Source organism: Ptychodera flava, chromosome 3 (genome assembly GCF_041260155.1).
Source record: "Ptychodera flava strain L36383 chromosome 3, AS_Pfla_20210202, whole genome shotgun sequence".
Lineage (NCBI taxonomy): Eukaryota > Metazoa > Hemichordata > Enteropneusta > Ptychoderidae > Ptychodera > Ptychodera flava.
In genome coordinates, this window is record NC_091930.1 from 24,908,137 (window position 1) to 25,052,315 (window position 144,179).

At 38.3% G+C, this 144,179-nt stretch overlaps 3 protein-coding genes and 2 long non-coding RNA genes across 5 annotated transcripts; 4 read left to right on the forward strand and 1 right to left on the reverse strand.

Moving 5' to 3' along the window:
• The first annotated feature begins 29,376 nt into the window (after nt 1-29,376).
• On the forward strand, nt 29,377-32,002 carry LOC139125816 (uncharacterized). The gene is made up of 3 exons (XR_011550363.1): nt 29,377-29,695; nt 31,125-31,412; nt 31,921-32,002. It is a non-coding gene; the product is annotated as an uncharacterized lncRNA (long non-coding RNA).
• A 1,691-nt stretch (nt 32,003-33,693) lies between these two features.
• LOC139125821 (uncharacterized) lies at nt 33,694-35,812 on the forward strand. Its single transcript, XR_011550366.1, has 3 exons — nt 33,694-33,813; nt 34,190-34,413; nt 35,460-35,812. It is a non-coding gene; the product is annotated as an uncharacterized lncRNA (long non-coding RNA).
• A 4,774-nt stretch (nt 35,813-40,586) lies between these two features.
• Nucleotides 40,587-54,536, forward strand: LOC139125828 (fibroblast growth factor receptor 4-like). Its single transcript, XM_070691931.1, has 15 exons — nt 40,587-40,885; nt 43,180-43,497; nt 45,251-45,538; nt 45,876-46,151; nt 47,084-47,398; nt 47,500-47,628; nt 48,353-48,540; nt 49,213-49,429; nt 49,809-49,919; nt 50,351-50,535; nt 50,725-50,847; nt 51,803-51,914; nt 52,128-52,224; nt 52,674-52,773; nt 53,094-54,536. Exons 1-15 carry the CDS (start codon nt 40,846-40,848, stop codon nt 53,166-53,168), a joined length of 2,574 nt encoding a protein of 857 aa, XP_070548032.1. The 5' UTR covers nt 40,587-40,845; the 3' UTR covers nt 53,169-54,536.
• A 14,103-nt stretch (nt 54,537-68,639) lies between these two features.
• On the forward strand, nt 68,640-89,665 carry LOC139125838 (uncharacterized). The gene is made up of 6 exons (XM_070691940.1): nt 68,640-68,755; nt 72,485-72,766; nt 86,624-86,752; nt 87,196-87,382; nt 87,861-87,960; nt 88,284-89,665. Exons 1-6 carry the CDS (start codon nt 68,686-68,688, stop codon nt 88,356-88,358), a joined length of 843 nt encoding a protein of 280 aa, XP_070548041.1. The 5' UTR covers nt 68,640-68,685; the 3' UTR covers nt 88,359-89,665.
• Nucleotides 89,666-114,438: 24,773 nt separating this feature from the next.
• LOC139128619 (uncharacterized) lies at nt 114,439-115,050 on the reverse strand. Its single transcript, XM_070694363.1, has one exon. The coding sequence runs from the start codon at nt 115,048-115,050 to the stop codon at nt 114,439-114,441; it is 612 nt and encodes a 203-aa protein (XP_070550464.1).
• Between the last annotated feature and the right edge of the window lie 29,129 nt (nt 115,051-144,179).

Sequence of the window (144,179 nt, forward strand, 5' to 3'; positions counted from 1 at the left end):
CCATAATCTATACATAAAAAACTCTTGCTACTGTCGCCATATATTTTCCATATAAAATTATTTGATTGATTCTATCGCAGATTCATTTACTTTCTGACCCTCTTTGGTATCTGACGGACCCGTCTCAGCAGCCAATTGTAAATCTGTTTTTGCTTCGTTTTGTTTTTACCATGGCCTGTCAGAGTTATACTCCTTTCAGGTAGAAATATTAGTGACGTGACTCAAACACTGAAATGATGTAATATCGAGTTTTTAAAGCAGACAATTTATTTTACATTTTTCATGACAACGAGAAAAGGGAGCACGATTGACGAACGTCATCTTCTTTGGATTGCAAAGTTGTCCGAGGTACAGATTGCCAGTTCTACATATTTGCTTCATATGCAAATAAATCTGTGTAAACCTTTCAGTTGCCACGTCGTAGCTAAAGGTCTCAAGAATAGCCAAATAAAAGATAATAAAGAATAATAATATAATAACACCTGATTTCGGGGACGAGTCTTTCTTTTTCTCTTCTTTTGCCCTATGATTCCTTTTTCTGTTAGTCCTGATGGTTCAGTATTAATCATGTATGCAGTATGCATTACGCCCTCATGCTATGTAACGCCCTCCCTTTTAGAGAGTTCATCTCGAAGTGTCTCTCGCGTGGTCACGGCGTGTGAAGGTTGTTTCAACATCGCCGTTAGAGAAGGAAAGGGGAGATAGAGTCAAATGTTCGATTAGTTATAGGTAAAGATTCGAGGACGGGATATTCAATGGCGTGATCTTTTTTAATCTTAAGAAACAATGAAATACTGGCGGGAAATTTCCATGCGATGAACATTCTATAATGATAATAATTTTGTAGTTATGTAAGTTTAGATCTAAAGTGGAGCTTCAATCAGCATCTTGGTGTTGCAGCTCCAGTAACTGAAAAAATTGCGATACAGACAGGTTCCTCAGCTAACATTCTACTAACCGCGAGCGCAAAAAATGGTGGAGAATCCGGAGGAAACTGAAGCAGCACCAATATACAATCCTGGGATCTGGTGACATCAACTAGCGACGAATACGAGATATGGCAAAACTGGCTGAAGTACTACTGAAATAGAAGTGCAGCTGGTCCTGTAGTTACACGTACTGGTGCATCGAAGATGTACTTCAGCGGACGAAGGTGAACCTTAAAAGACGAAGGCGAAGGCGGGTTGCAGACATAGACCTCCGAGGAGGGCAATGTGACTTTAAATGCTGGTGCAAACATCATGCCTCCAAGACGAGAGAGTGGTTATCTACGGAAATTGCTGAAGAAGTTTGAAAACGGTGTGTTAGCCTAGAACAAGTACAACCAGCCAATGTTAACGATGCTTGTGGTTCACCTTTCAGTAGGCATTCTAATACACGGACTGATTACGTAACGAATGACAATGATAAGATTGGACATTTTGAAGTACACCCACTCATAATGTTCGACAACAATGAAAATAACGATACATGACTTTCGGTTTTGGGGAATGTATTTTCTGGTACTAAAGACGTCACCCTTATACATATTCGATTATTTCTCTTGACTTGTATGCAAACGAAGCATCTCTCTTACTTTGAAGTGTTATTGTTGTTTTCATTGATGAAGTGTTGGTGTATTTTGTTGTTGTATGTTCTATGCTGTTGGCTATTAATGCCAGTGCTAGTGATTTGTAAGTGATAGGGAGTCTAAACAGATACCTATTAGAAAAGTTCACCATTAGAGGGCGCTCTGCATATTGCATACATTATTAACACTGAACCGTCACGACTAACATGCACAGAACGAGGAAACCATGGGCGACACACGTTCATATTAGAGTGACTGTTGGCGGGAGAAGAGAACAAGGGAAAAAGACTCGTACACAAAACTAAGTTTAAAAGCATTCTTCTCTATTATCGGTGAATCGGCCATTCTCGAGCCCATGCAAAGTACTTGCAAAAACAGTAGGCTTAGAACAGAAAAAAGAACAATATTACAGGGAACCGACTTTGCTCATTATTGAAGAGCAATGGTGTTCTCTGTGCCACTGATGTCTGAAGCATATGAAATGGTTTATCAAATGTTAACAGTGCCGATAAGCGGAAAGTGTGTCGGTTACTTTTTTTTATCTATTACAATGAATATCCGGGTGCTGTCTGATATTGAACAGGTGCTACACGTGGCTTTTCTCGAGTCGACCACAGAAAGTACTTTAGTTCATTGGGTTTAACCGTGCTGTGCCCATGTTAAAGATCAAATGCAGCTACGCTGACTAACGTAGTCATGATTGCAAAATAAATTGCTCGAGATAAATTATTTCGAACCTGGTTTCCTAAAGGCGATGACTGGTTTTAAATGCAAATAAACTAGAATACGATAGAAGATAGAATATAATTCAATGATTTTATCTTAAAGTAATTGCTATCGGTCTGTATGTCTGTCTGCTGTGTCTCTGCTGTCGGTCTGTCTATTATCTTATCTACCTACCAAGGCAATTTGCCTAGTATTTACCAATCTATCTATCTATTTATCTAATATCCCTGTCTGTCTATCTACCTTGCCAATCTCTCTACTGTCTGTCTGTCTATCTATCTATCTATCTATCTATCTATCTATCTATCTATCTATCTATCTATCTATCTATCTATCTATCTATCTATCTATCAATCAATCAATCAATCAATCAATCTATCTATCTATCTATCTATCTATCTATCTATCTATCTATCTATCTATCTATCTATCTATCTATCTATCTATCTATCTATCTATCTATCTATCTATCTATCTACCTACCTACCTATCTACCTACCTACCTACCTATCTATCTATCTATCTATCTATCTATCTATCTATCTATCTATCTATCTATCTATCTATCTATCTATCTATCTATCTATCTATCTATCTATCTATCTATCTATCTATCTGTCAATATAATTCTCTACCCATTAACAATACTAGGCCTTTTGTCTACCGCCCTCTATTCGTCACTCGGTATAAAACTTCCAAATAACACTCACAATATCTACCAAATTTGGGACTAGTCCATTAATCTTGGTCAGATAATTAAAGAATGGTTGACATTAATTACAAAAATAGGGTGGTTCTTACAGTGTCACTGGGAACAGCTCACTCGCTAGACCGTATACCCGCTTAAGTTATTATACAGGATCCAAGTGCACATTATACAAGCGCCAGCGTTAGTGTGAAGTCATTCGGGGCACAGCGTACGTGGTAGGGCGCCCTCGCAGCTTGAACTTAAAATGTAGCTCGACCTCTGGAAATGTATTCAAAGACAAGAAACGATGTCAATTTTAGTTTGCGTTCAAGTCCTGTAACGCTGCACTCAAATGCATACGAATCAGTAAAGTCTTGTCCGACGACAGACAAGTCGATGACACCGTACTTCTATAATTCATTTAATTGATTAATCAATCAATCGGCAAAGTGTATATAGCGCAAAATACAAAGCAGTGTTTTGCTCTCTGACACGCAGTGACTAATGTAGGTTCCCAAGTTTTGGGGTGCTCTATTGTCGAGTGGAAGTGTGTTCCATAGTTACAGTGCGGCGTATGAAAATCCTCGCTCAGCATAAGTGATGGTTTTGTTGCTTACAGAATGTACTTCGCGTTAAACTAATGTTAAACGTTTCTTGGTGGATGAACAGAGTGTTTGAGTTGGAACATAGGGCTGGAGTAGATCACTGATGTACGCAGGAGTCTGGTTGTGAATAGCCTTGACAGTTAACATCCGCTTTGGTATATACCGGCAACCTTGCTCGGACATTTCTCGAGACAGATTGCTACAAACATCCCTGTAACCTTCAGTATGACGCCGGCCTTATATAGACACCATGTGGTCCGACTAAGGGGTTAACTTATTTGATTGTTGCGCAAGAAGAATTTGCCGGCCCACAACCAGCCATAATAAATGAACGCTCCCTTATGTTAAGCCAGAAAAAGAGCCAAGTCATCTTGAATGTGTGTAGAGTAAGAAAATTGGCCAAACTTAAGTGTGTAGATGAAATAATTGCTGAAAAATCTCATGGAAATGTTGTTCCGCCTATCCAACTGGCAATCGTTCCCGTTGAAAGCAAAAATAAAGTCAACAGCAGGAGGAGAACGCCACCCCTAACAATTTTTTATTTGTCAGGACCTTGATAAAGTCACAATTATGAGGGATTTATTGCAGAACGAAAATTTCATATGATAGAGGTTGCTCCTAACACGAGAGTCGATATATCCAAACTGATAAATTGCAAAAATGTTAATGTGTTCAGGGGTAAGCGAGAAAAGAGTCACTATATTAGGCTTTGATCGTAGCCGTAAAGTATAGTATGTCACCATGACAACAGCGATTTCGTAACGTACTTGACTTACTTGAAAAAAGAGAATTTCTCATTCTCCTACTTATTTTTTTAGTTACGTACTGACGATCATGCAACTAGCTGGAAAATTTTTAATACATGGGACGAGTAAATCCCTAATGTTTGGTTGCTGATTTTATGATTCAAGTGACGAAATTATGCCCTGTATTCAATTAATTAATAACTGCACAACATGATTCAGTTGATGATATTGCCTCAGGTAAAACATAAATATACTCGCTGTACATGCACAATGTGTATTTTTGTCGGTACATATAGCGCCCTCTATAGATATTTATACTCTGTGTTCGATCATGTCGTCTCTCCAGTCAAGGGCGAGTGAGCAGTGTTTTATAGTCAAGGGATAGTGATCGAAGTTCGACTAGATACAAATGCGCCTGTGTTTACTTGCGGATCGTTCCATCGTCGACTCTACGAATCAATATTAGTCAACGCATTATGGTTACTTCCAAGAAACCAGTTTGGATGACCTCGAGTATATCTGTAGAATATTTGTTTGTATTTATGACCTTAACTGCAGGTAAGTGCACGGCAATGATTTTGTATTTTGTTAATGGTCTTACCTTTCAACGAGTATGACTAATGAATGGCAGACTGGTGGGAAGAAATGGGAAAGGACAATTAAAAGCAGGAAAGTGACTGCATATACAACAATATGTTCACACTAATGAATTGTCATTCTCGCCTGATTTACATACTTGATTAGTGTTTCGCAGTACTTTGCATAAATTTTAGCAAATGTGACGGAATTTGATGATTTAGAGTGTAAAGTTGGTTGTCTGTTCAGAAAATACATAAACGATAGATGCGTTTTTTTATAATTAATCAAATTAGATGTAAAAAGAATTCAATAAAACATGGTGCAAGATTCCTTACAACATTTTCCACTCGATAATTTGTCGTTTTAGACTATCTCATGATTCATTCCTGACACAATACTTGTTTATACACTTTCATAAATGAATACCAGAAGTAGGCGCTTAAAGAATGAAGCACTTCTGAGAAATATCTCATTTTACTACGAGTATCATAGTAAACACCTCCTCATCCTCGAAAACTCAAGCGTTCCTCGAAAACTCTCCAGTGTTCAATAAGTGTCATTTAAACATTAACCGGCCAAGCAACATTACAGAAATGGTTAAATGTACGTCAACGCTTTTACATATGGCCCACACTCTATTGTATTGTGCATAGTGTGGGACCCATGACTTGTTATATTCTAATTGTTCACAGATGTACTAATAGTAATTTCTTACTATGGAAGCAAACCCTTTATTTATGGTCTTTATCTGCAAATCTTTTTGGAACCTCATTTAGGATGTAATATAAATTCTCTAACTCTGAAAATGTGCTTTACTGAAACAAATTATTGAATTGGTCTTGGCAAACATGTATGGTTTAATATAAGTCACGCACAATACAAGAACAAACTATGAATAACTCGGTTTCCTTGACCAGGTCTACTTCAATAATTTGGTCAATATATAACCTAGTCACCTAATCAATACTAGGTAAACATCATAGACTGCATGCCATATTAATACATGGTTTGCAGTTATGTAGATGGATGAATTTAATAAGCTTAAGTACTGAAGTGCGTGCCGCATTGTCATCCTAATAAAAATATGAAACGAGACCTCACCCAATGCTCTCACTAAGATAGGAATGCTTACAATAAGGTCGAAGTGGGGCAGATGAACAAAAAACTGCCGACATTATCAATGTTTTCTCACCGTATTTCCTGAACTGGCAACCATATTATTTTGGGTTGCAGAGGAATTCGACCAGCAAAGCATATACTCTGAACATATACTCTAAACGCAAGTGTAATAATTCACAATTTAAAATTGAATCACGGGGCCATAAACTACTTCACGACATGTTTGTTGCAAGTCATATGCGTCTCTTGAAACAAACAACCATTACTTGAAGCACAATCATCGGCAGCGGCAGTCTATAGTAGTTTAAGGAAATAGCACGTAAAACTTATACGGTACTGTACTGACTCATGCGAATGCTATTTTTCGTTTCAAAGATTAAACGAGATGATAAATATTTACGTTTGGTGCCATGACAACGGCGCTATTCAAAAATGTATTACACTGGTATGTTTTTTGTCTCCTACATTTTAGCTTTCCGTAAAGTTTGTCACTCATTTATTCGTGAAGGGATATAACTTGACTCATCCATGATCAGAAACTTGCACATACCACATAATTATGATCAACATTATCTAAGCCTGGTCTACAACTAGTATAAGGTGTGCCACAGTACGCGATCCGTACTGTACCATTGGCGAGATTTCAACGCGTCCGTACTTCCTAGTTCAGTCCGGAGCGTCAGTGCCAACAGTTCAATTTCGGAACCAAAGAATTTCCAAGGGTCATCATACAACGGGAAAACTCTGCGAAAACGTCACATCTTTTTTTTGTTCAATCACGCGATATATTTGAAATAATTATCGATTAAAAACTGATTCATAAATTGGAAAAATTCCTGCTATCCAATGTGACAACAGGCCTTCACAGGCATGTGTTGACTATGAAAGGGTACCAATCAGTAGCGCTGATCCTCATTCGGCCAAAACACGATATTCTCAACGTTAAATTTACACAAAGAACTCAATGCTCTAGTAACACCTACTACATTTAGAAACCTTGGAATATCCATATGGAGTTTGGTTCGCTGATACTATAATTTATTATAGGAGTGATAGAGACAATCATTTAATCAATAGTCGGTTGAAAGGCTTCTGGATTTTTGATATAATGTAATGTTACATTGTTTATTTATAATTCAATATTTTAATAACTTTCTTTGCTGCAATGTCATATAAAGTAACAAATCGCGAAATAATAGAACATTTAAGACGAATTCTATACACACACACACACACTTTCCTTATTTAACGGCATTTTTACAGTTAACAAAAGTTAATACCATCCTTAGGATGATATGTTTATGAGTAAAACACCCACTGCATAAAACTGGGTCATCTTCCCTGCACATACCTGTCCATTTAAAAACACGTCAGACTACATATTTAACCTAAAAAATGAACACAGATCGACCTACAAATTGCCTTTTACGGACCGAGAGTAAATTCTCGCCTGCGTCGATTAAAATCTAATCGCCATTTTCACCGATGAAAATGCAACATGTTGCCGCACTTTGTCGCCCTCTATCGGCTTCATCGTAGGGATATGATAGCCTAAGGCGTCAGTAACCGAGGAGAGTTAATAAGTACCGTCCGAGTCGGAGTGCACAAACGGTCCGTGCCGCTCTCACAAATGTTGCAGTCACTTTAGATTAATGGTTGGAAATATTTGACATGGCTCCTGGTAGGATATGCGGCAACACATCCATCATAGAGAAATTAACAGTTTTATGTTTATTAATATCAGTAAATCTCGGTAAGTATACACTTATTATTCCTGTAAGCTGAGGCAGCTTTTTACTGATGTTGATCATTTTGGAGTATGGAATCACGCTGAACTTTCAGACTGTACGATTCTGTTGGCGCCAAGGACAATGTTTTAATAACTTCACAATTGATTCCTGGATTTACAAGCATGTCCTTCTTAGTTAATATGGTCATCCGATCGCGTCTCAGGTTATCAAATAGTTGCGCGGAAAACGATCAGTCGCTTTCGTCACTGCTTTAAACTTTAGAATTGTCGGTAAGTACAATTGATGTGATAATACAACTGCATTTGGGCAAACTGTGCAACAATGTCTAAAATCAAAGATTTGTTTGTTTCTGTGCATTAATATATTGACTACATAATTGAACATGGACAGGGAAAGGAGCTCTTTATTTTACAATGCCTATTATCTGTAAATGTAGGTCTTAGAGTTATCGCTCATTTCAATTTTCGTCGTTAGAATTGAAGAATGCCGACAGTGTGTGTGATTAGTCTTGTCAGAACCGGATCGACATAATCAAACGTCATAATAAAATAATAGAGTTCGTGCCTTTCGTAATTTAATGTCATGTTACATCATCAGCAATAATATTCCAACCAACGATGATTCTTTTTTATTTTCGTCGGAAAAAAAATTGAGAACGATGTAAATGCGGGGTTCTTTACAACACATCGTATTCGTTTTGCGGTGAACATGATGATGGAATTTGCATTCACCATGCATAGATACTTATTATTTGCAGTTGTCAACATTGATTTCCACCAATCCGTGCCGCAGAGTACTTTTTTTTCTTCGATTTCCGTACGGTTCCACACAGGTCTATTGATGTCCCTAACGGCAACCATGGTAACAAAGGCAACTCTAGGGTCATTAGCAAATCTCACAATATTTTTTTTAAATCTCTGTGGTATAGCGTAGAGCCTCTACACAGCTTTGTACCTATGCCCAATGTGCAGGCAGTACACCATTTCTTGGGGTCAAAATTCTTGTGAGATCTGAATAGTCAACATTTCGCCTGACAACAGAATTTACTTTCGTGACCGCGAGCATCAAGTTCATAATAATACTTTATTTATTTTATTTTAATTATTACAATTTATCATAACACACTACACAAGGAGCAAAAGAGAAAAGCTGATGTAAAATATACAACAATTTAAATTAAAAAAAACAATTAAAACATTTAAAAAATCAACAAAATTTACATGGGTCTACATTTACTACAAAGCAGTGAATTGTCCATGTACAAGTGTTCTGAGGATCAAATGAACTATGAAATTTCTTCCAATGCCATTTTTCTTGCCTGGCTAAATGTAAGTGTTGAACTAATGGTCCCCCATACCCTGGGTAAAATATTCCATTAATTGGCTATGCAATTAAAAAAGAGGTGTGGTACGAAAGAGTATTAAAACAATGTAATCGTAATGTAATTGAATCAGCACTGAGATAGGTGTAAATGTTAGAAGATGAAAACTCAACAAACTTGTGGATGTTGATAGTATATAATCCAGTAAATTAAATATATTTATGAAAGAACACAAGGTCAAGACTGAACTCTCTGCGAAATAACAATGGTAAAACGTTGACACATTTAGCATTATGCTCCGTTTTGCAAAGATGCAAATATTATCTAGTTTGCTTCTTGAAGAATATTGCATAACAACTGGAAGTATTTTCTATTTTAATGTATATATTCTAAACTTCAGCTTAAAACCGCAACATAGAAGTGAATGAACAACATTTTCAACAGTTGACGTTTGAAATTCAATCATTAACAGGTTCTAATCACTCTATATACGCGTCAACATATACAGTTGGTTTAGTTTTATAGAGAAAATATATAGGGAATTAACTAAATGTAGTTTTCCAAGTGATTACGTTTTCATTATTCGTAACCGATTATATTTACGCAAAATCTTACAAAAAAATTCGCTTAAATACATTCATGATACGTCTTATACAGTGGCACGAACCGAATTTTATAATGAATCCAGTGAGGTGTCAACCAACATCCCCTGTTAACAACGCAATGCTCCTATACACATTTTTGATTAAGCTAGAGTGGTAATAAGTCCATGGTTGTGCAAGAAATTTGATTTTGGAATTTCACTGGAAAGTTTATTTACTGTGCATGGTAGTCTATGAGAGTATAAAACTGACAATATCTTTGCATTTATGTACATTTGATACTTGATATACACTTTTCCACCGGTTGCATTTGTTTTTGTCTCTTGTCTTTTGTCAGTTTTAACTGTTCATGGTGTTTTATGTAGGATACCACTGCATCGTCTTTGCTTGTAAACTTGTGGATAATGTGTACGTATTTTGTTGGTGATTTCCTATTCAGGAATATCACACGGACAATCAAATTTTTGGCCATAAAATCAGCTTCTTTCAAAAGTGACCCTCCCCCAAGATAGGTTTTAAAAAGTGACCCTCCCCCTTGCACTGTTTTCTAAAAAGTTACCCCCCCCAAATTTCCCCGGCCCAGCCCCTGTAATCACTGAAGGCTCCCTAAAGAAACGAGCACAATTAAAGGCCGGGGGGGGGGGGGCTGGAGGATAAAATATGTGGTGCATACATTTTTTACAGGCCCCCCTAACACCAGCAAAAGTGTTAGTACCTCCCCCCCCCCATCACCGGCAACAAAATTTTGGTGGTCCCCCCTCCCCAAAAAAGAAAGATTACATAGGTACAAAGTTGTACACATATATTTAATCCTTATAACTTTTATTAAAAACTATCTACTGTTGACTGACCAATCAGAGTGTTTAATTCAGGGTGTTTTATTTATTTGTAAAGCCTTGGTCACCAAATTCCAGAAACGATTGACAGCGCCGTAGTAAAGTACTGTCCAATCAAAAGTGAACATGTCATATTCTATAGTACGTTTTAATCCCTAATATTCAAATTTGGTAACACAGCGGAAGCCAGCTGCAACACAAAATCTGCGGTGGTACAAACATAAACTATTGTGCCCTAGGGCATTTATAGGATGTTCCATTATATTGGAAGGCTATTTCACAAATCAAAGTTTTAATTCAAATCCTAAACATGTTACATTGACAAGGGAACGGTTGACGTAAACACATTGAAAACGAAAATATATCAGTTTGGGGCGATAGTTTTTAAGTCAGATAAAAACCTCGTACTCGGCTCTTCTGGTATATAAAGTCCAACCCTACGATAAAATGTCTCGGCCTGCGGCCTCGACATTTTATCTTTGGATTGGACTTTATATACCAGCAGAGCCTTCGTACTCTGGCTTTTTCCTATACATATATGCTTTAGTGAAAACAACATTCTTGCATTCTTGAAATCAATAATAAACAAATAAATATGTAAATAATAAACCAACAAAATAACATATATGCAAGCTTTATTACTTGTAACACCTACCGCTGACTTTTCAGTATTGTGTTGAGCTATTTTAATCTCAAAGAATGATGAAATTACCAAATACCTTATAAACAATCAACAAGTTCATTCAGTGCTGTTATAGTTGTTATTGATTTAGACATGAGTTATTTTTAATCATGACAGTGTTCACTGCACATCTCCAAGGTAGTATAACAAGCTCAATATTGTGCATTCATCATACTCCGAGTAAAATAAGAACTTCAAGTGAAACACACAGAACACAAAATACTAAAAAATAGCCAAATTATGTACAGCTACTGACCCTCAATACCTTTCCAAATGATGCATACTCCACGGCAGGAGATCGAAATAGAACACATTTTGAACCAAAAGAGAAACAACTGTCACTAAAGCAAATATAAACATGAATAGTCCGGAAGAGGTATACAGCATAAAGCAGATACCAAGTACAACAAATATTTTGTTTACTATGACAGAATAACGGTTTTAGTGTCGCTCATACTAGAAATATTGGCTGAAAATGGTCTGCTGTCTCACAAATAACCTAAAATGTGTTTTCTGGATCAAATTTCATTACAAACTGATAGGAAATACAACTACATTATTACTATGATACCGTCTAAAACACTTTCTTGGTTCATGTAGGTTATTTAAGGTCACAGACTGAGAAAATGCCTAAAAAATTCAGGTTTCCAAACACTGAGTTAAAGATTTATCTCATAACATCCCTAGGGAATTTTATGCAAAATTGCAAGCTTTCAAACAAGTAGTTTTTGAGAACAAGTATATTGACAACAAAATGCCTAAAAAACAACCTCACAAACACATACATACATACATACATACATACATACATACATACCAGTTACAACCTAGCCCCTGTATCACTACCAACAATTATATTGTGCAAATGAAGTAAATTTTCAATAATAATATTGCTCATTTTACACATAACAACTACATTGTGAGGTTTAAGACTTGGTATTTCATCATGCTACAAGAAGTTTAACAAGGAACTCCAGCTTCAACAAGGAACAAAAATGCTGAAAGTATTCTCTGTCTGTCATGGTGTAAAAAAATGGTGGCCCACCCCTTACCTTCCCTGGAATTTCATTTCCCACCCCAAGAACACTCATTTTTTTTTCGTGCCGCCCCCTCCCCCATTTTCTCTCCCCCCCCTGCCGTTTACTGTGCTCGGACCCTAAAAAGACAGTATCACGGATGGTCCAAGCCCACGTTCTCGGCCTTCAAATTTACAGTTTTGCACCTGAATTTAGCGACTCAGTAGTGAAGGGATTGGAAACGAACGATACCGATGATTGCTCGCAAATGCTTTGTGATTTCGAGGCTAGGTCACACTCCCGCCCGTACTATCTTTGAGATACGTGACCTGCCGCAGCATGTCGTCCACCCGCCAGTGGCACTAGTCACGTCACCACGGTTTCTTTAACCCTCTGGGCAGTCACTGATCAGTTCGCTAGTTTCAATGTTATATCTTCAGTTATGCGGGACTATGGTTTATCTGCATTTTACCCTCGCCAAGCCATCCGTTTTGTACGTGTCCATCTAACGCAGAAAAGAAAAAGTTGGCCCCGGGAAGTTGACCTGGCTGCGAGCAACGCGGATCGGGCAGCGTGCCCAAATGCAAATTTCAAGCGGTAACTAAGCAAGCGCCTTGATAGCCCTGTCATGTCGGCAAGTCCGCAGTGCCAATCTGGATGTTTTTACGTGTTTTTATGTCGCTCTGGGGTGCACATACGTTCTGTTAGCCGTTCAGCTTTTTGGCGTGAAATATGCACATCATGCGGGTGTGAATTTGTACTAGTATGAACATTACTATGGCTAGATAACTAACATCGTCACAAATTACATTGCAGTGTCATTTCCTCTCCAAACGAGAGACGAAATAATATATTACAATGCGCCATAAACAGCCTTGTCATGGCATGTCTTTCACGGTCATAGGTTTAGTGTCTTACAATACCAAAATCCCTGACGTTTGAAACAAATTAATTGGATTAGACATGTCAGTTTTAAAAGGCACAAGCATATTCTGTTCGATGGGACGATACTATCCCATCCAAATTTAAAATTAAAAAAAATGTGTTACTTTGAAAACCGAAGACCTGTTATCACCGTACAAAATTCTGAAATTCAGAGCTGTGGGGATTTCGATGGGAAAACAACGATCTTATGCAAACCCGTAGACAACTCTGCTCCCGAGAAAAGATGGATTTTTTTTATTGTCATTAGTATTTCTGGGTCACGGTCTATTATTTTTCATAACGCTGCAACCAGAATGCAAACAAAAGAAAATATGAAAATCTCCCGCTTCAGAACTCATAAATAATTGACCACAGTCCGTCCTTGTGTGGAGGGACTATGAATAGACAAACCATCACGACGGTCGGCATCGACAATTAGCGGCATGGTCGGTTTGCGGCGGTGCAACGCCGACGCGTGTGATCATGCAGCATTGGTTTATCAAAGCGAATAAACAAATTTGCGGAACGAAAAATACGTGAAAGTCAGAAAAAGGAAAACAACAAATAATTTCGCAGCCAAAAACCTACTCTCAAGGAAATAGTACATTGATTAGGAATGCATTTCTATTTGGCAAGCCCCCTTCACCGTGTGTTATGTCTTCTCTAATAAGTGTCGGTATAATAATAAATAAATAAATAAATAAATAAATAAATAAATAAATAAATAAATAATAAATAAATAAATAAATAATGAAATAAATAAATGAATAAATAATAAAAACAATCGATAAATTAAACAATACTTTATTATCCTATTTTCAAGATAAAAATAAACATTTATTTATAACACTATATATTGAGAAAATATAAAATAAGCATATATCTAGTTTCTATCGGCAATCTCGTTAACAAACGCAGTCTATGCTATTTCCTTGCTGTAACTGTAGCGTTTGGGACATCATAATCTGTTCCATCATTTCATCCCAAGGTTGTACGTTCGGCTTTTTTGCCGTGACACCGAACGACACATTAGTTATACAAGGAGAGGACACACAACTGAACTGCACATACACATCCCCCGGGAGGCCTGCGTGGTTCAAAGGTGACATTGCAACCAGGGAGGCGATAACAGACGATCGAGATACCTTATATGGTAATACTCACTATCAGGTTGTTGGGGACGAAGACAATGATGAGTATCATCTCCGAATATCGAGAGTAACAATGGAACATGAAGATTTATAGAATGTACAGATTTGTATCAAGGCTCAGAGCTCGCGCCGGCACATCTCTACGTGATCAGTGAGTTTTTAACAATTGTGTGTGTTGAGTGAGTGAGAGAGAGAGAGAGAGAGAGAGAGAGAGAGAGAGAGAGAGCGAGAGAGAGAGAGACCGAGAGACGAGAGAGGACCGAGAGAGGGGGGCACGTAACGCCTATCTCATGCTAGTGACTTGCTCATATCCCCGCTATAGTTAATTTATTTCTATTCTTTATTAGTTTCACTTCATTCTGCAGGTTAGTTATATCCGCTATTTTGACGTGTACAATTCTTCTTCTTCTTCAAGTGGAGAGGTGTACTTTTTTAGGCTTAAGCCAACACATCACCTTCATGCTCATTCAAAACAAAGTATATCTAGTTGAGACCTATTTTTTCAAATGTTCATGAGCAATCAGGGCCCAAATAAACCCAGGGATCAGGCTGAAAAGCATCATGATTAAAAGTCAAAGAGACGTGTACGTGCTATTTTCAAGTCAGCTGACGTACCTTCATTTACTCCTTATTGTCGATCGTTGCAGATACTAACCCGGAGTGTTCTGTGTAACCCTAACAATGTACTAAAAGTAGGTGAAAACGCTACTTTCAATGCACGATCAACCTAGATGCTAATGCCCAGGTGAACTAGTGTGGTTTAAAAATGGGACTGAGATTTACAGGGAAGAGGGACAATCAAGTGTGGGTGAACATAAGCATGAGTATATCGGATAAAGGAACGGTAATTGACTGTCAAGTTCAACATTTCTCCCTACCTTACTGGAAATGGTCGACAGTGTCATGTCAGGAAAAGATTGTCATGGACGTTCAATGTAAGTAAACGAATCGAAGAGCTATTTCACTTGTTTATGTGGGACCTCCATTCCAAGCAAGTGTAAATTTATTGATGACGAACGAGTAATTGCGATACGTTTGGGGGGAGAGAGAGAGAGAGAGAGAGAGAGAGAGAGAGAGAGAGAGAGAGAGAGAGAGAGAGAGAGAGGAGAGAGTGTGTGTGTGTGTGTGTGTGTGTGTGTGTGTGTGTGTGTGTGTTTAATCAATAAAATAATTATTTTTGATTGCCTCTGGTTGGGTTTTTTGACGGTCGATATTCTTTCTTTTTCAGATTTATCAGATTTCAACATGACCGTGGCACCGAACACAAACATCACGGAAGGGGACACCGTACTTTTTAAATGCCTGGCAACAGGTGGAAACCCTGGCACGGACAACATGACTCTACATTGAATGGACAAATCATCGCAGAGGATCAAAAGAAATCAGCCTGACATATAACGTCACCGGATCAGACAGTGGTGTATATCATGTGAAGCCTTCACTACATTTTACGACGGCAGCGTCCATCATTGGGTTGAGATGGAAGAAATAATTGTATATTGTAAGTGTAGGATTATTTTAAAATTTGAGATCATTTTTCGTTGTTAGGGTAGAAAAGATACAGGTTGAATAAATATACGTGCAAGACCACCCTTTGAAGTGGCTTTATATATTATGGGGGTTACTAAAATGTCACACTGGACCTAAAGCGGATGAACTGGTGGACCATTTTACCATGTTTTTTTCAATCCATCCAGGTGAAACTGTATTGAAATTCTGGTAACTTAATCAGTAAGTTATTAAAGCGATGGCTCGCTCACTCTTTGGTATGCGAAGGGTTGACCTTGTTAACTGATGGTGTCCTTAGATAATATTAATTGGCGACCGCTGTTTGTATCGTACATATAGCTGTTGTGTACAGGGTATGTCATAGGTCAAGTGATGTTTACAAGGTGTGTAATTACATGGCTTTGAGATATATAGTAAAAAGAAATCTGCTGTTTTGTCTCATTAGTTCCTTGCACCCAAATATTATTACAACTTTGCCAATGTTCTGCTTGTCACCTCCAAAACGATCCATCTCTTATCTCAGGAGATATTATGTTTCGTTTCGAATTACATGATGCTACTTTCAGATTCCCCAAAAATGAGACCTGCTGAACAGAGAGTATTGAAGCACCCACAGAAGACATCATCGATATGTCGTGTACAGCAGACGGGGTTCTCACGCCAACGATAACTTGGTTTGACAACGATAATAACGTCATCCTTGGAGACGACTTATTCATCAACATAACAATGTCCGTAGAGAACACGACGATCGTCACCAGCACTCTCACTGTCGTTGTCGCTGATGAGTCATATTATGGGACATACACGTGCGCCGCGTCTAACAATATACCACCGGGTGTAGGCCAATCTTTCGAGATAGTAAAACCAGGTATTGTATGTTAATTATACTATGCCTTGACTTAAATATCAGGAGGGAACATTAATGTCTTAAGACATATTTTTAACAAATTTGTCTTGGGTTACCTTCAATATTCTGTGTCTCGATGCCTGGATTTTTGTGTCATGTGAATTTGCCAGCAAAGTATAAGTCTTCAACAGTACGATGACATTTAATTGGCTATTAGTCATATTGTCAGTGATTTTATTTTCAACTTTAACTCCAAAGAACCGTGTTGTTCGCTCGAAAATTCCAAGCAAGCTATATCAAGAGTTGTCTTAAAGGAACTAAATGACGATACTAACGTGTCATTTGTTTTACAGGGTCGAATACAGTGTTGATAGCTGTCACGGTATCTCTCGCCGTGGTGACGATTACAGTCTGTGGTTTAGGTGTTCTCTATTACTACAAGAAGAAGTATAGGAAACCTGTAGAGCCAATCGTTACAGTGACAATCTACTTCCTTCAAATTTTGCTGTGACTTTATTTACAAGAAGCAAACGTCCTACGACCTTCAAGCATATTGTTCGTATTGCTAGCCAGGTTTGAAAAGAAACACAAGAAAGACGTGAATTTTTATTCTCAGGCTTGCACATACAAATGAGGGTGTCTTTGGATTTCGAAAAGATGTAGTGGCATCGGTATATAATTTTGTTCTTTTACTATCAACTGTCAGTAGTCTTGAAGAAAAATGGGTACCCATTATTTGGCAAGCTGATGGATGTAAAAGTTTGAAATTAGATAAGATCTTCAGAGGCAAAGGTTTACCGGACATTAGGCGCTGGTTGAGGCCGCAAACAGAGAGATGTGTTTTACTACTGATATGTAGAAAACATAAGTTTGCTAGTGGGGCTTAACTCGTCTCAAATATTTAGCTAATGTGTTTTATTTTTTTGCTTCCCAATCCAGATACAGCCGCACAAAGGTAAGCATACATTCTTTTCAGTGTCTCATAAAGATCCGTACAACTTAATTCTAGCAATTTTGTAGCTTCAAAAACAATTGGTAATATCTCTAACAAAACGGTGTCCCAACCACTATTTACAGTCCTGGTACCAAGAATGCCATTGAAAACGACTATCAGTTATCTGATGAAGTTCAAGGTGATGAGGTGTCGCACATTCATGAAACACAGGCTAGCCAGCATACAGGTAAGGTTAAAAAGATCGAAGTATTCGTACATTTTTGTCTCATCCGTAACTCATCTTAGCTCATTAAAATTGGACGGTTATTAGTTCGCTTGATTACGAACGAACATAAGTTCAAATGACGTTCACAATTACAAAAATCAGCATTTGAATAAGTATTAGTATTATCAGAATAGAATTAATCAACGCGATGATTCATTTAAAGGAAAGCATAGTAGGACTAATGTAGTCAGTGTAAGTAGTCAGTGAAAATGAACTAATACGAGGGCCAGAATTTGGGATTGCGGCTTTTACTTGAGATGTATGACGATACAGAGCTGTGTGGCTTTTTTTTGTGTGTATGTCTGTGTTTTTGCGGTCCATGAACCGTCACCTCTAATTTACCAACGTGTTAATTCGATTTTTAATAATGCAGAGGAAACTAATTTATCAATCGCATCTAATTTGGACACGGAGGCGGAAAGAAGCGCACCACTCGAAGAAGACGGTACGGTGTCACTTGTTAGTCAGGGAGAACACAATGTGGTAAGATGTGATCTTAGCATGACCCTTTAGCTACACGTTTACCGTCAACAAACACGAACCTGCGATTGAATCACGGTAGAAGTTTAAATAACCTCGAAAAACACTTTCTGATTCCATTTGTCCTCAAATATGTTTGCTGAGCATGCCGACGATGTTTATTAATGAAGAAGACTTGTCGACCAACAAAGTATGACTTGCAACTTAATTACTTAGCAGTAGATATAGAACTGGACGAAAATATCTGTGAAAAGGGGAAACTTACAAACTCGATCAATTCTTGCTAAATAAAATAGTTTATAATTTCGCGCTCTTTTTGTCTGTCTTTTATGCCCTAACAAGAGGGAAAGGAGTAATGCATTTGTTATTGTTTGTTTTGTTTTAAGGGTTCTACTGAGGGGGATATTCAGTACGCGGATTTAGATTTATCAGGCGGGGAACAACGTCCGCAGAACCTGACACCCGTAGAGAGGACTGAGTACGCCTCGATACAAGTGCCCCCCGGGGAAACCTGACATTAGCACCGATGCCAAACTTCCTCTCCGGTACAAGTTAATATTATGTACTAGCTTGCACTGCTATCTTGCAAATCAAATCTTATAAGCACCTTCCATATCTATAACGATGTTTGCAAGGTTGGAACATATTTAAAAATAAACCACAATATATTGTTTTGAAATTTAATCATTAACTTTTTTAAATTGTTTGGGTTTTTTTTTAGATTGTTTGCTTTTGAAAAGAGAGCGCAGAGTTTAACATATGTTTCATAAAGATGTGTGAGATATGTTTTGTATATAATTTCGATATTTATAATTTATATGGCATATAAATAAGAATACCAATATTTAAATGTAAGATAAAGCTTTGTACAAACATTGTACAGTAATGTCACTTTACTTGTACTGTAAAAATGTGTTCATATCGATTGAATATCTTCTGAATGTTAAATTATTTTATTTGGTTTATAGCTGTACACTTGTAACAAACTTTATGGTCATGGCTTATGCATTTAAGATGACGTCACGTCCTAATCCTATATGTGGCTGCTAAGTGACTGTATCTCAACCAAGAACTTATACAATAGTGTGCTGTGTAACTTAAACTGGCCATAAGCTTATTTCAAAATTGGTGAAGTAAAAATGTACATCCATTCTTTCAGATTTATCGATCAAAATGTTAAGTAAAGTATCGTGTTTCACATATGATAAAAAAGTCACCTATAAAACAAAAAATGAACTTAGAAGTGGAAAGCAAAAGTTTTATGTGATTTTTCTGACAATTGAAATAATATTTGTGACGGAATGTGCATTTTCTTGGATCTTCATCCCTTTATATTGGCTCTTAGCAAATTATTCCTTTCTTTATTCCTCTCCCTCCTTCCTTCCTCCATTCAGTTATATTCAATCATCAAAATTTATGTCATGGAATCAAGGAATATTCCAATTAGCGATCCTAAGCATAGTCAAACTTCAAGTTCCTGGTCACTTGGTAGCCAGGCATCAGACTTCTAGGTCTTGTAGACTCATCAACATTTTGGATAAGTATGTTGGTTTCGTGCGTCGGTAGCGCGCTCTGTGACAGGTCACTGTGTAGCCTAATAATGTACAGGTATTGGTGTCTTACGAGTTCAAGAGTCACGTCACCATTTATCACACTATCGGGATGCTGGTAGAAGGAACTCTGAGGTGGAAACTCCAAAAGAGACGCGCAAACAAACTTGACCAGTTCAAGTCACCGTATATACCAGTGTTATTGCACGTTACCTAGCAACAGTTCTCAAATTATTTTACCTGTAACCCAACATGTCCAACATCCTTGACAACGCATTCCCTTGATAAAAGGTTTTTGAGCATTGGTTTGTCCATCATATGCGACCAGGCTGGAAAAAATAATTTGATGATTGCAAACGACAGAGAAAACAACATAAGCTTATTACTTCTCGTAGTCTACAAATAATTAATGCATTTAAAGGAGTAGAGTAGTCATTGTGTGTAGCATATTTTTAAATCGAGGACGAAACGTCGCGGATGGTAAGATGTTTGTTAAGTCTGACGTGACCCTACATGCTATTTGTCAGATTTTGTGGTTTGATTTCGTAGAGCACCTACATTGATTGTGGAGTCGATTTTCACTTTTTTGGGGCAGAACTTCAGTTATGTGTCATTGACAGGTTTGTCAGCACAGTGTTTGAATATGATAGTAGGATTCAGTGATTTTTACGGAATGGAAAACAAACGATTTCAAATAAGCGCTGTGAACAAGCATGCAGCCAGGGATAAGGGGCCATCAACCAGCCGATTTTTTTCGAGAACTTACGACAAGAAGAGACTAAAAATTAGCCCGTAATGTAACCTCAGACTGGCAAAAACCATATCCGAAACTTTGGGATAGGTAAAAATAGGAATAGGAGAATGTAATAACTGAATAAGTTGAAAATATATCAAAAACAAAAACCTAAAGAGCCTGGTAGGCTAGTTCAGTCGATTCCACTATGATGAGCAGGTTAGCTCAAACGCACTAATTGCAAAAACTTATTTAGATACTTCTAATATTATATCACAGCCAACGCAGAGGAGTCTCATATAGTCACAGACACGAAAAGTTCCCTTGTCTGTGATATAGCGAAGGCTTATTTTTTCGTCGGGTGAAATTACAGCACCAGAGTTATGGAGATAGTAGATTTTTTCGTCTCTCCAAACTACTTGCCCAACTACTTCTGGACGTTATAGCTATTTAACAAGAGAGATGCCTCTCAAACTATGCTACAGTCTGTCCGAGTTTATCGCTAAATTTACCCTTTTTGATATTCATATGACTACAGAGAGTCTAGCATTTCACCTGAAGTTTCTGCAGTCCTCTTTAATCGTTAGTCTTTTTGGATTCATGAAAGTCACGTGACTTGCCATTCGGCAACACTGTGTCAGAATTATAGCTGCAGTGTTGCCATAGAGATCGTTCAACTACGATTTGACTTGGAAATGTTCATTTGTGCGATGCATACGGATTGCATGAGGATATTGTCCGAATCGTCCCTGAGCGCAAATTACTGAAAACCCGTATTTTGAGAGAGAGAGAGAGAGAGAGAGAGAGAGAGAGAGAGAGAGAGAGAGGAGAGAGAGAGAGAGAGAGAGAGATAGAGAGAGAGAGAGAGAAGAGAGAGAGAGAGAGAGAGAGAGAGAGAGAGAGAGAGAGAGAGAGAGAGGAGGAGACAGCAGACAGGCAGACAGACAGACAGACACTGAGAGTAAGAATTCTTCTCACTTAATAACACTGTGGCTTGCGAAAAAAATGGTACAAGTACATGTACGGATAGCTTATAGCTTCGCACAAACAGAGTGGTGATTGATTATAAACGTCGTCGGAAGACATGAGCAAAGATAATATTTAAGTTCGTACCATCAGTGACAGTCTAAACAACTATACGAACAACAATATCCCACTAGTATATATTTATGTTAGTTAGGTCATCAGATTTGCCTCATTAATGTACGTTATATCAACTTGTTTTTTACCTTGTTCTTTTCAAATAAGTGATCGATGCTGTGTAACAATGAGACCTCGGTAGTCAAAAATACAGGATTTTGGGAGTTTTCAGTAAAAAATAGAAATTACATAAATAGAGAAGAAAATTGCTAGTCGTATTCTCTGCAGATTAAAATTCGGAGACCGAATTTGGACGGTATGGTGACTGCACCCTGCTTTCAGTGAGTCTCTCAATGGTCAGGTCATTAGAAGTTTATGGTCAACAGGGATACTAATTCACTTAGCCAGAAACTCCTATCGCGGATGGAAAGCTTGATGTACACTTTTCACGCCACGTGGACTCATTTTTTCAGGCCACATATCACAAAGTCCCTTAAAAAATGCGTTTCGTGTATGAACTTGTACTACGATTCAACAACAATGAAGTAAACACTGCTTTTTTTCTGTCCAAACTCGTGCAACGCATTTCAGTCTATTTAAGACTTAATCAGTATTCTCAACGCGGCGTTGCCAGGGAGTATACATAGACACTTGTTACTCAGAGAGACTGAAATATTATAAAACAATGACATTCTCTTGCATTGGCTCGCTCGAATTTTACACGCGACGCAAACATATTTGTAGTCGCCTAGAAACTGAACTTGAGAATGACATCCATACCGTGACATCTTTTGTTGCCGATTGGTGATTGGCAATACCCTGATAATGAATCGACTCCTATAGGTCAACACTTGTCACAATGTAACGTCCTTGCAGAAGTTCAATGTAACTTTGACAGTCGGCTGACATTATAGTACGATGTGTCAGAGAAAAAGTCCACGCACATTACCCGATTATCTCTGTTAGTCGTCGAATGTGAAGTTGAGAATCTTTATTTACCCGTTCAGTTGTAACCTTCAGTATAAACATATCAGATCTAGAACAAATTTTTATTTGTGTCAGGTCACTGTAAATTCATAGAGTATCTGCGAAACTTACAATATTTCAGTATCAGATTCCGGCTGTAGATGTGTGTCGACGTCGACGTTGAACACACATGAAAAAGAAAGTTTTCCTAATAAGTAAAATGGGGATGCACTTTCACTGAACATCGCGCTGAAAAAAAAACACAAATCAAAGTCTTGAACTCGGCTAACTGTTAATGCTATCAAACTAGTAAAAGACTCACTTGTTTCAACATAATCTTTGTTGAGAAACAGCGGTCGCCATCTGTTGCAATTACTGTAACGTATGCCATTGGACTAAAGTTGGTGTATGTAGACGCTAAACCAGATGCAGCATGTGTATTGAATATAACCATGAAGACACTGAACTATATGACAATTTGACGAACTTTGTTAACGTTGGCGATTGTCATCACTGGAATGTGAGGAAGAACTCACAATGGATGTGCAGTGTGAGTTCGCCTTCTTATCTTTGTCTCGCTCCGAGTAGATATAGGTAGTGATGGACGTTCTGTTGAAACTGTCAACAGACTACACATGGTATGCGCATGTCTCCTTAGTGGGCAGAGTTCAAAGCTTCTAGTTTATTCTTCAAAGGAATAATCTAATTTTGTGCCTTTCAAGAAAGCTTATTATTATTTGGTAAAATGATGTCAATCGTCTTGTACTCATTGACATGTCTGCTTGATTATATATCCGCCTTGTGACTTCTGAATCGTCTGGACTGTCCGATTTACATTGCCAAGGTAAACTTGCAATATTGAACTAAACGGCCATCGCCAGTCTTTTGCTTGCATAGCGCTAGCGTCGAAACAACCAAACGTTATCTCGTTAATCCCTGTCAACCTGACCGGATAAAACGGGTCACGGCTAAACCAAATAATTAAACAAGACTCCGTCGACAGGTGCATCAACGGTGCATCAAGGTGGTCGAGCAATGTCAAGGTGTTAATCTTGGCGACGACCTGTTTTCGTGACTCGTCTGATGAGCAGTGTAAAGTTCGTATAAGTAGTATTTACTGTTTATCTACATGTAAATACTAGAACCAATATTTACATATGATGTCCGGCTTTTCTGCCTTGGACTTAGCACGCTCTGCCTCTCTTAATCGCGATGACAGTTGCGTACAGTTCTTTATTGTGGTGATGAAACAACGAATGCGAATTACTGACCCTAGCTTTTTTTTAAATATGCAAAATGTTTAAAACCGACAATAACCAAATTTTAGACTCGGCGAAGTAGACAGTAATTGCTTTGTTGAAGTCCGCGTTGGTAAGGAAGTTACAACAAACAAAACTAGTGTACAAGACTTGTAACTTGGTCAATCAACGAATGCCTTGGAGACGAACGGTATGGTAGTTCTAACTGATAAAGGTGAGCGTCTTTGCAATGCGAACAATCGGCGGATACCCTGGAAACGTCAGCCGAGGGTCCAGTTACCCGGTGGCGTTGTCTCTCTCGTTCTTATCACCGACATTTCAAGTGGACAACACCGCACTCATCACACGAATTGACAGTTAAAACGAACAAATACACTCGACATCGCCAGCGTGCAAACACCTTTGGTCCTGGAGACGACCTCTTCACATCATTACGCCTTTTAAATAAGTCCGCCGCTTTTGTCAAAGCCTATCTCATCTTTTGAAGAGATCCCTCGAAAGCAATTTATCTATCTTACCGAGCAATTTTGAAAATCCGAAATGGTGGCATCATAAGCTCTTCGTGTAAAGCTGTTAATCCATAGTAACGACGCGTTGAATTCTGTGAAATACCATTGTCCAGTGGTTGCTAATGCCAGACTGCATCGTCCATCCGAGTCGTGATGTTATTTGAGTTTTACTTCCTCCATATTTATCATCGATGCAGTACTGTCAAAACAACATTCATAAATAGGAATTAGCAATTAGCATTGGCCAGTTTCCACTGGCACCCAAAGGCACAGCTTTAAAAAGTAGACACAGCGTCGTTCCCGGTGTCGCACAGATCACATAACTCAACGCTCTGTACGAAATGTTATGGATCCATTCAAGACAGCCGTCGATCATATTTATTTTTGATAGGGACAGAATTTGCGCAAGCAGGTATTTGGCATACACATGCTCCCCTAATTGTTAGCTCACCTGCTAGTAGTTTGGTCACATTTTAAAAGTTATCTCCGTCATGTTCTTTTGTTAATATTTCTTTACATTGAAAGTATAGTTTGATTCTGTAATAGAAAACGTACGGTAATATAACCAAATGAATTTGACATAGCGATATGAGTCAATTTGAATTTCGCTGGCCACTAATTTTGGCATTATAAAGTACAAGGTGACTTATTGTCAATCATGAGAGAGAGAGAGAGAGAGAGAGAGAGAGAGAGAGAGAGAGAGAGAGAGAGAGAGAGAGAGAGAGAGAGAGAGAGAGAGAGAGAGAGAGAGAGAGAGAGAGAGAGAGAGAGAGAGAGAGAGAGGTGAGTGTGTTGTGTGTGTGTGTGTGTGTGTGTGTGTGTGTGTGGTACGGATGTTTTTAATCTGCATCCAGGTACAATATCACTCGCTGTATAAGTAACTGATATATTTATCGTGCCGATCGTGTATTTCCGAACAACGTCTACAGGAGCTGTCGATTAGCGTGTTTCCATAACATTCTAAGAGCGACCGTCTATATGAATTACATGATGTTTTCCCTGCTGCTTGTCTTCTGCTATATTTAATAATTTCACTCCCACACAGTCTAGTGTTACCATCTTGTTAGTCTCCCTTTTCCTACAGAAAGAAAAATGTCTGCAAACTCCATTTTCCAAACAAAATAAAAATGTACCTAGTGCTTTCGCCCTCCCTAGCTCAATCGCATCACAACCGTTACTTAGTTTCCCTCCGACTGTCAAACCAAAGGGAACAGCTGAATCCATAGCATCCTTGCATACATACTGGCCTTAAACGTTTGTTCATGTCTCGATCGCTCGCTGTGAAAAGGGGAAAAATCCTCCATGGGCTCATTGCGAAATATATATCCTTCAGCCCTCCTTTCTGCCTGCTAATTAAAAGACAAACAAAAACAAAAAACAAAAACCAAAAAACAAAACAAAAAAAAAAAAAGTGCGAGAAACCCTTTTGCAGCCTGTTTCACGTAAACAGCTTCTTATTACCCTATGAATTAATCTTTAATGCACATATCTTTGAAATAACGTTAACATATTACACTGTGTGCTCTGGTAGAAGAGCACTAGAGTACTTTGAAATTTGGACAAAGTTACATCGCTTTATATTGTGAAAGATGCCTAAACATTCATTGAGTCCCAAGAGGGCAACCTCTATCCCTTAGTGGCAACATCTATCGTTTATTGACGGAATACCTAAATATAGAGAGACACTATATTTTGCTTCCGCGTCTTATCCAAGCTCTCCGTGCTGATCTAGATAACAATTGATAGCAAGGTGGGTATAGTAGGTCTTACTGGTCCTGGGAATATTAGCCACTTGTAGTATACCGCCATATAAGTTAACGGGATCATTGTACATTAGCTTTCTCTGATCTCGAGTTTAATTTTACAACATGAAAACCAAGAAAGGCACCCAGAGGTTACGTTAGCTAAACACAGAAAGAAAAGAAAAAAAAATTCCAAACAAGTAAGCGAATCAACATGTTAAAACATTGACCACCCAGACCTGCTACTGATTTTTTTGTTTAAGCTCTTCCAAGAAAAAATCATTTTACCCTTGTACCACTGAAGTCGCTGTAGCCGTCACCCATACTGAAAACGTATGTTCTTTTGTAATGCTCTCGCTCAACCGGCAGGAATCAACATGAACTTCACGAACTGCCCCGGATGTTGACGGTTTTGTCACTTACTATCAGTCCTTATTTACTAGTATGTAATGAAGCGTGCCAAAAGAAGTATTTTCGTAACGGACCTGTTTAACGAGATTTCAGTTATTAGAAAAGAAAGAACGATATCCGACTTTAATTTTGTAGAGAAAAACTTAGTTTCCGTTTGTCGAAGGATCAAAACCTCTCTGTTTACTTCATGAGTTGGTGATGAAAATCCAAATTAACGATTTATTACTAGCAACGACGTCGACGAAATGGATGCAGAAAATTGCGACCACTCTGTATATAACGCAGCATTTATGTATATGGTATTTTTTTTTGGATGGCGGTACAGATGACAGCAAATCGGCTGTTAAAACGTGTTCGTTTCACTTAAGCATTTTTACTGTGTTGAGATTAATGTAAAAAATAACTACTAGATGTACAAAGCTACCCGGAACTTGAAACATGTGTTGTGGTATTTGCTGGTAAGTCACACAACTTTTATTGATCAATGACCGAATTCTTGGAAGCTGACGACAAAATGTGTGAAGATATAAGACGAGCTGTGTAGAGCGCCACCTACGCCTTAAAATACTGTTTTGGGATGGAAACGTGCTGCACAACGATGACTGACAGACGTACTGAACAAACACTTCAAGCAAGTTTGCTGCGTTTGTTTGTGACACGTAAGCTTAATTTTATAAACATCTCTTACACAATATCAAATCATGAATGGCAGAACGCTTTAAAACCTTAACATAAAATGCTGACAAGTCAATCAAGATTGTATTACACACTTAACTGAACTATTTACCGGCTTAGGAATGATGTGTTTATTTTCGTTTGTTACATTCACTCAAACCAGTGCTTGTATCAATACCGAGGGTGCAACTGATTTCTGAATTCTGTACATAGTTTATGTATATCTGTCTATTTGTCGACAAAACGGGTTGAAACATTTTGCAAATACTGCTATCACCTTAATCTTCTTTTCTTATTTTTAAGTGAGCTATGCGAACAAAAGCAGTCTAAAGTTGTTTTTAGGTTAATTAACCTCCTTTTTGTTTCAGTTCACGTATACATTTGCTTAACTTCGCGAATCAGTGTCGTTGCTACTGTATGGACACAGGGCAAGACACACCTCAAGGACTGTATGTGAGAGACTTTTTCAATATACAAACTTGCTGTTGTGTTCAGACAAAAGACATGTCATTTGCTTTCGATGGCGCCATCACACGACATTGTGTGGGCTGAAACTTGTCGAGAAACAAAAACCAATACAGGAAGCACACCCCAGAGAGCGAAAGGTCAAACATTTACAAGGAAAAAATCGTTTCACTTCAATAAACTTTGCTCGCTGAAAACATTTGAAGCAACGACAGACAATGTTTACTTTACTCTGTACACTGTACTTGTAGGTAAGTGCACATACAGGTTATTGTTCCTGTAATACTTTCATTTGAGTTCATACTGTAGCCGCTCGCGTGGCTAGTGTAAATGTTATTCCAGATGACCTAAACTGCGCCTTGATTGACCTACTTCTACACTCTAAATTACAATGTCCAGAATATTGAGCTGTGCAAGTATGTTTTGTTCAGCTAAAATATATAATCTACCATTATGGTTTGTTCAACATAAATATAACGCAGTCATAGTCAAGTTATTGTATAATATCACAGCATATAGTCCTGTAGAAAGGCTGTAGCGAGAAATTGGATGTGTGTAAGTGTGGTTTGACTTACATCGACGTAGCAAAGTTCTCTTGTACAAAACATGAGTCGTAATTTCCTTGTATGTCATATCTGGGTTGAGTTCTGAGAACTAGAAATATATTCACGACTCTTGGTGTGTAAGGATTTTCCAGAAGTCAAGTACTGCTAAAGTATAATTAAAGACTGACTAACGCGACCAGATCACCATGGCATTATGTGTGGGAAATTAAGGAATTGCCCCCCCCCCTCCTCCCCCCACACACACCCTGAACTCTAAAACTGAAACAATTACCTGTTTGCTAATTAGAAGCTATCGCACCTTTGGGCAATTGAACAAAGTTTTTCATCAAGGCACTTATAAAGTGATGTATTAACCAACAAGTGTCGTTTCAAAACTGTGGCATCTTTGCTGTATTTCTCAAGAATCACTTGACATTTGAAATGATCGGACGCGTCCATATTTAAGAAAGCACTGCGCACAGCTGCTGCTTCCCACAGGTATGGCATACTCACAACTGAGTCTGAACGGAAATCGATTAGAAATGCTACTCACAGAAACATTAATCACAATATCAGTACGGTGTTGTGACGAGAAAAGAATTAGAAGACGGTTGAGTAAAAGGACAGACATAATAACGACAGAAAGTACCCAATTCACAAACGTTATTATTAGTTTCCTCTTTCGCTGCGTTCATATTCGAATTCTTGGAAACTGGGGTGGTTTGTAGAGGACGACAAAAAGGGCACTTACAGAAAAGTGTCGAGAAAAGAGATTATTCGACTGATGTCCTTTCAACATCAGAATGATACTGGTCGATTGGATTGTCAAAGTAAAACACTTTGCAACCCGAGAAAAGCTGCACTATCTACCATCAGTGGTTAGAGAATTAAAATCACGATACGTGTAAAAAAGTTACATATTTCGTAATAATGCCATGCCGCTTCGATGATTTGATTAGTGAAGTATAAACTCTTGGCCCTGATGCCTAGTTTCTTCGTCATTGCAACGCCTCCAAGGTAAAATGTTGTCTATTGATGGTCTATGTCGTTCTTTCTTCACTAGGTTTTGTGCATAGTTTCTTTGAGGTCACTCCAATAAACACGCTTGTTGTTCTCGGAGGTAACAACGCAGCTTAACTGCACATATACTACCAGCGTTTCAAGTCACTCCGCCTGGTACAAAGGCAGCGGATCGCAAAGGGAGGCAATGACATCAGGAAGAGGTCCAGCTTTCGAGGAGGGCAATTTCGAGATTGTTGAAAGCGAAGATGACAGGGAATACAATCTCCGTTTTATTCAACGTCACGCGTGAAAATGAAGACATTACGAATGTGGAAATACTGAATTTAGCGGACAAACAGTACATGCGTACGTTTACTTGATAGGTACGTGTCAATAAAGGAGAGAGAGAATAAGAGAGAGAGAGAGAGAGAGAGAGAGAGAGAGAGAGAGAGAGAGAGAGAGAGAGAGAGTTGTAATAACACGTCGTCTGCTGAACCAACTACAAAATACCTATGTGAAGCACCATGTAACCTTTTGCATTTGACATTGTTATTCGCAACTACCTCATTTTCATTCAGCATTGGCATTCCTGCACATCTTAGAAACTTATTGTCCGTGTTTCAAAGGGATTTATACATTCATGTACTGTTGAACCCCATCTGAGTATTATTTCTATCATTGATGGCAAGTACCTGCATGTGCTTTCCAGGGGTTTAAAAACAACAGATTAATCAGCCAGAATATAAACCAAACCCAAACCAAAACAAAATTTTACATCCTTATACTACCCCAAATTTACCGATATTTGAGATTCAAATGGCAATTGTGCTATCTTTATCCGAAAAATCCACTGTCCGTTTTTCATCAACTAAGCCGCTAAAATATTCTATATTTACTCTACAAGCTTTAAATAAATCCCCCTCATCAAAGTGGTAGCCAGGGTTACAGGTACGGTGACTTTTGCTTACCACAGAAACGTATAGGAATAGTCAATGCATGGGCAAATTATATGGTGTCCATTTAATGATGCTCGCGTTACTTACTAGCGCAAGCATAGTTCTTAATTTCGGTCGTATTTTGACCTATCTGCATGACCACGGAATAAGAGTAAATTATAAAGTTTCTGCCTTGTGTTTATCTCTCGTCTATGTTTCATAAGTTTTTGTAGGTATGACAATAAACCCTTTGCTTGCAAATTTTACCTTAACTTGTAACTCTGTTTTATTTTCGCGGCATCGATGATGATGCAACTTACGCTCCTCTCACATGATATCACATTGCGCTTCGTTCAAATTGTTTTTAGTGACATATCGTCTCCCTGATCAAAGTCATTTTATTGAATATGTATCTTGTACTTTCCCCTCCAAAGCAGGCTATAAGAAACCTTCCCTTTTATCCACACACTTAAACGTATAAACATTGTAAGTGTACACACTCAGATCACATAACTTAACTCGAGAAGGGTCTTCACACGCCCTTTTAACTGATACGTTAACTCGTTATGGCACTTATTAGCTACAGTTCAGTAGCAGCAGTTCAACGTTGTCATGACGACAAAGCTCAGTGAAATTTGAGTTGCAGTCTCTATCTCCATGACGGGAATTTGGAAGAATGTCCATCAAAATCTTTTTCCACGCACAAAATGTCACTGTGACTTATTCACATACAAATGTGGATAAAAAATTACACAATTTCTGAACATCAGAGTACTTACAACTTTACAGTGATGGATACTACTGACAACGTACAGATAATAGACCCCTAGGTACAGTACCTCAACACTAGGGGCTCTTATTGTCTTTACGAATATAGATACTGGTCCTACTTGTGAAGTTTTCGGGAGTACTACGGCTATAGCTGGGGAAGAACGCACCTTTGTGTGTAAAATTAATTTGAATGCCAGTGCCCCAGGTGAACTTGTCTGGATCAAAGATAACAGGGAGATGAATCGACAAGAAGACCAAGTTAATGAGTGGACTACGCGTCTCAGCAAATTCGATAACAACGCAACCTTTGATTGTCAGCTACAGCATGTGACCATATCAAATTTGAGGCGGTCTAGAGTTTCCTGTAAAGAAAAAATCACCTTAGATGTTCAATGTAAGTAGCTTGCGCTCAGCGCTTTGAACAAACGATTGCTTCATTTGTCGAATGAGTGTACCAAAAACGTTGTCTTCCTACCCTTTATGACTTTTCAACTTTGTTTATAAATTGTGACCCACAAATAGTGTAGCTGCTGTTTACATGCTTGTGTTTGTTGCGTATTCGATCATTAACTTGAACTCTGTTCCTTCATACTCTGTGAGAGCATGTAGAAACGTGACGTTTGGGTCGATAACCCGAACGTAACGTCACTTGCTTAGACGCTTTAAAGCCTAAATTTATGTGCAATGTAAAACAATTCTGTACGCTTGGCAGTGTTTAGATATAACGTTCCGTGACTGTGCAAATAGATTACAGCAGGTTTTTGCAGCTCCATAATCACCTCTCAATTCGTGGGCCCGTCTTTTTCTTGATCTCTATTTGTCTCCTACTCCCATTGTAATTTAAGACATCTACAATATATTTGGCACAGTCACTAGTGACACAAGTTTTAATTACTACTCAGACCCACCGGACGTATCAGTCGATTTCACGAGTCAAGGCCCACTCATGGAAGGGGACACATTCATCGCAAATTGCACGAGCATCGATGCCAACCCTCCTGCGATAGATAATCTTTATTGGAGAGATCCAGTTGGTAGCAAAATAGCCGAAACAGAAGACTTGGTCCTGATGATCGAAACTCGAAAGCAGAGAGGGGAATACACGTGTGTTATGACGAATACGTTTTACAACGGCGATAAAGGCCAAGGTTCTGCGTCTGTAAAATCGATGTTCACTGTAAGTTGCTTTTCTTTGCATTAACACTTGTTTGATGCCCATAAAGCAGGATTCCTTTGCGGAAAACCAAGAAATCCAATCGTTAAAAGTTTATATGCGTCCAAAGACTGAAACCTTTGCTCATACTTTCCGCAGGGAAACATTGAACCATTTTCTTACTAAAAATGAACATTAAGAGGACCGTGCGAAGTTTGGAAGTAGAGTGACAGATCACCTATAAAATTTAACGATATTTGAAATTCAAATTGATCGCCATCCTCACCTTAACCTATAAGAGAAACAAATAAATTTTAGATTTTCGGGTGAAAAACTTCGATTATATTAATTTTTACAATAAACGATCTAAAATTAGAACCAACAAGCGTAGAGAAAAAAACGTTGAAAAATATTGAGAGTCCTAATATCTGTCTGAAAGTATGAAACTCACTTCCATGTTACCTTTGAAAACTAAATATGACGCAACAGGACAGTACAGTGGTACAGAGGCAAGCTGTATCGATAGCGTCATGTGGAGAAAACAAGATTCGCGTAATATTTCGTCGATATTCATGGTCAAACAAAAACTATCGTATCATGTCCTTCCTTTAAACAGATTCACCAAATATCACAACTATTGACACCATATTCCGTGCTGGCATCGGAGAGGTCGTTGAAATAGTCTGCGAAGTCGATAGTTTCCCTGCGCCGTTGATAACGTGGTACGACAACAGCAGTGATGCGATAACAAACGACGACGACAACATACACACGACCCTCGGCGAGTCTGGAGAGTTACGAAGAAGCACTCTGACGGTCACTGTCGTCGACGAGTCTTATTATGGGATATATACTTGTAAAGCGTTTAACAATATACCACCAAATGCTACATCAACCATGGAGATAATCAAGCAAGGTAGAGTCAGAGGAGAAACTCTCCTCAGTTTAATGTCAAATCATTATTTTTGTTTCATGGCAGTGAAATTATTATGCTCTCTCACATCCCCTAATGCCTGATATCATATTGACGTGCCCTCAAAGGTCTTACTAACAAACTCTAAAAGTCCGATAATGCGCCAGTAACGTGGGCTATCGAATCTTATAGACAGAATAGGAAAGTGCTAGATTGCATAAATTATCCGACGACAGGCTAAAGAGTCAATTTTACTATTTATTCAATTTTGAATGACTAAAGCTTGGTTTTGTTGTCTTCCGTTCCCACGGGTGTTTAAGTTATGTTACATGCATGCGGTGTACTAGAAATCTATTTTCGGATCTCTTGTTGTTCGAACTTGTTCTATGTTTACATCCAGGGCTATTAACCTTTATCAGCGGATCATTTAAAAAATTCCCACGTACCTATACAATGCACTGATGACTCATTGACATAGATTTGGCATTTTATACAGTTATTTTTTAATAGTTACGTTAAAAAAGTAAATAAGCAAACAAAAATACAAAAAAAATGAGGATAAATCAAAAGATGCTCTAATCTTCTGATCTTCGTCCAAAGATCCATCACTGGAGTTAAGTGTTACAATCGTTGCTGTAGCTGCGGCCTCTGGTGCGGTGTTCCTCATTGCATTAGCAGTTGTGATAGCCCTGTGCTGGCACAGACGGAATGGCAACAAACAAAGGCGTGGTAAGCATGCGCAGTTTCTAACCTAGCGTACTTTACTTTGCTAAATATGATTTCTTTGCAAAACATGACAGATGATACCATAAGAGCATTTAACCCTTGGAACAATATCGCTCGGAAATGACGTGGAACAACGAAATTTTGAAACACTTCGTTGGCTTGTCGTACATTTCAAATTTCAACAAATAAAAAAAACAAGATTAGTTTAACAATCTCAGTACATATTTTGGTTTCACGAAGTTTCATCAAAACTCTTAATCAAAAATTCGAAAATGCGAATGGCTTTCAATGACAGATATGTCTGAAAATTGTTAATGCATGTTAATAGTATGAAGGAGATGTCAGGCGATATGATCGCGATATCAATAATCCTTTGCAGGGTCATTAAGTACAATACCATCGCCTGCCATGCCATCGACAGCGGCCGAGAACAGCGATGCACTTGATGGTGAGGGAGAGAGATATGTCATTTGTACATCGAAAGGGGGCGACGAAGAGAAATCAAATTCATATCAGAACGTTCTAGAACTCAGCGAATCATCGCGCGATCAAAATATAGATCAGAATAGAGTGAAGGGCGGCACGGATGGTGGTCTGCAAAATGTGAGTACATTGCCGTTGATAACATTTTAAAGAACATTGCGTAATAGAGACCTCTGCAGTCTTTAAAGGCAATTGTCAAGGTTAAAACATTATCAAAGTCGAAGTAACATTCAAACATCGTCCAGTACAATACACAGCAAGGAAACTACAAGCATGATTTTAGTGCATGCCTGTAACAGTTTCTGATCAGTACTGCAATAATCCCTAGGAAATTATCTCTGTTACAAGACCTGCAAAATTTGTCAGATATCAGTGGAGGTGGGGGTGTATGAACAAGTCTGCATCATGCCTGGTATTAAAGCAATGTATATAGTTATGTTATTTCTGAGTGTGTCCACTGCTGTGACCACATGACTGAAATACTGGTGTACAAACAGTTGTGTGTCAGTTGAATTTACAGGGCCTATTACAGTGTCTGAAATTATGTTAGAATTCAGGGGTGTATATTTTTAGAAAAGTGGGCCACTTTTGACGACATAAATAAATACAGGCATAGGGCCTAAATGTTTGCATATTAAAAAAATTACCCTGTGACAGAGGTCTGTATTTGCATCGCTGTGTACAGTCCTGTAAATACAGTGATGGACAGGCAGAAATTTTAGTCCCTGTCACATCACTGTGTCTACAGCACTGTATAGAGCCACGTCATCACAGCACTGGCCTCAGCCCCTGTCACAGGAATGGGACGTGTTTACTGACACAGACCTGTACCACAAGGTTGTGTCAGGGTCCATACAGGGCCTGTCTCGGCATATTTTGCTTTGTATGAATGACGAACGAATCAATTAAAGAGCCAGAACTGTGGGAAGAGACGAAGAAAATGAATAGGTGATAATAAAGCTGGCACAAGTTCAGATACATCAACCGTAGTGTTATATCATCTATCAGTATTAGAGTTCGATTGCTTAATACTGATAGTATATATAAGAATACGCTTGATGCTTCTGCTATCAGTATAGGCGTTCAATTGCTTGTTTTGTTCCTGTATCGACGCAGTCGAACATTTCTCTATAACTGGTTTGTACAAATTTTGACATCTTGTTTAGAGTACAACGAAAGCGGAATTGACGTATGCGGAGCTGGACTTAACAGACAGCGGATCCGGGCAACAACGATTCAAGAGAGATCCGAGAGAGAAGACCGAGTACGCACAGATTCAGATATCCAAAGGCAAAGGCAAAAACAGGAAACGAAAGTAGCAACTTTTCAACGATTTCAATGTGGTTGCAGCCTGAGGCCAATAAATTAAATGAACAAGAACAGATAATGTAAAACCGTAAAATTTTCCTCCGCTGCTCAGTCACATAAACACAAATAATATCTTTAGTTGATAAATTAATTCATAACATTGTTTACTTTCGTGATATCCAGTGAACCTTGTCATCATGTTTAACTTCTAAGGGCATTTACAGTGTATTCCTAAATTAAGATAATCACATTTTCATCATCCTTTTTTGAGACTCAATGTGGGAATCTGCATAGGTCCATCAAAGGAGAAAAATTGTACTTGATAAAAAAAGAATTCGTATGATTCTTTTTTGTACTTAAATATCCACTGAAACCTACATCAACAGCTAAGGATATTTACCATGTACTGAAAATACAATTGCATATGATAACGTCATTTTTATGACTTGCATTAAACATAATTTAGAGCAGACAAGAAAGGAGCATTTTAAAGGCACAACACGGTATACAAAAAACATAGTCAATCATTTTGGCTTTAAGGTTCATTGTTCATAGCTGTGGAAACGGAGCTATCATTCCTTATATCCTTTTAGTAACAAAATCTCTGGTTTGTTTACATATTTCGGCTGATTTTCCAAGGACTACTAAAGATTTTCACTCTGACAGCGAACTCTGACTTCCATTGATATGCAAATAAGAACGACACGCATTCGGACGTGAATAGAGAGAGGGCCGGTCAGAGTGAAAATCTTGAGTAGCCCTTGGAAAATCAGCCGAAATATGTAAACGAACAAGAGATTTTGTTCAAAAAAGGATATAAGGAATGAGCATTAATCAGAGTTCAGGCAGGTATAGGTCATTGTATTGAATTACGCTAACTTTGGTTTATTTTGCCGTCCAAAGTCCCAACCCAAGTTGGGTCGTAGTAATATTGATCCATTTTCGCTATGAAGCGGCCCGCAACTATCCGTGGCGGGGTTGACCTTTTGGTGAACCCCATAGACGCATGCTACCCAGCCACTGATTGCTGCGTTTCCACAGCTACATTTATCATAGTTAGTTATTTCCAGTGACGTTTTGCTCCCTCTTTTCAAGAGATGACAGTCTGGGGTCCATGCTTGGTCGTACTACATCGGTCACAGCATCACTTACAGCATACCCACGTATATGGAAGTCAGTTTCTGTTCCGTATCGTAAATGCTCATTTCCATCTTTATTTTTTAAGTTCTAATTTCGTACTTTCGTACTTCATAAAGTAATCTTCAAAGTAATTTAAACTAAGAAGTGGGAACTATGTATTTCTAGAATTTACTTCTGTCGTTAAAATACAGTTAACCATGCCCCTAACTGTTCAGGGTTGAGAAAATACCGCATGTTGTTTATAAGTTTATTTAGACATATGAGATGCATCGGGCCACTGGACTTGATCTCCCCTTCAAACGACGGCATAACTTTCTTTAAGCGTTGTATAAAGAAAAGTGTAACTTACAGACTTGTAATTTAACACGATTGGAACTAATTTTGGATAATTGGATTTTCATAATTTTCAAATTTCTCAAAAGTATTAGATGCCGTAGGTATATAGCTGGACGTTGCAATATCGCAAATTACTCATAAAACAAGTGCGTATTATAAAAAGAAAAGCAGATGAGATAACATTTGTTGATTAAATAGACATTACTTCACCATCCAATTATCCCAAATTAGTTCAAATCATGGTATTAAAAATTCTATAGTGAAAAACCCCTTTGATAGAGAATAATGGATGTAATATGTATCGATGTTCTATCAATATTTCGTAAAAAAACAGCGATTGGAAGCTTGTTCGTTATCAGTATATAATTTTTGTCGAGTTTATTGTATTTCTATAAACAAAACAGCAAATCGAGTAATATTTCATTTGACTCGGCGCAATATTCTGTAATGGAGGTCAAATATGGGTCTGCCATAAATTTTGAACCACGCATGTTTTCTATTAAGAAAATATGACTACTATTTCTAGGTTCATGGAACATTTTACCCCATTATATCGTCGGTTGCAATTGACTGTCTGTTATCAGTATCTCCCAGCTACAGGATAGGGGTAGAGTGAGAGATAGGGCGATAGTCAGCGGGAAGTGTCCAAGATGGCGTACCCATCTTTCAATCTTTAGAGGCGGTCAAATGTTCAACATCAACCATGATCAAAATCCACCTTATAAAAATGGCGACAGTATATTGTGTGAGTGACGTGTCTGATCTATTTGAAAATTTCATGTATTGTGAATTTATTCAGGATGAATTTACTTTTAGTGACAAATATTACACGAGAAAACTTTTCAGACAAAGCCTTTTCTTTCACACATGCATGTATAGTATACGTTTTGAATTATTGTGGCATTTGCATGATCCAACATATTTGCAATGTTTGAAAAATATTAATATGTTGGGTTTTTTTAAATTTCTGTCTTTTTGAGAAGATGTACCTTGAAATTCGAACATGTATGGGTCACGCCTTCGTTTATATCAAAGGGCATACTGTTTGGTCTAATAAACAATTTGCAAGTATTTGCATAATTTATATTACTAGCAATACTGTGTTAAAAGTGCTCGTAAATTTCCACGGCTAACTTTGCATCGCTTTTTTATGAGTCAGGTCATGACCCCGACCGTCTTTGGCATAGTGACAGGCCACTCATAAGGTTCAGTGAACACTTAGGTCAAACGAAATAAATCCTAATCTTATCGTCAGCGGCAATATACAAACCAAGCTTGTATTGGAAGTATATTGTTTAGACCATGACAAAATTTGGCCTGCGTGCGCCGGGTCAGTGAAGAAAAAATCACCCTCTGTCATCATATTTATGAATATTACATTCAGAAGAAACAATGCCCGTCTATACAATTCTTTTATCTCCACGGTAATATGTATCAGGGTAAACAATTACTTGCGAACGCAGTAAACACAATAAATACTCGTGTCAAATAATCTCGTGCTATCGTTCTCCGGTACATACATACACTGCAAAGTTCGTTTTTTGTCAATTACCTGCCATTATATTACCATGCCCTGCCTGTCGCATTTTGATTGGTAGAGCTGAACCACGTGACTGACCACAAATACACAGTAATGGTCTGTTTACATGCCCGTGAATATGAATAATAAGATTAACAACTCAAAGTATCGTAACTTTACAGCTCAAACGTAAATCATGATCAAACACAAAATAAAATGGAGCACTTGTGTGCCAAGTTGAGATACCTTTTTCTGAAAATTGCCAATATTTCACAACACGCGTGACAGTGCGTCGCGTATTGCTCAGTTCTGGAGCCCTGTTGTCGTTCGCTCCGAAATTTTCACAAATTTTGACGTTTTTCTCCGATTCGTTGATAATATAATTGAAATAACAGACTCCGCTCTGACCATTAACGTTTATTTATGGGCGCGGGCTCGAGGAAAGCCAAATTAACGGGCTCTGTAAGCCTCGCCCGTTAATTTTTGGCTTTCCTCTCGCCCTAGCCCATAAATAAACGTTAATGGTCAGCGCGTCGCCCGTTATTTCTATAATAGCCGTGGAATGGACCGACTCCACTTGTTCAGCATATCCTTACCAGCATAACCACGGTGTTTCAAGTCGACGGGTTATCACGGTCTTCCTAATACTGCACAATATCATAATATTATATTTCGTGTGAAGCCTGACGGCAAACGAGGATACCAAGTTCAAATATTCCAAACTAAGAAGAACTGCCGGGATGGCGACTGGGTCATTGAGTTAGACACTACTTGGAACTCGGGGAGTACACATCGATCGTGAAAAATGCTTTGAAATATAACTGTATGGCTACCGGGTAGTTCGACAATTAATGTGTATCTGCTTCATATGCAAATTGAAGAGGTCTTCAGAAGACACTGATACATTTTAGTTGTTTCATCTTGTTCATTAATGGCCGAATCATTAAAAGAGCAATATGAAATGTATGTATGTACACACATTCTGCAGGACGCATGTAACAATGCGCACACTCCACTCGGTGCACGTGGATTCCGAAGAAACTTGGACATTTCAAACTGACGTTGCTGGCGCAATCTCTCACAGCATTTCCTCGATTTGAGTAATAACCTTTCAAAAAACCTCCGCAACAGAACATGTAGCACTGAATTATACACCATACTGCCATTTTGGCTTTTCTGATAGAAGTTTATCGATATTTCAGTCAAAGCAGGCAGAAAAAAGTAGAAATCACACTAGTGATGAAATATTTAACATGACGTTTGCAAAATCTATGGCTTTGGATTATCTAGAAAAGTTGTGGATGAACTATCAATACAAGTGTGAGACGATGGTAAGCCAAAACAACGTGAAACTTTCTAGAGTGAAGTTTCAAATGTAAATCTTAATGAGTAATGTCAAGAAGTCTCGATCATTGCCTAAACGCCAACAAATGTATATATATATATATATATATATATATATATATATATATATATATATATATATATATATATATATATATATATATATATATAATCGATATTCTTGAAGTCAAAACAAGTAATATAGAAATAGACTTCGTCCTTTCTGTGAGAATATGCGAAATTGATTCAAACGTATATGGCAGTCGTTGACAGATCACTCTTACTTGTACTAAACATTTAGACTAAAAGAGCGCCAATAAGCGCCAGCTAATAACTTTCGTTTAATATGCACGGATTTTTAATTGCTGAGTAGCATCTCGAACTAAATATTCATATCAATTCTCCAAAATATCGTATTTACGCAATAAAGTTATCAGATAATATGTTTAATTTACATCATAATAATATATATGGTGTTCTTTTTACTCCATAATTGTCACTATTTAAGCATAAATATCATAGAGTACAGACATACCAATAATATATCGAAATGCATGCCGGCTTCAAACTAGACGTTGGTTTTCTGTTAGGAGGTGAAAATGTAAATTTATAACTATAACAACCATTACATTTACACTAAAAATACACAGCCGCATAACAATCTGCAATTGACTACATGTACGCCAAACTGCAATACAAGATACTTGTCACCAAAAAATGTTTTAACTCTAGAATTATAACTAGCGCCATCGAACGGATTTCACACTTACATAAGTTTAATTACATTTAATGAGAACAGGCAACATCGAGACAGGAAGTGTGTTGCTGAGTGGTTAAAGGTTACAAGGTTACAAGACAATATCATTCCACTATTCCATATTGTCGAGGACGTTTATAGCTTACGGATGGCTGCGTTGACGCTCTTCTGTACGATCTTTCTTACTGGTAAGTGTATGCACATTTAATGGCCGATTAATTCGATGTCTTCCAATAAATGGAGTCACTGCAGAACATTGCAATGCACTGAATATGATGGATAGGACCGTGTTTGACCTCCTACTAGCCTTATGGCATTAGGCCTATGTGTTTTCTAACTCAAACTGTGCTGCTTTTAAGGTAATATACGCCTCGAAAGTGAAAGACAAACTTTTGCTCAAATTTTCTTTAAAGGAATCTTTCAACCATTCTCTTTCAAAATCAAGAATAAACATCGGGGATAACCGTGCAAATTTTAGTACTAGAGAAACAAATAACCCAAGATTTACCGATATTTAAAATTCAAAATGGCCGCTTTCCCCGCGTCAACTCAATGGAGTAAAATAAATTATCGAATTTGGAAAACCTAAATTGGTGAAAAGTTTCCGTACACCAAGAGCTTTAAAATGAACCCCGCAAGTGGTAGCTTAGAAAATACTTTTAAAAGATTGAGAGTCCAAACATCTGTCCCTAGGGCGCGTTCTTCCATAATGAAAATTACGCTGTGCAAACTTGTTTTATTCATTCGCTTAAACATTCTATCTTAAGGTAGAACGCGCCTCGGGACGGAATTGGGGCTTTCAAATTTTTGAATTCTCTTCTAACCTACTACTTGTGAGTGCTCATTTTAAAGCTCTTTATAGAGAAAAGTTTTCACCGTCTTAGTTTTTCAAAAATCGAAAATTTTACTTTTTCCCCATAGAGTTTACACAGGGATGGCGGTCATTTTGAATTTCAAATATCGGAAAAAGAATTTGTTTCTCTAGAATCAAAGTTTGAACGGTGACCTCTGAGTTTTATTCTTGCTTTTGTAAGAGAATAGTCAAAGGTTTCATTAAAGAATAAAGTATAAGTCTTTCACTTCACTTTCGAGGCGCATATAAACACAAACATAAAAAAACTAAAAGCCATAACCATTGCTATATCAGCTTAAAATATCACAGCCAAAATCCTGTTCTAAGTGTCCTGTCTCTTACTAATGAATATGGCAAAATTATTTACCTATGACTCGGTAATGTGCCTCTAAATCTTATCAAATTATATTAGAAACTTCAAATATAAACAATACCGACAGAAGATATTTATTTTGGGAACTGTAGTGACACTTGCTTCAACGGAGTTGGTTGTGCGGTGTTAGGGGAAATATCAGTAAATATTTGATTCCAAATGCAATGCATATCCAGGGAACACCGCTGCTATCAATTATAATGCAGATAGTTATAGGTTCCTAGTGAATATCACCGATGGCACATTCTCTCAAACTATCATCAGTATAATTCTCACTAGCTCAAAGTGACAATTGTTAGCACTGGATGTAAATGTAGAGGCGATATAGATATAACAAGAGTCAATTAAATTTGCCTCGGTCAATGTACAGACATCTGAGCCAAATATAGCTTTTACTGATACTTTCACTTCAAGTTTGCTGTAAGGAGAAGACCCTAGTGTATTGCACGGTATGATGATTTTTAAAACATATGCTTCTGCATTAGCTCATATTTGATAGCATGTATAGCTATGCATGTTCCTTTCAGAGAATCGCATGGCTCATATCTTGATTTTGTGCAGCGATGAGGCGCGCAGCTTATCTTAAGCCACAGGGAAAGTGAATTGCAGAAATGAAACTCATAAAAGGTTCAGTTACGATCTCAGCATTGTAGTATTCACAATGATATAAAGACAAACCCAATAACCCGAATGGTACGAGGTAATAAAGTAATCAGTTCATATACCACAGACATTTACAAGGCCATCTCTGTCTTCGGGTGGATACTTAACATGGACTAAAATATAATTGGGCACAATAAAGAGAAATTGACGCGGGGTGAAAAGTGGTACAGACATGGCCGAAGATAACACAAAATAAATCTTCATCCACAAAAGCAACGTTTGAATTGAACTTTTCAATGTTGAAGGGCGTTTTACCTAGTAACAAAGACATGATGCTGCTGATGTCATTTGAACTGAGAATGCAACAAGTCATATGCTTGTGAACTCTCGTGAGTTCATTACATGTCGAAGAAATAAAAACATGTATTTTTGAAAAAAGTAAACTATTATAAAATCCACAGTAACGAAAGTAAAAGAAGCAGTTAAATCTGACAACTCATGTTGAGATAAACACGAAAAAAATAATTCGAATAATAAAACTTAAAATTATTATATGAGTTATGTTATGATCTTGCATGGTTCCACCGACATTGCGATATCGTGGAGTCGAATGTAGGATGCTGATAGAGAATATCCTGTTCTTCCTCCAACAGGTTTTGTAGAAGGTTTCTTTGTGGTGACCCCTAGAGACACACTCGTTCGTCTCGGAGATACAACACAGCTGAATTGTACATTTATGACAGTTGTTTCAGACAACTGTGCCTGGTACAAAGGCAGGGGAGCGAACAGGGAGGCAGTGACATGGGGGAGGGGTCAAGTTTTCGAGGAGGGCGATTTCGAGATTATTGACAGCAAAGATGACAGAGAATACAATCTCCATTTATTCAACGTCATCCGTGAAAATGAAGACATTTACGAATGTGGAAGTACTCTAACTGGACAAAGATCATCTGCGCACGTTTACGTGATAGGTATGTTTCAACAAAGGAGAGAGAGAGAGAGAGAGAGAGAGAGAGAGAGAGAGAGAGAGAGAGAGAGAGAGAGAGAGAGAGAGAGAGAGAGAGAGAGAGAGTCAATAAAGAACTAAAAATACTAATTTAAAGGTGCCATAATCTATTGAGAAGGTGACTGGAGTCTTATCGCCATGACTACCCAGGTCTTTTTTCCGTTTAAGATAACATTTGAAACCTGTCAGAAACTAATTCTAACATCATTTTATATTGTCAAGTTGTCTTAAAGCTCACATCTCCCATAAAGCCAGAACAACTTTTGAATGCACTGAAATACTCTGTCCCTTAACTCCTTTACTAGGGCGGCCAAGTTGTTCACTATGCAGAGGCATACTTTGAAATATTATACACCTACTGCCGTAACCTATGGGAGTTTGACCGTCCAATACTTTCCGTATTTTTGTATAGTACGCGGAGTCCCGAATACGGGAGACGCGCGACGCGCCTGTTTACCTTTGACCTAGCGATTATCGGATGTAAACAAACTATTTTACGGTGAGTTATGGACATAATAACAACTTCCACCAAAATGTATTCGTGGCATAAGGTTTAAAACACGCTAAACACAAAACTGAGTCTAAATGCAATTGAATTTTATTTTAAAAAACTAATGAAGTTGAAAACATTCAGCGACGTTTGCTTGTACTGCACTGAAAATTAATTGGCTTTGTGCCAACGCAAGGGACTTGTACTACGGAGCAGTAGATCGCGCGCGTTCCACACATATCGCATCCCTCAAAATTTACCATAGAATTAGTTTATACGGACGGTTAATGGAGGGAGGTGTATAATAATAGGGTTATACACAAAATACGGCCCTGTATGGACTCGGCTCTTCCAATCGGCTCGTCCAATACGTCATTCACTGAGCCCCCGTCCATACAGGGCCATATTTTGTGAATAACCCTATAGTATTGCCTTATCATGCATGTGATTTTATGCACTTCCACGAAACTTAGTTCAAAGCTTAGGCGGGAAAATGTAATGACCTACAGTTAGTACTGTAACAGATGGTAATTTGTCATCAGACATTATCTCACTGAAGAGTTCCAGCGATGCGTCGATGTATACTTTCTTTAGGTTGCACAGGGATCCTTTACTTCGCAAATTTTACGTAAAACGAAGATGTTTTCCTCAGTTTCCTGTAAACTAAGTCTGATCTCTTTCAAATTGGCTCTCGTCCCTAAAAGTGTATGATGCAACTCGTGACCAGTCTACAAAAAAGCAACTTTGCATTTTCCCCCAGAATTTACAATATAGCAACTACCGGTACGTACTGTAAAATCACCTACTTCAGTACATTTTCGATCGGATTCCTGATCACATCATACCGGTACCCAGTCACCTAGCGAAGACATCACAGTCAAAACCGCTGGGCCAACAAATAGCACTCTTCTAATACATTTTTAATATTCAACAACGAGACAGAAAAGAAATCGAGTTATAGTTTCTGAATGTCGTATGATTTATATCTCTTAATCAGCAATAAATCATCATATCGTATAAGAATAATATAAACACGTGCGTACACGGCAAACACTTGTGCGTAACATATACACGTCATACGTAGCTTACGGAGGTTCAGTGACATGGACTTACGTTTACGTATGGCGGCATTGTATTGGCTAACGCGTATCCCCTCTAACATATGTAATTTGCGGGGTAGTTACGTTGCCCGTTAACGGGATTTTTGTGATTAATTGTCTTTATGTAGACACTCTTCCTAACTGTACAGTCTCTGGAACTACAACGGCTGTAGCTGGGGAAGAACGCACGTTTGAATGTAAAATTAGTATGCACGCCCATGCCCCAGGTGAACTTGTTTGGATCAAAGGTAACAATGAGATGAATCGACAAGAAGGTCACGTAAATAAGTGGACTCTGCGACTCAGCAGATTTGATAACAACGTTATCTTGGATTGTCAGCTACAGCATGTGACCATACCAAACTGGAAGTGGAGAGATATGTCGTGCACTGAAAAGGTCACCATAAATGTCCAATGTGAGTAATGCTATATTAGGGCTCTGCACATACGTAAGCTTCATCTTGTATAACTGTACATAAAATGTTGACTTATGCGACTCTATGCCTTTACATGCAGATTGCTATGCTTAGTTTCTGCCAGGTATATACGTCTTTTGACTTGAGTTATATAAAACTCTACTCTTTTCTGTCTGCATTGCTAACTCCAGTTTCACTTTTTCTACACGGCTCCCTGTTTATCTAATACACTGTGTACCTATATTCCGCTCTATCTCTATCAATCTCATCTTCCTATAAAGATATCTAACATATTTCGGACATCCTCTAAATGGTACATGTTTTTATTGCTGCTTAGACGCCCCAGAAGTATCCATAGTCGTTACGAGTCGAGATCCCCTCATCGAAGGGAACACATTCACCGCTCGTTGTACGAACAAGGATTCCAACCCTACCAAGATAGATGATGTGTATTGGAAAGATCCTTTTGGGAGTACAGTTGCCTCAACACAAGACTTGATATTAAAGAACGTAACTCGAAAGCAAAGCGGTGTATACACTTGCGTCATGTGGAACAAATTTTACAACGGCGTGAGGGGAAATGGTACCGCATTTGTAGAAATTGATGTACACTGTAAGTATTTACTCCGATAGTAAAATCGGCTCCATATATGCAACACGATTGGAACTAATTTTGGAGAATAGAATATAGTAGTAATATTTTTATGATCAGCAAATTTAAGCTTATGTACTTTCATTTTTTTTGCAATACACTTGCGTTTACGGATAATTGTATATATATTTAAATTTTTAGCAATATGGCGGCTAAAACTTTTGATAATTTATACACTTTAAAGATCGTAGTCTCCCGAAATAGTTCATCAGCTGTTTGGTTTTGTTTATTTACCCGGAATCTTTAGAATTGTTGCAATCTTTAGAATATAACATGAACCGCAGATTTTTTGGTAGACACATAATTACTACAAGATAGCACAGATTAATGTCTTTGTGGAACTAATTTGTTGTGAAGTTCGTGTGTGTGTTTTATTGCACATATTAAATATTCACCAAGCGAAGCAGTTAAGGTAGAATGATGCGTCTCAGGGAAAGAAATTCGGGCTCAAATTCTAACAATGATTCTCTGACCACTTGTGGGGGCTCATTTTAAAGCCTTTTGTAAAAGAAAAGTTTCACTCTATTAGTTTTTCGAAAATCGAACATTTATTTGTTGCCCATAGTGTTAAAATAGGGATGGCGGCCATTTTGGATTTCAACATCAGGAAATCTTAGATAAGGTCTTTGTCTACAACAAAATTTTGCACGGTGACCCTGACTATAATTATTGCTTTAGTAAGGGAAAGTCTGAAAGTTTCATTGACGAAAGTGTCAGTAAAAGTTTAAGTCTTTCGCTTTTGAGGCTCATGTAACCTTAACATGCTTATATATGCAGCTTTTGAGCAGCCTGGGACATAACATGTTTGCTGACCAATGAACACATTGATAAGTATCTTTTTTCACACTCTTTGCCTTAGCAGAAATAAGCTTTTCCATGTACTCGTTTTCCAGATTCACCGAATGTGACTTTCATTAAAACAACAGTGGAAGCTGAGAAAGGTGACGTTATTGAGTTATCCTGCAGCGCTGACGGTTATCCAACGCCTATAATAAAGTGGTTTGGCGGCGACAGTTACATCATTCAGGGAATTGATGCCACCAGAGACATTGCGACCATTGTTGTGGAGCAACGTATCACCAGTTATTTGACAGTAACTGTTGCTGATGATTCATATTACGGTACATACAGTTGTCAAGCCTTGAACGGAATACAACCAAATGTGACCAAAGCAATGCAGATTGTTATGAAAAGCAATGCCGAATATGGTAAAAAACATTATCTCTATATTGAATTTAGTTTGGCTATATTGTTCAAACTCTTTGTTTAATAGACTGTGGCATTAAATATTCTCTTTTCATAATATTAGGTGTTCAAGAATCAAGTGATGTATCTGTTACCCCTGCAGTCGTTATTCCTCTGATAGCAATCGTGGCAATTATTCTTGGGGTTATTTTTTATTGCAAGCGTATGAAGAAGACACAAACACATAGTGCAAGTGAGTATTTAAAACTTTAGCCATTACAAGTCTTACTTAGATTTTTTCGGCTTACATTTTTAATCAAGCCAGCAAATGTTATTTATTCATTTATTTATTTGAGGTCTAAAAATAGTTGACATGACCCGTCTGCGACTATGCTTCACATATCATGTATAAATTATCTACAAGTATCCGCTGCAAATTCCACATATGCACTGTGTTTGGACTGAACCAATTGATATTCACAACTTTATTATAATTGTTGATTGATTGATTGATTTCTTATTTATATAATTATCTATTGAACTGTTGAGGAATCTACCATTTATTTGTTTAATAATATAGTTACTTTCATAATCATTTCGTTATTTCACATATTCGTTTGATGTTTAATCTATTGAATAGTGTATATCTATCATAATTTCTTTATTTATGGAGGGAATAGATTGATCGATTTTTTTGCTGTCTAATTAAGTGCCTACTTCGTCATATATTTTAAAACTAACCTTTTGTGTCTGTTTGCCTTCAATCCATGACATCGAAAAGATTGCTAAATTTAAATGGCTACATCGTCTCCATGTCACATGGATCTTCAATTGAATGCAACTTGGGTTAGTATGCCGTAATAAGAGAATGCATCGCACATAACTCACTTCAAATTAATCACTAAAGATTTTCAATAATGTAAATTGTATAAGTCTCCCATTTCCTATCTTCATTTGGTCATTGTGCCATTTCACAGAGATAGTGTATGTTAAGAATTCAGATGAATCGTCAAGTCGACCAGAAGAGGGCGCACTTGGGGACCATGATGTAGTAATGCCGTCGGTGATCATGAATAAATATAAACAACATAACAACGTCAAATCGAATAGCACGGATTCCGAAGGCATATACGAAGAACCGATAGACCGACTTTACAATACAGTGGTAGGAACAGTACATTATTTTTTTTTTTATCCTAATATTTGATACAGCTGACATTTTGAGAGTTACTTAGGTTGTACGATCAATGTACTACTAAAGTGTGCGTATTTGCGGGCATTTAGTATCATATATAATTGACGTCTTTTCGTTTAGCATTATATATATATATATATATATATATATATATATATATATATATATATATATATATATATATATATATATATACCTTCAATCTGGTGATTATAGAGGTGTACCTTGTGTACTTTTTCCAGCTCGCACCATAATGCAAGAAACTGGTGAATTCTTTGATAAATGATGCGCCTGGTTTATTGCAATTTTCTGATTTTACATTGAGTTAGATACTTCTGTTCAAAATTGAATTTATATTTACGTCCATATTAATAACCGTTCTGATTTCTGATTAAAGTACTTTTTCCATTTGAATTGAGATTTGATAAAGATAAAACCTGTATGAAAAAAAATTTCACTGAAACTCAAATGGAACTTTATATAACAATGAAAACAAAAAGAGTTAGCGCCTTTATGATATCATGTATTTATCCTTTAACGATAATCATCGCTACAGAGCTTGTATTATGACGTACGTTTGCATGCAGCCTGTTTGATATGAAACTGTTGTTGGCAATCCCTTTTTATGAATATTTCTGGCAGGATGAGGTCAAGCACTACGCACCGTTATCAGTTTACGGTAAAGCTGAAGCAACATACTCACACCTAAGGAGGTCTGACAACATAGACGTCTCGTGGGAGTTTCTCAGTTTCCTAGAGGTGTTGAATGAAGGCGCTTTCGGTAAAGTCGTGAAGGCTGAGGCATGGAACATCGCCGGAAGGGATGGAAACTCGGTTGTTGCTGTGAAAATCCTCAAAGGTAAGATCGATGCCTTCCTGTTATCTGTTACGTTGGAAAAGAACTATTTTAATTATATTGTGTCTCGAAACACGTAAGAAATGTTAGGGTTTTCGAAACTGAGAGATAGAAGCAAAACCAATAAGCCTTATTACAATGGCGAGAAGCAGTGTTTCTTTGTTTTGCGTAACTGTGAATCTTAGCCGTTGAAAAGCAGGATGTGTCGCAAATACGCAGTTCATAGCATTGTGTATATTAACTGACAAATCGAATGATGTAATATGCAAAATTAAGAAGTTAAATAACATAAAATGTTTAATGTTTTTCGAAAATGTATTTGTTTATTCATTAGAAACAAAGCTGTACATCTCCTTTTCCTTACATTTCCTTACGTTCATAGATAACGTTTCCATTGCTGATAAGCAGCATTTTCTCAACGAGCTTGTTGCCATGAGGTCCGTTGGTGCTCATCAAAATGTAATTGCATTGCTGGGCTGCTGTCGTGACTCGGGTAGGAATTTGTCTGATAGCATTAAAATACATTTATGAAGTCCACATAACTTGACATTAATATAAATCAAACAACATTTCTGACTAGGGATCACTCTCTAGCGTAATAACTCTTTCTTTGATATGACATTTCGGAATATTGTACTTTACAGCTTAGTAACTTCATTGGCATCCAATATTAATTGAGGCCAAACATACTACAACATCTCGTCACTCTATAATCGATATATTCACAAAATTCTCGATGGGATTCCGACTCACAACGTACTGTACCCAGTCACTAAGCCAAGACATCAAAGGCCCGGTCGTCACATGTTGTTAATTTAAATGAAACTTGAATCTGTTTCGTGACATTTCGTTACTTTAAGTAAATTGGCCTATTCCTAGTTTTATCTAGGATTATCATGCTTTCACACATGATATGTATTTCAGAACCCTACTGCATCATATTAGAATACATGGCACGGGGTAACCTGAAGAATTATCTGTGGAACTGTAACTTGGAAAGTGCTACAAACGCCAATTATGAAAATGGTAACTGGACCCTAAAAAGCTCCAGCCTGGTGGACTATGCCCATCAAATAGCGATTGGAATGGCATATATTTCATCGAAACAGGTAATAAAATAACGAGAAACCGGATTTAAGAATACGATGAATCAGTGTTAAACCTCTGAATAGTAATCAACTATTACCATCTTTGTTTGCGTGTTTGCGTCAACCCTGATTAGAACCTACTTAAATTTATACGATAACATAAACTTCAATCACGTTCTCAGTTTTTGTATATGCATGTTTCACCCACAGTGCGTACATCGAGATCTGTCGGCTCGGAATGTTCTCCTTAATGAACATGATGTCTGCAAAATCTCCGGCTTTGGATTATCCAGTAATGTTATGAATGAACGCCAGTACAAGCGTAGGACACTGGTAAGCAAATGCAACTTTGAAGCATGGTGTATCAATCCTATGTTTAGTTTTGAATTTTATTCAATACGCTTAATTTTAGATTGAATGTGGACTGGAAACTGCTGATATTGCTCTTTATAATAAAACACTCTGTGATTGTCATAAAAAAACGATGCCAAAGATTTTCACTTACGTTAGATTCATATAAAAGTGACAAGAAACGTGTCGATGAGAACGGGGTTTTAATTTTAAATATTCGTTGCAAAGAGCAGTCATTTAAAATATCTTATTTTTCCTATTCGAGAAGTCCGACCGTCTCTCAAAAGAATTTGACACTATTTAATTTATTCAAGCAATACCGTAACTAGAACATGATTAGAATATTGGCCATAATTATTTTTATTATTTTGTATGAATAAGAAATTTTAATAGTTGATATTAAACACAATGTCATAATGATAGATACATCAATTAACAAAAAATTGTTGAATTCAAAAGGTGTGAGTTCGCGTAACCTTTTTCTTGTTTGTATGACTGTTAGTTACACTAATGCTATTTTTACCTTTCATGGACATTGGTTAGTCAACATACGGTAGCACAGCAATAATTAAGTTAGTCACTGCAATATGTACAGTGAAAGCCTTTAAAGTAACGAGTAAATGCCTGACTCTTGATGAGACGAATAACATGAGTAATGCATCAGATCTCTAAGGCTGTTAACATCATGTTGCACCATGTGAAGAATTTCGTTTCCAGAGTGCTATAGCAAAATTCACTGTAAAAGATTCTTACAATATACAGTAGAATCCGTGAGGCTTCCATCAACATCCGGCAGTAGGAATCAAGCTGCAGAACAAATTGTGGATTCCATCATAATTCCAAAGCAGTATAATAATAAAAAAACACAAGAATCCAGCATAATCTTTTGTGGATTCAGCTATTTTGGCAAAGTTTTGTAAGTTTTGTCTCGTTTTAGGGTCGATTACCTATTCGATGGATGGCCGTAGAAGTAATGGATGCGCGTGCCTTTACTACGAACAGTGACGTGTGGTCATTTGGTGTTGTGATTTGGGAAATAGCCAATTTGGGTAAGTACTCAATATGTTCTTTCTATGGAGTAATAAGAAATACACTTTCCTGAATTTATGTGAGTACAAATGTCACATCGATCACTATAACGTAAAGTATAAATCGATAGAAGTTGGTTTGAAAATTATAAGGGGTGACTTGAGTGTAGGTTATAAAGTGAACTTAACTTAATGGATTTATATTTTATGCTACTTTTCTTCTTACCTTTTCAGGGAACAAACCTTACGCCGGCATGTCAAACAAGAAAGTAACATTATCTATAAAAGAGGGGTATCGAATGCCAAAACCTCCGCAATGTTCCAAAGAATTGTGAGTTTCACTTAATCACACACGTTAAAATATTGTGCTTTGAATAACATATGAATTAAACTATGCATTGTGTCAAAATCCATAGTTCATTAAAAGTGGTGCTGGGGAAAATAAGCTCACATGATTTTCTTAAGTAATTTCACTCCTTTTGTTGAAAATGTTGACATTTACGGAATGTATATAAAATGAGACTTGCTGGAGTAAATTGACACTAATTCGTTTAGTGACAAGAGTGACCACCTTTCAAGGCATACATTGTTGGATGTTGGTGTCTCAATATCCATACCTTCTGCTTAATCCATTGTTTGATTCGTCAATGTAGCTTAGGATTTAAATTAGGTGAAATCATGGGGTTCCTAAATTTTCCCTCGAAGCTTTATGAATACCCTTCTGTCGGCGTTTGCTCTCTCCAGTGAACAGTCCCTAAAATTGACAATAATCATTCTCAGGTACGCCATCATGTTGAGTTGTTGGAATGCAGACCCGAAGAAGAGACCTTGTTTCACTGAATTAACGGCCAAGCTGGAGAAATTGAAGTGCGATGGAAAGGTGATAAGAATAACATTTATCAATCACTTGTACTGAGTCATAATCATAAGTCTAGGTGGGTCCAAGCGTAATCTAGCAATCAAATATGCGTACATAGTGAAGGTTTTGCAAGGAGACACTCAATTTGTTAAGTCCATTTAAATAAGCCATGATTCTCTTGATTTATCTAGTCTCTTAATTAAAATTTGCTGACGTTCCTAACTACAAAAATATTTTAGTTGTAGGATTATATCTGACGTTTAATGTTTTACAATGTTTTCGAGTTCGCGTGACAACAGCTGTCTAGTAATCGTTAACTTTCAGAATCACTTTTTTCCCAGACTCACTTGGACTTGGACGCCATTGAACCAATTGATACCAGCGCTCTACAATCACGTGAAGAAGAAAGTAGTTGATAATTTCGAACGAATCAGCCAAATACCGTAACAGAAAAAGACGTCAAAGAGAATAATAAAGCTGCAAAATCTGCGAATTTTGCGAATACACTTGTTACAAAACCCCTCCCCTTCAATATCGTTAGTATTTAAACGTATTATATTAACCTTTCTATCAAATATATCAATACTTTATCATAGTCATAAACTAATATACCAATTATTCAAGTAAGATAACAACATCAAATTAACATTTCAATACCAGTTATATTACTAGACCATAGCACAGCTTTGGTGACACCATAGTAATCAGAGTTGTTATTGCTAGGTTGGCAACTTTCGAAACATTGTATACTCGAGATAAAAACACTTTTCCCCTCCTACTGTTAAATGAAGTTTAATATAAACAGTATTATGCAAATGCTGTATATGCAAGTGTCTATTGCTTTGTTTAATTTACGTCCAAATACAAAAACAGTTCAATGCCGTCATTCCAGGAAATTAAACCGAATGAAAATATTTCAGAGGGGGACAGCAGCTGACTTTACAGGGAGAACAGAATACCATATATCATAAAATAGTGTAAGCTGTTCAGGCATTGTTATGTAGGTACCTACTATTGGTGCCATGTACAGGAGACATGTCAGTTGACCTTTTTTCAAACATTAGCTTGGGTTTAACGTCTAAAGTTCACTTAGGTCAACACTGACACAGTATAAAATTTGTGACATAAAATTATGCACAGCTTTTTAAAACTTGTTTCACATTCAGCTCCCTACATAATAAACGTCAATTACTTTTTGTATGCCATGTATATTTCCATATTGAAAATAATCTTTAACTGATAGATTGTTTCACTGAAGAGAAATCAATGTACTTTGTGTTATGAGAAAAATTAATATCAATATAAAAAGAAAAGAAATGGTGTTCGAGTTTTACTCACATCTCTAAAATATATAATGACAATATAAAATGTATCTATGGATCTTCCTCCATCAAATTCATCACGTCATGGAGTAATGACCTTTTGAATGAAGTCAAATATGTGTGTGACCTCAATTATCATCAGTGTAGGTCTGGTCACGAGGTTCATGGTTCACAGAGTACATATTTTCGCATTAGTTGCTATTAGAACAGTTTCACAGAACACGCGTATCGTTACCCTGGTCAAGTTTAGGCCAGTGTTAGGCGTAGATGAGTCCTGGAATGTAATAATGACGCCAAATCCTCGAATAACTTGAACCCTGATCAAATTTCACAGTAGCAAACTTGCAAAATTGATATTGATCATAATTTACACTCTTCAAAATTGATTACAAAGTTATTTCAAGATGTGTACTTTCATTCTATAATAAATGATTCCTCTATGTGTAAACATGATCGAAAATGCTGAAATGGTGTATCGTGCTCTTAATTTCAAAAAAGGGTCACAAATGTTGGTCAAACGTTCCCGTAATGTCTTCGGTTTGATATTACCAGATCGCCTCGTGTATGTTTTGATATCATATTTTAGATACCTAAAGTAGGATATCAAAACACACACGAGTCGGTCTTTTTCCTCAACGGTTTTTATCGCTGAATAGTGTCAAAATGCATAAAGTATTCACGAGAGAGTAGTATTTAACACAGCGCAGTTTTCAAATTGGCAAATCTGAGATTTTTCCCATTAACACCTTTAAACGGGTTCGTTACATTCTAAAAATAAACAAACTATCTTTCAGCACAATGTAAAGCAAAAGCAGAAAACAAACAAACAACAAATGAGAACAAACAACAACGAAAAGCTTGCACACATGCTAAGAAAACACTCGCGAACTCTTTTTTTCCTTGAAGAGCTATCATTCAAGCAGAAGGAAAGACCATGATGGAACGTTTGTTATATGATTTGAACGGGAACCATTATATTTCAAACCTTAAAACAATAAAATGTGATCGCCAAAGGGCGACCTCTACGACCATAACCGTATTTTCTTGTCATTATAAACGTACAATAAATAGTTTAATATTACATTTGACGTCCGCAGTTTAACTTAAATTACTTTTCCCAAACTACCATAACACCGACAAATTTATGCAGTTATAGCAATTATTGCTGCTACATGCGGCGCGTTTTGAACTTGACACGTCTCCTTATGCAGTGAAAGAAGTTGTAAGGGTATACGCAGAGTGTGTTACTCATAGAATAGTGCGGAAGGTTTTACCCTGATCTACACTTTCATCACCGATGGATACAAAAATTATGTTTGGCACGTTTTCGGCCATTGTAAATTTATGTCATTCTTATGTAACACCCCGTCGCAAAAAAGAAACAACATAATCAGACTGAGTGTTTTTGTTGTCTTGAGTTAATACACGAGGTTATGGTACAGCTACAGCAAAGCGTTTGGAAATATCAGGAATAAGGTCAATCTCGCGCTGGCTCTGTTTACGAATGGATGTATATGCAGTTAATAATGTATGCGATATCCCAAATTTAGACACAATGTGACCGGCGACAACTTTTAAAATTTACGCACTATAGCTTACTGTTTAACTTTGAAAACGCAAAAGTAGATCCGGACTTTGACGCGTTCACCCAAACATTGCCATCGAGCGGAGGTAATTCACGTAAAAATTGAAAGGCAGAGGTGATTTATTCTTTAGCATTGCACAAGCACTTGAATCTTGATTTATTCACCGCAAAGAAAATACTAGCCTTTTCCTTACGCAACCTTACGTAGGCACGTGAGCTGGCAATTCACGGGTATATTGAATAGCAGGTAACGAGTAAAAATACACGCACAGGAAGCTTGTTGCAGAGAACGAAAGGTTAAAGGTTACAAGGAAAAGATAATTCCACTTCATCATATTAGAATCGACACAGAAGTCTGCAGCATAGACATTGCCATGTTTACGTCGTGCTAAACAATGAACATTGTAGGTAAGTGCATGAAAATATCTGTAATGTGTGTAATGTAATGTATCTGTAATTGTACCTTTTGTCATTTTCCATGGATTGTAAACACCACACGCTGCCAAAGCCGACGGTAAGCAGCGATCAACTTTGACGGGTTGACTGTCTCGTTTGAGCGTGTACGCAACAGTTAATCCACGTTTATATTCTCGAGCTCGCACTGTGTTCCTTTGGAAAATTAAAGTATGCAAACAGCATCGTTTTGTCGCGTAAACAACACTCGCCACGCTTTAATACCCACTGTCGAACCACCTATATCATATTGAAGTTGTATTTTAAAAGACCTGCGTCAAATTATGAGCAGTTTATGTAAAGTAGACTTCGACATGCGTCAACGAAATTATGTCCTCTTGTTAAAAATTGATCTCGTTAACACGATTTTGAATTTAGATTCCCCATCTCATTACACCGTTTGAAAGACAACACGGTGCTGACGTTTGATTGGTAAGGTTTATGGTGATGATGACACGGCCTCGGAATGGTTGTGAAACATTTCTCAAAGGCTAAATATCTTCTTGAATAAAAACAATGACCTACATGAAGATACCGCCTTAGCATTCTGTGACAATCTCTAAAGCTAACTGCATGATGGACGTACAGATTGGTAAGGCATTAAAAAAACAATAACAACTTGGTTCACAGGTTAATAGCCATTTTTCCCGCTGCTCAGCATTGTCCTTGGCCTTGCGCCAATGAAAATGTAATCAGTAATTACGGAAGCTGATAACGATCGAAAATATCATCAAAGCTATTCGTTTCTCTCATTAATGTAAAGTATAAACACATAGCTCAACATTGCTACAGTAATTGTACCTTATTTGAAACTAATTGCAGAAATTGACTTTCAGTTCGTGCCAGGGGCAGAGGGAACTATTAATGTTTTTTTAAGATAAAAAATGTTGTTTTTTCCTCTTTTGTGTACTATTTCACATTTATTTTTGGAAACCGCGTAACCAAGTCGATGTTTCTGCAAAGGGGTAATGTAGGCAGGTGAGACTATGATGCGGAAACCAAACTGAAAAAAGTGTGATCGTTTAAAATTGCAGCATTGATCTCAGCATAATAGCACATAGAAAAAATACCCGCACCGACTGTTGCAATGGTATTGTTGGCAAATGAGTTAACTCAACTATAAAACAGACATTAAACAAGCGTACGCTACATGGGCAACCTAAACACCAAACATTCCTATATCATTTTGGCATGGCACAGAAAGAGATACTTTACGAATATCTTTAAGATTCAAATTTACTTTTCTTTTTTTTATTATTTAAGGTATGTGTCTTTACGTTAAGTATTTTACGTTGTTTTGCTTACTGGAACTTATTGATTGATTAATCATCTTCTCAAACCTTTCATGGACACATAACATTCAAGTGAAATAGTAAACTACCGAGATATGGAAGCACGTATCGTGTTATCTACCTGCAGAAAGGGGGTTACCAATAACTGACAATTTAGCATTCTTCAGTGAATAGTTTAAAATATGAATAATATTCAACATGATACAGGAATAACCGTGGTAGTGACTTTTTCCCTCTAATGTGTGAAAACAACACAAAAGAAAGACAACAAATCTTCATATATGTGCACAAAGCATTTAGTAACGATTTCGAACATAGTTTGCATTTTATAGTTTCTGTGACTCTGTGTTGTTTGGTTCTTGTAACCCTGCTAAACAATAAACAAACAAACAAACAAACATATAAACATACAAAAACAAACACACATGCTGATTTGATATAACCAGCGATGCGTTATTTATTTTTTATTTTCGTCCAAAGATCCATCTTCGGAACCAAGCTCATTCACCTTCGTTTCTGCAACTACTGTATCTGCTGCTGTGATCCTCGTTGCATTGGTAGTGATCGTGGTCCTATGTTTACACAAAGGCAATGGAAAGAAACAAAAGAACGGTGAGCGTCAGTAGTTTGTAACTTGTGAAAGTAAACACAATTGTAATTTTTAATGAGATTTTTTGCATTTTAGTTGTTTACGTCTGTTGTACGTTCTTATTGTACTCCCCTGAGTATGACAAATAACCACTATTTAGCTCGTCAACACATTGTGTTAAATGCATAATTATTGTTTGTATTTAATTCTATTCAAGACAGTTTTTCACTTGTCGACATAAAAAATTGAAGTGTGTCTGTTGACAAATTGAATATTCCAAAATGTTTTGACAAGTAGATCGAGAAAGCTTGCTTGATGTGTTGAAAGCAACAAATAATGAATAATTCATCTAAAGTTCCATTGAAATGTACGTTAGTTTACAGTCAAATTCGATCGGTGGTATGGAAAAAATATGGCTCCGTTGAAGGTAACAAAGCCAACTGTTAAGTTAATAGGCCTTTGATTGAGTTTATTGCAGTGGGAGCACTCTTAACGACATCGCTTTAAACGCAATGTCAACAGTAAGATTTAAAGATAGCACTTATTTTTTGATTTTGTCCTGTTTTACGAAGTGTACAACATTTTTTCAAGGTAGTATACGCCTCGAAAGTGAAAGACCTAGACTTTTTCTAAAACATTCTTCAAGGAATCGTTAAATCATTCTATTTTAAAATCGAGAATAAAGGGATAACCGTGCAAATTTTTGACACTAGATAAACAAATTACCCAAGATGAACCGATATTTGAAATTCAAAATAGCTGCCATTATTGTCTTCACTCGTTGAAGAAAAATGAAATTTGGGATTAAAAAAATTGGACAATGAAAGTCTTTCTTTCACCAGAAGCTTTAAAATGTGCCCCAGTACTTGGCAGACCAGAAATGAATTGTAAAATTTGAGAGTTCAAATTTGTGTCCCCGAGACGCTACCTTAAAAGCTGCTGAATTAAGAAATTCCAGCAAAATACATATTCCCCATTTCATTAAGCGCATGAACTAGTGACCTTTTGCAGAAAATAACGATTTTCTTCCATCGGTAGAATCCTCAAGCACAACACCATCGCCTCATGAATCATTGACAGCAGTTGAGAACAGCACGTCTAGAGTAGTAGAACAAGGGGAAAGGTACGTCATAGTTACACCGAAAGGGAAAGGAGCACAGACATCAATCTCCTATGAGAATGTGGAAGTCAAGGAAACATCGAACGGCCAAAGTACAAGTCAAAATGGAGTAAACGATGGCGGAGTCTCTGGTCAGCAGAAAGTGAGTACATGTTAGTTTAACATTTTGGCAGGAGCTAGAAAAATGCAAATGCACAATGTAAAACTAAGCTATAATATATTCTTGCGGGACGACAGTTTACGTAATTTACAACCACTAAGAAGCGGAAACGGTCCACATTGGTACTAGTACATGATGTATCTGTAAAAAGAAACAAATCGCTGAATGGAATGGATGACATCAATTCAGGGAAAGGTTACGGAATCAACTTTATTATGGTTTGCTGAATGTGAAGGTGTAGTAGACGGTATCCATCTCTCTGTTGAATTGTGCATAGCCGTAATTGAGGACTTCTCTAACCTTGGTTTACTTCTTAACTTTGCTTTTATCGTCGTTTTCCTATCCGATTAGGGTCCAACGAAGTCCAAAGCCGACGTGACGTATGCTGAACTTGAATGGACAAATAACGGCTCGGGGAAAATGCGATTCAAGCCAGACCCTAAGGAGAGGACCGTATACGCAGATGTTCAGATTATGCAATCGGAAAAATAGGAAACGAAATCGTGTTTCTGGAGGGTTTCAACGTTATTGCAGAAGTTTATTTCATTATTTATTTTGACCAACCATATTTCTAGAAAGCGGAAACACGTCAATGTTGTTTTGGTTCTGTCTGTGCTTAATTGATTATCTTTAAATGAAGATATATTCTTTCTTTGACAATAATTAACTCACACTAATGCCATCGATGAAAAACGCAAAATTGCCTTAATGTCAGAGTTCTACGTACGGACTCTGACCACATACAACGTACGTACTGTCAGTACACCTTTTGATCTGAACACACTGCATTTTTGCCACTGAAATTTCCTGTTGCATAACTACAAACTTCATCAGTAGAATAACCGAATTTTGATGTCACATGTCCTAAAGCTCACGGCATTAGGATCGGTTTTCTTCAGCTGATGAAGGTTTTAGTGCTATAACCCAAAATTTCAGCGACAAAAATCTCGTGTGTTGAGATAAAAAATTCCATTGACAGTGATTAGCTTCCAACCGAAAAAAAATTTCCACTAACACAAGGACATTCAATTTGAAGTAGGAGCACTTAGAATGCGACAGGAATGTAGTATAGAAGAAGATTAAATTCTCTTAAAGTTGAACAAAGATGCAAGAACTATGCAAAACGTTTTCGTGGTTAGCAGAATTTTTTCCTTTATGATACAAAATAGTTATTTTCTTATAAAAGATGTAGCAGCATGCGAATATTCCCAACCTGTTGCCAAATTGATATGGATAATCTCCATGCTCTAATACTGTTTTGCCCTTGATATAGTCACTACACAATAGATACGTTTTGGGGTTATTTTGCCGCCATCATGGACAAGTCAAATTCTGTTAGCTACGTTTCTTATGACACAAGCATTAACTTTCAGCTGATGGAGCTTTATTTTGGTGATGACAAACTTTTTCAGAAGTGACCTTGTCAGTGTTCTCTTTTCAAATTATTGCTATGAAATATACTTCTAAAGTTCGTATAACCCTGTCACAACATTACCTCAAATACACAAACGGTCTATCAGATAACTAGTTTCATTTCCATACGATGAATGGAATGATAATTCTAATGTCTTTGTGTAATTAAACACTTCAGGCAAATCTTTGACCAGGTACAGTTCCCTAATAGTTAATGTATTTTTTTGACGAAAAAGCACACGTTTCAGAGCTCTGCGGAACGAAGTATCTCTTATTTTGCGCGGCGTTTTGCCCTTTAAAGGAGGTCAAATGTCTGCATGACGTTGATTATCATCTTGTGTATGCACAAGCTTTGTGGTTTTCAGATTACAAGTTGGAGAGGCGCGCGCCCTCTATCCTCTGATATAAAAAGTACTGAAGTAAAATGTATTATAACACATATTACAATGTGCAATGATTGCATAATCAAAGTATCCAAACCTACAGCTCAAAACTATATATATATATATATATATATATATATATATATATATATATATATATATATAATATATATATATATATATATATATATATATACATAGTTTTAGTCAGAACAAATACGTGCAGGCGATGTAACATTTACAGTGCTTGCAGAAAGTTTTTACAGGAACAGTAATTATAACATTATTCACTGAAACATGTTAATGCTGACAAAAGTAATGATAATATATAGAAATCTTATGCATTCCCGTCAATAAGTAACACCAAGGCCTAGATTTCTACTAATTTTTGTTGCTAGCTGATCTAGTTATCATTTGCTTTCCATATTTCACGTTGGTGTTTTTCCTGTTTTTCACGGTTTTGTTCTCTGGCGGGTATAAGAGGAAAATTGCGTCCCTTATAAGTATGCCTGTCACGGTGAAGAATCTCATCTTTATATAAAAAGTGTATAAAGACGTGATGTTACGAGAGGCCTTTAGGACATAATCTTTTTTGAAAAGGGGCGTGAGTCTTTCATCGTATTGTTCATTCAATCCTTATTGAAAAAGCACAGAACTGATAAAATATGTTTAAAGTCGTTCATCGAACAAACTTATCCGCAGAACAAAAGTGGCCTGTAGTTTATCAGCGCTTCGGACTATCCCGTTAAATGAGCACTTATTGAGATGCAATGACGACGACTAATAATTACTTTTACCGATAGCTCAACAAAAATAAACAAATGCAACCCTGCTATATCTTGTATTTGGTCTAGCTGTTTCTATTTAGCGGGGAGGATGTCTGGCATATAACGTATTTTGACATTTTAAAGTGATAACCCCCAAAATGATAAATTTGTTACTGAGTAGATTGGCCGCTGTCCATTAAAATGAGACATCGCCTTGACGTAACTGTCCATTCTGAACTATACATAAACATGGGAGCTGAGGGTTTGGATACTACTTTGATTATGAAACAATTGAAAAGTGGATCATGTTTCAATTCATTTCTGTACTTTTCATATCGAAGGATAGAGGGCGCGCCTGTCTCTACATTTTTAATCTAGAAAACAGCAAATCTTTAACGCCTAAACAATCTAATGGATCTTTTGGCTTATTGTTTATGTAGTATATGCTACTGCAGAAGTGTTTGATGCAATATGTCACGGATTCAGTACACGTCCTAAACGTTATTGTTGACAACAGGGTCTCTATTTTTGTACACGCAGGACAAACGTAAAGGGAAATGCTTTTTTTTGGGGGGGTCAACTGTTCTCGTAATAGCATCCTTAGTTTAGTATTGAAGACGTCGATTAATATTTTATCGCTAACTTGGTTTGTTAAAGGTATTCAGTCATGACCTCGAGAGCAAGGTTAGGTCGGAGAGTTCAGAGATCACGTGAATAAAATGAAATATATAACCTGCAAGCAGCGTTTGCGGGGACAAAGCTTTTGCAATGGTTGACAGATATTGCACCGATGACACTACGTACACAATTTGAGCCTAAATTGTGTTTTTGTTCTCGTAGAAGAATTTTAAATATCATCTCCTGGTTATTGTTAATTTAATGAAAACCAATGTGGCAGCCAAACCACGTAACCCATCCATATGCCTTTCGCAAACTTGAGAGTGCAAACTCTACGGAAAATAATACGAACAAAGTTTCAGTTCAAATGGTCCATTTTTGCTCGAGAAGAAGGTTTTTGAACATTATTCGGTGGTAACCATATGTTTTTCTTGCAAAAACCTATATTGCCGCCAAACCATGCGACGGATCTGAATGCCTGTTGCAAACTTGATAGCATTCACAGTAGTGATGACATGGGCAAAATGTCAGTTCAAATGGTGTGTTGGTTCTCTAGTTTAGGATTTATATAGATTAAAATCGAATTAACAAAAAAATCCATTAATGCGAATTTGGATTTCTAGTAAAATGGCAGCCTAATTTAGCTATGAACGCATGGCAAATATAGAGAAAAGTTTGAATTAATTGCATCTTAAATTATCGAATTTAAACACTTAGCTAAATTAGCTAAAATAAGGTTCCAGCTAAAAAGACATGTTTTATAGTAAGCTGCACGTTCCACCGGGAAATTGAAAGACGCATAAGGGTTTATTTCGGAAATCGCCACTTCTGTTCTGTTACAAAGTGATAGTAAATATCTTAATTGCATAGCAGTGTATAAACTGCCTGATGACAATTAACGTACATTAACGTACATGTACCAAATAATAAAATAATGATGGGCTCACACTATTATAAAGTACCTCATTCGCTTGTTTTCCGAAACACGCTTGCCTGCCGTGCTGAATTAACCACCGCGTGTACTACATTATTGGCAGCCGGCCGGCCGGCGTGTATAACGGTGTTTACTGCACTAAGGCCGGCCAGCGTGTATATGAAAATAAACGCCTGAGTAACGTATGCAAGTAATTTACCACGAATAACATAACACACAAGAAGCAGACGATGTGCGATAGATGGAATAGGGAGAGAGTTGGTATTGAGTTGTCAATGTTTTATTCGCGGCATTTGCTTGCCACACAATGTTATCCATTCACGAGTATTATTCATCGTTCCGACTGCACGCGTAGAATATACCATCATTCTGTGACGCGTGCCAGGCATTCCATTAAACATGCCAATCCTGACAAGGTGTTAACAATATAGCCATCGTCAAGTGTGACCATCTTTTGTCACCTTTTCAGGGTGTACATGACAAAATTCCTCTCCGCGAGGTTCGTTCTGTCACAGACAAATAGAGAAACAGACTAGCAACGAGTATTGTTCAAGGCGTGAAGCGGCTACGTAACCCATCCATGTTTGCCTCGACTCAGGTAGCTCTCGCCTCTCTTTACCGAAGAGTGCCGACCATGCATCTTTCGGTAATTTTCGAATTTTCGCCAATTGTTAAGCGAAACTATGTTCGGCAAAGTTTGTATTGTTGTCGTGTGGTGCTGAGCGGAATTGGCGTGCTGGCGAAAACGGGAGTGTTTTGAGCTTCAGGAAAATGAGTTTTACCATTTTAAAAATTCCTCCTCTATTTTTATGAATGTATAATTAGTTGGTTTGAACGAAATTTTTAAAGTCTTTTATCGATACTGTCTGGTTTTACTCAATGTTTTACGATCAGTCATACCGCCTTCTACACGTTCGTCAAGGAAGGACATGTTTATGAAACTGCTGGCGTGTTATGTTTTGATTGGCGTGAAGCAGTGTTTCTGCCCTGAGAGCTCACAAAGTAACTATTGTTGCTACGCGAATGGCAGCACGATGCCATCTCGTCGTATTTTTCGCATAATCTCGTGCAATTATCAACCATAAACAAAGTCTCCAAAAAAGTTTAACACCTTTGAAGCTCATTTTAATATGAAAAGGCTGTAGTCTACCGAGACGACCATGTAACAAAAGGCATGCCGCGTTGCAAGTCTGTTTTTCTATTTGTCTGTTGTTATGTTGATCAACGCGTTCTCAACTTTTGCAGTAATCCAGCAAACGGCAGTTTTTCATCACCGTTTGAGGGATTTGGCGAGATATAAACCTACAAAGTTTGTGCCGGCTTGGTTTGGCATGATGGTGTCGAGTCATGACCTCAATTGCAAAGTGAGGTCGATTGTTCAAATTCAGAGATTTCACGAATCAAACGAAATAAATCTGATTCTTATCGCTGGTGGCAATCTCTAACCCCCACTAAAGCTGATATTGTGGAAATAATGCGGCAAACAAGGTAAGACTCTGATCATCGGCAGCTGCTGTGCATTCATTGTGATTAAGTCAGATACAGTTGTTACGTATCAACATCTTTAACGCAGTATTAGAGTTTTAAAACAAGCTTTAACAGCAATCGGACATGAATACTAAGCATATAAATTAAAGCAACTCATGTTCATTATATTTTGCTCAAAAACACGAATTCTAACTTAGATTGCATGACTCAATAAATGAGAAGAAACAAAAACATAAAAGACGCATAACAGGAGACAAAAGCTAACAAACAAACGAACAACAATGAGGTCACAAAAGCGTTCTGAACACAAGCCTTATCTTATCAAAACATTAAAAGACAATGTGTTATTCAAAGTATATTGTAAGCTGTTTGACAATGTAGCTTTGATTCTGTTTGTTGTCCATTGTTAAATTTTAATCATTCGGAATATCAAGTTCACGAGAATTTACCGATCTGTATCTCGCAATTCATAACTAAGTGTAAAGTGATTCTATATCATATTATGTTTTGATGAAACTTGTCATTTTACTCTCGGGCCTTTTGGGGGTTTTTTTGCAGCTCGTCACCTATGGTAAGTTTCACTTTCTGCTTTGAACATGTCTTGGAAGTAAAGTAACTATGTTCGTGGTCTGATGACAATTTTGTTTGTGCCTATAGAACGTTGCAAAAGAAAAAAAAAATCAGAGTTCAGAGATTTAGATTTTAGTGGCAATTGTCTAGGCGTCAGCAAAAAAATACCGACTCCGGAAGAGAAGACATTGTATGCAGAAGACAGATAATACAAACCAAAATAGTAACCGAAAGACTGTCTATGCAGTTTCCATATCGAAAGATCACTTCCAAATCAACTAGAGAAGTGTGTTAGAGTATAATACACTCTTACACACATCTCTAATTGATTCTTGAATATGATTGAATATATAGATGTAACTAGTCGTAGCTCATTTTAAATCTCGCCGAGAAAGAACGGTTTTTCACCGTATTTTTTTTTGTTTGTTTCGGAACTCAAAAATGTATTGTTTCTCCTTAGAGTCAACACAGGAATGGCGGTCATTTTAAATTCCTAATATCGCTAAACGTCAAGAAGTTTGTTTGTCTTGTACAAAACTTTACACTGTTAACCCTGATTTATACTGTTGTTTTAGTAAGAATATGGTTGAAATAGTCAATGATTAATGTTTGCGTAAACGTCCAAGACTTGCCCTTTCGATGCGTACACTACATTAACCGGAAATGCGCTAATTCATTGTTCTCAGTCATATGCGTTCGGCTGATAAGTGGGGCGGAATTATCAGGTAGAGAATTTAACACAAATAATAACGATTTAATCAACAGTTAAAGACTTCATGACAATGTATGCAATAAGCAAGCGAGCATCACTTAGACTAACCTCAAAATCTATTTCAAAGCGGGGGCGGTTGACCTTTTTTGATTGATACACTTGTTATTCGGGTCACATAAAAGGAAAAACAATTGAATTACTCATTACTTTCATCCGATAACCTATACGCTAAATTTAATACTGGGGAACATGAATTTTATTATAGCATATTTTGACAATAGAACAATAGAGGTAATAGACAGACTTAAGGGGCGGGCTCGGGCGGGCTTAATGGGTTCAACTATTTTTTTTCTTTCTTCTACACATATACTTTAACTTATTTGTATCTTTTCAGAGGGGCAACGTTCTCGATGCAGGGATGCAGAGCAATATTATAATAAATATGAGAACACATCAAGTATGTTTGGTACCTGTTACATAGGTTTTACGGATACATGCGATCGTCAGACAGGTAGATTTATTGTATACAATAAAATCTACGTGCCCGACGATCGTGTGTATGCATATTTATGACATGCCTCGATGTAAGTGCAAATTAGTGCATCAATTTGAAAAGGAACATCAGTGGAATTAGCGGGACATGGGAACGATGTACAGACCGGTTTCCTTAGTTGCTCGACCTTAAGAAAACCCTCGACGTTTTTGACATCAAGGTTCTCGCTTAATGCTAGATTTGAAATATCCATGCGTGCACGGCTATTTTGACTTTCGTTAAAATATGTTTGATGCTGGTTGATAATAGTTAAACTGTCTAAGAATGCCCGGCATTGAACTGAATGTTGTATAGCGTTAACTGTGAAGAGGCATATAATAAAAATATTATTTCTTGAATACATGCTGTATTCATGCAGTATATAGTTTTTCAATATGACAGGTTCCCTAATGTTGAGTACCGTGGAAAAATATTGTATATACTAATGAGAAAAATCACACAACTACATCTGATTGTCTGTACACTGCAAACATTTGGCTTTGAAAAATGCTGATGTAAAATTTGAACCCACGCCGCCTGAATTCAGTTAGGATACTCTACCAACTGAGCTAACGGATCAGTACAAGTTGGTTTGACGTGCGCTATCCTGTTGGTCTTTTTTTTTTCTCCCCCGAGAGAGGCCTCAGATTTAACACTAGTTATTCTCCCGAAGGAGTTGTTTTATGCAATGTGTTGGTAAGTAGTTCTACGATTTTACGCATTGGAGTATACAATATATTTCTACGCTGCTCAACATTGGAACCTGTCACATTAAAAAATGTTTATAGTTGCATTTTTAGCCGAACAGTTTTAACCGTAATGTCTCCGCCACGTGACAGGCTGCCGAACGTTATGAGTTCGAAACCACTCGGAAATTTCATGAAATTGACTATTCATTACTGCAAACACAATTAGCACAATTCGGATACTTTAGTTTGCAGCTTTTTAAAAAACGTACACATCTAATTCAATTCAGCGTGAAATGCTTTAAATGTTGGTTGATGCAGTCTAGCGAGGGTAATGTTAGGTAAGCCTCATATATTCACCAGAGCCGTCACGGGCGGAACCTCTTAATTTTCAGCCTTGCCGCCTGTGAATACGATCCTCTGCTCTACACAATGCAAATCGTCTTTAACTGACGTACGCTACTGTTCAACGTCTATACGGGCGTAACGTTTCTTCGCTGATAATTTGAAAGATTAACTAGCCTAGCTAGGGCTTTGTAATGATACAATCGGGTGCGCCCTTTAATCAGCGACCCCTGATACAGACTGACGCGGTCGCAGTTTTTCATGCCTAACCCAGAAGTCTTCATTGATAAACATTATGGCTATGAGAAGATTGGTAAGACATCAAAGTCAAGCTTCAACAATTAAACAAGATGACACTACGATCAAGAATATCAAGGTTTTGACGGGTAGTCGTGTCTTCTTTGGAGTTCAACAACATGGACACAATATTTAAATAAGAAAGATATACTTATATCTATTTGCGACTGTGGAAGAGAGACCACTCTGGTTTCGAAAGGTGGGGCAAAGGGTCACGGCTGTCAAAGGCACATCCGACTACGCTTACGTCTCGTCATGTCTTATTTTAATATTAACGACCCATTTGTTAATTTTCACACTGACAGCCAAAAGACAAATTAGACACAAAACGCACTAAAACACACACAAGACGATATTAGTGATGTTTGAAGCTACTTCTCCTTCATTACAGAGCAAACACTGACAGAAAAACGGTTACCATATATGTCAACAGACATGGCTTTCATAACATTCCATACTTTTTAAGGTATTGATATAATGTAATTTGAACATATTATTCCCGCAACGAGCAGTACTTCCAATGCTTACCATTGTGCGTAAGGTCGAATCAAATTGATGCATTTCAAAACACACCCCTAAAGGAGGGGCAACTTCTGTGGCAACCTGTATATGTGGCGGACCAAGACACGGTGGGCATAGTGACGCGACGAACACGAGTGGAATCATCATGGACGTAAAATCAAATCATGCATTAGCCAAGGCAATGATCTGCTTTCTGATTTTAGTGATTAGATCTGGTAAGTTTATGCTTACAAATTCAATATGTTATGTCTGTTAAGCTATTACAAAAATACAAAGAAAGATTGACGAGTGTATTGCCCCATACGAAATGGAATGTGGTGTTTCCAATATCTAAGTACATCCTTTGCAGCATTATGCAAAAATCTTATTGTTATGCACCTTGCACTCGGGACTTGGCGTCAAAATAGGCCTTCTGAATTGCATCTACTCAGTACAAGTAAATTCAGGGCGTAGTACATTAAGGCTTTTGTACAATGGACGCCATTAGAACGCAAATTGCTGCCATAGGGCCGATGAATGTATGTCTTGAGGCAGGTGTAGCAATTGAAGTGTAAGGTTAAATTTTCTTTTATTTTAGTATTTGAGTCATATCCACCAGTACTTTGATTGGTGTTAAAATTGTGCACTTTTGTCAATTTAAGGTTCCCAAAGGAAGCCCTATAGGGGGACATATTTCAGTACGTATGATGTCCTATGCTGAAAAATAACAACCTTTTGCACTTTCTATCACTCCGAACAATACTTGGAAATATAAAGGTATGTGGAAACCAGCTCAGACACTAATTTTGATATACTTGGGGGCCCAAATCCCTGCTGGCGGCCATATTGGACTCAGTCAGGAATAGGGGTATGGCATAGCTTTTTGTCAATTTCTCTCCTAATTCAACTTAATTTGTCAAACCATCTTGCTTTTATATCAAAAATTCGTGCAAATCCATCCATAGCGGTTTTCTACAGAGAAATTTAGTATTCAAAATTTCCGTAAAAAGTCGATGAAAATAGGCCTAGCCCCTGAAACCGGGGTTTAATTTGGGAGAGATTCTATTTGTGAAATCATTATCTTTTTGGGGAAGAACACAACTAAGCAATTGTAAAAGTATTCTGATATGAGTGTTTGGGACACAAAATTTGTTTGCCAGGAATGTGTTTTTATGTCATATGGTGTCGTATGGCTTGGTACAGAGGTGACGCAAATTGCTGCCATAGGGCCGATGAATGTATGTCTTGAGGCAGGTGTAGCAATTGAAGTGTAAGGTTAAATTTTCTTTTATTTAGTATTTGAGTCATATCCACCAGTACTTTGATTGGTGTTAAAATTGTGCACTTTTGTCAATTTAAGGTTCACTATATTGGCACAAGACCACAAATTCACTTCCGGGTTCGTTATCCCCGAAGATAGTTCGGAAGAAAAATAGTGCAGACCTTGAAGTTTTGATATCTGCATGGATGCTTGTTTAGTTTGAACTTTAACGTCAAGAATTTTTGTAAAGATATTTTTCTGCCTGAATCAAAATGTAGACTGTTGTGAATAATGGCTGAAGCATTTGGAGGTAATATGAGGAGTTCTTGGGCTAATAGAATCATAACAATAAGCCTGAAATTTGTCAAAACACCACTGAGGGCGCTATTTTCATCGCTATCTCAACATTTCCGTGGACTTGCCCACACGAAAAATTAATCAGTTGTCAAGCTGACATTGACCTAACACCTGTTAAGAGGATTCGTGCCGCTGAATGTTTTAAAATAGGAAATCGAGCTCAACGCTACTGTGGTGGCCTATGGGAAATGAATTAGTGGTCTTGTGCCTTCTAGGAAGTCGTGATTACTACTACTTTAAAACTAAGATAATTTAAGAACAACAATTAGCGTATCAATAGAACTTCTAGATCGTTCTGATATCTTCGAGAGAAAATCCTTTTAGTATAAATAAGGGACGGTTCATATTTGTACTTATACTGTTAGGGATCACGTCAGTGCTTACGTCAAGACTATTTTGAGACATTTCACACTCACGCTGGATTTGCTCTGTGATCTCCGTATTGTGATTTGATTTAATTTGGCTTCAAAATAGGCCTTCTACACTCGTCAATCTTTCTTTGTATTTTTGTTATTAAATTCCATTATTTTATTTTAAAGAAAATCGCTGACTGCGGAATGCACGGAATATGCGGATTCGGGCATGTGCAACCGGTACCTTGTACAGATATTGTGTTCCATAAGGCTTTTTAGCTCTCATAAAATGACATTGTTTTCCATAGTAGTTTTATAATAATGATAAATATTGTAGCTAAGGTTTCTACTTATCAGTATGACTGTATAGGGTTTTCCTAATAAAAGGCGCAGTATAAGCCTATTCCACATTTTGTCAGTAATGTTGGACGTTTACGCTACGAAAGACAGCTGCTTTTGACAAATAATGTTGATATCAAGAAAACTCATTTGCCGGATTTTTATATTGAAACTTTTCGTTGTAGACGCAGAGATCATGATGGTCGGCGATATTATTGATGACACTGAAAAACGTTGGCTAACTCCTACGGGTCTTCGATCAATAGTGAACATTCATTCCTAACCTTGTAATTGAAATACGTCTGTCAAGCCATTTCACTTGGACTGAAAAGCACCATGCGAATTGATCCAAATTGTCCACTTTGTAAAGATAAAGATTGGTTACTTTATGCTTTTTGAGTGCATTTATATCCAGTCCCTATTAGCTCCCATAGCTAAAATAACGATGTGGCTTATTCATAGGAATAACGTTATACAGATTGCCTTGTATTTCATCAACCCTCCTCGTAAATATATGCTCTCTTTTTGTCAATAAACGAGATCATTGTCTGTTCATTTTCATTACATTGACAGCAAAGATGGCTATCCATCTTGCTCGAAGGAAAAAATGAATAACCACTTCAAAACCTGAATACCCTCCTGCGGCGGTTGTTATTGCGTAATCAGACGATGATTTCTGTCTGAATCTTTAACATATGTATCAGGACTTCGTTATGTATACTCAAACACACAAGAATCATCCAGGAAAAATCTTGGGTCATCTCAGCCGTTCATGAATTTTCAATACGATAAACACCTTAAAACGTTTGTTTGATCCTGGTCAAAAGGTTCTTGCTCTTAAGGGATAGACGATGTTTTCTGCTACTTTTCATTAAATTACGCTACAATTATAAACATAGTGTTTACCGTTGATATAAGATTTGCAGCAGTTTGAAGTTTATCACACTACCTCAAATCTGCCAATACAGGTTTGTATTGACCATAAGTTTAACCTTGACATCATACATTTCAAGGGCTGCTAAAATTATTTTTTCAGACTGTCTCTCTCGTATTCAGAGTTTATCTGTGTAAATACTTTTAATACACACATGTAAAAAAGAAACATTTTTCTTTGAAAAACATTGGAGAGGTGGTGTTTTATGTAGGTTATGTAGGTTGTTCTTCCAAATGACTAGTTTGAGTCGTTAAATTATTAGACGCTCCCCATGTATACATAGTTTTTGACAGTACAATTATTGTGAGAAGATCATTGACCGCTCATTAGAGTACAAAAGATCATGATACTGAAATAAATAATCGAAGTGAACCGAAAGACTCCAAATGACAATCCGTTTGCACAAAATGGAAATCTACTCCTCGAGACCTCAACCAAACACGACTCAAATAAATACAAAAGCTATATGTAGAAACTTGTTTTCAGAAGCGGGGAACACTTGTGATGTGTCAGTCGACGTCCATATGCAAACGGAGTGTAAATTTATGTTAAACTTCATATTCATGTTGTTACGGACATGGCACAGGGAATGATTGGAATAAATAAAAGCGGCTATGTTTTTATTAAGCGAATTCGGTTGAATCTAAGAACTTTCGATTTTAGAAACATTGGTAATATAATGGATTATTAACTACTTTTGTAATTCTCCTGCCACGTACAGATCTTTCAAGTGCCAGTAAAACGGTGATTCCTGCGACGAATATCACAGAGGGCGAAAGTGTAACGTTTTACTGCAGAGCTAAAAATGAAAATCCTAGGCCCTACATGCTAGCCTTGTCACTTGGTGAAAAAGATGTTATCCGCGAGGACGGACCGATCTTACAACATACCATAAATGCAGTGAAAGGATCAGACAGTGGCATCTACAAATGCGTCTCATTTACGAAGTTTAATGATGGAAGTCAAAAGTCTTCTTCTGTAGAACATAAATTGATTGTGTATTGTGAGTAGAAAATCTTATCACTAGGATGCATGAAATTTAATTACCAAGCATTATTTCACTTCACGTTTCAGCCATTAGCTGTGATTGGTTGAGCCTCATTCACGCCATATTGAACAAAAAGTGATAAATATGTTTTCGGTGATATGTCCCTGTGGCATGCGCTGATTTTATCTAGTGTCATGAACTGATAAAGCCCTCTGCCTTGTTCTGAAATACAGCGCGTTGTTTCTGCATTGTACATCGTCTTGATGTTTTATGTATAGGTATTGCTTGAAACAAATATACGAGAAGTAAGCTTGACTTTCAATTTGATATCAACATTTAATACATCATACGAATAAGCTTGAACAACGATGTCCCTGCTTGTCATTTTAAGTTCACATTCAATTTCATGTAGCAATGCGATCGAGCAAGAAATTGAAGTTTCACTGTGTCGAGTCTGGACACTTGGCGATATTATATACAAAATGTTAAGAACAAAAGTGTTTGTTCGGTGAAATAAAAATAGACAACACACGCTAGGACGGGATTGATCACTTTATGTTGCCTGCCTTCTAGCTGGTGCTCATCGTTGTTAATTACAATCTCACCTTTCGCTCGGGCACCATCAATATTTCCATTATGAGCCCAATCCCTCGGAGCGCCGCCGTGGTTTTTTTTTTGAGTGCTTATAAAGAAACAAATAAGAGACGTGCAAACTTCGCCTTTTTCACTACCAATCAATCAATCACATCGCTGCTATTACTCACTAAATATTATCTTACTCCCTTTCATTGATACAAGATATCGTCACTATCAGAATGAAAAAAAGAAAAATAGATAAATCTGTCTTGCATATGAACGAGGATTCGCACTAAGAATCAAGGGCTTGAACTCACATTTAGAAAAAGCGCCCCTTTGTCAATAACTAGATTGTAAGTTTATAGAAGAAAGGTTCTTAGCTTGCAATACTCGACGTTAGGCAGTACATTTGCTTTGGCAAAGATAATGACGGCACAATACGTCCCTTATTGAACACTGTGAATTGTTATCATGATAAATACAAATTGAAACTTTTGTTTAAATTGTTGACAAATTATATAGATAATCTACACCTTCCCTGGTCTGATAAAGCGAACAGTGCACGTCAGTGAATAAGGAAGTGAATTTGGTGTGTGAATTTATTATTTACGCAATGTGTGGCTGTTCTACAAATTTATGAAGCAATGAACCATTAATTCTATTTTACTCTTTCTCATATTTATCATGAATCAATAGTATTATTGACCTTGTAGGCGTCGACTCTGTATCTTCAGACGGAAATAAAAGTTCTCAACTTAAAACCTCCGGCGTGACACTGAGGGCTGAGTGTGCAAAGTCAACCACGGTCTTCAATTTTCGAGTAAATCGGCAACACAACCATCTCAAATATTTGATCACTTCTAAATTAGTCGAATCCTTGCGAGGGCATCCCTACCTGAGCCAACTGTGACTACCGTTTAATGTTGTTGCCCAGTCATGTTCTATGATTGCAAACTGAAATTTACCGATGGTACTCATTATTTTTGCAATGTCCCGCTAACCCAAAAAAAAACTTTGAGAGTGACTGTCACTGAATGAAGACTGTTTTCACGAAAACAAGGATATCTCCCACTACGAGCTGTCGTTGAAAGAGACTGATGGGCCAATACCCCCATTGTATTTTATTATTGACGTGCCTTCAAAATGACGCCACTAAAATAGTTTTGTGATCATCGCTGATTTGTTTTTCGAAGGGATATGTCATATTATAACCATATCATTTCAAGGCGAAACCAATGACCATAAAATTCGAATTTCAATTTCCACATTAATGTTGGTACTTTAGTTCTGATGGTGTAGCGTCACCTTCGACTTTAAACTTCCCTGAACGAACGCGGCGAACAATGATCTCCCTGTTTCCCTATTTCTTTCTGTACTGTTTCTCTTTGCTCCTCTGTCCTCTCTGTCTCTATCTATACATACACAGTCGCTGCCACATCTATCTACCTATCTACCCATCTGTCAGTCTATCTGTTTGTCTTTCATGATTTATGCATATGGCAAATACTGGTCGAGAGGTTTTATAGTCTGTTCGTTTGTGGAAAAAAAAACCTCGGAATGAAAATCACAGAAAGAAATGGGATTGCGACATGCATTTTTTGGTCAACTTCCGGTTCGCCTAATCTCGAGACAAAGACGATCTCGTCAATGTGAAGCAGCCGTTCTGAAATACACAACGCTTTATTCAGATCAGAAAGCATTCATAACCAACTACCGTAAGTGGGATTCAAAATTATAGATTGTAATATCCGCTCCTGCTAAACAACTGCATCTCCTTGACCTGTACATGGTTAAATTATCTCGTGTTATTTCTGCAAAAGAAATTCAGCATTTTTCTAAAGTGAAACGTTGATCATGACACATTGCAATAATATCAAGAGAAAGATCGGAAAACGAGTAATGTCTCGTAGTTTCAGAAAATTATGTAAAATTATGTATTGGTGCATCCACTTTCGCACACTTGTGGAAATTTGAAAAGTTGAAATAATTTGCTAAACAACATGTTGGTTGCCTGAATAATGTCATATGTAAGCGTGCTACTAGTATCGCCAGAATCCAATACATGAAAGGAAATGTCATGATGATAGCCCTTTGATTGCATCAATATGCAATAGTTATTTACGGTCCTTTTTACTATCCAAGTTTGTTTCCACAGTTAAGATTTTTGCTGACTTTTCTTGAAATTTAAACCGACATTTGATATTAGGATGCGAAGCATAGAGGCCTTTACCTATACAGTCCGACTAACATGTACCTTCCGACATTTCTTTACATTCGCGAAGTCATCGTAAGGGCACTCACTTTTCCAGTTCCAACTGTAAAAAGCAGAATAACAACTGCCCAGTCATCTTTGAGTTATCTGTTCTCTGATCCGTAGAAGTGTTATCTGCTTGCTCAGTATGATCGACTTTCAATGCCTAGCGCCTGTACGGAGACAAACACGAATGAATGGTTGAAACATGGTTAAATAGCCGAACGATAACATGGCCGAGGATGGCGGCCAAGGTACCCATGATGCAATGTTACATAAATAAAGAAGGCCTACTGGCGTGACCACTTTCTCTTTTGTTTTTTTAACACAACAATAGGCATGCAAACAGCAAAAAATAAACGAACAATAACAATAAACTGTCAGGGGAAACAGGCGGGAGTGTCACTAACTGTTGAAGCACAAGACGTCAAAACAACAGTTAATGAGCAAAGTCAGTAAATTGTTTCCGGAAAGTGAGACAGTGTCAATGTCAAGTGAAACCCATCCTATATTAGGATGTAGTCCTCCAAATGCTTGTGAGGGTGATGGTCCCTCTGCGGCCTATCCTAATAGGGCTTTTCTATGGATTCTTCCTTGCCACACTGCAATGACTTATCAGCTAAGTCGCACTGTATAGGCTCAAGGTATGCCATCACCGGGCATGTACATATATCCGGTTCTGCGAGTGAGGTAAGCTTTTAAGTTCTGCTGGTACGTAGGAGCATTGGCACATATGTAAATAGGATCAGCGGGCGGTTCCTATAATGGCTCCTCATGACAGCACGGCTTAGCACTGTCATAAGACATGTTGCTTGCACTGAGAGGGATGGCATCTTCAGTTACCTGGTGGTCTTCTGAGTAATGGTCCACGTAGGTTTTATCTGCAAATGACTAAGCTTTTAACTTTTAACATTCGCTGCGTTTGACTTTGTAGGAGGACGCTCTCAGTTTTGATCCCGCAAACTTTTTGACGAAGCACCATTCTCCATCATTGCTGGTATCCAAGTATCTGCTTCTTGCCTGCGACTTATTCTGGTCACCATGGAGGTAAAGCAAGTCCCCGACATCTATAGTCTCCTGAGAAATTTCCCATCAGGTCTTTTTGCTTTTCGACTGTATGGATGGTTGACTAAGCGTTGATTGTACTGTTGAATTATGAGGTTGCGGTCTTGGAGTAGTATCTGGTCATTAGTGAATTGATCGTGCTATGTCCAGATTTCGCGAGCAGAAAGGCCTCTGCTCCTTATACGTTAGTTTAGGCGAGCGGTGGCAATACTCAAAGTGAGTGGTGTGACTGGACCACCAACGGGCTCTTGACGTAGAAGCTCTTCCTTTAATTCATACACTGCCTTCTCAGGCACTGGGTTTTTGTTTGGGTGTTTGGTCCGGCCTAGCTCTAGGCTGATACGGAGTTTGTGTAGAGTGCCATCAGAAGTCAGAGCCTGGAAACAGGTGCTGGATCGACACGATTAACAGCAGTAGGGCCATCTAGTGGGCGTAGCTCCATGGTGAGACATGCGAGGGCGTCACGTAAGATTGAGTGCTTCTAATAATCAATGATGCATGTGGATGTGAAAGAGGTGGTGGTTTCTCACATTATAAAGATGAATTTGTGGTTACGTGTTTGCTGCAAACGCGGTGCCTACACATTCTTGGGCTTGTCAATTGATTGTTGGAGAACATTTCCCGGATACTTCTTCAATGATGCACGGATATGACACTATTCGTATACGTGGTCAATGTGTTTCTCCAAGTCAAACGCATAAAATAAAGCTTTATGACCTGTTTGAGCTGGTGTTTTGATGGATGATCTAGTTTGATGTGGATGGCCGTAAAAAGGCCACCAAGTACAGCAGGTGGGACAACAATCAATTTTGATGTAAGATGGAAGGTTCATGGTGTTTAACTACAAGCAGACCATTGTTTGCGAATGTAGTAGAAAGACATATATAAGTTTCTTGGTGGGTCTAGTTCCCTGAGCTGTTTAAGGTGAGCATGTACACGGCGTGGATCAGGACACTCTAACAGGATATTGATCCAAGCTGCCCTGCTGGCAAAGGATAGACGTACTTGGCCGTTGATTATGTCAGAAACAGATAGCGATCTGACCACTGAATCTTCTGTACGATGTATGAATATGCATATTTGGCAACAAGGCTCACTACAAGTAGGTGCGTTGCGGCCTGCAAAGTTCGATGGAATATAGGCAGAGCGGGAAAGGCGGCAAACAGTGACTTTGTATCTGCTTACGATGGAAAGGAATGACGTGAGACGTGGACTGGCTGAAAATTCACCATGGCATAGCTTGTCAATGGCTTGGACACAGGGTTTGTTATCCGCTAGATAACAACCTCGGTGGGTACACTGTACGATGAACGGACTGAATGCATAGCGATTCTACTTTACATGGTAGCCATGACACATGATGTTTACGAAGTTTGGCACTAAAGAAGACAGCGAGCAATGGTTAGTCATCGCGTGTGACATATAATGTTGCACCTAATCCATGCTTGGTGGTGGATCCATCAGTGACAATTCAAAGTCTATCTGATTGGCGAGGGAGGACGATTGTCTTGTTGTGATTGAGGGACTGTTGTGCTGAGAGGAACTTCTCTTGAAAGTTTTGGGATGGGATAGTTGGCCCACTTTAGCAGATTCTAAAGGTACCAAGAGATGAGAGATGTGTTGTACAACGCGACCCAGTACCTTAAAGGCACTAATAAAGGGCCGTAGACAACATATTGTTTCAGGCAGTTGATATGAGGCTAAGGCGGCAACATGGTGATGGCTTGCTGTGAGTTTTCCTTCTGACCATATTCATCCCAGGATGTTATAATGGTTTCTTGGCAGATAGTTTCAGGTTACACTTTGAATGCTCCCTCAAGATGCTTTCCAAGTTTTGGAGTAGCCCTTTGGTGAGTTTTCCGCCACAATATAGATCATCAGCGATCTTGGCAACTGTCCCCTGTTGAATATAGTCACCTAACACGCGACACATAGGTATTCCTAGGGAAGTTTTGGATCCAGGCATCCCCATTGCACAACAGGTTTACACGCGTACGCCTCGAAACGGTGTGACGACACCACTATATTTCATTGAGGACTTTGTGAGAGGTATTTGATAAAATGCACTGGTTAAATCGGTGGTAATAGTATATTTCCCGCAAGAGATAGAGTGGACAGTAGAGTTGACATCAGGCATAAGTGAGGGCTGTGGCTTACTGTATCTGCCAATATCAGCAAATGCTGTGACAAGTCGAAATCCCCCTTGTGACTTCCTCACCAGGTATGATGGGTTTAAGTATTCAGATGTCACTCCTTTTTCTTTTAGGCGAAGGAACTCCTGCATTCTTAAGTTCACCAAACTTCTGTTGTAAATCTACCAGCTTGTCTCTTGCGCATTGGGGAAGAGTACCTTTGCACTGAGGTGTCTCGACCGGCCCCATGTTGACTGATGCTTCAAAGGGACCCTTTGCACCATTGTATCAAATGACAGTTGGTTCAAATACATCATCGTAACGATGTTGTAAATTTCGAAGTAGTGACCTTTTTTCCTCAGATAAGATGGAATCCTGGTCCAGTGGTACGTTTGTCAATCAGCCTGAAGGGCCTGTTGAGTGCTTGTTTTGATCATGGCGCCAATATATCTGGCAACAGACAGTTTGGTCATATCAGGTTCAGCGCCTAAGTCAAGTGTCAAACTGACTGGGTGGTGCCCATAAAATTCTTTAAAATGGCGAGTGCTTGGTATTGACAAGACAGGTGCAAACTGTATTGTCTGTTGTGACAGTCAGGGAGCCGAAATGCTCTTGCATATCATGTTGTGAATCATCAGGATACTCGCCATCTAGACAGGTGTAATATACTGCCGGTCTTAGCAGGTGGGTATTTACAAGCTCTGAGGAAGCAGTTGTAACTCTGTTTGCCAGCCTGTTTACATAATGGGCAAGTTTTTTGCACGTTGTTTACGATTTTGTGCTGACCGTATTTGTGCTGACTGTAATACCTTTGCGTCAGACAACGAATGCACCTCTTCTAGCAGTGTGTCTAAGGCTTGGGAAATGTCAGGTTTGAGTAATTCTAGTGCATTTCGATAACGTTGCTTGACTAATGTAGGTAAGCTAGGGTGTAGTAATCGTAACCATGTGAGAACAATGAGGCTTTCTAGAGTGGGTGTGATATTGTCATCTTTCATGAGTAAGTTGTCTTAAATGTAGGAAACCAGCCGTTGATGAAGGTCTTCAGGAAGGTTTGTCCGGTTCAACCAAACAGTCATTGAAGTCTAAAATGTAGGCGCCCGAAGATTTGAATCCAAAATGGAGGCGGAAAGCTTGCCAAATAGCTGACACAAAGGTGGGATTTTTGATTGTGTTGTTGTAAATACTTCATAAATTATTTATAAATATCAAATAACTCTGAATACAATGGCTATCCGTCGCTAGCTCGCTGAAAGCTATGTCCGCCGATGGCTGACTTGCTTTGGCATCTGTAAAGTGCGAGAAAATGATTGACACGTTCACGTGACCGAATCCGTACGTCCGGTTGGTAGAGATAGCATTCGATGTATCAAAATAATTTCAGCTAAATGGGATTATGAATGAAAGTATCTCCTTGGTGACGGGCCGCTTTACTCATTAAATGAAAGTAATCCTCGTATCGCGACGAGATTCATGCAATTTGTTACAATAATTTCGATCCATCGACGTCAAAAGAAAAATAAGAAGACTGTTCATGTGATAAATATATAATCCCATAGTATTTTTCTCTGTTTGAAATCATCGTTTACTCGTTTTGTTTTGTTTTTTTGCAGAGCCACACAACTTCGCGATTCAGCACGAAGTTGTATGGCTCTGCGAAAAACACTTGTATACGATGACGTCAAACAGAGAAAAATAGCAGGGGATTATATTTAAAAATATTGTCACGTAGCGTGGTTGTGATGTAGCTATTGTCGGATACGTACACTCTGTGGCGTGGAACTTCAGGCAGTAGAGACGGCAACAGACACACGAATATACTCTAAGTCGTAGCACTTTAATCAGCTGAGTAACACAAGTTACACGGTAAAACTTCTATGACCTACACTAGTCGTCAGGGTCACGGTTGAACGTCGTCTTGGGGCGTCGCTGGTAATGTCCCCAAACACGGTCCATCCACGGAGGGACCGTGTCCCAAAGTTCTCCTAAAACGGTGTCTGGTGTTCTCCCTCCAACACACTGAGATTCATAGTTTATATTGAGTTTCAGAAACTGCAAAGTCATTGGTCTATAATTAACTAAAAACAATCGGGTCTCAGGATCTGCAAAGTCATGCATCTATAATTAACTAAGAACAATCGGCAAAGTCAAATCGCTCTTGGTTAAGTACAATGTCAAACAAGGGTAAAGGTCTTCCAGGCATTGATAATGACTTAAGGAGTTGAAACAATAAAAGGTCACGAAAACGAACACAGGAGATAACGTGCAGGGTTACTGTAGGTCATCACAGTCAAGGGGTAATTAAGGATGTACGATCGGAAAAAGTAAAAGTAATGTCAATTTTTTCAAATGGGGATTTTTGAATACCTACGTATGTGAATAGTCCAAAACTGGGAAAAAAGATGGGGTCACCGCGCTTGTTTTTTTACAAAATGACATTAAAAATTCACGGTTTTTCACAAAATCACTAAAAATCAATAAAACAGGTCATCATTTTCATATTTATGTCATAATTGCATTTTCCACGTTTACACTGTAAAGGAATAAAGAAATTATAAATCTAAGCTACTTTGAAGAATTTACTTACATAAAATTGAGTTAAAAAGTCACGATATTTATTTTTTAACCAAAATTGCAACAAATATGCCCTATATTTTAGGATTGGGAGAGGGTAATTTATTAATTATTGATAGTTTCTACTAATGTCAATTTTCTCAAACTTTGCTAAATAATAGCTCTTTTTGTGAATTTTTCAAAACCACATTTTGTTTAGTAGGTCACCGAGCTCGATTTTTCACAATTTTGCAAAATCTAACTAGGATTTACAGGTTCTGGCGATAAACCATGCTCTCCTGGGTTCGTCGCACGAGGGCGCTCTTCAAATGCTGCTGACCTGCAGTGGCTACCTGCAGTGGCCTTGTCCAGACATGGTCATGATTCAAGCCTACCTGTAAACTTTAATGAGAGGGAAATGACAGAACAAAGCAAAGACTTTTAGGTTCTTTTACTTTTAGAGTCAATATATTAATACAGCATACAAAAAATCACGTAATATTTATTGCCGTGACGCTTATCGATGGGGATTTTATAGGTTGACTTCGCTGCGGACTAAGTTGTCACACACTAGGCCTACGTGGAGCCAGGAGCCGAGGCCGTGAACTTGGCGTTTCCCCAATACACGATGACAATCGTAAGGGCAAGCCCGCAACTGACACAAGTGTCAAGATTTTCGGCTAGTACACTCCAATCGACAATGCGACGGCCATTCTTCCATTCTCCGGCAGCTAGCGACACTATCATTGGGATTATAACCACGACCTCCTGAGGCTTCTCTCTTGTATAGCGAATCAGACGTCACACTTCTGACTTACGCTGTGCAGGCTACGGTCATGTTGCATTTTTTATCTCTTTGCTGAATTCTCGTACCTGCCAGCGTGTTTTGAGGGCACGCTGAACATTTTCTCGGCGCGATTTTCCTTTACCTGCAGATGACTTTTGTACAACGCAAAAACGTTCGGAACGTCACTATGCGCGCGTGGTTACTATGGATACAATTCTGTGCGGAAATCGGCGCAGTACGCTTATATTTTTCCGATCGTACATCATTAAAGGTTAAATTCTAAGCATTTGTCTGGCAACGTCACACCTCCCAGCTAAGATCGAAAAGCGTCCTCGCTCGATCTACAAATCAAAAATTAACAAAATAAAAAAAAAACAAAACAAAAATCAACGAGTCCAAAATCATAAGAATACAACAGAAAGTAATCAATGAATACACGTGTTACAAAACACTGTGAACTAGAGTACACTACAGTTGGGATCATTCCTTAGAGTTTGTAAGAGTTCGATGTATATTCGCTTTAAATTCAATGATGTCAATACTCTCAAATAATGATACAAATTAAATATCACAGAGTCTCTTCGTAAAACAGTAACTACAGAGTCATTGATGATATTTTCAGTGTAATTATGTCTCATACATACGTGGATTATGTTCGCTTATATCAGTCAATCAGACAAATGTACGTACCAATCCTTTGAATGATGAGCGTCACCAAATATCACGACGAGCAGAAGGCGCTGGCTTTAGTCGATCCAAACGGCTGCACACCAAATATGTCACGTAGCGTGGTTGTGATGTAGCTATTGTCGGATACGTACACTCTGTGGCATGGAACATCAGGCAGTAGAGACGGCAACAGACACACAAATATACTCTAAGTCGTAGCACTTTAATCAGCTGAGTAACACAAGTTACACGGTAAAACTTCTATGACCTACACTAGTCGTCAGGGTCACGGTTGAACGTCGTCTTGGGGCGTCGCTGGTAATGTCCCCAAACACGGTCCATCCACGGAGGGACCGTGTCCCAAAGTTCTCCTAAAACGGTGTCTGGTGTTCTCCCTCTAACACACTGAGATGCATAGTTTATATTGAGTTTCAGAAACTGCAAAGTCATTGGTCTATAATTAATTGAAAACAAACACGGGAGATAACGTGCAGGGTTACTGAAGTCATCACAGTCAAATTCAAAGGTTAAATTCTAAGCAATTATCTGGCTACGTCACAATATCATAATGGAAAGGGCAATTTATAAGGGAAATGGAATCTGCGACTCTTTTATCTAGCTGTGCAGCGAGGAAATTTGATGAAATTTTCAACAAAACGCGGAAGGTGGATTTAACTTTTTGTATTCATACTCGACTTATGTGTGGCAAAAAGTTGGGACGCTATTATTGCCCAAAATGGGGAGCCTTTGGACCGCAGTGCTCGAGGTATGCATCATGGGCTCACGATCATATCTAAATACAATTTATAAATTGTTGGGTAAAGAAAAGTCGGCCTAATTAATAGCAAGAAATTATTTCAAGCTTGTTTAGATTATGCTGTCAGCCAAAAGGTATGTTGTTTCCTGTCAAATGCAAGAACTAGCCTCTGACTTTAACGGGTGTCATAGGTGTTATAGCAGAGAGGTAAAGTAAACTTATTGAAGTAAACACCATGGCCGTTTAAAACCACTTCCTGGGTTGGTCTGCAATGACGTCTTTATTTGACATGCACAGAAAGTAAAGATGTCGTACCGAGCCCAGGATCATTTTGACTACCTGAACGAACTTTAAACAGGTGGCAGTTGCCCCGAACTAAGGATGTGCGATTTGTCTCCAGCTTCCATGCTGTTGCCCCTTCTGGTCTGTGTAACAACTCCCAACTTCCAATGATTCTGTTATTCCTCGCAATCCAGAGTGTATTGGTTATTATAAGGGCTGCCATGGAAATGCTATGTACTGCCGTCCTGACTCCTTTATTCGAGAGACCCATGTACTTGAGCCATGAACGGAGAGTCATGTTTTTAAACCCTCTTGAACCTACTGCCACTGCAATATATTCTGTCTCACCCACCCACCATCATGGCGCTCTTGAATAATCATATAATTGCACTCTGCCTGAAGTGTGCTGCTACAATATTTTCTTCTGCTAGAACTGTCAACTCTACCACCACGCATTTTCTTTCTTCAGTCGAATAAATGGTGACATACGGTGGCTCGGCTGTTACCACAATTTCTGGAGAAAACATGGGAGGATTCTTATCTTCATCCAAGACTGTTTCCCAGTCTTGATAGTAACAGTATAAAAATATATGTTTCTCGTCTCTAGTCAAAGTCGGATTTAGATTGTATTTTTGGCAAAGTTGCAGTTTTCATACTTTAAAACTAACCCTGACAACTGACACCTCTTGGATTATTTTCTGGGGGTGCATTAACCCAAAGAATTGCTGGAGGATGCAATGCATACTTCAGTGTAATACCATACCATACCTCCAGTTGTACCTTCCTGTCCGGAGTAATACTGGCCCTGGTCAGTGGGAGAACTCGAGTTGCGAGCTCGGCCTGCTGGAGAAGTCAGCAAGTAGGCGAACTCGGCCAGTAGGAGTATGGTTATATGATGAGAGTACAGTATCTATTTTCTAGGTCTCGCAAAAGTTATGTGAAAGCGATACCAATGCCATTCATGAGCGTGATGTTTGCAAACTTCCTTCTACCATAAAGTTACCTACTTGCTTCAACAACGCTAACTACAAGATGACATCAGCCGCACAGTGCGGTACATCTGGTTTTGCTTTCCATTAAAAAACTCTGTAAACTTACAATTTACTGCCGTCAAACCATAACGTAAAACGTTATTCATCCAACAATAACGATTAAGTCATTATACGCCCGAGACATGCTCCGAGTTGCGATCTGCAGAAATGCCGAGGCCAACGTGTTTTTCAGAGTGGAACGTCTTCTCATTGTTATCTGAATGTTCAACAAAATAACATCAAAAAGCTAAAATTGGCATGCGTATAAAAGGATCTGTTGACTGCGAAGAGAAAATGTACGCATTCATGATATGATCATGTGTAAGTGACCGACCTCTCCCACTGGCCGGGTTGGTCGGCGCGGTGCACTGGCCGAGCTCGCGACTGGCCCACCTCTCCGGTTTCTATCATTTTTTTTTGTAATCTGTGAGTAAGTAATTGAGTGACTTGGGTAAGCATACATCGGATTTTGGCCGAAAGTAGTTAGAAAAGGTAGTTTTTTGTGCGCGATCCAAATCGGAACTGGGGTCGCCGTGGTAGCACAGTCCGCAGGGCTGTGGTGGGAGCTCAGACCATAGATACATCAGGAACACACAGCATCTTATGCATAGAACAACACCGCTGTGTAAAACCCTTTGGCCAGAACCAATGATCGTAAATTTGCTAATACATACGAGTTATGTTTAAAAGTTGATGTATCGATTACTTTATTTAGGTCGTACGGGTTACACTCTCGTGCTGTATCAATGTATCAGTAATTGTCGATGCGTGCAAATCGAGGGCCACTCTCGGAGAAATCCTACCGGTGCGCTAAGCTTTGATCATGATCGTTTCCACAGTCGTCAAAATCACAGTCCTTAGTAATTTGTACAGTTGTTCAAGTCCGACATATCAATAATTCATCACATAAGTTACGTAAACAATTGAATCAAACCAAACGGTTTGCTGTTGCCATTGTTGGGCCTGTTGCGTACGTACAAGGGACAACTTTGCAGTACTAGTAGGCTTGGTTGGTTAACTGGGCGTCCGATCTCCAGTATTCTCCTTTTCTTGACTTGATAGACTATAGTATTTTCTGCAGAAAATTCAAGGTTTTTAAATGTGTGATGATGGCCCCCGATTTTCTAAAATGGCCCTGTTGGGACAGGAGTTGGGGCCCACAGTTTTAAAATCCTAGAATGAACACTGTAATTGTTTATCTAACATGGCGAAAAAGACGTCAACCACCATAAAGCGGCGTGTGCAGGCTCCTGCCAACCCTAAGCAAAGAGTGATAAAACGTCGCACTGCTGAGAAATCGTCGTTGACACAATGTCTTGACCACACTAAGAAAAATGACTTGCTCTCTGGTGTAGACTATGTCGTGAACTGTACGAATACTTGTTTATTGGACTAGCTTCGCTTCGACAAACATTTAATTGCGGTTTATTGTTTACAGATGGAAGTAATCCTTGTGTTTTGAGAAGTCACAGCACGTCATTATGTAAATTAGCTCGTGCCACGCACTGTTGTGTCACTCAAGGGAGATTACGCAAATAGCGATGCAAATATGTCCACAATGTTTACAAAAACTCACCGATTTAACCGGGATAGCCACGTGCATTTGTTTTGATTCTTTAAAAATCGTGAATTACACGGAAAGCATACTTTATATTGAACTTGCGACACATCTCAATTCTGGGTCTTACTTCAAGGCGTATTCTCAGAGAATTTTGAAAATTTGACAGAAAAATGAAAAATTTTGTATTTATCTACCTTAATTATATTAGGTCTTCAAGAATCAAGTGATGTATCTGTTACCGCTGCAGTCGTTATCCCTCTGGTAGCAATCTTGGCAATTATTGTTGGGGTTAAACTGTATTGCAAGCATATGAAGAAGACACAAACACATAGTACAAGTGAGCACATATAAACTCTATTCATCACGCTTTACAAACCTTACTCGTACAACTTGTACAATTATTTCTTTTTTGCATGCAATTTTGATATTAAACCTAGTGCATATTGTTTATCCATGTTTTTATTTCTTTGTTCATGGACGGAATGGGTTGATATTTCTCCGTTTAATCAAATGCTTACTTCATCACGTATTTTAACCTAATATTTCTTGTCTGGTCTCCTTCAATCCGTTACATCGAAATGTTTGCTTAACTGAAATGCATACACACTCCCTACATCACATGGATCTTCAATTGAATGCAACTTGGGGTAGTATGCCGTAATAGGAGAATGCCTCTCACATAACTCGCTTCAAATTTATTACTTATGATTGTTTAATCATGTAAATTCTGCGAATCTCCATTTTTTTCATATCTTCCTTTGATCTTGCGCCATTTTACAGATATGGTGTATGTTAAGAATTCAGACGAATCATCAAGTCCACCAGACGAGGGCGCACTTGGGGATCATGATAAGATGTTGCCTTCGGTGATCATGAATATATATGAACATCATAACAACGACAAATCCAATAGCAGGATTCCGAAGGCATGTACGAAGAACCGATTAATCAACTTGACAATACAGTGGTAGGAGAAGTATATAAATAGATTTTTTATCCTAATATTTGATACAGATGACATTTTGAGAGTTACATAGTTACTACGATTAATGTCCCTACCCAAGTATGGTATTTGCGGGCATTTAGTATCATATCATCGAACTTGCATCCTTAATATCACAAGCCCTAATATATATATATATATATAATATTATTATATACATATATATATATATATATATATATATATATATATATATATATATATATATATATATATATATATATATATATATATATATATATATATATAATATATATATATGCCTGTATCTTCAAATTGGTGATTATAGAGGTGTAAGTTGCGTAATTTTCCGAGTAAAGTACTTTTTTCATTTGAATTTTCAACTTAAAATCAAAATGTAACTTCATATAACAAATACCCTTTTGTCGGCGTTTGCTCTCTCCAGTGAACAGCCCCTAAAATTGACACTAATCATTCTCAGGTACGCCATCATGTTGAGTTGTTTGAATGCAAGCAAGAAGAAGACACCTTGTTTCACTGAATTAACAGCCAAGCTGGAGAAATTAAAGTGCGATGGAAAGGTGATAAGAATAACATTTATCAATCACTTGTACTGAGTCATAATCATAAGTCTACTGGAGGGGTCCAGCGGAATCTAACAATCTAAGATAGGTACATAGTGAATGTTTTGCAAGGAGAGACTCAATTTGTCAAGTGCGTTTAAATAAGCCATGATTTTATTTACTCATCAAGCCTCTAAATTAGAATTTGCTGACGTTCCTAACTATAAAAATATTTTAGTTGTAGGATTATATCTGACGTTTACTGTTTTACAGTGTTTTCAATTTCACGTGACAACAGCTGTCTATTGATCGTTAACTTTCTTTGTCACTTCTTTTCCCAGACTTACATTGACTTGGGCGCCATTGAACCAATTGATACCAGCGCTCTACCATCACTTGAAGAAGAAAGCAGTTGATAATTTCAAACGAATCAGCCAGATACCCTTACAGAAACAGACGTCGAAGAGAATAATGAAGCTGCCACATCTGCGAATTTTGAAAATACACTTGTCACAAAACCTCTCCCCTTCAACATCGTTAGTATTTCAACCTATTATATTGACCTTTTATCAAATTTCTCAATACTTTATCATAGTCATAAACTAATATACCATGTATTCATTTCAATACCATTTATATTACTACACCATAGCACAGCTTTGGTGACACCATAGTAATCAGAGTTGTTATTGCAAGTTTGGCAAGTTTCGAAATATTGTAAACATGAGATAAAAACAATTTGTCCCCTCCCCTACACTTAAACAAATTTTAATATAAACAGTATTATGATAAATGCTTCATATGCAAGTGTCTATTGTTTTTTTTAATTTACGTCATGATAAAAAGACAGTTCAATGACGTCATTTTACGAAATTAAACCCTAAGCATTTGAAGAGATTTTTGAGGGGAACAGCAGCTGTAGTTTGCAGGTAGAACGAAATACCTGAAAATGCGTGTAACAGTGTAAGCTGTTCAGGTATAGGTATGTAGGTACCTACTAAAGATGATATATCCAGGAGGCATGCCTGTTGACCTTTTTAATCATTAGCTTAGGGTTAATCGTTTAAGTTCACTCAGGTCAACACTGATAACGTCAGTCACAGTATAATACCTCTGATGTAAAATTAGGCACAGCCTCTTAAAGCTAGTTTGAAATTCAGCTCCCTGCATAGTAAACGTCAATTACTTTTTGTATGCCAAGTATATTTCCATACTGAAAATTATCTTTAACTGATAGTTCGTTTTACTGAAGAGAAATCAATGTACTTTGTGTTAAGGAAGACGTTGATATCAATATAAAAATAAAAAAAAGATGCTCGTGTTTTACTCAGATATCTCGAATATATAATGACAACAAGAAATGTATCTATGGATCTTCCTCCGTCTAATTGATCACGTCATGGAGTAATGACGTGTTGAATTAAGTCAAATTTGTGTATGACCTCAATTATATTCAGTGTAGGTCTGGTCACGAGGTCATGGTTCACAAATACATATTTTGGAATTTGTTGCTATTAAAACGGTTTCCCTGAAGACACGTATCGTTACCCTGGCAACGTTGAGACCGATGTTACGCGTGGATGAGTACCATAATGTTATAAGGACACGAAATCTTTAGATAATGTGAACCCTATTCAATATCCACTGTATTAAACTTACAAATTTGAAAATGATCATAATTTCCACTCTTCGAAATTGATTACAACGTTATTGCAAGATTTGTACATTTATACTACAATGAGTGATTTCCTCTGTATGTATACAAGATCGAAAATTCTGAAATGGTGTATCATGCTCTTAATTTCAAAAAAGGGTCACAATTGTTGGTCAAACGTTCCCTTAATGTCTCTAATCTTCGGTTGTATATTACCAGATCGGCTCGTGTATGTTTTGATATCCTATTTTAGGTACCTAAAGTAGGATATCAAAACAAACACGAGTCGGTCTTTTTCCTCAACGGTTTTTATCGCTGAATAATGTAAAAATGCATAAAGCGTTATATTCATGAGAGAGTAGCATTTGACACAGCGCAGTTATCAAATTTGCAAATCTGAGAATAAATTCCCATCAACAACTTTCAACTGGTTCGTGACATAGCTAAAAATAAACAAAGTCTATCTTGTAAATACATAGAATCCATTCAAGGATCTATCTATCTATCTATCTATCTATCTATCTATCTATCTATCTATCTATCTATCTATCTATCTATCTATCTATCTATCTATCTATCTATCCACTAACAATAGAGAGCAAATAAAGCAGAAAACAAACAAGCAAACAAACAAACAACAAATGAGAACAAACAGCAACGAAAAGCTTGCACACATGCTAAGAAAACGCTCGCGAACACTTTTTTCCGTGAAGAGCTATCATCCGAGCTGAAGGAAATACCAAGATGACACGTTTGTTATATGATTTGAACGGGAACCATTATATTTTCAACCTCAAAACAATAAACTGTGATCAACAAAGGGCGACCTCTACGACCATAACCGTATTAGCTTGTCATTACAAACATACAGCGTGTTTTGAACTCGACACGTTTCCATATGCAGTGGAAGAAGTTGTAAGTTATACGCAGAGTGTGTTACTCATAGAACAGTATGGAAGGTTTTACCCTGGCCTATACTTTCATCGCCGACGGATACAAAATACATGTGGCACGTGTTCAGCTATTGTAAATTTATGTCATTCTTGTGTAACACCAGTACTCACTGCAAAAAAAAACAAACAAACAAACAAACAAAAAAAAAACAAACAAACAAACAACAACAACAAAAAAACAAAAACAAAACACATAATCGGACTGGGTATTTTTTGTTGTCTTGAGTTAAGACACGGGTCATGATACAGCCACAGTAATGCGTTTTGGAATATCAGGAAAAAGGTTAATCTCACTCTGGCTCTGTTTACGAATAGATGTATATGCAGTTAAGAAATGTATGCGATTGCCCATATTTAGACACAATGTGTCTGGCCACAACTTGTTAATCTTGTGCACTATAGTTTACTGTTTAACTTTGTAAAAACAAAAGTAGATCCGGACTTTGAGGCGTTCACTGAAATATTTGCATCAAGCGGAGGCATGACACGTAAAAAAAATTGCACAGGTAGAGGTGATTTATTCTATAGCTTTACACAAGCACTCGAATTTAGATTTATTCATCGCAAAGAAAATGCTAGCCTACTTCTAACGCCGCAAATCGTAACCATGTTAGCTGACAATCAACGGGCATATCGAATAGCAGGTAACGAGTAAAAATACACACACAGGAAGCTTGTTGCAGAGAACGACAGGTTAAAGGTTACTAGTTACAAGGAAAAGATAATTCCACTTCATCATATTTGAATCGACACAGAAATATGCAGCACAGATATTGCGTTGTGCTAAACAATAAGCATTTTAGGTAAGTACATAAACATATATGTAATGTGTGTAATGTAATCTATCTGCATTTGTACTTTTGTCATTTTTTCATGGATTGTAAACACTACACACTGACAATGCCGACGGTAAGCAGCGCTCAACTTTGAAGGGTTTACTGTGTCGTCGTTTGAGCGTGTACGCTACAGTGAATCCATGTTTGTATTCCAGAGCTCGCACCGTGTTCCATTAGAACATTAAAGTACGCAATTACCATTTCTTTGTCGGATTAACAACACTCGCCACGCTTTGAGAGTCACTGTTGTACTATTTATATCATATTGAAGTTGTATTTTAAAAGACCTACGTCAAATAATGAGCAGTTCATATAAAGTTGACTTCGACATACGTCAACGGAATAATGTCCTCTTGTGAACATGATTTAGATTTAGATTCCCCATCTCATTACACTGCTTGAAAGACAAAACGGTGCCGACGTTTGATTAGGAAGGTTTATGGTGATTCTGTCACGGCCTCGGTATTGTTACTAAGCATATCTCAAAGGCTTGATATCTTCTTGAATCATAACAATGGCCCACATAAAGATACCGCCTTGCCTTTCTTTCGCAGTCTATAATGCTAACTGCATGATGGGCACAGATTGGTAAGATATTTAAACAACAACAACAACAAAAACACCTGGTTCCCTGGTAAATAACCATATTTTTTCTTCCTGTTGCTCAGCATTGTTCTTGGCCTTGCCTATATGAAAATTTAACAGTAATTACGGAATCTGATAAAGATCGAAAATTCATCAAAGCTATTTGCTTTTCTCATTAATGTAAAGTATAAACACATAGCTCAACATTGCTACAGTAATTGTACCTTATTGGAACTAATTGCAGAAATTGACTTTCAGTTCTTGCCAGGGGAAGAGAGAACTATAAATGTTTTTTAAGATAAACAATACTGTTTTTTCCTCTTTTATGTACTATCTCACATTTATTTTGGGAAACCGCATAACCCAGTCGATGTTTCTGCAAAAGAGTTATTATGTCAGTAAGCAGGTGAGGCTATGATGCGGAAACCTAGCTGAAAACATGTGACCGTTTAAAATTGCAGCATTGATCTCAGCATAATAGGACTTAAAAATTTACCGTCACCGACTGTTGCAACGGTATTGTTGGCAAATAATTCCTCTCAACTGTAGACGTACGCTACATAGGCAACATGAACACTAAACATCCCGTTATCATTTTGGCATGGAACAGAGAGAGATACTATACGAATATGTTTATGATTCAAAGTTACTTTTCTTTTTATATAATTTAAAGTATCTGTCTTTAAGTTGAATAGTTTACGTTGTTTTGCTTACTGGAACTTATTGATTGATAAATCAGACATATGACATTCAAATGAAATCGGAAAATAATCATCCATCGAAGCACGCATCGTGTTATCTACCTGCAGAAAGGAAATACTATTAACTGACAATGTAGCATTCTTCAGTGAATATTTTAATAGATGAATAATTTTCCACATGATACAGAAATAAAGCCGGAAGGTAGTGACTTTGCCCCTATAATGTGTGAAAACAACCTAAAAGAAACACAACGAATCTTCATATATGTGTATATAGCATTTAATAACGCTTTCGAACACATTTTACATTTTATAGTTGTTGTAATTCTGAGTTGTTTGGTTCTTGTTACCCTGCTAAACAATAAATAAACAAACACGCAAACAAACAAACAAGCAAACTGAGTAGATATAAGAAACGATGTGTTAATTATTATTATCTTCATCAAAAGATCCATTTTCAGAACCAAGCTCATTTACCATCGTTGCTGCAACTGTGTCTGCTGCTGTAATGCTCGTCGCATTGGTAGTGGTCGTGGTCCTATGTTTACACAAAGGCAATGGAAAGAACAGAAGAATGGTGAGAGTGAGTAGTTTGTGACTTGTGAAAATAAACAAAATTGTAATTTTAATGAGATTTTTTTGCATTTTAGTTGTTTACGTCAGTTGCAAATTCTTACTCTACTCCCCTACTGTCGGCATTGAAATGTATATTCGTTTACAATTAAATCTGATCGGCGGAATGGCAAAATTAATGCTCAACGTTTAAGTTAACAAAGCAAACTGTTAAGTTAATAGGCCTTTGACTGAGTTTATTGCATTGGGTCCTCCTTCACGACATCGCTTAAAACGCCATGCCAACAGTAACATTTAAAGATAGCACTCTATCTTTGATTCTGTCCTGTGTTACGAAGTGTACAACATTTTAAAGGCAGTTTGCTCCTCGAAAGTGAAAGAATTAAACTTTTGATAAAACTTTCCTCCACGAATCGTTCAACTACTCTATTTCATAATAGAGAATAAAACTCGGGGGTCACCCTGCAAATTTTTGGCGCTAGATAAACATATTACCAAAGATTTACCGATATTTGATATCTAAAAAAGCCACCATCACTGTTTTAACTCTTTGAAGAAAAATGACATTTCCGATTTAAGGTTCCAAGACAAGAAATTGACCATTTTAAACCAACAATTCTCTAGTGTTTAAGAAGCTCAGAACCCCCGTAAATTGTATATTTTCGGAAAGCCTAGATATAGGGGAACAGTTTGGTTAACATAGTGTCACCATTGTTTACATAACTATCACGTGACAGGTAATTTGCATAACCTTTCAAAAATCGGTTTTCCCTATGTTTTGTTTCAATGCTTTGAGATATGTGGCTGAAATTTGTGTGAGTGCAAGCTGTCTAAAGGGTCTTTAAAAGCGTGTCTCAGAATTTTTTTAAACCTTGTACAACAGTTGTTATGCCAGAAAAACTTCCAGAGCAGTGAATTTAAGCGTGGCTGATTTCTTTAAAATTGTGCTCCAAAAAAAAAACTAAGCAAGATATAAAAAATCTGAGACACACTTTGGAAGAGCGTTGTGACAGCTTGCATTCCAGCAAGTTTGAGTCAGATATTTTGAAGTATTGAGACAAAACATAGGGAAAACCGTTTTTTGAAAGGTTTATGCAAATTACCGTGTCACGTGATAGTTATGTAAACAATGGTGACACCGTGGTTACCAAAATGTTTCCATATATCTAGGCTGTCAAAATTTATTACTTTATAGGCGTTCCGAGCTTATTAATCAACAGAGAATTGTTAGATTAAAAGGATCAATTTCTTGTCTTGGAACCTTAAAAAAAAATGTACGATAAAAGTTCTTCTTTTACCAGGAACTTATAATGAGCCCAGTACTTGACAGACCGGAAACGAATTGTAAAAAATTGAGAGTTCGAATTTCTGTCCCGAGGCGCATGCCACCTTAAAAGCTACTGAATTCACGAAATTCCACCAAAATACATATTCTTCCATTTCATAAAGGGCATCGACAAGTGATCTTTAATGCAGACGGGCCTACATGTCAAGACATACCATGCAAAATCAAAATAGATGGATGATATGTGACAATAACAGTTTCTTCCATTGGTAGAATCCTCAAACACAATACCATCGCCTGAGGTGTCATCGACAGCGGCTGAGAACAGGGCGTCGAGGGTAGAACAAGCGGAAAGGTACGTCCTTTGTACACCGAAAGGGAAAGGCGCAGAGACATCAATCTCCTACGAGAATGTGGAACTCAACGAAATATCGAACGGCCAAACTACAACTCAGAATGGAGTGGGCGATGGCGACGTCTCTGGTCAGCAGAAGGTGAGTACATTTTCGTTTTTGGCAGGAGGTGGCATTTATGCAAAATGTACAACGAAGCTATCATATGTTCTTGCGGGACGACAGTTTACCGTAACGTTACAACCATTACGAAGCAGAACGCGGCCCTCCAAACGCCGTCCGCTTTGGTAATTGTACGTGATAACACAATTGGAACTAATTTCGGATAATTGGAGTTTCGCAGTTTGCAAATTTCTCAAAAATGTTAGGTGGCGTATAGCTAAATGTTGCAATATCACAAATTACTCATAAAAACAAGTGTGTAATATAAAAAGAAAAGTAGGTGAAATTACATTTGCATATTACTTAACCATCCAATTATCCTAAATTAGTTGCAACCGTATTTGATGTACCTGTAACAAGAAACAAATCGCTGAATAGTATAGATGACGTCAACTCTGGGTAAAGTTAGGGAATCAGTTTTTATGGTTTGTTGAATGTGAAGGTTGAGTAGATGGTATCAATCTCTCTGTTGAATCATGTATCGCTATAATTGAGGACTTCCCCAAATTTGGTCTGTTATTTAACTGGGCTTCTATCGTCTTTTTCCTTTCTAATTAGGGTGCCACGAAGTCGAAAGCTAACGTGACGTATGCTGAACTTGAATGGACAAATGACGGCTCGGGTAAAATGCGATTCAAGCCAGACCCTAAGGAGAGGACCGTATACGCAGATGTTCAGATTATGCAATCAGAAAAATAGGAAACCGTGTTTCTGGAGCGTTTCAACGTTATTGCAGTAGTTTATTTCATTATTTATGTTGAGCAACCATATTTCTAGAAAGCAGAAACACGTCAATATTGTTTTGGTTCTGTCTGTGCTCAATTGGTTATCTTTAAATGTAGATATATTCTTTCTTTGACAATAATTAACTCACACTAATGCCATCGATGATAACCGCAAAATTGCCTTAATGTCAGAGTTCTACGTACGGACTCTGACCACATACAACGTACGTACTGTCAGTACACCTTTTGATCTGAACACACTGCATTTTTGCCACTGAAATTTCCTGTTGCATAACTACAAACTTCATCAGTAGAATAACCGAATTTTGATGTCACATGTCCTAAAGCTCACGGCATTAGGATCGGTTTTCTTCAGCTGATGAAGGTTTTAGTGCTATAACCCAAAATTTCAGCGACAAAAATCTCGTGTGTTGAGATAAAAAGTTCCATTGACCGTGATGAACTTCCAACCGAAGAAGAATTTCCATGCAACACAAGGACATTCAATTTGAACGAGGAGCACTTAGCATGCGACAGGAATGTATTGTAGAAGAAGATGAAATCTTCTTAAAGATGAACAAAGATGCCAGAACTATGCAAAGTGTTTTCGTGGTTAGCAGAGTTTTTCCTTTATAATATAAAATAGTTATTTTCTTATAAAAGATGTAGTAGCATGCGAATATTCCCAACCTGTTGCCAAATTGATATGGATAATCCCCATGCTCTAATGCTGTTTCGCCCTTGATAAAGACCCTACACAATTGATACCTTTTGGTGTTATTTTTGCCGCCATCATGCACAAGTCAAATTATGTTAGCTACGTTTCTCATGATACGAGTATAAGCTTTCAGCTGACGGAGCTTTAGTCTGGTGATGACAAGCTTTTTCAGAAGTGACCTTGTCAGTGTTTCTCTGTTCAAATTATCGCTATGAAATATACTTCTAAAGTTCATATAACCCTGTCACAACATTACCTCTAATACACACACGGTCTATCAGATAACTAGTTTCATTTCCATACGATGAATGGAATGATAATTCCAATGTCTTTGTGTAATTAAACACTTCAGGCAAATCGTTGACCAGGTACAGTTCCCTAATAGTTAATGTATTTGTTTGACGAAAAGGCACACGTTTCAGAGCTCTGAAAATGCAGAACGAAGTATTTGATATCTCTTATTGTACGCGGCGTTTTGCCCTTTAAAGGAGGTCAAATGTCTGCATGACGTCGATTATTATCTTGTGTATGTACAAGCTTTGTGGTTTTCTAGATGACAAGTGTGGAGAGGCGCGCGCCCTCTATCCTCTGATATAAAAAGTACTGAAGTGAAATGTATTATAACACATATTGCAATGATTGCATGATCAAAGTATCCAAACCTACAGCTCAAAACTATATATATATATATATATATATATATATATATATATATATATATATATATATATATATATATATATATATATATATATATATATATACATAATTTTAGTCAGAACAAATGCGTGCAGGCGATGTAACATTTACAGTGCTTGCAGAAAGTTTTTACAGGAACAGTAATTATAACATTATTCACTGAACCATGTTATTGCCAACATAGGTAATTATAATATATAGAAATCTTATATCATTAAGTAACACCAAGGCCTAGATTTCTACTAATTTTTGTTACTAGCTGATTTCCTTTCCATATTTCACGTTGGTGTTTTTCGTGGTTTTCACGGTTTTGTTCTTTGGTTGGTATAAGAGGAAAATTGCGTCCCTTATAAGTATGCCTGTCACGGTGAAGAATCTCATCTTGATATAAAAAGTGTATAAAGACGTGATGTTACGAGAGGCCTTTAGGACATGGTCCGTTTTGACAAGAGGCGTGAGTTTTACATCGTATTGTTCATTCAATCCTTATTGAAAAAGCACAGAATTGATAAAATATGTTAAAAGCCGTTCATCGAACAAACTTATCCGCAGAACAAAAGTGGCCTGTAGTTTATCAGCGCTTCAAACTATCCCGTTAAATGAACACTTATTGAGATGCAATGACGACGACTAATAATTACTTTTACCGATAGCTCAACAAAAATAAACAAATGCAACCCTACTATATCTTGTATTTGGTCTAGCTGTTTCTATTTAGCGGGGAGCATGTCTGGCATATAACATATTTTGACATTTAAAAGTGATAACCCCCAAAATGATAAATTTGTTACTGAGTAGATTGCCCGCTGTCCATTAAAATGAGACATCGCCTTGACGTAACTGTCCATTCTGAACTATATATAAACATGAGAACTGTAGGTTTGGATATTACTTTGATTATGAAACAATTGAAAAGTGGATCGTGTTACATTTCATTTCTGTACTTTTCATATCGGAGGATAGAGGGCGCGCGTGTCTCTACATTTTTAATCTAGAAAACGACAAATCTGTATCGCCTAAACAATAAAATGGATCTTTTGGCTTATTGTTTATGTAGAATATGCTACTGCAGAAGTGTTTGATGCAATATGTCACGGATTCAGTACACGTCCTAAACGTTATCGTTGACAACAGGGTCTCTATTTTTTGTACACGCAGGACAAACGTAAACTGGATGTCTGAAAGGTGGTCGTATTCAACAAAGGGAAATGCTTCTCGTAATAGCATCCTTAGTTTAGTATTGAAGACGTCGCTTTTTTGTTAAATAGTATCGAGTCATAACCTCGAGAGCGAGGTTAGGTCGGCGATTTCAGAGATCGCGTGAATAAAATGAAATATATAACCTGCAAGCAGCGTTAGCGGGGACAAAGCTGTTGCCATGGTTGACAGGAATTGCACCGATGACACTCGTAAAGAAGAATTTTAAATATCATCTCTGGTTACTGTTAATTTTATGAAAACCAATGTGGCAGCCAAATTATGTAACCCATCCATATGCATTTCGCAAAATGGAGAGTGCAAACTCTACGGAAAATAATACGAACAAAGTTTCAGTTCAAATGGTACATTCTTGCTCGAGAAGAAGATTTTTGAACATTATTCGGTGGTTACCATATGGGGTTTTTTTGCAAAACCGATATTGCCGCCAAACCATTCGACGGATCCGAATGCCTGTTGCAAACTTGATAGCACTCACAGTAGTGATGACATGCGCAAAATGACAGTTCAAATTTTGTGTTGGTTCTAGACTTTATTGATTATACAGATTAATAAATCTCCTATTGCGAATTTGGATTTCTAGTAAAATTGGCAACCTAATTTAGCTATGAAGCATGGTAAATATAGAGGAAAGTTTGAATTATTTGCATCTTAAATTAGCGAATTTAAACACCTTACTAAATTAGCTAAAATAAGGCTCCAGCTAAAAATACATGTTTTATAGTAAGCTGCACGTTCTACCGAGAAATAGAAAGACGCATTATAAGGGTTTATTTCTGAAATCGCCACTTCTGTTCTGTTACAAAGTGATAGAACATATCTGAATTGGATAGGAATGTAAAAACTGCCTGATGAAAATTAATAATGTACGTTTACCAAATAATTAAGTAATGATGGGCTCGCACAATTATAAAGTACCTCAGTCGCTTGTTATCCGAAACACGCTGGCCGGTTGTGCTGAAGTAAACATCGCGCTTATTACAATTATGGCGGCCGGCCGGACGGTTGGCGTGTATAACGGTGTTTACTGCACTAAGGCACGCCTGCGTGTATCTGAAAACAAGCGACTGAGTAACGTATCAAGTAATTTTCCACGAATAACATAACACGCAAGAAGCAGACGATGTACGATAGATGAAATACGGAGAGAGTCGGTATTGAGTTGTCCTTTTTTTTTTTAATTTGCGGCATTTGCTTGCTACAGAATATTATCCATTCACGAGCATCATTCATCGTTGTGTCGTTTCCCTTTGTCAGCATGCTCATGATATACTATCATTCTGTCACGCGTGCCGCGCATCCCATTAATTTCAATCATTACAAGGTGTTAACAACATAGCCATCGTCAAGTTTGACCATCTTTTGTTACGTTATCAGGGTGTACATAACAAAATTCTTTCCGGGAGTTTTGTTGTGATGATCAACTTGTTTACAACTTTGGCAGTAATCCAGCAAACGGCAGTTTTTCACCGCCCCTTAGGGATTAACCAAGATGTGAACCTACAACGTTTGTGCCGGCTTGGTTTTGGCATGATGGTGTCGAGTCATGTCCTTGATTGCAAGTGAGGTCAATTATTCAAATTCAGAGATATCACAAATAGAACGAAATAAATCTAGTTCTCATCGCTGGTGGCAATATCTGACCCCCACTAAAGCTGATATTGTTGAAATAATGCGGCAAACAAGGTAAGACTCTGGTTATTGGCGGCTGCTGTGCATTCATTGTGATTAAGTCAGGTACAGTTGTCATGTGTTAACATCTTTAACGCAGTATTAGTGGTTCAACAAAAGCTTATATAAACAATTCAAAACAGAGATATTCTACCGACACTATCAGCACAGCAGTCGGATACGAACAAACAGCATATAAATTAAAGCCGGGTTAACAGTGCTAAGTTTTGTATAGTACAAACAAATTTCCTGACATTTAACGATATAAGAAATTTAAAATGACCGTCATTCCTGTATTGACTCTAAGAAGAAACGATACATTTTTGAGTTCCGAAACAAAAAATACGATGACAAACTGTTCTTCTCGGCGCGATTAAAATGAGCTACGACTAGTTACATGTACCTGGCAAAATTAGTCTCTGAGTAAATAATCAAGCTTCTCTATATATTTAATAATATTCAAAATCCAAATAGAGATGTGTGTAAGAGTGTATTAAACGACATTAAATCACCGTGACAAATGCGTGACCTCAGTCATATGCATCCGGCTGATAAGTCGGAAGATAGAGGGCGCGCATGTCTCTACACTTTTAATCCGGAAAACCACAAATAGTTGTCGCCTAAACAATAAAATGGATCTTTTGGCTTATTGTTTATAGCTACTGCAGAACTGTTTGATGCAATATGTCACGGATTCAGTACACGTCCTAAACATTACCGTTGACAACAGGGTCTCTATTTTTTGTACACGCAGGACAAACGTACACTGGATGTCTGAAAGGTGGTCATATTCAACAAAGGGAAATGCTTTTTTGGGGTCAACTGTTCTCGTAATAGCATCCTTAGTTTAGTATTGAAGACGTCGGTTAATATGTTATGGCTAACTTGCTTTGCTAAATAGTATTGAATCATGACCTCGAGAGCGAGGTTAGGTCGGAGAGTTCAGAGATCACGTGAATAAATGAATAAAATGAAATATATAACCTGAAAGAAGCGTTAGCGGGGACAAAGCTGTTGCCATGGTTGACAGATATTGCATCGATGACACTACGTGCACAATTTGATCCTAAATTGTGTTTTATTCTCGTTAAGAAAAATTTTAAACATCGTATCCTGGTTACTGTTAATTTTATGAAAACCAATATGGCAGCCAAACCTCGTGACCCATCCATATGCATTTCGCAAAATGGAGAGTGCAAACTCTACGGAAAATAATACGAACAAAGTTTCAGTTCAAATGGTACATTCTTGCTCGAGAAGAAGATTTTTGAACATTATTCGGTGGTTACCATATTATTTTTTGCAAAAACCAATATTGCCGCCAAACCATGCGACGGACCCAAATGCCTTTTGCTAACTTGATAGCACACATAGTAGTGATGACATGGGCAAAATGTCAGTTCAAATGTTGTGTTGGTTCTCTAGTTTATTAATTATATAGATTAAAATCGAATTTACAAAAAAATCTCTAATTGCGAAGTTGGATTTCTAGTAAAATTGGTAGCCTAATTTAGCTATGAAGGCATGGCAAATATAGAGAAAAGTTTGAATTAGCTGCATCTTAAATTAGCGAATTTAGACACCTAGCTAAATTAGCTAAAATAATGTTCTAGCTAAAAAGACATGTTTTACAGTAAGCTGCACGTTCCACCGAGAAATAGAAAGACGCATAAGGGTTTATTTCTGAAATCGCCACTTCTGTTCTGTTACAAAGTGATAGTAAATATCTGAATTGGATAGCAGTGTAAAAACTGCCTGATGACAATTAATAACGTACATTTACCAAATAATAAAGTAATGATGGGCTCGCACAATTATAAAGTACCTCAGTCGCTTGTTTTCCGAAACACGCTGGCCGGTTGTGCTGAAGTAAACACCGTGTTTACTACATTATCGGCCGCCGGCCGGCCGGCGTGTATAACGGTGTTTACTGCACTAAGGCCGGCCTGCGTGTATCTGAATACAAGCGACTGATATGAGTAACGTATCAAGAAATTTGCCACGAATCACATAACACGCAAGAAGCAGACGATGTGTGATAGATGAAATACGGAGAGAATTGGTATTGAGTTGTCAATGTCTTGGTTTTTTTTTCGCGGCATTTGCTGGCCACAGAATTTTATCCATTCACGAGTATCATTCATCGTTGTGTCGTTTTGCCCTTTGTCAGCATGCGTAGGATATACGTGCGTGACACGCATCCCGTTTAAAATGTTAATCATGACAAAGTGTTAACGACATGGCCATCGTGAAGTTTGACCATCTTTTGTTACGTTATGAGGGTGTACATGACAAAATTTCTTTCCGGGAGGTTCGTTGTGTTACTTGTTCTCAACTTTGGCAGTAATCCAGTAAACGACAGTTTTTCACTGCCCCCTGAGGGATTACCCGAGATATGAACCTACAACGTGTGCGCCGGCTTGGTTTGGCATGATGGTGTCGAGTTATGACCTCTAATGCTAAGTGAGGTCGATTGCTCAAATTCAGAGTTTTCACGAATAAAACGAAATAAATCTAGTTCTCATCGCTGGTGGCAATCTCTAACCCCAACAAAAGCTGATATTGTGGAAATCATGCGGCAAACAAGGCAAGACTCTGGTTATTGGCGGCTGCTGTGCATTCATCGTGATTAAGTCAGATACAGTTGTCATGTGTTAACATCTTTAACGCAGTATTAGCGGTTCAACAAAAGCTTATACAAACAATTCAAAACAGAGATATTCTAACCAGACTATCAGAACAGCACAGCAATCGGACATGAACAAACAGCATATAAATTAAAGCCGGGTTAACAGTGCAAAGTTTTATACAGTACAAACAAATTTCCTGACATTTAACGATATAAGAAATTTAAAATGACCGACATTCCTGTATTGACTCTAAGGAGAAACAATACATTTTTGAGTTCCGAAACAAAAAAGTACGGTGAAAAACTGTTCTTTCTCGTCGCGATTAAAAATGAGCTACGACTAGTTACATTTACCTGGCAAAACTAGTCTCTGAGTAAATAATCAAGCTTCTCTATATATTGAATAATATTCAAAATTCAAATAGAGATGTGTGTAAGAGTGTATTAAAATACATTAAATCACAAATGCGTGACCTCAGTCATATGCTTCCGGCTGATAAGTAGGGCCGATTTATCAGGTTGAGAATTGAATAGAAAGCGTAATTAATTATTGAGCTTTTGTAGACCTTGTAACAATGTATGCAATAAAAAGTGAACAATAGTTAAACTTGTCTCAAACTGTGTTTCAAAGAGGGGGCGGTTGGTCCTTGTAAATTGCTAATTTTAAGTCTCTGCTATCACCTATTGTTTTTGCTTGGTTTCGAACTTCTTTTTCTACCTCTACTTCTCCTTCGTCGTCTTCTAATTCTACCATGCGGCCACATTTAATTCAGTCAAAATCAACAGATTGTTTCTTCTCAAAAAACTACAAGGCAAATCCATTTCAAATTTCCTGTGTGGAATGCTTTTTGTCACGCAATGTATTTCAGAAATAGATTTCAACCGGTCTTGTGACCTTGTCCGTCATAATGAATTTTCGAAAATGTCAGTTCAATCTTTACAATCTTCTTCTTAGGGACTAACAGGTAATGTGAATTAAAAGTTTACAGATATCATCATCAGCGTGAATACCTTAAAGCTTGTGAAAAGTATTTTGATTGGACACATGGTTCGGTGGCAATATTCGTATTGCGCAAAGCCTAATATAACCTTGGAATAATGTTCAAAAATATTATTCTCCAAAACCCATGCACCAATATGTCATCTTAAAAATACTTGTGAAACATTACTTTCTAATTTGTAAAATGAACAGCGATCGGTCTACATTAACCATGAAATAATATTCAGACTTCTGATTTCCAAGGAAAAAAATACAACTTTAGGTCAAAACATGCACATAGCGTCATCTTCATCATCATTAATACATGTATTTTCACCTCTGGAGGCTACTTTTCCTAAAAATTTGCTGTCTGCATGATAGCAAATTCATTTCTTTGTCTACGAAAATTGACGTTAATTATGTATTTAGCATACTGCATTTACAACACTATCCCTTGACTATTATCTTCTATTCCGTCTGCAAAGAATATTATTCCGTCTGCAAAGAAAATAAGTGGTGCGCTGTAATTTGCATCAAAACCGGGAAGACTAGCTATCAAGCCACAGCCTTGTACATCTGTACTGGGTATAAAACTGATGCTCTTTTCCCGCTTGGCTAGGGGGCGCACTCTTGTTCTTTCCCGGTGGACAACGAGGGACCGTCCTGTCATTGACTTACACACCCTAGACGTTGATGCACTCGGTGAACTATGCAAGCCCGAGTGCGGGACGGACACCGCAAGCTGTACTTCAGGATGGAATATACTGCCCCTTTAACTCTTTTAGCAGTTGGAAATGATATTATCGGAGACGTAATATCAGTCGTGAATAGTAATCACATATTAGTATCGGCAGCAATCTGTTTCCAGCTTTTAGTGATTACATATGGTAAGTTTACATTTGAAAATACAATCGGATGCTTTTTCACTACTAAAACTAAACACATTGTGTAAATATAAACCAACACATTAGTGTATGAAATTAATGAAAGTTACTTTAGCAACAAAGCTCCTGTGAAACTAGATTCTTTTTAAAGTAATATGAGGTTAATACAACATTACGGCGAACGATGCACGAGGGTATTGCCGAGGGCGAATCCAAGTTAGGGAACTGTGATGTGTTACCAACAACATCCAAGCACATCACATTTGCGGTGTTTTCGTGGTAACATTATCTGATGCAACTCATTTTGTGACCAGTGGATCAAATGGGCCAACGATTGACCTGTTAAACGTACAATGTTAACTATGTATGTAAAGATCGCTGCTAATTTTACTTGAAGTGCCAGTAATGCTGACCTTTAACAGTTTTTAATTTTGAAATTACACAATACCCCGTACACTTTCATTTGGAATGTTTTACAGTGAAGAAATTAGTGAATTTGTGCTTCTGTGGGGACACACGCTAAGTATTGTTTGATCGAGTTGAATGCCTCACAGTTTTGTGTGCGAACACTTTTGATGTGCACATGGCTGAGAGCTGACATTAATTCATTATCGCCCTCGCGAAAAAGTTTTGACCACGTCGCCAAAGTGATTTAAGTGTTTGGTATCGCTTGCTGGATGACTAGCTAACTGATTTAATGTGCAATTTTCTGTTAAAATACTTACGACTGCGTTTCACAGGATGCCGAACATTAGCAGAGGATGCAATCATTCTTTCCTGACGCAATGTGTGCATTACATACGGACAACAACATGTCGTTTGCCGTGGACGGTGTTTAATCTTTTTAGTGGTAGTGTGAAAGTATTCATGAAAAATCAATGCAAGATAACACGACACGGCATAGACTTGAATCGAGTGTGTAGGCAATATATATTTAAAAGGAAGATTTAGCTGGAATAATAAACTTCATCGAGCGTTAATGTTGAGGTGATCGCGAAATTGAAGCAACACATTTTGGCAAACTGTCATGAAATTGATCGTGGGATGTGAACGCGATGGCCGTGGTTTTCTGTGTATGGTATGCAAAAGACCAGGGCTAGCCTAGGCATAGGTGGCATCGCAGGGAAGATTTAGGTACAAAATTGTTACTTAGAGGAATTAATTGAGACTCGACCTTCAATGTATCAGCGACTGTGATTTTATGAAAAGGGCATTTGGAATATGGCAGAAAGTAGGGGCGAACGTGAGTATCATGCAAGGGTCACTGTCAACTGAACTTCTACATGCCCAGAGCTCCAAAGCAGATAGCCGGTACTCCAAAAAGCCATAGTATTCCTCGTTGTGGTGACTACAGACTCATTACGCTCGATCTTATCTGAGAAATTCATATTTCTTTTGGATTTTCTGCAAAGTTTTACGTATGAAGCAAGGCTTTAATAGTTTTGGCAACGAAGTTGATAGGCCCTGTGCTTTTACAGCGTAGCGTATATCGCTACCACGTAAAGGCCGGGCACTAAAATAAACATTATTTGACGGAATAAAGTCTCGTCATTTATTTGCGATAAACTTTAAATTGACATTGCATAATGGCAGAAAACACATACTAGTTCAAAGATAACGACTGAGTAGTGATAATCTCTCTTTGTCTCTCTCTCTGTCCGTCAGTCAGTCTGTCAGCCTGTCAGCCTGTCTATCTGTCTGTCTGTCAGTATGTCTGTCTGTGTGCCTTCTCTCTCATTTATAGAGTAGCTGCAGATTTGCTCTTCATACCGTCAGCGACTACATGTATGCAGAGAACGGGAGTAGCATACATGTACAAGGTTTGGCCATACGCTTTGCTGAAATCATCATTGACAAATTTGCCAAAGACCGTGTAAACTAAGTTAAAAAACAGCAGGACCGCCTAACTTGAATAGTAGGAAGGGGACCCTCGTTAATAGTTAATTTTTGTTAATATAATCGATCAGAACAAATATTCCAAAAAGGTCGAAATATGAAAATTTTCTCTGACAAGCTACGGCTTGTTCCACACAGAAAACACCAAAACATAAAATGAGACCGAATATTGAAGTTCACAACAGCGTTAGGTAGTGGTAGTGCGAGCTGGATAGAATACTTCTTGACCCTTACTCAAAAAGTAGGGTGGAATTCCCATTTTTCTGTTCATTTATTTAATCTTTACGATCTTAATACGGGTTTTGCGACCGAGGTCCTTAAAACTACCTTGTGGAATAATAAATATGTAGTTAACACAATATTCGACATTATTATACATCTACCATGCATCGAGAACAACAGAATTTTGCGTACGCTTAAAAGCCGTATGGAACGCCCGTTCCGTAACACGTACATGTCTCGCGCGCGGTCTGTACGTACGTGTGTAGTGCACACACTACTACGTACCACAGTTTACCTGCATCGAAGCGCACACGTACTACCGGTATTTGCACTGCAGTGCAATACCAAAAACATTATGCCATTCCTTTATGTTAATGAGTATTTACCAATTTTGACCCGGAAATATTTTTATTTGTAAACCCCAAAAATGTCGTCTACAAGATTTCATTTCACTTTGGTTCGATGCTACATATCATATAGCAAAATGAATGACACTACCGAATAAAAACTACGACAAAAAATTGCATGTACTTATTGTAATGTGGTGGTTGTCAGCGAAGCAAAAACATTGACGATGGGCGACGTTGGTTTCTAGCTCTATGGATACACGGTGACCGCCGTACCTACCACGGCAGCCATCACACATCGACACATGTAACTGCGGGCCCAGCGGAGCCAATTAAACAGTATACATTTTCAGGGACGTTTTTGCCAGTAGTTTTCTCACCGGACATTACCTGTCTACAATAGAAAATCACTTTTGCATACAGTTTGTATAACATCCGCCTCGATGGGCAATGATGCACACGATGTTATCAGATTACAATGCTTTATTCACGTGAACACATGATGTCCGCCATTACAGAGAACTGGTAATCCCATGTCAAAGGTAAACAGAGTTCAGGATACCAAATCCCTCCTTTTCTTAGACCACTGATATGTCTCTGAATGGATTGAACAACAATAAACAAATAATTGAATTGCTCTGATTAATCAGTTTGTCAGAGTCCTTATGAGTCAGTTTTATCATTCATTTTTTTTTCAGTTCAACACAGTTAACTCGAACAATAAACAGTGAACAATAAACATGATCAAACTCTGATTGCTGTTCTGAATTATTCAATTATCCCTTTTCAATGACAAAATCATCAAAACGTTTTGGCATTCTAATGTCACGTGTTGGTCTGGATCTGATCGGTGATGAAATATGCGTATCTGTTGAGATCACTTCTGGTTGCTGTTCCATAGGTTTGGTTGGCGACATCTGCTGGTCTGTTTTGTCTCTGGTACTGCGCTCCTCATACTTTTTCACAAATGTCACATTGCGTTTGTATTCAACTCCATCGTCGTTCCTAACTGTAACTTCTCCTCCCTGTTTGTTGACTACCTTGTTGTTTTTGTTATTTCTCAACAACACTTTATCTCCAACTGCTACTGGGCTATTTGTTGCATGGCGTTTTGCATCTGAGTACTGTTTTCCTGCAAGTTTTCTTGCCCAATCACGATCTCGGATCTCTTCATCAGCTACTGTAGGTTCACGGCACAGTTCAGGTAGCTTTGACTTCATTTCTCGATTAAACATCATATAGAAAGGCGTAGTTCCTGTAGTCGATTGTGGCGTAGATCGATACGCTGTCAGGAACCTTTGCATTTCTTTGGTTCAGCCCTTAGAATCGATTTGAGCAATTCATAGTGCTTTCATCAATGTGCGATTTTGCCGTTCCACCTCGCCATTAGCTTGCGGCCATAATGGCGTAGTTGTTCTGTGTTCAATTCCATTTTCTCTCAGGAATGCCTCAAATTCATGGATATCAAATGTGATCCATTGTCAGTCCTCAATGAGTATGGCACTCCGAATCTGGTAAATATTGGAGTCAATGCATCAATGACCTTGGCACTGGTTATTGATCTCAGTATAGCCACCTCATAATATCTGCTATAGTAGTCAACGATGACTAGTATGTGTTCTCCTGAAGGTAACGGACCTAGCGAATCCGCACTGCAATCCTGCCACGGCCCACTTGGCGGTATAGTAGTACTCTGGACATTGGTTCCGGCGGTGAGTACTGACTGACAACTTGGCAACCATGACAAGTTCTGCATATTCTTTTGGCATCTCTGTCTATTTTAGGCCACCAAACTATCGTTTGCAGTCTGTTTTTCATCTTGGTTATTCCTTGGTGTCCCTTGTGCGCTAATTCCAATACATGACCTCGCCACCGATTGTGGAATTATGATTCTGTTGTCTCTTTACAGTATTTCTCCTACTGTGCATAACTCTTCTTTCACATGTAGGTATGCCTGTATATTACAGTCTCTCCAATCCCCTGTCCTCACACAATTCTTGATACAGTTCAGTTCTGGATCATTGGTTGATGCTCTCTCTATTTCCTTGGCTGTCAAGGCAACAGGTACTCTGCTTTCTACAACAGCTCTGGCGTAGTCATAGTCATCTCTCTCATCATGTTGATTTCTCGAGTTCAGCCTAGACAATGCATCGGCGATATTTGTTTTCCCGGGTCTGTAAACAACTGTGAAACTGTAAGCCTGTAGACGTAGCACCCATCTTTCAATCCGGGCAGATGGCTTTGAGCACTTTGAAAATATGCACTCAAGCGGCTTGTGGTCAGTTTCGAGCTCAAACTCTCTACCAAAGATGTACATATTGAAACGTTCACACTACCAAACTAATGCTAATGCCTCCTTCTCAGTTTGGCTGTATCGCCGTTCGACATCCGTGAGACTCCTTGATGCATACGATATGACTCTCCATTCATTGTCTTGCAGTTGCAACAAAATGGCCCCTAATCCATAAGGCGACGCATCTGCAACAATTCTTGTCTTACAGTCCATACGAAAGTATGCTAATATCTCAGCAGAGGTAATTAGCTTTTTCAATCTCTTGGATGCGGTCTGTTGTGCAGTTCCCCAGTCGAAGATTACATTCTTGCTGGTCAGTCTCTGGATTGGTTCTGCAATCAATGATGAATCTGGAATGAATTTAGACAAGAACTCTACAAGACCCGTGAACGATCTTGCCTCGCTGGCGTTCTTTGGCGGTTCCGCGTCTTGTACCGCAGCAACTTTCTCTTCACTTGGGCTGACACCACTCTGCGTTAGGATTTATCCAAAGAATGTCAAATTCATCACTCTGAACATACACATATCGTCATTTAGCTACAGTCCGGCTTCCCTCACGCGATCGAGTGCTGCAAACAACTTCTGATCTTGATCTTTGAAGCCTCTACCGTACATTATTACATGATCGGCTATATTTTCGACACCGTCACAGTGACGGAATACATCACGTATTATTTGCTGGTATTTTCCCGGAGCCTAATGTACACCGAAAATCAGTCGGGTATACCCATATAGCTCTCTGTGAGTCGCAAATGTCGTAATGTGGCAGCTTTCTTCACTTAGTCGAATTTGGTACAAGCCCCACTTCAAATCGAGACGACTGAACACACTGTACTGCCATTCGTATTTTGCAGTAACTCATCTAAAGTTGGAATTGGTTGGCGCTAGCGTACTATGGCTTCATTTGCACGTCTCATGTCAACGCAGATTCTGACATCTTTGTCTGGCTTGGGCACAACTACGAGTGGCGACACCCATCCGGTCGGTCCCTCCGGTACTTCCTCTATGATACCCATTGACAAAAGTTCGTCGAGCTTGGCATCAACTTTTCCCGTAGCCCTAGGGAATTCTGCGAACTTGCTGAGCGATCGGCTTCACAGAATCGTCAATATTCAGCTTTAGTTCATAGTCTTTCAGAAGACCGACTCCTTGGAGTATGTCTTTATACTCTCTACGAATGTCTTCATCTGACTTTCCATCCACAACACTGTTGGCGTGTATTGGCCCAACGCGGAGGAGGTTGAGGCGTTCTGCAGTTTCTCTGCATAGTAATGTTCTACCTCTACTTTTGATAACAACAAAATCAGCTCAGCACCTCATTTTGTCCGGCGACATGATATCAGTAGTGAATGTGCCTAGTGTTGGCAATGGCTCTGTGTTGCCGTACGCAAACAATACTCGTGCAGTCTTGCGTGATGTACACTGGACTCTCTTCCTTTTCAGGTACTCCCACGTGTGTTGACCCATGAGATTACACGTCGCTCCTGAATCAATCAAAATATCTTGTACTTCAACGCCTCTAATGTTTAATGATGTAACTCCATTGTCTCTATTTGGATCATCATGAACTGTAAACACATAGTCTGGCTTCTGCATGGAACCTCTCCATTGCTCAGACTGCTCACCTTCAATGTAGATGGTGCTGTCATTCTGCTCATTTCTATTTTCTTCCACGTCCTTGATTGCGTCTCTGTCTTCCTGTCTGACGTTGGTTTTCTGTCCTCTTTGGGCACTTTTTGAAGAAATGTCCTATCTCCTCACAGTTTCTACATTTCTGTCCCATAGCTGGACAAGCAGGGTCTCTGGCAAAGTTAGGGAGGCCGACATACATTTACACGTGTTTCTTTCAATAACTTCGATTTTTGATCGTAAAATACGACATGAAGGAATTGAAAAAAAATTAAAACAAATTGCATTTTTGAAATCTGCAGAAAAAAATGATTTTATTTCATATTTTCTTTTATTTTTATTTTGCTTTGTAAGCCGAAAATCGGATGTTTAATTTCCGATAAGCTCACTCTGCACGTACGCGTTCACAGTGTGTTGAACGCATCCCGTTGTATGCAGGAAAACTGCTCATACTCCTCGGCCCCAGTTACTTCAATGAATTTGTAATGTTGTCTTTGATTGGAGATCGCAGTCCCAGTTTTTGGTCTACAGCCAATGAAAATAGTTCTTTTTGAAGCTCATAAGCAGCACAATAAAACTAGGGGGTCTGCATTGTTGTCGACGCCATCTTCCGTAAGTTTGATGTTGTTGAACAGGCGGAAGTTTTAATTCGAAGACCTTAGAAATTCACGCTGAAGCTACTACAATTTAAATAGTTTGTTTATATACTCCATTTTTGGCATGTATATATTTGGCATATATATATATATATATATTATATATATATATATATATATTTATATATATATTATATATATATATATATATATATATATATATATATATATATATATATATATATATCAGTATTATAGAACACACATTATATATGTGTGTTCTATAATATAGATACATTTCAACCAGTGTGCGAAATTAAGAGAAAATAGCTTCAGGTCATAAGGACCTGCTCCAAGCCAAAGCTTCAGGTCCTTACAGAAAACTGCCGGTCCTCAATAGATGCAGTTGTTAACGACCTGCATTACCATTAAAGTCAACACTCTCTCCACCAATATCCTTTGAAGATTTTTTTTATACAAGTCTTTTCATTAAAATAGTATACGGTATACATATTAGATACATTGACATTAAGACAAAAATCTACTACGAGAACAGTGCTGTCGACTAAACATATTTGGTTTTGAACATGGAGGTATTTTTTAGCTCCATGGTATTGAACTACATGTACGCCCGATATAAGGACTAGATTACACGACAGCGCAATTGTGCTACCTGCAGTCGAGAGTCAAGTTTACGTTTCGCTGCGTTTGTTTGTGGACCGCTAGAACATTTTGCTTGCTCGTTGGTCTTCAACCCAAAGTTCACAAGGCCGACTGTTGTACATTTTATAAAACAAGGTGGCCTTGTCGTAACAGTTTTGTCGACTTGCACGATCTGTCTTGTATACTCACTCTCAGAGGCCGAGAGTAGGGCTTCAAATTGTTTCGATGTATACCGTTTTATGACTGGCGTGCAAAACTCACCGTCATCCTGGGCTGTAGCCTAAATGTCGCAAAAATTGCGTCTTTTAAGATTTTACGGTATCATTAACTGATCGTGTCCCGATGTTTTTCAGCAATATCGAGTGTCTGTCAAACTTTTCAGAGTCATTTTAATAACTTTAAGCTTTCAAAGGGTGATGAGACCCAACAATCGCTCAGGCAAAACTTTTCGATCAAAAATTATGCATTCATTTCCGCGAGTGACATGTGCCGTCCATGTTGTCTGCAATTTCTATACGCTCGATCTCGATAGCAAAATGAGAGCGGCGTTTGTCATGTGTATTTTTCCAATAAAATCTTGCTGCAGCAGCATATTATAGTACTCTATGAACCATTTATGTTTTGAACGCTTCGGTTGAAAATCAAAGTAAGGAAAACTGAGTCAGTTTGATAAAATGAAGGGCTGTATTATGAATTCGGAAAAGTTGAAGTGTGGAACTAGTGAAGTGATGCTGGGTGTTGTCGTCATATAACACCGCTATGCTAACATTACCAGGGGTACACTCACTAGACGAGTACTATTATAATATAATATCGCATTGTTTGCACCAATCAATCCATTCAAGTGCTAGAATCTGCATGCACGGACGTAATTCATACTGATCTGAACATAATTAGCTGCACTGTGCTTTGCGCGCCGATCGCAGGGATTAGACTATTTTTAAATGTAAAATGTCGCAAAATAAAAAATTACTATGTTGCGACATTGTCAACCACCCTCCCTGTCTGGCGTACCGTAGCGAATTCCCTACTACCAGGACACGAAATGCGACCAACCCTGTTGCCCCGCACTCCCTCAGTGGAAAACATAAATAGGTGCATGGCATTCAAGTCTGAATTACATGATTCAAAGTCAGTCATCATCTGCATCTGTTACAGGTCTTGATGGTGAAATTTTCATTATTTATTCCAAATTCCAGTCGGTCATAAGGACCGACATGTTGCTGAAAACTTTCGGCCCGACAAGAAATCTGTTGGTCTCGGACCGTCAGACTGACGTTAATTTCGCACACTGATCTCAACAGAGTTTGGTTTGCATTAATGACTCGTCGAACATGAATGGTATTATGTGTAAAAATGTTGCCATAACTTTTGTAAAATTAATAAATTTGCATTTTGTTACCCAAAATTGAACACTTCAGGATTAATACATATGAGTTGCATGGATGAAATTTTACAGAACAGTAATGGTAGAACAGATAATCCATATATTTGAAAACGGGAATTCAAATATATGGATTCTGTAGTTGCCCTAACTTTGCAATGTCTCCATTTTTTGTGTTGAAAATTGTTTTTTTTGCAACTTTTAGACCCAATTTTACTAGCCTTCTTTGTGTCAGGTGTTCTGAAAGTGAGCTTTTTTCTTGTCTTTGGATACTTTGCTGAGTATACATTTCATATAAATCAGACTGAACATATTTATTTTTCAAAATAGCAGGAGCTAAAAGTTGACAAATTTTACACGAGAATATCATTTTTGGTACAACTAATTTGCATAAATTTACATAATTGACCATGTGACATGATTTTTTTGGCGTGTGTGATTCATTTCAACCAAAATGTCACACTTTCTGAAAGTTTCAGCTTTCAAGCTCACTTAATTAAAATAAACCAAATTTTGCAATTTTTTACAATTACAATGTACAAAATAGCAAAATTGGTGGATTTTGCCCAAATTTTTAGTAAAATCTAAGCGTTTTTCATTTTTACTGACCATGGACTATCTTAACATAAAACCAGAGATTCTGTCCACAAAAAACGATTACTATTAATCCATTCCTTTAAATGTTATGATCTTTTTAAAAGTCAGATTTATTCCATTTGACACGATTATTATACCATGGGCCTCCCTAGCAAAGTGTATTTGCCTCCAACAGTTATAGAAAGTGTTACTGGTATAATGTCTTTACCTCCTTTGGGGCACTTCTCCTCTGGCCTTGTTTCTTTCAACCGACTGCATTTACTTGTACTTGAGGTTTCCTCTCTCCCATTGACTGCATTTGTAAGTCAACAGCTTCTTGGGCATGAGCGATAACAAGTAAATCACTGAGTTTGGCGTTTTGTTTCTCGAGAAACTTCCTGCGTATATGCGGAGAGTAGCATTTATCAATCAACTGATCTCTGATGTGCTCGTCTTCTTTCTCAGCGAAGTCACATGTACTCGCTCTTTGTCTGAGCCTACATACGAACTGATCGACCGTTTCGTCACTGGTCTGGGCAATCTGTCTAAACATGTGTCTCTCAAATGGTATGTTCGCTTTGGGGACGAAATGATTGTTCAATACTTGCAGCGTGTCCTCGTAATTTTTCTCAGAATCTTCACCTACCAGCGTGAAATAGATTTCTTGCACTTCTAGTCCAGCAGTATGTAACAGTAATGCTCGTTTCTGTGCTTCTGCTGTTACTCCCTTACCGACTAGATAGAGTTCAAATGCTCTCCTCCATTTCTTCCATCTTTGAGAAACGGTAATATGGTCTTCATTGACGTTGAAACAAGTCAGGCCTCCGATGTCCAACGGAGTCACGTTTCCCCCGGCGGCACTGTTTCCCTCGGACATTTTCCAGGCATCCACGATGAAATTGTAATCAAATAGTTCTATTTACCTTCTCTGAGGATCCCGCCTCGTCGCCAGATATAACATCCGCCTCGATGGGCAATGATGCACACGATGTTATGAGATTACAATGCTCTATTCACGTGAACCCATGATGTCCGCCATTATAGAGAACGACAACAACAACGAACAGTATTCTGGGTAATCCCAGGTTAAAGGTCAATAGCGTTCAGGATACTACAGTTTGTTCTGTGCTTGTGTGTCCTACACGCATTAACAGTGAGCGCTTGTGTGCCACGGTGAACACTGAAATTTGATCGTTCGACAAGTTACGTTTGTCGTATCTTACTCTTAAATTTCCAGTAAAAATCTTCCAACTATTATTTGTATTGATCATGTAGAACAATTTCAAATTCAAAATGTGAAAAATCAAAAGCGTTCCATGTTCAAAAGTTCCCTTCGTTTGGCTATCTATGGCATGTTGCAGCGTGTGTGTAAGCGATCGCAAGCAGAGTACGAGCCCTGAGACGTTCCTCGTACGTCATCCTTGATAAACAAGTAAACAATGGGTTAGCCAATCAAAATAGAGGGTGCGGCAGCGTTGACTAATCAAAGGTGAAAGCTGATTTGATGCCTCATTACAGTGATGTCAATGTTATATAACTCCGCAGGGTCGCCCTGAAGCTTTGACAGACAAGTAGTACGCACGACTAATCGTCGATTCTCTCGATAAATGACGCGAGCAAAAAGATAGAACATATGTAATAATATCAGAACCCCAAGGCCTGTGAGTGCAAGCGCGCCGTACTAGCGGTATTTGAACGAGTACTGCGGTGTACTCGGCTGTCCTTTCACGAGCAAAGCGAAGCGAGTGAAAGGACTGCCGCTGAATACACCGCAGCACTCTTGCAAATACCGCTAGTACGGCGCGCTTGCACTCACAGGCCATGGGGTTCTGTCATAGAACTTGTGGAAGCGCGACCGAGATAGTGTTCCACACTTGCGCTATAAATCGGAAGAAAACGATCATTACTCTGATAATTTGATTCCCAAGTCAGGAATATAAGATTTATAATAATAAGGTTATTACGAAATACTGCAAATGATGCACTCGGACATTGATACCGTGCTACGCCCTCTCCTTCGTGTCGGGCGATACGCTGCGCCAATGTCCTCGTGCATCCTCTGCGGTATTTTCGTAATAACCTCATATTATTTTAGGGAGCGTTCAATTATTACGACTGGGGCTGGGCCGGCAAATCCAGTGGGGTCACCTTTAATTTAAAAACTGCAAAGGGTGGGGTCATGTATTTCTTAAACAGCTCAGAGAGGGGGGTCACTCAATGTTCATTACTGTCCGTTCCGTCAAAAAGCAGTTTCAGTGTTTAGAAATATTCTGGAAGATAAAAATAATTCGCTGCATGATTTCATTCTCTGTAGTCTTTTAACTATAAATGTGAAGAAAAGTATAATTATCTGTCACATGAACATCTTGCTTTGGCAGCTCTGAGGCTTGTCTTATTGTAAATCAAGCTCACTATTACTTACATACTAGAGATATAGCAAGTTTTGTTAGGGAAATTACTTAATAGTTACCTGTAGACTACTATAATATCGGAAAAAAAATGTTGATATAGTTTCTTCATGGACTCTAATGTACAGTGAATCTACATTTTGGTGAAATTCCAAAATCCAATTTCTGGCGAACATATCCATTTGCAAGCACCCTAGTCTAATCTAGTATATTAATATTAATAATTGAGAGTAAATAAATGCACAGCTTTACCTATTTTTGTATTGGAAAAAAGTATTTATAATTCCCCATAGACTCCCATGTATAGTGGATGAACATTTTGAGTGAAGTTACAAAATCAGATTTCTTGTACACATAATATACATCTTTAACTATCATATTCTAATCAAGTACAATTATGTTAACTATTCAATATCTGTATGTGCACAAGTATAGCAATTTTTTCATTGACTCCGACGTATAGTAGATGGACATGTTTGGTGAAATTCTAAAGTCAAATTTTTGTCCACATACCAGTTGTAACAACCCTATTCCAATTAAGTACTTTTATGTCAATTATCAGATATCTATAATTTTGTATTGAAAAAGTATTACATAGTTTTCTCAGTCAATTATCAGATATCTATAATTTTGTATTGAAAAAGTATTACATAGTTTTCTCATAGACTACCATGTATAGTGAATCAACATTATCAACAGCTAATTATCAAATTAATCCAAATATCAAAATTTTGTACACACACGCTTATGCGAAAATATTGCAAGCCATCTGTAATTTCTATTCAATCCCTTTGAGGGGTATTGTCAAAATGATAGCACGTCAGAAGCGGAATTTTGAACATAAACACCTGGTGAGTGTGTAAGGGGGTCATTAAAAAAATCTGACAATTTTCTTTTGGGATTTTCTCCCCCCAGGTGTTTGCGTGCGCAGCTTTACACAAGCAAAATGGGGTGGGGAGTCATGAATTTTTTGTCATCTTTTAAGGTGGTCATCAATTGTTTGGTGCAATGGGTAGAGGTTCACTTATTTTGACTGATGCGCAGGAAGAATTTGCCGGCCCAGCCCCGGCCATAATAGCTGAAAGCTCCCGTAGCGATAAAAATGCGTACGATGTCAAAATTCATTTTCATTTGTGTAACATTTTTTTCAGAAAAGTGATGGGCCCGTCGCACTGCAGATTTACATACATAATGGCGTCACTTGTTTACCTTCTGAAAAAGGCATCATACAAATTATTATACTTTACACTGAACAGGCACGCACTTAGAATACACCGGATTGCACTAGAATTTAGAATTAATAACAATTGTCACCGGCTACGCTGTCGCCACTGCGACCAGACCTTTCCTAATCTTGCGCTGGCTTTGTGTACGAATGGAACGTTTGCGGATATCAAAGCATGGTAACCTGAACGGACCCGGAAGTAGTTCAGAAATGCAGGCAATTGCCAATATTTGGACAAAGTGTGCCTGACTACAACTTTGGCTTCAGCGCTCTGTTATTTAGAGCAAAGCTTTCTGAATACCAAAGTAGGCCCGGGATATTCGACACGTTCATGCAACTTTGGGCACCAGGCTTGGGCTTGCTACGCAATAAAGCACGGAAAGGAAACGAAAATGCTTTTCCCATAGCATTACAAAGGCACGTGAATGATATAGGTATTTAAGCAATAACCCACGCCGCAGGAGGGTATACACGAGATTTTGGTATAATAATCGCAATCATACCAATCCATAATCCTATGACAGTAGGTCAGAATTCGCAAGACGATAGTTGTAAACATAGACACGAAACAGCACAGAACAGACAGTAAATAGACGGTAAACAAACAAAGTCATATTCATGAAAGAAAGATATATGGACCTCTGGCCAGAAGACCAAGAAGTGATGTCAGGTGTTTCGAAAATAGTAAGCGCATCCTGCCCCACATTTGGCACCCGCTATATATCAATCTGTAAGTCAGATAGGTAGTGGTCACTAACTAAGGCCCAATGTCACCGATGCCATCAGTGATCATTTGTCGAAGAGATATATTGTATTTATCTACCAGCTTGCGATACCTGCCAAAAAAGCGTTTGAATGTAGAGACAAGTCTTGCTCTGGTGTAACCTTGATTTAATAGTTTGTACGAGAGATGGCCATGTCTCTCTACAAAATCACCATATGAACTGCATGCTCTAGCATATCGAATAAGCTGGAAAATGTATACCCCCTAAGCTGGTGAGAGTGGAATATTACTTGTGAGGTGTGGAAAATTGATGATACTAAAGTTGAAATCATCTCTCTTGTCATATAGCCTAGTAGAAAGGTGACCATTAGAGTCAAATTCAAGTAAAATGTCCAGATATGAAGCAGAAAAGGCCGTTTCTGTAGTTTCTTTAATCTCCAATTCTGGAGGATAAATCATAGCGAGATATTTACTGAATTCAGAGTTATTCATAGAAATAACATCGTCTATGTATCTGTATGTTAGATTGAAAGTTCGAGCTACAGAGACCTTTTTCTGTTTAATTAAGTTCTGGATAGATCTGCCTCATATGAGAACAGAAATAAGTCTGCAAGCAAGGGGCACAGTTAGTGCACATAGGATTCCTATACACTGTTGGAAAATGTGTCCTCCAAATTCTACAAATATGTTGTCGATGAGGAAATCAAGCATACTGGTAATGTCTTTCTCGGTATAAAACACTTTAGCGTTAGTAGTATTTTTAACAAAATATGTAGAATTATACCCTAATACTACATATTTGTAATGGCGTGAACCATTTTTGTAGAAAAATGCTTGGTTGATGATGTTTTTCAAGCGTTCTTTCAATTTATTATGTGGTATTGTGGTATACAATGTGGAAAAATCGAAAGTTTTAATAGATGTTATTTTTAAAACAGATCTTGATTTCAAATTTTCCAAGAGTTCCTTCGATTTTTTTAATATCCACATTTGATTTATACCACTCCGAGAAAAGACAACATCACAGTGTGCTTGAAGTCCCCGTTTAACAGTACAAAGAACAGAAGTCAGTATCTTCGATAACTCTGTTGTTGAACATTTTGAAGATCCTGCGATAAACCTAGCTTTGTAAGGTGTTTTGTGGAGCTTTGGTATCAAGTATAAGCTAGGCAACTTATTATGGTCATCCTTTATTGTAACATTAAAATTATCCATGAATGACTTATGGTTTGCCAAAATTTCAGATTTGCTGAACATTGATTGTCTGTAAGTGGAGTTGGTGGAGGTCTTAGTTACACCAAGTTCGTCTATAAGACATTCAAAATAATACTTCTTACAGACAAATACAATGTTATTGGCAGCTTTATCAGCAGAAAAGACAACATATTTGTCATGGATATCATTCAAACACTTAACAGCATCAGGATCTTTAAACACAGAAACGGGTGTTCTGCAAACATGTGATCTTAGTCAACCAATACGGCCACGAACAATTTTCCTCACAGATTTGACCCATTCTGACAGTGTGTCCAACTCTACATCCTCCCTTTTAGCCCATTTCCTGCATACTCTTCAACAGAGTCCATAACACTCTTAATATTATTGTTCCAGTTGATCATACAAGGTTCTCTGAACTTGGGTCCACAAGATAATATCTTACGGAGGTGATGATGTTCTACCAAGTTCAGATCACCAGTGATGACATGGCCAATTGGAGTGTATTTAAAGGGAGATGTAGAGCAGTCACAGGATGCTGGTGTTTGAAGGAATTCACCAATTTTTAAGTGCTGCAATGCCTTATTGTAATTGAATATTTTATTGGAGATTGTCTTGCGCGACATATAGCAAGAGCCAATAGGCGAGTGCTACATGGAGCGAATTGTATACGCGAGTGTATACCCGACTGCAAAGGGGGTTATTGCTATTATATTATATCAACTTGTTCGTCTTTGTTGTCTTGTTTGGGTATTATCGTCACTTTAAGCCCCAAATGCAGAAAATGGACGTCTGAGAGATCGAACGTCGGAAATTCTGCGCCCGAGACCGAGCATTTTTATGTTGGGATAACGTAGAGGCACACAGTATCCTACGATACATATGCATTACGTTCATCAACATTCAATGTTATTCGCATGCAACGCGGACATAATACTTTTTAAAATAAATGCTGCAGACACAGAAAACAGGTCAAGAGTTCAAATCAAAAAAAAACTATAAATATAACTATTTCTTCGTAAATTTACACACGAACAATAGTCTTGTTTTTTTTGCATACTAAAATAGATTTTTCTCAATTGTACCGATTACGCATATACGGTATACGTCGACTTTTTACCTTTTTTCTGATTTTATTGCAATTTTATCCTCAATTTCGCTCTAGATATTTAAACCTGACGAGGTCTTCTTTTTCAATTTTACTCAACTGTAATGATAATCAGTGATGTAATTAGAACCCCTGTTTCTGATTCAGTTTTGCTCTAGCTGACCGATACCGTATTGCATCAAGGTTGTTTCGAAAAATAACATGTCGTGCATGATAAGCGTCGTCTGACTAGAGGAAGACCATATTAAACTTTTATGTACAGATGCAGTAATGGCAGACGCCAAGGACATTTGTTTATTCACACTCACTATGGTCTCTTGCAGGTTGAACGAACTATAAATGTCATCTAAAACCAACAAGATGTATTTTCTTTTATCAGATAGACACTCCTTGTCCTACCTAATCACAAGTGAAGATAACCAACTTGCTACATCTTTAAAAATAAAGCTATTTTGTTATGCCTTCTGTCCTCAGGCGCTTATATGTTTATGGAAAAACCAGAAGATACATTTGTTTATCATGGCGACGACACTCTGCTAAACTGCGTGTTTGAAGAGAGAGTGGAGGACAAAGCTTGGTTTCATAAATCAAGTCGTATATCAAAAGGGGCAAATGTAGAGGGTTCATTTTACCATTATGGAATAATCATCAGAGGAGATGAGTACAACTTACAAGTGTTTAACACAACACAGAGTGTATCTGGGACGTATACTTGTGAGTCACAACGGGATCCAAGTAAAACATCATCTGCTGAACTTCATATCATAGTTAGGTATAGATATTCGTATCCAAGTATGTTAAAGTTATCAAGTCGCTTAGTCGGCCATTCTCTTTGTTGTGAAAAGACAAATTTCTTACTTAAAATCAATTAGTGATCAATATAATAACCATTAAACTGAATGATTGATTTAATTTGAACCACAGACATCCTAGGCCTGTATGAACTCAAACCAGCAATGAAAAACCCTTACTACTTTACTTGATCGTATCTAAATACAAGTGGCTGAACTGTGACCTGCATACTCACGTCGTTTAACTCAGATAAGAACGCACATATACAAATATACGTCTTATAAACAAACATATATTATTGAAACTTGAAAATGTATCTTCTTGTAAATTTGATTTAACAAACGAATGACACGCTTAACTTAAAAAAGTGCTTCCAGGACATCAGCATTCGTCGAAAATCATCGAGAAAATGTAACACTACATATTGCAGTTTAGAAAATCGAAGGCATAGTTATCTGTACAAGTGTTCGTTCATGTAGCTGAATGTACAGAACTGTTCATCCCTTTATTAGTCATGAAAAGCGACCTACTGCATTGCATATTTGTTTGGATGGACTTCGAATTGAGAAACAACCTCGGAATTCGACAAATCTCTCGGGACGAAGTTATTTATCCCGTTGTTGTTTTATTCACATGTACTTTTACCGGAACAATTCTAGGAATGTTTGGTGTCGGAATAATATCCAGAATTCGACATCGTACAACACTGCATACTTACGCCGTTCTGATTACTGACAACATACAAGTAGACTTCGTCAGTCTGAGAGGCACTTTGCCACCTGATGATTCGTTTTCAGAGGGCGGTGGTCGTCGCGCTGTACGTGCGAGACTTTTTTTGCTGAACAAAATTTTTTTGTGAGCATAAGCCTTCTCAACCTCAATCAGAGAGACATGGAAGAGGTCCCTCAATTTGTAAACGCCTCTGTAAGACTCAAGATCATGCGACAGTAAAATGTTAAGATCGGAAACGAACTTCATTGGTGTATGTAAGGCTACGGACATTGAAATACTACACTACTATACGCTATTATGTAGCTGAGTGATTACTGCACGAAGTTACGGTGAACAAACAGGGTTTGATCACGCGCGGTCACGCTCCTTGTTCACAATGCTATGTAGAGTATGACAATAAAACATCAGCAAATGATCACCGTTGTATATATATTTAGGCTAGCAACAACCAGAATGCCTCACAAAAAAATACACACAACGATCGGCCAGAAAGAGCAAGGCACGGGAGATGCTTGCATCGATCAGGGAGAACGGTCACCGCATCGACATACACGCGGATATAAGAGAATCCGGCCCAACAACGTGCCGTTCCCACGAGAGACTTGACTCACGACCCTTTGTTGATCACAATTGCTAACTTCTTCTAGTAATACGTGGCAAGTAATAGTCAAATAACAGGAAAGAATAGACAAAACGAGCGGGGTTTTGTGGCATTTTGCACGAAAATCGCACGGCTACCTATGGGGCGTGTGTAGATATCCTGTGACTACAACGGTCATGAGCGTGACAGAACGGTCTAGGTTGTTGGCTTACCGCTGCTTTGCAAACTTTACCTCCTGAGTGTTGGGCAGGTCTGAAACCTCGTTCCAATGGATAAAACGCCACAAAAAGACCTATGAAAGGTCCTTCGCTTGACTTGATACCAGTACTCAGAATCATCGATTGCACCACGCCACGGGCGGTAGAGGTGGCAAACTTCATAGTGGAGTCGGATTCTCCACAGCCGAATGGGGGAGCCATATACCCGATATACCCAGTTCTCTTGAAACCGAAGTTCAGGCATACCACGGAACTGATTCCCTTTGCTCAGCTTCTGCAGCGGGCATTGCTCTGCAAACGACAAAGATTCATGGGGGATTGGCAGGCACAAACCATGTAGGTAGACTAATCCCCTGAGAGCGGAAAAATTCTGCATTGCCGAATTAACGGCTTATGACTCCCCAGAGATCAAATAATCTACCTATCAAGTAGAACAAAAGATCACAATGTTTATGAATATGACATCACCCGTGATATTTGTAGAGCAATCACCGATTGACAGTCAGTTCACACCTCAAGTAAGGTATCTTTTCATAAGGAAATGATTTCGAACATACAGCGTTTGTGCCGGGGAATCTTGGCATGTTTCTCTCGCTTGCGTTATTGTCGACTGGACTCCTGTTGGGCCTCTAGAAATAAAGCTCTCGTCTTTGCCAGCGATGTTATGGACTAGAGGCCGGTCATTTGGTAGTGTAATTGGCGTATTACTGTAACACGCGTACAGGAAGTGTTCTCAAGTATACCTGAGCGATAACAGTAGCAGAACCATATTCAGAGAAAATCGTGATCAAATGTGATCTCAATACAGCGTGTATTCAGCAGATATTTGACCTATTATTGCGTGTTAGCTTGGTAAGTGGGAATGCTTGGGACAGACCGGCCACTGCTTTAACAAGTGGCCATATCACAACCATTGTAGTCAAACGGTAACATAGAGTGGGGCAGCTTGGATATGTTTACAACAGCGGGGGACCCTCATGAGCTTGCGCAGCGCGACGACCACTGCCCAATATTAAAATGGTCGATTTCCCCAAATATATTTATCAGTCCAGCATTCCTCCAGACCGTGCACAATGTCGTATCCGTGCAGTGAGATACGGTCGATTACACTCTGCTTATGTGTACGAGACCCCGGGGTTTAGAGTGTTCTATTCCAAGTGGTCGCTTGGCTTTTCTGAATCGTACGCAGCAGTCACTGCAGGTGATCTGACGATCTATGAGTTAGTCTGCCCTTAAAGCTCTTTTTTAAAGCTCCATGGTCTGCTCGAAACATATTGCTTCAATTTGGCGATCATCTCCACATTAACATGACAGTTTGTTTGTCGGAAGTTTATTACTTAATTTTACTCTAATATTTGCATGCTCACTTGGCAATTCTAGCTGAAGTAAAAAAAAAGACAAACACAATGCCGACGTTACTGACGTCTGCTCCGCGCGGATGTTGCAGCTTGGAATTTGAAATGCCCACTACAGAAATGTACCCTTCTGTAACAAAAGAACGAGATATTAAGGAACATAATTTTTCGTGTGTGCTTGCGTGCAATGCTGACTCCAGGATGCAGCTAGTGCGAACAGCATCGGCGATAAAGGAATTATATAATTAATAATTAAGGTCACTTGGTAGAATTCATGGCTTCGCTTAGTGGTACGAAGCGCGCGCTTGTTCGATGGTTTACTCATTGTGTTGTAACAAGGATTGAAGTTATGGAAGGTAGCTACCTTTGCGACATTCAGAGGTGGTACAGTGAAGTTACAGGATGTATTTTTGATGGAAAATTCGGACGTTAATTGTACCAGAAAATATGCAGTTCTGGAACAATCCAGATGTGCGATGACTGCAACTGTGATTAAAAGTTTTGCAGAGCGTGTTGCCCGATGCAGCGAGAGCTGGACGCTTACACTGCTCGTTGCATTTGATGTTAAATTTTGTCGCAGTCGCCAGGAGTCATCCCATTGTTATTTTAAACTTCTTGGTCTACATCGTTAGGACACCCCGGTCTGTTACAGTCCAAACTTTGGTAAAGACTATCTGACATACCATTACTGCGAGGAAGTGTCAATTTATTAGTGTCTAAACGTATACTAGCTTCATTTTAAAGAGCGGTAGGATATATTGCGTCTCGACTCAATATCAAAAAAGTACAAGGTGCACTGTCAACTCAATGCAAAAATTCGTCTCCATCACACTCAAATGTGCTGCTTCAGAGATGTATTTCATCGTCGAACCTAACTATTTCCAACAAGAGGTGAGTTACAGACCCACACTTTATCTGTGTATCAAAATTCGGTCTTCTTTCATTGAAACAAAGCGGACCGTTTCGGTTTTTCTCGATGGTGTATGCGATGGGTAACTTCAAATGCAGCGAGTGGGGAATTTTCGAAAATGCCGCTTTAGGGGCCCGTTTTACCACTGCTATAGTGCTAAAACAGTATTTTAGCATCGGTGGAAGGAGCTGTCGTCCAATCAGAATGGCACATGGTAGCATGATGTAACATAATCGATGATAAGGTTTGATCCACTGGATCAAAATTAATACAATATATGTAAAAACCACAAAATGATAATGATTTTTTTTTTGTGAGTAGACATTTTTTATTTAAATTTTAAGTAGACTCCCGCTTTATTTGTCTTGTCTTTTTTCAATGAACAATGAAAAGTGGCGCCAAGGACATTAGGTGGTTATTTATTTTACGTATTATCATATTCAAGAAGAGTCTTCTAAACAATGCCTTTCTCAAGGTTTGTTTCATTTTAGCGCTTTTAAGAGGTTATTTAGCGAAATAAGAAATACCAATCACGTTTACAGTTCTTTTACACTTTTTTCTCATTTTATTGCAATTTTAAACCTGACGAGGTCTTCTTTTTCAATTTTACTCAACTGTAATAAACATAATCAGTGAAGTAATTCGAACCCCTATTCTGATTCACTTTTGCTCTAACTGACCGATACCGTATTGCATCAAGGTTGTTTCGAAAAATACATGTCGTGCATGATTAGCGTCGTCCGACTAATGGAAGACCATATTAAACTTTATGTACAGATGCAGTAATGGCAGACGCCAAGGACATTTGTTTATTCACACTCACTATGGTCTCTTGCAGGTTGAACGAACTATAAATGTCATCTAAAACCAACAAGATGTATTTTCTTTTATCAGATAGACACTCCTTGTCCTACCTAATCACAAGTGAAGATAACCAACTTGCTACATCTTTATAAATAAAGCTATTTTGTCATACTTTCTGTTCCCAGGCGCTTACATGTTTATTGAAAAACCAGAAGATACACTTGTTTATCATGGCGACGACACACAACTAAACTGCACTTTTAACGAGAAACTGGAAGATAAAGCTTGGTTTCATAACTGAAGTCGTATATCAAAAGGGGAAAAAGTACAGAGTTCATCAGACCATTATGGAGTAATCATTAATGGAGATGTGTACAACTTACAAGTGTTTAACACAACACCGAATGTATCGGGGACGTATACTTGTGCGTCACAACGGGATCCAAGTAAAACATCATCTGCTGAACTTCATATTATAGGTAGGTATAGGTATTCGTATCCAAGTATGTTAAAGGTATCAAGTCGCTTAGTCGGCCATTCTCGTCGTTGTGAAACGACAAATTTCTTACTTAAAATCAATTAGTGATCAATATAATGATCATTAAACTGAATGATTGATTTGATTTGAACAACAGACATCCTAGGCCTGTATGAACTCAAACCATCAAGGAAAACCCATACTACTTTACTTGATCGTATCTAAATACAAGTGACTGAACTGTGACCTGCATACTCACGTCATTTAACTCAGATAAGAACGCACATATACAAATATACGTCTTATAAACAACCGTAAATTATTGAAACTTGAAAATGCATCTTCTTCTAAATATGATTTCACTAACGAATGATACGCTTAACTTAAAAAAGTGCTTCCAGGACATGAGCATTCGTCGAAAATCGTCGAGAAAATGTAACACTAAATATTGCAGTTTACGAAAATCGAAGACACAGTTATCTGTACAAGTTTTCGTTTATGTAGCTGAATGTACAAAACTGTTCATCCCTTTATTAGTCATGACATGTGCCCTACTGCATTTCATATTTGTTCGAATGGACTTCGAATTGAAAAACAAACCATAGAATTCCATAAATCTCTCGGAACGAAGTTATTTATCCTGTTGTTGTTTCATTCACATGTACTTTTACTGGAACATATCAAGAAAAGTTTGGTGTCGAAGATATATCCAAAATTCGACATAGTACCATGCTGCGTACTTTCGCCGGTCTGATTACTGACAACATACAAGTAGACTTCGTCAGTCTATGAGGCACTTTGCCACCTGGTGATTCATTTTCAAAGGGCGGTGGTTGTCGCGCTGTGCGTGCGCGACTTTTTTTTTGCTACACATAATTTTTTGTAAACATAAGCCTTCTCAACCTCAACCAGAGTGACATGGAAGAGGCCCTCAATTTGTAAACGCCTCTGTAAGACTCAAGATCATTCGACAGTAAAATATTAAGATCGGAAACAAACTTCAGTTGTGTATGTAACGGACGCACCACGCCACGGGCGGTACGGCCACGGACATTGAAATACTACACTACTCTACGCTGTTATATAGCTGAGTGATTACTGCATGAAGTTGCGGTGAACAGACGGGATAGGATCACGCGCGGTCACGCTCCTTGTTCACAATGCTATGTAGAGTATGACAATAAAACATCTGCAAATGATCAACGTTGTATATATATTTAGGCTTGCAACAACCAGAATGTCTCACACAAAAATACACACAACGATCGGCAAGAAAGAGCAAGGCACGGGAGATGCTTGCATCGATCAGGGAGAACGGTCACCGCGTTGACATACACACGGATATAAGAGAATCCGGCCCCACAACGTGCCATTCCAACTACAGGCTTGACTCACGATCCTCTGTTGATCACAATTGCTAACTTCTTCTAGTAATACGTGGCAAGTAATTGTCAAATAACAGGACAGAATAGACAAAACGAGCGGGGTTTTGTGGCATTTAGCATGAAAATCGCACGGCTAAAGACGTGTAGAGAGATCCTGTGACTACAATGGTCATGAGAGTGACAGAACGGCCCAGTGTTGTTGGCTTACTGCTGCTTTGCAAACTTTACCTCCTGAGTGTTGGGCAGGTCTGAAACCTCTTTCAAATGATAAAATGCCACAAAAAGACCATGAAAGGTCCTTCGCTTGACTTGATACCAGTACTCAGAATTATCGGTTGCACCACGCCACGGGTGGTAGAGGTGGCAAACTTCGTAGTGGAGTCGGATTCTCCGCAGCCGAATGGGGAGCCATATACCCGATATACCCAGTTCTCTTGAAACCAAAGTTCACGCATACCACGGAACTGATTCCCTTTGCTCAGCTTCTGCAGCGGGCATTGCTCTGCGAGCGACAAAGATTTCTCGCTTGCGTTATTGTCGACTTGACTCCTGTTGGGCCTCTAGAAATAAAGCTCTTGTCTTTGCCAGCGATGTTATGGACTAGAGGCCGGTCATTTGATAGTGTAATTGGCGTATTACTGTAACACGCGTACGGGAAGCGTTCTAAAGTATGCCCGAGCGATAACAGTAGCAGAACCATATTAGAGAAAATCGTGATCAAATGTGATCTCAATACAGCGTGTATTCAGCAGATATTTGACCTATTATTGCGTGTTAGCTTTGGTATTAGTTGGAATGCTTGGGACAGACCGGCCGCCGCTTTAACAAGTGGCAATATCGTAACCATTGTAGTCAAACCGTAACGTAGAGTGGGGCGGCCTTGGATATGTTTACTTCAGTGGGCGACCCTCACGAGCGTGCGCAGCGCGACGACCACTGCCCAATATTCAAATGGTAGATTTCCCCAAATATATTTATCAGTCCAGCATTCCTCCGGACTGTACACAATTTCGTACCCGTGCAGTCAGATACGGTCGATTACACTCTGCTTACGTGTACCAGACCCTGGAGTTTAGAGTGGTCTATTTGAAGTGATCGCTTGCTTTTCTGAATCGTACGCAGCAGTCACTGTAGGTCATCTGACGACTATGAGTTAGTCTGCCCATAAAAACTCTTTTTTAAGCTCCATGGTCTGCTCGAAACATATTGCTTCAATTTTGCGATTACCTCCAACTTAACATGACAGTTGTTTGTCGGAAGTTTATTACTTAATTTTACTCTAATATTTGCATGCTCACTTGGCAATTCTAGCTGGAAGTAAAAAAAAATGACAAACACAATTCCGACGTTACTGACGTCTGCTCCGCGCGGATGTTGCAGCTTGGAATTAGAAATGCTCATTACAGAAATGTACCCTTCTGTAACAAAAGAACGAGATATTAAGGAACATAATTTTTCGTGTGTGTTTGCGTGCAATGCTGACTCCAGAATGCAGCTAGTGCGAATAGCATCGGCGATAAAGGAATTATATAATTAATAATTAAGGTCACTTGGTAGAATTCATGGCTTCGCTTAGTGTGTACGAACCGTGCGCTTGTTCGATGGTTTACTCATTGTGTTGTAACAAGGATTGAAGTTATGGAAGGTCGCTATCTTTGCGACATTCAGAGGTGGTACAGTGAAGTTACAGGATGTATTTTTGATGGATAATTCGGACGTTAATTGTACCAGAAAACATGCAGTTTTGAAACAATCCAGATGTGCAATGACTGCAACTGTGATAAACAGTTGTACAGAGTGTGTTGCCCGTTGCAGCGAGAGCTGGACGCTGACACTGCTCGTTGCATTTGTTGTCAAATTTTGCCGCAGTCGCCAGGAGTCATCCCATGTTATTTTAAACTTGGTCTACATCGTAAGGACACCCCGGTATGTTTCAGTCCAAACTTTGGTAAAGACTATCTGACATACCATTACTGTGAGGAAGTGTCAATTTATTAATGTGTGAACGAATACTAGCTTCATTTTAAAGAGCGGTAGGATATATTGCGTCTCGACTCCCGCAATATCAAAAAAATGCACGGTGCGCTGTCGCCTCAGTGCAAAAATTCGTCTACATCACACTCAAATGTGCTTCTTCAGAGATGTAGTCATCATCGATCCTAACTTATTTTCACCAAGAGGTGAGTTACAGACCCACACTTTATCTGTGTATCAAAATTCGGTTTCCTTTCTTTGAAACAAAGCGAACCGTTTCGTTTTTTCTCGATGGTATATGCGATGGGTAATTTCAAATGCAGCGAGTGGGGAATTTTCGAAAATGCCGGTTTAGGGGCCCGTTTTACCACTGCTATCAATGCTAAAACAGTATTTTCTGATATAATAAAATTGATGATAAGGTTTGATCCACTTGATCAAAATTAATACAATATATGTAAAAACCACAAAATGACAATACTTTTTATTGGTGAGTAGATATTTTTTTTTATTTTTAAGTAGACTCCAGCCTTTATTTGTCTTGTCTTGTTTCAATGAACAGTAAAGAGCGGCGCCAAGGACATTAGGTGGTTATTCATTTTCAGTATTCAAGTAGAGTCTTCTAAACAATGCCTTTCTCGAGGGTTAGTTTCATTTTAGTGCTTTTAAGAGATTATTTAGCGAAATAAGAAATACCAATCACGTTTATAGTTCTTTTACCCTTTTTTTCTGATTTTATTGCAATTTTGTCCTCAATTTCTCTCTAGATATTTAGACCTGACGAGGTCTTCCTTTTCAATTTTATTCAACTGTAATAATCATAATCAGTGAAGTAATTAGAACCCCTGTTTCTGATTCACTTTTGCTCTAGCTGACCGATACCGTATTGTATCAAGGTTGTTTTGAAAAATAACATGTCGTGCATGATTAGCGTCGTCCGACTAGAGGAAGACCATATTAAACTTTTATGTACAGATGCAGTAATGGCACACGCGAAGGACATTTGTTTATTCACACTCACTATGGTCTCTTGCAGGTTAAACGAACTATAAATGTCATCTAAACACCAACAAGATGTATTTTCTTTTATTAGATAGACACTCATTGTTCTACCTAATCACAAGTGAAAATAACCAACTTGTTACTTTTTTGAAAATAAAATAACTTTTGTCATACTTTCTGTCCTCAGGCGCTGATACGTTTATTGAGAAACCGGAAGATACAGTCATTTTTCATGGCGACAACGCACAACTTAACTGCACGTTTGAAGAGACATTGAAGGAAAAAGCTTGGTTTCATAAAACAAGTCGTATATCAGAAGGGCCAAATGTAGAGCGTTCATCAGACCATTATGAAATAATTATCAAGGAGATGAGTACAACTTACAAGTGTTTAACACAACACAGAGCGTATCTGGGACGTATACTTGTAAGTCACAACGGGATCCAAGTAAAACATCATCTGCTGAACTTCATCTCATACGTAGGTATAGATATTCGTAACCAAGTATGTTAAAGGTATCAAGTCGCTTAGTCGGCCATATCCTTCATTGTGAAACGACAAATTACTTACTTAAAATCAATTAGTGATCGATATAATGACCATTTAACTGAATCATTGATTTGATTTGAACCAGCGCCATCCTAGGCCCATCTGAACTCAAACAAGCAATGAAAACCCATACTAACTTTACATACAAGTGGCTGAACTGTGACCTGCATACTCACGTCATTTTACTCAGATGAGCACGCACATATACAAAATACATCTTATAAACAAACATATATTATTGAAACTTGAAACTGTATCTTCTTGTAAATTTGATTTAACTAACGAATGACACGCTTAACTTAAAAAAAGTACTTCCAGGACATCGGCATTCGTGGAAAATCGTCGCAAAAATGTAACACTAAATATTACAGTTTACGAAATCGAAGGCACAGTTATGTGTAAAAGTTTTCGTTCATGTAGCTGAATGTACAGAACTGTTATTTCTTTATTAGTCATGACATGTGCCCTACTGCATTTCATATTTGTTCAGATGGACTTCGAATTGAAAAACAAACCATAGAATTCCACAAATCTCTCGGGACAAGGTTATTTATCCCGTTGTTGTTTCATTCACATGTAATTTTACTGGAACATATCAAGAAAAGTTTGGTGTCGAAGTAATATCCGAAATTCGACATAGTACCACGCTGCATACTTACGCCGCTCTGATTACTGACAACATACAAGTAGACTTCGTCAGTCTATAAGGCACTTTGCCACCTGGTGATTCATTTTCAAAGAGATGTGGTCGTCACGCTGCGCGTACGCGACTTTTTTTTGCTAAACATAATTTTTGTAAACATAAGCCTTCTCAACCTCAACCAGAGTGACATGGAAGAGGTCCCTCAATTTGTAAACGCCTCTGTAAGACTCAAGATCACGCGACAGTAAAATATTAAGATCAGAAACGAACTTCAGTTGTGTAGGTAAGGCTACAGACATGAAATACTACACTACTATACGCTATTATATAGCTGAGTGATTACTGCACAAAGTTAGGTGAACAAACGGGGTTTGATCATGCGTGGCACGTTCCTTGTTCACAATGCTATGTAGAGTATGGCAATAAAACATCAGCAAATAACCAACGTTGTATATATATTTAGGCTTGCAACAACCAAATGCCTCATACAAAAATTACACACAATGATTGGCAAGCAAGAGCAAGGCACGGGAGATGATTGCATCGATTAGGGAGAACGGTCACCACGTTGAAATACACGCGGATATAAAAGAATCCGGCCCCACAACGTACCGTTCCCACGAGAGACTTGACTCATTACCCTCTGTTGATCACAATTACTAACTTCTTCTAGTAATACATGGCAGGTAATAGTCAAATAACAGGAAAGAATAGACAAAACATAAGGGAAACGCTCCTTAAAATAATCGCAATCATACCAATCCATAATCTGATAACACTAGGTCAGAATCTGTAAGACAACATTAATAAACACAGACACAGAACAGCACAGATCAGACAGCAAATAGACGGCACACAACAAAGTCAAATTCATGAAAAAAAAAGATATATGGATCTCTGGCGAAAAGAAAAAAAACCAAGAAGTGATGTCAGGTGTTTTGTAAATAGTAAGCGCATCCCGCCCACATGTGGCACCCGCCATATATCAATCTGTAAGTCAGATAGGTAGTGGTCACTGACTAAGGCCCGATGTCACCGATGCCATCAGTGATCATTTGTCGAAGAGCGATATTGTATTTATCTTCCAGCTTGCGATGCGTGCCAAAAATGCGTTTGAATTTAGAGACAAGTCTTGCTCTGGTTTTACTTTGATTTAACAGTTTGTAAGAAAGATAGCCATGTCTTTCTACAAAATCACCATGTGAACTGCATGCTCTTGCATATCGAATAAGCTGGGAAATGAGAGTTGAATATTACTGACGAGGTGTGGAAAATTGATTATACTAAAGTTGAAATCATCTCTCTTGTCATATAGCCTAGTAGAAAGGTGACCATTAGAGTCAAATTCAAGTAAAATGTCCAGATATGAAGCAGAAGAGGCCGTTTCTGTAGTTTCTTTAATCTCCAATTCTGGAGGATAAATCATAGCGAGATATTTACTGAATTCAGAGTTATTCAATGAAATAACATCGTCTATGTATCTAAATGTAAGGTTGAAAGTTCGAGCTACAGAGACCTTTTTTTGCTCGATAAGGTTATGGATAAATTCCGTCTTGTATGAGAACAGAAATAAGTCGGCAAGTAGGGGAGCACAGTTAGTGCTCATAGGAATTCCTATGCACTGTTGGAAAATGTGTCCTCCAAATTCTACAAATATGTTGTCAAGGATGATATCAAGCATTCTGATAATGTCTTTCTCGGTATAAAACCATTTAGCGTTAGTAATATTTTAACAAAATATGTAGAATTATACCATAATACCACATATTTGTTATGGGGTGAACCGTTTTTGTAGAAAAAATACTTGGTTGATGATGTTTTTTAGGCGTTCTTTCAATTTATCATGTAGTATTGTGGTATACATTGTGGAAAAATCGAAAGTTTGAATAGATGTTATTTTTGAAACAGATCTTGATTTCAAATTTTCCAAGAGTTTCTTCGATTTTTTCTAATATCCACATTGGCCGAGAAAAGACAACGCCACAGCTTGCTTGAAGTCCCCGTTTAACAGTACAAAGAACAGAAGTCAGTATCTTCGATAACTCTGTTGTTGAGCATTTTGAAGATCCTGCGATAAACCTAGCCTTGTAAGGTGTTTTGTGGAGTTTTGGTATCCAGTATAAGCCAGGCAACTTATTATGGTCATCCTTTGTTGTAATATTAAAATTATCCATATATGACTTATGATTTGCCAAAATTTTAGAGTTGTTGAACATTGATTGTCCGTAAGTGGATTTGGTGGAGGTCTTAGTTACACCAAGTTCGTCTATAAGACATTCAAAATAATACTTCTTACAGACAAATACAATGTTATTGGCAGCTTTATCAGCAGGAACGACAACATATTTGCCATGGATATCACTCAAACACTTAACAGCATCAGGAACTTAGAAATACCCGCGTAACCCGAGTTGGTTATCAGAGGATTTATCTCTATGTCAACATATGCAAACAGATTATCTTTTAGTGTAAACAAAACATTAGCACTGCTGGAACTACTTTCAGCATGGCCCAAGCCTGTCGGCACTTAACTTGATGACGGCTCTGCTCTGCCCGGCCCTCATGATTTCCGACCAGCGTTTAAAAGTGCCGACCAGCACTTGCTGTTGCTTTGAGGCCATCATTTAGTTCATAAATTTGCATGAAGAATTTACAAAAACAATGGTACTATAGAATCCCTTTCAATAAAATGCTGTTTAAACAATACCAGCAGTAATTAACGTACGCTGATTTTGCATACAAAAAGCTATTTAAGCTGATTGAGGGTACATTCACAAAGATCATTGCCCTTTCAACTAAAGTTTTCCTGTATGATCGAAAGGTGACAAACAGACGATTTTTTGCTTTGTATGAACGTTTATACCCTATAAAGAAATTACGGTAGGGAAAATCAGCACAACAAAACAGGTCTTTTACTAAAATGTACACTTTCAATTTCAGTTCAGACTCAATGAGTGGCATTGCGGAAAGGTGCATGCAATGCAATGAAAGTCATGAGCAAACTTTAATGTCAACGGATCCAGTCCTTGAATTATCAATGAACACTCACTTATTTTTCTGGTCAAAAAGCCAAAGGCTACTTGTCCACTGTAACAAGCCTCTCTGTTTGCAGCATGTTTATTTTTAGCCAGATGTCGGCCAAATTGACAGGCTACTTCTATATTTTGGCCGGCTACTTTTCAGCAATGTTTTGGTCTCTAGCCCCAAAATTCTGGTTTTGATCATAATATTTTGATATTTTTATTTTGTCCTGCAAGCTGAGATAACATTTCAGAAGTGCCGATGTGGCTATATGTAGTCTAGGAATTTACATAGTAAACTTGTTGCTATCTAGTATCAGCCTGTAGTACCGCGATCTGCGAACGTGTACTGTACTGGGAATTGCTGTCGAGGTCAACCTTGCTTTCCCGACTTGTGACGTAGTGTCATGTGATTATTATTCATGAGCTGCCATTACTATTCATAAGGGCATGTATATCTCTCTTAGTCCACGTGTACTCAAGGCAGTCTCCAGCTTAGCATCACTCTATGTACGTAGCTTAGAGCTTAGTGTAATAAAGTAGCATCTTAGATTATATAGTACTTGCTGTTTCCAGTCGTCTTTACATCCCTTCATCATTGGAATACCAGCCTTGCCGGCCCCAACACGCTACCACGTAACCAACAATACCAATGTTACCTCGGTTATATCACATTGGTGGCAGCGGTAGGATTCTAACTCACATTCTCAAGACGGACTTGGAGGAAACCTGGTTGTAACAAAGCTTAACCTGTGAGTACAATAAGACACTGATAAGCCGTGGGTAAGACACACTCGGAACTTTGACAAATAACTGTGTGCTACTAAAAGCTGAGAGATTGGAATGAACGCTTATATAGTTGTTGTAACCTGACTTTGCTACAAGCAACAAGTTAAATATCCGCTAGGACTTTGGAAAGTTATCTGCAGGGAGAGAATGTTGTCATTTTATTTATGCATTAGTGTGGTAATGCATAGCAGAATCCTTTACCTGACATAGCCCAGCAGGACTGAATTTGCTGATCAACTTAATACTGGTTCAGACGTTGCCGTGTGGATGTAGCTGATAAACCAGAGACGGAAAGTTGGATTTTGTGAGCACTGTCAACCCAGCGGAGAACTCAACCATAAGCCAGTAGAAGCAAGTTCACAGAAGACAGACGACAATTAAGAAGACATAAGAACTTTTGTGTGAAGTGAACTTAATTGAACTCTGCCGTGGACACTCTCTTTATTGAAGCAACCGGACTTGCTTATTTTTAAGACTTTTAATTTCTTGAAAATTTCTGTGTGCATGTAGAGAGAGAACGCATGCGTCTGAATGCAGAAAAACAAAGACATGAGCAAGAAAAGAGAAACATAAAAAATTGAACTAAAGGCAGAAAGACAACAGCGCAAATCGATTTAAAAATAAAAAGAATTAGATGTACAACAAAGCAAAGCAAATTCGCATGATACGGATCGTGAGTTCAATGATTGGACTGCTAAGCTCCCTCAGTTCAAAGAAGGTGACAATGTTGACACACATTTGCGTACATTCGAGAGGCTAGCTCGAACGTACAGTTGGCCTAAGCGGATTTGGCCAAAGAAATTAGCTCTGACTCTTGTTGCTAAGGCCCAGGAGGCATATTCTAGGTTGAAAGAAGACGATGCCCTGGATTATGATAAGGTCAAAGTTGCTATACTTAGGAAGTATGAGCTCACCAGAGAGTCATACAGAGTTAAATTCAGAGCTTGCAAACATACAGATGAAGAAACATTCTGTATGTTGGGTGATATTGTTGCTGACACCTTTGACCGCTGGATTGAAAGAAGCAGGGTTCCATCTTTAAGTGGTGAAGAGAAATATGAATGGGTACGTGAAACTATTTGTAATGGAGCAATTAGTTTAGGGCGTGCCCAAACAAATGCAAACATGGTTGAAGGAAAGGGATCCTGAAAACTATAAGGAGTTGGTAAAACTTGGTGCGACATATAATCTGCACATTCTGGTGCTGCTAGCGATCAGACTGAGCGGAAGCGGGGTTTCAAAAGTTTTAACAATAAAAATAAGCAGGTTTGATAACTCATTCAAGAGTGGTGAGAAGTCAAAGCCCTCAGCTGCATGTTATACTTGTTCGAAAACTGGTCATTTGGCAAGAAATTGTCCTGAACAAAAGTATGATAAAATGCAGGTTCAGCAAAGACAAAGGTCGTTGGCAATGTCAAAAGTCAGGATGACAAAGCCTATGATATTTGGGCTGAATTCGGTAATAATTATCTACTTGGGAGAAATACTTACATTGGGTGTTTAGATGGTAAACCAATGAGTATACAGAGGGACACACTGCATGAAAACCCAATAATACTTACTGTATTTGCATGGATTATTGCCTGTATTTTAGCTGAAGAGTGCATATACAGATGAATACAGTCAATAATCCATTGCTTGTATTCAGCAAGCCTGTATTCATGTGGATTCATGTGAATTCACGTGTATTATTCTATAATACAGGCAACTCATTAGTCTGAATTTATCTGTATTATTGCGTTTTCATGCAGTGACACAGGTTGTTGTCAAACCATAGTAAAGCCAGAGGTCATACAACAAGCTAACTATTTGCCTGGAGAGACTTGCAATATTAGTTTTGCAGACGAAACAGTGCACGAGGCGTCTGTTGTCAAAGCCCACATCGAATGTGAAATTTTCACTGGACCTTTGCATATGGGGGTATGGAAAGGTATACCCAAGGATGTTCTGCTAGGTGAGGACACGATTGCCTTGCAGGATCTCTGTGCTTTAGTGGTCACAAGACGTCAAAAGAAAGCGCATGAAGAGCACGAGGCTATAGTTAAGCAAAATGAATTGGTGTCTGGCATAAAAGCAAAACCTGTTGAGGAATTGCCGACTCTCAGTGAAGCGGAAGAAAGTAAAGATGACTTTGATGAGGAAGTAGAACCATCTGATGAAAGCAACAGTGCCTCAGAACACATTGACAAGGTCAATGAAATCTAAGAGGTAAATTGGTCACAAGACGAACACGATGATTCACAGGGTATCTCTAGATTGTTTGATGAGGACAATTTAAACGATTGGAAAGAGGATGATGTAAACAGTAAGAGTGAGCGTAATGATACCTCCCATGATGCATCAGCCCTTGACGAGCCTTCTGATGAGACTTCATCAGATCTGAGTGACATCAGTGATAATGAGGAAAGTGATGATGTCACTTCTAAAGTGTCCCAAAATATTTCCACTTGATTAAAATGTCAGCAGGAATATGCTGAAATATTGAGATTAGATTGGGATAAGTTAAGAAAACTTCAATCAGCTGATTTTACTCTTGCAAAAGTGTGAGAGCATGCCGAGGCAAATCAATCGTCGGAAAATCAAACTTGATTTTTCTGGCATGAGAAATTATTGTATCGTAAGTGGATTTCTTCACAGAAGGTGCGTGAAGTTAGACAAATTGTAGTACCAGCGGAATGTCGCAAGGCATTGCTAAGAGTGTCACATGACATACCTCTGTCAGGACACCTTGGCATTGAAAAGACTAAATAAAGGCTGGTACAATACTATTATTGGCCTGGTATTTTTAAGGATGTTGCAGAATACTGCAAGACTTGTAGTCCATGTCAAAAATCTGCAAGACGGATAGTGTCTGTGAAAGCATCTCTTGTTTCAATGGCTATTATAAATACACTGTTTGAGTTAATTGCAATGGATATTGTGCGTCCCTTGAAAAGATCTCGACACAGGAATAAGTTTATTTTAGTCATCGTGGATTATGCAACTCGGTATCCAGAGGCTTTGGCTATGCCAGAACAGGAAGCCGAGACTGTTGCAACAGCATTGATCAAAGTTTTTCGTCGGTCACTGCGGGCCCAAAGGCCCTCCATTTTGTTTCGTTTTAGCATGTCAATTTTTCGCCACGCATACGTCGTGTACGCGTACAGTGAGTCAAATCCGCCTTTGACGCTATGTATTGAATTTCACCGAATTTTTCATGCTGCACAGCTTAATATTGATGGAAGAGTTGCGGATTCAATTTCCTCATATGTTGACCTTTGCATTGTGATATTTTGGCAGTAATTTCATGAAAGAATTATGACAATACATATGCGATAATTATTCATATGCAAAAATAGGTGAAAACACAGTCAACAGCCAAACGATCGTTAACTTGTCATTTCATAAAAATAAGAGGGAAACTCAAAAAAGTAAAATGATAGAGTTTTAGTTAACCTTCATGAGATGTGCTATTTCAAATATCATAAGAAATTACAGCAAATGAAAAAGTTAAACCAACGGGTTTTTTCAGATATATTTTTCATTTTACGACGTGGCGAATAAGCTCGATTTCCCATAGAAAACAATGGCGTCTAATATACCGAACAGATTGCACACTTCTCGTCGGTTCAAATTCCTCAATTTTGAACGAATAATGATGAAAATTGACATGGTGATCCTTTGATTAATATACAAAATTCCTATCGTTTTAGATTTTTGAATTTCTTCACGAAAATTGTTTTATTTGAATTTTATTTATTCCGATCACTGAAATATACTGTTGCCGTCAATAATTTGGCGAGCTGACGGCGTGTACACATGCAGAACACAGGCTTTAAATTGACGTATTTTAATCAGTATGAGTCTCGTAAGGTGTACAGACCAAATGCATGTCATGTTGTTGTAATTTATACCAAATTTAGGCGAAAATCAACGATGAAAATTCCAGTAAATTTGAAAAATAACACAGAACGGAGGCGAACGGGCACAGACTCTCCACTGTAATCGTGCAGTGAACGTTATCGATCGATATTCTTTTTATCGGAAATTGATACATTGTTGTCGTGCTCCTCGCAGGTCATTCCCAGCTCACAATGGCGCCAAACTTGCAAAGAGCGCCAAAATGTGCTGAAACATGAACGCATCGCCAAAACTGTAAAAAAGTGTCGACGATTCAATCTAAGTACAAGAAACCAACGGATACGTTGATTTTATGCTATCTAAGTCAATATATACGGGTTATGTGGACATATTAATGATTTGACCTCGACACATGAGCCCGTACGCCACCAGATTTCGATCGATATTCTATTGAAAATAAATTGATACAATGTTCGCTGTCGTCACTAGCAACCGTCAGAAAGCGCTCTCAGGTAGAATATATGCTTCGCGTAATAAGAAACATTCAGGCATACGTTCGTCCCACAGTGGGTTGGGACTACTGGTGAAATTTGACAGACAAGGGTACAAACTTCATGTCGCGTCTTATGACTGATATGTGTGTAAAGTTGAAGATCTCAAAAATTCGAACATCCCCATATCACGTACAAGGCAATGGATTAACTGAACGCTTTAACGGAATGCTCAAGGCTATGTTACAACATTTCGTAGCAGAAGACCTGAAGGAGTGGGACAGATATTTCCTGTACCTTCCTTTTGCGTATAGAGGAGTACCGCAAGCAAGTACTGGTTTCTCACCTTTCGAGCTAATGTATGGTCGAAGTATAAGAGGACCACTCGCTGTGATCAAGGATCAGTGGACTGAGAAAAGTTCACAAGAGGAAAACTTGGCGCAATACGTTATAACGATGCGAGAAAGGTGGCATGATAGGGGAGCAAGGAAACATTCTTTTAAGAACAATGATAAAGTACTTGTACTCTACCTTTCTCCACGCATAAGTTGAGTGCTCAGTGGCAAGGACCATTTACTGTGGTGAGGAAAGTCTAAAAACGTTGATTATGAAATTGGCCGTAGAAAACCGAAGCAGGTTTATCATATCAACATGCTAAGAGCATGGAAAGAGAGAAATAAACCGGTGTATTTTGTTGACACTGTTGATGCTGTGTGCAACAAGAACATAGCAAACTCTATGTACTACACACCGGAGGATCAGAGCACAGAGACTTGGACAGATGTAGTAATAGCAGATTCGGTAACTGTGGATCAGCGTGCAGAACTGTTATGCTTACTGCAAGAGTACATTGATGTTTTAACTGATATACCCGGTTGTACTGATCAGGTAGAACACGATGTGATAACTACTGACAAAACGCCAATTTGTCAGAAGCCATATCATCTACCGCAGGCGGCTAAACAAACCATTAAAGAGGAACTGCAGAAAATGCTGAAAGCTGGAATTATTACTGAGTCAAAGAGTCCCTATGCCTCACCTATCGTTTTAGTGAAAAAAAAACAGAGCAGACTTCGATTCTGCGTTGACTATGGCGGACTGAATCAGGTTACGGTATCTGACACATATCCGATGCTCCGGACCAGATGAATTGATTGAGGAAATTGGCGTATCGAATTATATATTGACGATCGATCTCACAAAGGAATATTGGCATATTCCCTTGAGCAAACCTGCTCGGGAAAAGTCTGCCTTATCACTCCTTTTGGAGTATATGAGTTTACTGTTATGCCATTTGGGATGAAAAATGTGCCAGTCACCTTTCAGAGGCTAATGGATAGGACATTTAATCAACCCGGAGAAAAAACATATATGGATGACTTGGGTCCACATGATCATTCATGGAAATACCATGCTAAACACCTGCGTAGCATATTTGAGAGGTTGTGTAGTTGTAAACTAACTGATAGACCAACGAAATGCTATCTTTGTGGCAGTGAGGTTTCTTTCATTGGTGCTGGAAGTGGAAAAATAAAACCTATGGCAGATAAGGTTAATGCTGTTGTCAATTATCCAACACCAGTGACAAAGCGAGATGTCAGCTCATTTTTGGATTAGCAGGATACTAAGCTGACGTGTAAAAATAGCCCAGCTAATGTCCAATGGACTCAGAGCTGTGAGGATGCTTTCCGGAAGCTGAAAGATGCTTTAGCATCATCACCAGCTCTGATGGTTCCAGACTATAATAAGCCGTTTGTGGTGCAGACAGATGCGTCTGACCATGGTATTGGTGCAGTTTTGTGTCAGTATGATGACAAGGGAGAGGAACATCCGGTTCAGTATATTAGCCGAAAACTCCACCCCAAGAAGAGAAATTACCCAACTATAGAAAGAGAGTGCTTAGTCATTGTTTGAGCTGTGGAAGCTTTGAATACTTACTTGTACGGGAGAGAGTTTACAGTTCAAACAGATCACAATCATTGGTTTGGTTAGACAAAATGTGTAGTAAAATCGTAGGTTGTTGCGATGGAGTTTAATACTGCAAGAGCATCAATTCAAAAGAGTAGGACTTTGTCTTTTGACTTTGGAGAAACAGGCATATTGAATTTTCTACTCCACCCTGGGAAAGACGCTGAAATGTTTCCACTGTCTTCCGGCTCGGTGTCATAGTCAATTACTTGTGCTACCATCCTCCTCTACCATTTCTCCTTTCTTATATGTAAGAGTGGCCATGCTGTTACAAACAGCTTCTGGCTAGCAATTCATCGATTTCGTTCTTTTTATCGGAGATGTCACAGGATACGTGCAGCTCTTGAGTAAGGAAATGTTACGTTGTTTTCATGTGCATGAAAACGCTGGACACATGGAAAGACCACAAGTAATCTAGTTTGTTCTTTAATTTATGCTCTAAACTAAGTTTTAGAAATATGGTGAAACAAAATATCGTTCTTTGTTTGTATTCATTCATGTTTCCTATTTTCGAGCGCTTAACTTCACTAACGCGCATTGATCATATATGCAAATGAGATCAGAACAGCAGGGAGCATTAAAAAGTGGGTAGTTCACTTTCTCCTGTTAACATAGTTCCATGTGCAAGCATATGTGTGTGCCCTTTGTATTGAGTGAGTCGTTACAGCCCTGACGTTCCTATTATAGCACCAGCTTGATAAGATAAAGGCAACAATGGAACATTAACACCTTTGGGGATTAAAAGTCTTCTGTTTGTAATCCGACTTGACAGGCAGCAACTCGGGTTTCAGGTACCATCCAAGTTAATGGAGCCTTCCCCTGATGATGAGCTGGGTTTTGTGGCATTTGACAGGAAAATCGCACGGCTATGTAAAGGAAGGTGTCAAGAGATCCTGTGACTACAACGGTCATGGAAGTGACAGAACGGCCCAGTGTTGTTGGCTTACCGCTGCTTTGCAAACTTTACCTCCTGAGTGTTGGAAAGGTCTGAAACCTCGTTCAAATGATAAAACGCCACAAAAAGACCTATGAAAGGTCCTCGGAATTATCAGTTGCACCACGCCATGGGCGGTAGAGGTGGCAAAGTTCGTAGTGGAGTCGGATTCTCCACAGCCGAATGGGGAGCCATATACCCGATATACCCAGTTCTCTTGAAACCGAAGTTCATGCATACCACGGAACTGATTCCCTTGCTCAGCTTCTGCAGCGGGCATTGCTCTGCTGAGCGACAAGATTTCTCTCGCGTGCGTTATTGTCAAGTTGACTCCTGTTGGGCCTCTAGAAATAAAGCTCTTGTCTTTGCCAGCGATGTTATGGACTAGAGGCAGGTCATTTGATAGCGTAATTGGCGTATTACTGTAACACGCGTACGGGAAGTGTTCTCAAGTATACCGGAGCGATAACAGTAGCAGAACCATATTAGAGAAAATCGTGATCAGATGTGATCTCAATACAGCACGCATTCAGCAGATATTTGACATATTATTTTGTGTTAGCTTTGTAAGTGGGAATGCTTTGGACAGACCGGCCGCTGCTTTAACAAGTGGCAATATCGCAACCATTGTAGTCAAACGGTAACATAGAGTAGGGCAGCCCTGGATATGTTTACAACAGTGGGGACCCTCACGAGCTTACACAGCACGACTCTCACTGCCCAATATTAAATGGTCGATTTCTCCAAATATATTTATCAGTCCAGCATTCCTCCGGACCGTGCACAATTTCGTACCCGGGCAGTGAGATACAGTCAATCACACTCTGCTTATGTGTATCAG

Bases quoted from the DNA above. Each gene is read 5' to 3' on its own strand.
- LOC139125828 (XM_070691931.1), top strand. From the start codon at position 40,846: ATGGCTGCGTTGACGCTCTTCTGTACGATCTTTCTTACTG. The intron at 40,886-43,179 runs GTAAGTGTATGC...TTCCTCCAACAG, and splicing joins CTGTACGATCTTTCTTACTG to GTTTTGTAGAAGGTTTCTTT. The intron at 49,430-49,808 runs GTAAGATCGATG...TTACGTTCATAG, and splicing joins TGCTGTGAAAATCCTCAAAG to ATAACGTTTCCATTGCTGAT.
- LOC139125838 (XM_070691940.1), top strand. From the start codon at position 68,686: ATGGACGTAAAATCAAATCATGCATTAGCCAAGGCAATGATCTGCTTT. The intron at 72,767-86,623 runs GTGAGTAGAAAA...TAATTATATTAG, and splicing joins ACATAAATTGATTGTGTATT to GTCTTCAAGAATCAAGTGAT. The intron at 86,753-87,195 runs GTGAGCACATAT...GCCATTTTACAG, and splicing joins GACACAAACACATAGTACAA to ATATGGTGTATGTTAAGAAT.
- LOC139128619 (XM_070694363.1), bottom strand. From the start codon at position 115,050: ATGTCCGAGGGAAACAGTGCCGCCGGGGGAAACGTGACTCCGTTGGAC.